The 143,668-nt window shown below is 43.3% G+C and overlaps 9 protein-coding genes and 1 long non-coding RNA gene across 33 annotated transcripts; 6 read left to right on the top strand and 4 right to left on the bottom strand.

The window, feature by feature from the left end:
* Window positions 1–1,529: 1,529 nt before the first annotated feature.
* LOC133894858 (berberine bridge enzyme-like D-2) lies at window positions 1,530–3,431 on the bottom strand. Its single transcript, XM_062335042.1, has one exon. It carries the CDS (start codon window positions 3,354–3,356, stop codon window positions 1,695–1,697), a length of 1,662 nt encoding a protein of 553 aa, XP_062191026.1. The 5' UTR covers window positions 3,357–3,431; the 3' UTR covers window positions 1,530–1,694.
* A 16,433-nt stretch (window positions 3,432–19,864) lies between these two features.
* Window positions 19,865–25,193, top strand: LOC133896136 (uncharacterized). Its single transcript, XM_062336656.1, has 9 exons — window positions 19,865–20,119; window positions 20,211–20,457; window positions 22,632–22,781; window positions 23,597–23,654; window positions 23,727–23,819; window positions 23,984–24,016; window positions 24,242–24,333; window positions 24,455–24,514; window positions 24,601–25,193. Exons 1-9 carry the CDS (start codon window positions 19,989–19,991, stop codon window positions 24,856–24,858), a joined length of 1,122 nt encoding a protein of 373 aa, XP_062192640.1. The 5' UTR covers window positions 19,865–19,988; the 3' UTR covers window positions 24,859–25,193.
* Window positions 25,194–45,771: 20,578 nt separating this feature from the next.
* Window positions 45,772–47,455, top strand: LOC133895650 (berberine bridge enzyme-like D-2). Its single transcript, XM_062336113.1, has one exon. It carries the CDS (start codon window positions 45,794–45,796, stop codon window positions 47,387–47,389), a length of 1,596 nt encoding a protein of 531 aa, XP_062192097.1. The 5' UTR covers window positions 45,772–45,793; the 3' UTR covers window positions 47,390–47,455.
* A 23,348-nt stretch (window positions 47,456–70,803) lies between these two features.
* LOC133894947 (uncharacterized) lies at window positions 70,804–72,836 on the bottom strand. The gene is made up of 3 exons (XM_062335147.1): window positions 72,773–72,836; window positions 72,154–72,694; window positions 70,804–71,257 (listed from the first exon to the last, which is right to left on the bottom strand). Exons 2-3 carry the CDS (start codon window positions 72,674–72,676, stop codon window positions 70,842–70,844), a joined length of 939 nt encoding a protein of 312 aa, XP_062191131.1. The 5' UTR covers window positions 72,677–72,694; window positions 72,773–72,836; the 3' UTR covers window positions 70,804–70,841.
* Window positions 72,837–74,860: 2,024 nt separating this feature from the next.
* On the top strand, window positions 74,861–78,945 carry LOC133896164 (protein NTM1-like 9). The gene is made up of 7 exons (XM_062336710.1): window positions 74,861–75,231; window positions 75,888–76,174; window positions 76,462–76,788; window positions 76,929–77,216; window positions 77,355–77,993; window positions 78,178–78,268; window positions 78,363–78,945. Exons 1-7 carry the CDS (start codon window positions 75,063–75,065, stop codon window positions 78,569–78,571), a joined length of 2,010 nt encoding a protein of 669 aa, XP_062192694.1. The 5' UTR covers window positions 74,861–75,062; the 3' UTR covers window positions 78,572–78,945.
* Window positions 78,946–84,762: 5,817 nt separating this feature from the next.
* Window positions 84,763–88,519, top strand: LOC133896077 (uncharacterized). Its single transcript, XM_062336585.1, has 5 exons — window positions 84,763–85,014; window positions 85,401–86,366; window positions 86,488–86,660; window positions 87,178–87,369; window positions 87,695–88,519. The coding sequence occupies exons 1-5, from the start codon at window positions 84,885–84,887 to the stop codon at window positions 88,295–88,297; spliced, it is 2,064 nt and encodes a 687-aa protein (XP_062192569.1). The 5' UTR covers window positions 84,763–84,884; the 3' UTR covers window positions 88,298–88,519.
* A 1,061-nt stretch (window positions 88,520–89,580) lies between these two features.
* Window positions 89,581–92,969, top strand: LOC133896026 (uncharacterized). Its single transcript, XM_062336543.1, has 5 exons — window positions 89,581–90,128; window positions 90,933–90,967; window positions 91,056–91,182; window positions 92,472–92,549; window positions 92,672–92,969. Exons 1-4 carry the CDS (start codon window positions 89,581–89,583, stop codon window positions 92,512–92,514), a joined length of 753 nt encoding a protein of 250 aa, XP_062192527.1. The 3' UTR covers window positions 92,515–92,549; window positions 92,672–92,969.
* Window positions 92,970–95,424: 2,455 nt separating this feature from the next.
* On the bottom strand, window positions 95,425–96,945 carry LOC133896099 (putative B3 domain-containing protein Os08g0157700). The gene has a single exon (XM_062336616.1). The coding sequence runs from the start codon at window positions 96,576–96,578 to the stop codon at window positions 95,865–95,867; it is 714 nt and encodes a 237-aa protein (XP_062192600.1). The 5' UTR covers window positions 96,579–96,945; the 3' UTR covers window positions 95,425–95,864.
* A 7,294-nt stretch (window positions 96,946–104,239) lies between these two features.
* Window positions 104,240–121,523, bottom strand: LOC133896160 (protein CCA1-like). Of its 24 annotated transcripts, XM_062336697.1 has the most exons (14): window positions 121,204–121,521; window positions 121,023–121,118; window positions 120,674–120,787; window positions 115,700–115,841; window positions 115,523–115,549; window positions 115,309–115,397; window positions 115,157–115,210; window positions 114,981–115,079; window positions 114,692–114,853; window positions 114,511–114,622; window positions 114,273–114,334; window positions 106,292–106,513; window positions 104,814–106,193; window positions 104,240–104,724 (listed from the first exon to the last, which is right to left on the bottom strand). In XM_062336697.1, exons 9-14 carry the CDS (start codon window positions 114,728–114,730, stop codon window positions 104,377–104,379), a joined length of 2,163 nt encoding a protein of 720 aa, XP_062192681.1. In that variant the 5' UTR covers window positions 114,731–114,853; window positions 114,981–115,079; window positions 115,157–115,210; window positions 115,309–115,397; window positions 115,523–115,549; window positions 115,700–115,841; window positions 120,674–120,787; window positions 121,023–121,118; window positions 121,204–121,521; the 3' UTR covers window positions 104,240–104,376. The 24 variants fall into 24 exon arrangements, with proteins under 24 accessions (XP_062192681.1, XP_062192690.1, XP_062192671.1 ...); XM_062336706.1 differs by lacking the exon at window positions 115,157–115,210 and adding an exon at window positions 113,532–113,905 and having other exon boundaries at window positions 114,712–115,079; window positions 121,204–121,523; XM_062336687.1 differs by having other exon boundaries at window positions 114,692–115,079; window positions 115,697–115,841.
* Window positions 121,524–133,294: 11,771 nt separating this feature from the next.
* On the top strand, window positions 133,295–138,255 carry LOC133895863 (uncharacterized). Its single transcript, XR_009905664.1, has 5 exons — window positions 133,295–133,728; window positions 134,024–134,089; window positions 134,172–134,238; window positions 134,320–134,400; window positions 137,902–138,255. It is a non-coding gene; the product is annotated as an uncharacterized LOC133895863 (long non-coding RNA).
* The last annotated feature ends 5,413 nt before the right edge of the window (window positions 138,256–143,668 follow it).

Raw genomic sequence — 143,668 nt, 5'->3', positions numbered from 1 at the left:
CATTATGGAGCACGCACGCGCCGCGCCAGCTCCGGAGCGCTGCGAGGCCTGTCCCATCCGTCAGCTCCTTCTATCCTTATCAGTCCGGGTCGCCCGGCCTACTCCATCCCATCACCGGTTGCCCACGCGCGCTTGCCACGCCCTTAGTGACGTCTGCGAACCCATCCTATAACAATTAATGTCGCGGGAGGGAACACGGAAACTCTGCGTCCGCCCCAATCGCATCGGTCGGTGGGGTGCGCCTGGGAAAGGAAAAATGTATTGGTATTAGCATTAAAAGAGAGTGGTTTGGTTTAGACGAGTACCTGCCCTGCGACCAGTAGGGACTGGTCACGAAAAATCCAGCGGGGGTCAGGAGTGTGGTCGTGCGATGCCAAGTGGTCGCGTGGTAGACCCTGTTTAGAGAAAAAGAACTAGTCCTGCAAAATCGGTCGTTGACGTCCGTCCTGGCAGGGGACCCCATATACCTTACATCGACAGGCCTAGAGAAAGTTGCTGCTAGGTGTTGCTGCATAGAGAGTGAATTAAGGATTAATCTTATATTGTATCAAGTAGTACACCAGTACCTTAAGCCTTGGTGGCTCAAACTTGTTGACCCTCTGACTTGGTGTAGAGCGGCGGCAAAAAGCTTGTACGGGGACTGTGGAGACCTTTACCTTAGTGGCTTCAGCTCCGAAGTGAAGACGGCGACAAGTGACCGAAAGAGATGTTTGTGGTGAGACCTTGGCTTGGTGACTTGGTGACTCAACCTACTTAAGTTTTTGTCTTGGTGACTTGATGGCTCAAGAGCTATGACCAGAAGAGTCTGGGCGACCGAGAGTATATTCTTAGTGGAGCTCCAATATAAATTAGGAGTGACATTTATACCATTAATATCATAGAATAAAAATCTCTTATACCAAGTTTGTTCTCTCTACCTTTTTTACATTTTCCGTATTTACATACTTACAATTTACCTTCCTAGATAGGTTGCAATCCATTTTGAATAGTAGAGTAGACACACTAGATAAGCCTAAAGTACATTTAGGTAGAAATAGTTTTAAATATCCTAATTCAACCCCCTCCTTCCTCTTATGATGTCACCGATCCCTTCACCATCATCATCACACACAGCTACACCTATATTACACTCCTCATCCTTGTCTAATGGCGTCATCCAACAATAGTATGTCCTAAAGCTTTTGTTGTGATGGTTTAGCGTTCAATCTTGAGGTTAGCATTAGTGAGATAAATTAGAGTCTAATAAAGAATAGTTAGAGAGAAGGAATTGAAGAAGATCAAGGAGTAAACTGAAGACAGTCAGGCTTTTGGTACAACCAATTAATTGCCCCTCCAAAATTGCACTATCTTAATTAATTACCAATAATGTGAATTATTCTATTTTCCAAATAAAGATTGATATTACGTATACCGGGCCACGAAGAATATACTCATACTTATTTGCAGCATAAAAAAGGCTGAGAGAATATACTGATCAAGCTAGCTCCAATCCTAAAGTTTGTGATCGTTATCAACAAGAACACTAACAGTGACCAAATACCAACCCTCCTCGGACGGCACCTTTCTCCAACAAAAGAAATGCAAATCGCCCTTCTCGGACGGCACCGTGAAAGCAACACAACACAACACGCCCAAAATGAAAACGCAACAGCCACATTTGTATTTGTATGCATCTATGTGCATGATCCTTTGCTCTAGCTATCGTATGTGCTCACATTGGCAGCGACCTTGGGTGAGATGCCACGTGGACTCTTGGTTGGCGGGATGCTCTGCGCATTGCGGAACACGTTCTCCGGGTCGATCATCGTCTTCGCGCGAACGAGCCGATCGTAGTTGCTCAAGAAGTACCTCTCGCCCCATACTCGTGCCGCCTCAACCTCTGGGTTAGGATTAGTGTTAGGGGACTCGATCAGATGGAGATGACCAGACCAGTTGTTGGTGCCTAGATCAAGATCCATGTAGTTTATATAGGCAGTTCGTGGATTGTTCGCCACATATGCTGCCATGGAGTCGTAGAATCGCCTCAACCAATCCATGTACTCCTCCCTGTTTCTGTCATCAGCAGTCGTCCATTCGATCAGGTATTGTATGCCGTGGATGTTGCCTTTGCGATGCGGGAACGGTAGATCAGTAGACCCGATCCGATCCATGGCGCCGCCATATGGGTCCAAGATAACATATGCCTTGGGCTCCTTGGACAGGAGGCCAACGGCTCTGATCAGGTGATTGAAGGGCGTCGGACGGCGCACGTAGTCCGACTTGGCCTTGAAGTAGTTCTTCTTGTGGAGCACCCGGTCCGCGAGATCCGAAACCGAGCTTCCTTGGGGTAGACCCGAGAAGAACAAGGCGGATTCGATCCAGCTCATCTCTCTCGGGTTCAGATCCGACAACCCGATCTCGGGGAACCTTTCGGCCAGTATCTGGACCGCTTCGTGGCTCGGTCCGACGTACAGACCTTTGAACGTGACGGAGATGCCGGTCCGGTTCAACTCCGGCAAGCCGGCTCCGACGAACGCCGAGACGAAGAAGTCGTCGGGAAGCCACGGCGCGACGTGCTGCCACGTCGAGACAAGCCGGGCCACCGACTCGATGGTCCCTGGCCGGTTGACGATGAACGTGGTGACGCGCTCGGGAACCGGCACGAGCTGAATGCGCCAGGCGTAGACGGCGCCCCAGGTGCCGCCGCCTCCGCCGCGGATGGCCCAGAACACGTCCTCCCCCATTTCGGCTCGGTCCAGGACGCGGCCGTCGGCGTCGACCAGAACGGCGTCGATCACGTTGTCGCCGGCGAGCCCGTACTTGCGGGACAGCAGCCCGAACCCGCCGCCGCCGATGTGGCCGCCGGAGCCGACCGTCGGGCACGACCCAGCCGAGAACGCGAGTGTCGGGCTGGACTCGGCGACGGCGTGGTACACTTGACCGAGCGTGGCGCCGGACTCGACCCACGCTGTGCGCGAGCCAGCGGCGTCGACGCGGACGCGATCGAGCGCGGCGAGGTCGACAACGGCGAAGGCGGCGCGGTCCTCCGTGGTGTACGAGAGGCCCTCGTAGCTGTGGCCGCCGCTGCGGAGGCGCAACACGAGCCCCGCCCCCCGCGCGCACCGCACGGCGGCGCGGAGCTCATCCAAGGACGCCGGGACGACGATGGCGGCGGGCTTCGGAGCGCCGGCGCCCGCGAACCGGAGGTTCGCGATGGAGAGGCGCAGCGCGGCGTCGTACGCAGGGGACTGGCGCGTCGTCACGTTGCGCACGCCGGCTGCCGCGAGGCACGCCGTGAAGCTCGCATCATCGCCATCGCTGCTTGCTTGCACGGCGAAGAGGTGGAGCACAAGAGAGAACAGGATTAGCGCGGCCATGGTGCAGAAGATCAAGACCGAGCTAGAGGAGCTAGCTAGTGTGGAAGAGTGACGAGCGTGTGGGAATTTATATACACGCGTGCGTACATGGTAGAGAAGTGAGAAGATCATTGAGGGTTTGTTGCCATGTGATTAGCTTAATCGAGGTCGGAGAGAACAACGACGCCTAATTAAGAAAATTAAAAAAAGTAATTAATCGTGTGTTTCGGTAGAATGATTGATTTTATGTGGCCGGCAAAGAAGGCGTTGGATTCTGCTACATGTACTGGTGCGTTCAACCTGCTGGCTATCTTATCTTGCAAAGTTGCTGTTGCATGCATGCGTCTAGAGCTAGAGCGAGGACAAGTACAAGACACTGCGGTCGGTTAGTGATCTACGTAAGTAATCATCTAGTATATTGTCTCCGTAGATACATCGGTAAAATACTAAAAAAGTAGCAGGATCAGGAGCTTGTCAGGATCGATAAGGAACGGTATCGTCGGATTGTATTTTTTTTTTTAATTCGTAGAGAACAAGACAGAGTAAAGTTAAGAGGTCGCCGTCGCCTTGGCCCCTCTCCTCTACATTTGGCATCCTAGCTGGTGATGGAGAGTAACAGGTCCTGTTTTTCTCGTAAATCTATTAGTACTAAGATAGATATGAATACGAATACAACAGAAGCGATATTGTAGTTTGATTTCAGATGAGATCCGAGAAAAGATAAAAAGATTATCCGCTAATTTTCCTTCAAATTTTTTTATTTATTTTTATTAATAAAATTAGTCTCATATCTATACCTAGTAACGAGGTGGGAGGCTGGAGGACAAGGATGAGTAGCAAAAGTGGTAAATTATTCGAAATTTAAGAGTTTTTATTATATAGAAGGAGAGTAGGGGTAGATGTGATGTAGTAAACTTGTGTTTTATATAGTAGAGATGATTTATTTTTCTTCAAATAAATGTAGTACCGGAGTTACTATTTATGGTTGCGATGGTGTGAAGATCATAAAGAATTGGATTCCTCCATCTCTTCTTCAACAACAGTGGCGCCATCGATAGCGACAACCTCATGACACGTGTTGGAAGTTAGCTTTTGTTCATATCTTTGCAGTAGGGTTAGAGAACTTCATGAGCCCTTTGTGCGAGTTGTTGTTCTAGGTATCAGGCTTCATTGTTGTCAGCCGTGGATTATGTTTTTTTGGGCTATTGGATCCGATGAATATGTGGAAGGTGGCGCCAGATTTGATCATTAACCTCTTTCGATGAGGACACCATCGATTTTCGATCAGAGTCTCAGATGCGTCTTTATAATGGATTCGAGGTGTGGCTATTGAGGCTATCCAAAGGTTAGGATCTCAAGTTAGAGTAGGTACAGGGTTTTAACTCCGGTTTCGACGATCTGCTTCCCACAGTTGCTACAGAGCGAGGTGAATAACGACGAAGATTAACAAGAGTGAAGCGGAGAACTTGGTTGGTTGTCTCTTTAATTTCTTACTCCTCATATAGCTCTATGTGATATGAAGATATATTTGTTCCAAGTTTAATATAATACAAGCCCTTCTCGGGAAAAAAAGAGGGTGTGGCAGCTGGTTCTTTCAAAACGGTAGGTACGTTTTCAAGGGGTTATCTGCTTGATTTCCAGGGTGGCGCAGCGCTGGTCGGATAACTGTCCGCAGGTCATCATGCCCTTCTTTAATTCTTTAGCCGGCCGGCTGAGCTTACATTATTCTTAGAGCAGACTCATGACCTCAATTAACTTTTATAGTTATATTCAACAAACACTATACATTATTCTTTTGCCTATAGATGATCCATCAAATAGTGCAGCTTAAATAATGTTTACTTGGAAGACCTGTTGACTTCACTTTAGGCTGCCCCCGCGTCACTCCGAGGGGTGACTCTTGTGGTTCCATCCCCGGCGCCGCCACCCCCACCGCTCCCTTCTCCCTCACCGTCGCATGAGCTAGCTACCAAAAGCCCACACAGTGGTGAGGACAGCGGCGGGGGCTTGCTCCAACAATTGGGAACATTGCGGCGTCTCGTGGTGGCGGGGTTTGAGGTCGCAGGCCTGATCTCTGGTGGTGTTTGCAGCACGGGCAGATCCGAGGCTAGGTTGGTAGGAGGCGGTGCGACAGCGTTCGCGACTCCAATTTGGCGACGGGCAGGCCCAAATGTCTCATCCTACTCTGTGTCGCCGTTGTCCCGCTGCTTCTGCCCCCGTCCCTCCCATTGTTGTACCCTTTTGTGGCCCGCCTCTCGCGTTGGCTTGCCAAGGATCCTGCCAACCTCCCGACGTGCCTCCTCGTGGACCTTGCAGCCTTCACCGCATCCTCCCCGCATGGCTCCGCTAGCCCTCCTCCCTTCTGCCCCTCATGTGCCGAGCAGCTGCTGTCGGGCCTCCCCGCATTCCTCCTCATGATGCTGCCTGAGGTTGCCATGTTTGGGGCGCTCTGCTTCCCCGGCACCGCAACTCAGTTGGCACTGTGGTGGGCGCCGGCATGAGGCGGCAAGGCAAGAGATGGTGGCGTGCGGTTGGGGGAGGAGCGACGTTGCAACTTGAGGCCGGGAACATTTTATGAGTCATGGATGGATGGGCATGGATGTGTGCGGGGACCGCGGTGGAGCGCGGTGTTCCCAACGACCGCTTGTTGTTGTGGCTACTGGTCTCCATGGCTGTGCTGCCACCTCTGTCTCCCTATCACTTGGGCTCCTCCCCTTGCCGAACCTGCCTATTCCCCTAGATCTAGCTTGTGGGGAGCCTTTCGGTGTGCGGGAGGCTATAGGGTGGTGCGCTCTCTTGAAGACAGCGGCGCCAACAGTGGCGGCACGCCCACTGTCCGGCTATCTTCACAGTGGGTGGGTTGGGGGAGCCTAGGGCGAAAGCATAGCCTGGTTTTGCTGGTACCGACGACGTTGACACCCTCAAGCGTCGTCCTCCTCTATGGAGATGTTTATCGATGAAGTCTCTCTTCCCATCCAATAGGCCCTTCCGGGTGAAAACCCAGTCTTAGAGGACCCTCCTTGTAATTTGATGGTTGTCGACTTGGGTGTTATGCGGTTGCGATCGACGATGAAGTTTGTATGCATCTTACCTTGTTAGGGGCATCTAAGGCTATGAAGTTTCGACGGGGTTGAGGTCCACTATGGGAAGTCGGAGCTACTATACTGATGGAGCGACGTGCTTGATAACAATAACCTACACCGATGTGTTGTGTTGTGTGTGAACCTTTTTGGTTCAGCTGTAGCCGTCATCGTGTTGTTTGGGTTTTTTTTACTGGTTTTCTCTCTAATTAACCGTGCAGTTATATCTTTTTTAGGTCCGATTTTCACCATAAACTAGATCAACTCTCTTATTCTAATATAAAATTGGCAAAGCTCATGTAGTGTTTTAAAAAAATATTTACTTCTTGCAGCTAGCTAGCTGTGGAAGTATCTGACAAAAGCTCATGTTGTGTGGTTATTTTCTTGCTTCTTTCTTTTTTTTCTTCAAATGAAAGGGTAGGGGCTTTGCAGTTCAATGAAGAAGAAAACATGTGTGCAAGCTCGGTAGGTAAGTCGTCCCGATATGGAGGCTACCTGTCCAAGCTTGATCTCGTGGTGCGCACCAAGATTTGCCTTAAAATAATATTTTAGATAGTCTCGAGCGTCTGTAAATCATACACCCACCACTAGTAGAGCTTGAGGTTCCGTGAATCTCTTCAATAGGCGTGTTTAAATATAGGTTATAGATCTAACGTGTATCTTAGATTGTGTATGGATGTGTAGGTTGTGCGTTTGAACATAGATACTTTAGCTTATACCTAGTGTTGAGATTTTTTTTTTTTTAAAAGAAACATGTGTCCTCGCCTCAGTTTCTTAATTCACTCTCAGTGAAAAAAAAAGAGAAAAAGAAAAGAAAGCTAAGTTTCAACTTCGCTGACAGTAGATAATGTTGGTTCAGTTAAATTTTTTTGGGGAAAAATGGTTCAGTTAATTAAGCAGATTCTCTTCTCGGTAAGTGCGTAAGGAATTGAAGAAGCTAACAGAGATACTAACCAATAAGTCTCAGACTGCATGCAACCAAGAATATAATATTAGTACAACAGCAGGAGATTTATCTATTTGTTGTTTTCTCGTATGGCCTGCCAAATGTCCATTCTTTTCTCCAAGGTGACCAACAGTTTTGGATTCGTTTGATCGATCGTGACGTGCTTCTTCCCGTCGTATCTTCTTGTTGTTTGCTAGTCTCGCCGGCAAAGAGAGAATCCATCAGGATAGAGCTTCGCAGATAAGGTTTTTTTTTTTTTAAAAGAAGAAGAATCGCATGAACTTTATTTTAAGAAAAAGGGACACCGCATGAGCGGGTGTCCCAGCGCCTCTCGTCGCCTCTGTTTATGGCCAATTTTGGTCCAACTCAAAGTTGCTGATTAGCCCATAAGATTTCGTATTTACTACACTACAGTCGAGCGATTTCAATCGGCGGAAGCTCCACACCACCGATGAGGTTAGTGGTTAGAGTTTTGAGGTTTTAGACTATCGGGATTGATTTTTGTGCTGCCAGACTTCGAAAGAGGGCTTTAGGGAGGAGGTAGGCCTGGAGGAGGCGACAGGCGGTGGGCGGAGCGGTGAGGTAGGGCACTGCTGGCCGCGGGTGACGGAGGACAACTAGTAGGCGGTGGTAGCGGCGGAGGAGCTTGAAAATAGATGAGTTAGCGAGGGAGGAGAGGCGGCCGTAGATCTGGTGGCGGGGCGCTGTCGGAGATAGGCAAGCAAGCGGCCGCGGGAGAGCTTGTCGGACTATGTCGTGTGGAGACGAAACGAAACTGACGTTGAAGATACAGTAACTGTCGATTTATGATTGAGCGGTTGTCCTTCGTCGACTGAAAACGAGCGTGTTTATAGTCGAGTGAAGGATAGCACGACCATAAGATTTTACGGGTGAGCCCAATAAGAGAGGCAAACACACAACATAGATCAATCCGAATCTGATACAGGTTGCTCAGGCCTCAAGCCAGACCACGGGGGAAGCTACATTATGCTAGGGTGGCGCAGGTGCAAGAGGGAAATTTGTTTTACCCCTTTAATTTTAAATTATTCATCCAAAAACAATCAAAATATGTATATTCTTACATGTATAGTAAAGTAGTAATGCATCACTGTTATTTTACCTCTAGCTTCGCCACTAGCCTCAGGCTTGCAATTTGTAAAAAAAATTAGAAAAAAAGTTCATCTAACCCTCCAAGTAACCCCTGTGAGAAAAAAAAAAGGTCAGCCTAACAAGTGAGCTTGCGGTTGCAGCTGACGACGCATGCAGCAAGTGAGGCGGCGACGAACTCGACTAAGGATCATGGATGGCTACCTTGCTGCCGAACCACACCCAACGGAGACGCTCTGCAAGTGTTCGATAAAATGCGTGCAAGTTGTCAGTGTACGGTGACGACTTCGCGGCTGCAGTGGATGCACGCACCAGCTAGCTTGCAGCTGTGGCTGGTGAAGGTGGCATACAATCTTCGCACTTGCGACGTTGAGGCCCGCCGGAGACCTGGTTGCGGCCTCTGTTACTTGTGAGCAACGCCGAGAAGGCCCTGGGAGACAACAGCGCGAGGAACGAGCTGCGGGTGAAGCCGTTGGAGGAGGGTGGTTGACCAGGCCTAGACTCGGGTGTGGGGATGTGGTGAAGATACATCTGCAAATTGGCATTTGCAGTTTGCTAATAAGTGAGTTAATCGCCGTTGCAAGTGAGTCGTTATGATGATTATTGCAGATTTCTGTAGAAAAGGCTGATATCACCATCATAAGAGATCAATCCATTAGGGTTTTACTCCATGCAGCCTGTGCAATTCTTGGTTTTGGGTAGCCACTACTGTATCTCATTTGATGTCCCGACTCTTTCAAGTTAGTTGTTTTAGTGGCTAAATGTGCATTTTACTCATCAGGTGATGTATCAGCATTCTAGATGGAGAATTTGCACACAGAACGGTAATTTAGTTGTATAGAAGGAGATATCATATGCCTTGGACATGATTTTATTTTCCAATAGCCTAATATATAGCTCATTGTTACATAAAAATGATCTTAAGAATTTGTATTGGCTTTCATAAGTTCCAACCTGCAATAAATGTGTGATATATATATATATATATATATATATATAGTGTTACTATTCTGTGTCTATACGCAGCGTATGTGCAATATACACACTGGCACAGAATAGCAACTCACGAGTTGCAACTCGCCGTATATTGTATTGTAATTGCCCACTGACCCAGCGCGCTCCCATCCACCTACCCCGTGGACCCACTGGGTGACCTAGTATGTTCCCACTTCGTGAGCAGCAATTTACAACCAGCTACAACTAGGTGTTTAGATGAGTTACAACATGTAGTATAGAGTGATTGCAACTACAGATAGAGCGGTTACAACTATTAGTTGCAACCACAGATAGAGCGGTTATAACTATATGCATGTTGTAACTAGATTGTCTACCATATTGTAAGTGTAGTATTCACCATATTGTAATTGTTTTAGTTGCATGATGCAATTAATTTGATTTTATTTTTTCATATTGCAACTGTACTGTTTGAACATGTAGCAACTATAGTATTCAGCATGTTGTAACTAAAGAGTTCACCATGTTGTAATTAAAGTGCCTACCACCACTAGAGAAAATTGCAGTTCACCATATTATAATTGCGATATTCACTATGTTGTAACTGCGATGTTCACCATATTGTAACTATATGGACGTAACTCCTTTATGTTTCTAAAACTTCATCAAAATATAGTCTTGATGGATCTTATTTTATTAAGCACATTTTTTCCAACAATATGCATCAAACAGATCGAGAATCGGATCTGTGGTTATAGAGATATTGCATTTTAACGATTCGAATCAACAAAAGATTCTCCGCATGTAACGCTCTGGCGGGTGAATGATAGGTGATGTGGCACAAGCTGGTTGGTTGGCTCATGTTGTTTGGTGCATGTTAGAAGCCGAGTTATAACTCAGAGTTGTAACTGGTCTATATAATAAGTTGTAACTCGCAATTCTTCGGATTGTAACTGGCGGTTGTGGGATGTGCGCAATGTGAATAGTAGCTACTATATATATGTTGTTCTGCATCCTAGGTATTGTATACCATATTATTCTACACCTATTGAACAAAATTTCAGTACTAAAACGTGATTCAGTAGTTACTACTAAAATTTTATTCAGTTTGTGTAGAATAATACGCTACATCATAGGTGTAAAATAGCACTACCGTATATACATACATACATACATACATACATATATATACATACATATATATATATATGCATATGGTAGTTCTATTCTACACCTAGGGTATAGAATAGTATTATACACCTAGCACCCAACCCACCCAACCGGACCCCTCTAGCCCACCCGCCCGTTCTACCCAGCCTGCCCGAGCGCAGTAGAGCGCATCACGTGTCCTCGCACACTCGCGGTCGCGCGCCCGCGCCAGTGTGCGCCACATGGTGCGCCAGCCGCACCTCACGTACGTGCGCTCGCGCTTGCGTGCGTCACGTGGCATGCCAACCGCTCCTCGTGTGTGCGCCCGCGCCCGCCCAGTAAGTGTCGGTAGTTTTCCAATACTACTGACACTATTGAATACTACTGAGCACTACTGACACTACTGGACTACTGAACACTACTGATCACCCAGTACGCCCAGTAGTTTAGTATTCAGTAGTTCTAAGTCACAGTACTGACACTATTGATACTACTGGTAACTACTGACAACTACTAATAATACTGACACAAACTACTTAACTACTCTACTATGAGTTGGAACTACTAAATATTGAACTGCTGACACTACTGAACAATTTTCAGTAGTTATCTAGCTACTGACATAACTAATGAACAACAGAACTACTAACAACTACTGAAGAATTACTGGATGACAACTACTGGACACTACGGAAGAATTACTGGATAATAGCTACTGGACACACATAACTACTGAAGAATTACTGGACAACTACTGAGCACCTGTGTGGGCGCGTGATGCGAGCGGCGCGGGGACACGTTGCGCGCGGGGTGTGGCGTGGGCGTGCCGGGGGGTGGGGGGAGATGCGCGGCCACGTGAGCGCAGCTGGCACACGGTCATGTGGTGCGGCTCGGCGAGCGGGCGCATGGCACAACTGGGCTGAGCTGGGGTGTCTACACCCGGCTGTAAAATAGCACTTTTATATATACAGTAGTGCTATTCTACATTCAGGGTGTAGAATAGTTATTCTAGACCCTAACTGGCCTGCGCCATAGCAGTTCACTGGTCCACCCGCCCTGGGCAACCAGAGCGCGCCACGTGGTGTGGAACCACGCTCGCCCCCATGCACCACGTGGTGCGCCGGCAACGCCCGTGCCTACCCCCACGCACCCACGCGCCATATGCTCAGTAGGTATTGGTAGTTGTCCAGTAGGTGTCCCTCAGTAGTTGTCCAGTAGTTATTCAGTAGTGTTCGGTAGTGTCAGTAATTATTGTTTAGTAGTGTCAGTAGTTGTTATTACTGAACAAATTATTGACGCTACTGAATAAAACTATTAGCACTACTGAACAAAACTACTGACCAAAAACTACTGAACAAACTATTGATACTACTGGCAACTACTGATACACTACTGAACAATTTTACTGTGAATTGAAACTACTGAATACTAAACTATTGATAACAACTGACACTACTGAATAATCTTTCTATGACTTGAAACTACTGAACTGCTACTAACATAACTACTGAACAATAAAATTACTAACAACTACTGAAAAATTACTAGAGAATTAATAGATGACAACTACTAGATATTACTGAAGAATTATTGGACGATAGTTACTGGACAACTACTAAGCGGGCGACACAGGACGAGCGGCACATGGCGAGCGCGGGCACAAGAGGAAAGCGGCACGTGGACACATGGCGCTCGGGGTTGGGCGCGTGAGGCGAGTGGTGTGGGGACACATGGCACATGGGGGGTGGCTCTATTGGGCTCACGGGGCGCGGAGACACATGGGTGTAAAATAGCACACATGTGTATATATATACTATATATATATTATTTGTCTAGGCTCAACTCTAGTTACTATTATGTCAGCCTAGTTACAATCCAAAAAATAGTAGAGTTACAATCTGCGAGACAGGGAGTTACAACTAGACATAAATGAAAAAAATTTGAGTTGTAATGGCGTTATGGATGAACGTAACTTCTAACGAATTCCTTGTATAATGATGTACAACCTAAGAAATGTGATTGTAATCGTAGTATAATCTAAAACGTAACTCCGGTCCATATATATATACTTCTCATGTTGCAATTATGTACTTTTAGACGTGCGGTTGTAACTGGTCTACCTAACAGATTGTAACTTACAGTTTTTTAGTTGTTACTGCGGTGGCGCAACAATAATTAGAGTTGAGCATAGGCGCAGAATAAACTCGTGTGTGTGTGTGTGTGTATATATATATATATATATATATATATATATATATATATTGAACATTGAATATATGTACTATAATTCCTGGTTGAGTACTGTCTGAATTTAGGATTAATATTTTTTATGTTAATGATGGAACTGGCTGGTACACCCTTTCGTTTACTTCTCCAACTGTGTAGCTATATGCTATTCCATTACTAATATTGTGGCTTCATTGAATTTCCATCAGATTAGAAAAAAAACACATGTCTGTGGATATAGGTTGAAGAAATTATTTCCTGTTTCTGCATTTTTTTCTTATTGTCTAAGTACTCTAGAAGTTGAAGTCTTACTATTACTCTCAAGCAATGATTTAATGGTCAGTCACCAATTAGGCATGCATAGGGAAACATTGTATCGCAGTTCTCTGATAGACCTAAAGAATTGAAGAAACTTCTCTGATTTGAAGTTTCACATTAACAATGGTCCTAGATAATGTGTACTTAGTATCCTTATCAACAATGAAAAACCAAATAATATTTAGTGGTGGCGAAGTGGCGAACATTTCCTATCTCTTCTACTGAATTTGTGATTTGATGTCAACACAAATTTGGTCTGCAAGAATGATATGCACTGATTGCCTAAATTAAAAGGGGCATTCTGATGCATGCTTGGTGAAGGATAAGAAGCCATTTCCAGCGCACCTGTTTCATTTTTGTTGCATTCAAGGTTTTATTCTCGGTATTTAACAGGTTTCTGATCTTTCCGTCAGCTCCATTATTTGTTCATTATTTATTTTTACCTATGTTGTTTGCTTGTACATGCAACGACCTAGGACATGCAACAGCCTAGGAATTGATATGTGTTTGGTTTTATTTGCAGGCCGAGCTTCTAAGAGGTTCACAAAGCTGTAGTAATCAATGCAAGCTAAGTTTAAAATTTCATGCTGCTTCTGATTTCTCTTTATGGATCTGCTCAGCTATCTTGTAGAATTGCAGAAAATATGAAATTGGATCTTACCTGATGCCAACACATGGTTGCATTGAGTATAGTGAAGAGAACTATGACAACACCCTGTGGCCTCTGATGCTGCCCGTGTGAAGCCAATAGATCACTCAAATAATACAATGGATGCTTCGGGTGCTTCAACAGAGAATACCCAGGTAAATGAATAGCTCCAGTGATGAAGATACCTACATGACCGACCAGCAAGATGGTGGTACCAGCAAACAACTGAAAGGTACCAAGAACTTTTCTCCAATAATTGGCATTTGGCAACCTAGCTCCACTATGTTAATCTTTTCCTCTTATCTACTGCTGCTTCATGAGAATACAATTGATTGGAATTTTTTTGCTACTTCATACAGTGCTACTGCCTACTGTTGCAAAACATGTACCTACATGTTCTACTTTTTCAAAAAAGAGTGAGCATTTGTTTGTTCTGACAAGGATGTAGTGATTACCCAATGACTTGAGTTTTCTAGGACTTAGCCTAAAGGGACTGCAAGATAGAGAACTAAACAATTTTCCTCCTAAAAGGTTTGCCTTCACTTATAGTTGTTTGCATTTATACATAGTATTTGATTATTGAAGTAGTTACCTAATCATAGAAGTGGCTATTCTCTTGCTCTCTCACAGGGTGAACAAACAAGTTGTTTCATGCAAGAGCGAATGAGAGCACCTAATTGGCGAGCCTGTGTATCCAAAGAGCTTTCAGAATGGGCCTCTAATTGGTGCTGGCAGGCTTGATCCAAGCAAACCAGGGAAGTGTTGCGGAACTTGTCACTGGAACAGTACTGGGCTATCACCGCTTTGATGGTCTCTGTCAGGAAAGACATACTCAAGTTTTGAGTTTCAGTTTAGACCATCTTCTACGGATACTAAAAATTCGTCATTTATAATATTATTACAGTATTCTTTATTTTTTTTATCTCTAGCAGCTACCATATTTCTTACTTTTTATTACTCTCCTCCTCCACTCAAACCCACGTGCATATGTTATGAACAATGATAGAGGCTCATGTATCTATCTGCAAAAAATGTTGTCGTCCATCTCTCACCCGCAACACTGTTTACTCGATACGGATTCTGTTGGAGCCGAAAACCGGACGTCACCATCCGGTATTTTACTGTAGCACTAAAAAAAGTACAGATATGAAGTCCGTTGGAGATGACCTTACTTCACTATGTCAAAAGCTTTGCTGCTTGTTTTGCAAGTTTCGGTTACTTGCATTTCTATTTCCCTTGTGAGTAGTAGCTGCTGCAATGTCTGTGTGCTTAAGAAAAGATGGAAATGGTGCAATCTCAAGACGCAATCTCGCTTGGATTGATAATTTTTTCTTAGCAACGGCTGTGTACGATTTTTATAGTGAAACAGAATAGTAGTGGGGTTTCGCAATACGCGTACTTCTACATAACGTTGTTAGAATCAACTTGCTGCCTGATTTTTTTTTTATCATATTTGTGTGGCCATTGTAATGTGGCAGTCTGAGCATGCTAATGTAATAATAGATTGAAATTGCTGTGTACTGTACTTGGAGCTGTGATTCGGATCATATTTTAGATGTACATGGGTCATTCTACTTTTCTAGCTTTGAGCACTTGCACTTAAACTCCATAATTAATCCAGTCACACCAATAAAGGTGGTTTTGGAAAACAAAAGGTCTATAGTGCTTTTTCTCGCAGCTTGTCTAAATCCAAAGCTTCAAAGAAAATGAAGCAAGTACATAACAATGTTTGGTCTAGCAAATGATTATAATTTTGATCATATTCAGACTTATAGCACATTGTTTTACTTTCTAACTATGTAGTAACTGCTGTTCTACGACTGAAATCCAACAAAAACTATTTTTTTGCATTGTGAAAAGCATACTGAAGTTGGTTTTAGTTAGGAAAGTAAGGCTACTTTTATTATTATTCAAATGTAACAGACTTAATAAACCTACTGCTTTCATCATGGGCGCACCGATTGGACGCTCAGTGGCCCAGTTCTTCTCAACCAGTAGATAAGAAATTTTTTTATATATTTTTTAAATATTTTTAAGAATACAGGCTCGTTTGAAAAAATTACATATTTAGACTATCGTCACCCGTTCAACGGGTGAGAACAAGATCTCACCCGTTGAATGGGCGAGAACTTGTAGATCCCAGTACTCAGTGTATTTAATAACCGGAAAGAGTTGATCTCGCCCACTAAACGGACAAGATGTTCCTCTCTTTGTTATTAAATACACTGAGTGTTGGGACCATAAGTTCTCGCCCGTTCACCGTTCTCACCTACTGAACGGGCGAGACCTTCGCCTCACCTGGTGAATGTGCGACATCTTTACTAATATACAACAGAATAGGTATATGTATAGTTGTTTTTTTTAATATAATTTTTTATACGGTAATTTGAAAATTATTGCACATTCATTCAGCGAAAAATGTTAGTTGTGCAAATAGTTGTCCAAACGGCATCACGGGGTGATTCATTTTATCCTTAATTTTGGTTCGATGTCATTTTATCGACATTTCTTTATTTAGTTGACATAAAAGTGTGAGTTAATTTTTTTAGTGAAGTAATGTTGGGAGTATACAAAATCTAATTTGTCGAACAATAGTAATTGTGAAACACAATTATCATATAACCCAACACAAATGTTATATATGCTAATAAACATTACATGGGACATGGGGTCAGAAGGAGGAGCTACAGCTCAAGCTACGACTAAGTTCTCACCCACTGAATGGGAGAGATGTTCCTCTCTTCGATTATTTAATGCACTGAGCGTCGGGGCTCACAAGTTCTCGCCTGTTCAACTGGCGATATCTTGTTCTCGCCCGTTGAATGGGCGATGGTAGCCTACACATACAATTTTTTCAAACAGGCGTGTATTTTGAAAATATTGAACAATATATATATATATATATATATATAATATATATATATATATAGATGTAGATAACAGGCTTGTCACACCCCATTGGGCTAGAATTGGGCCAAAGTAAATTCCTAAATCGGCCTAGTATAGCACTTCCTTTCTGGACGAAGTTAACACAGGGAACTCATCACTCGTTGTCTTCCTCACGCCCAACGTCCACCCGACCACTTCCTCCACCGCCACGCCATGCAGTCATCACTGCTGGTGGAGAGGCGTCCCAGATGCTCACTGCACTGTTGCATCCCCTTCCTCACCGTAAAGAGTTTCCTTCCTCTCCAACTAAATCAACTACCTTCGTCATGGGCTAGTGGACCAAAGAAAGTGGCATGGCAAAGCCATGCCCATTTTCTAGTAGAGTTTGAGAAACGGCAAATCGAGAGAATCTTTAGGTTGGGATTAGGGTTAGGGCATATTTGAATCCCCTGAATTTGGCTAAATTGGATTTAGATTCCTGGGCCGACCTGTTTGGCTCCACCTTGGAATTGGAAAGTACAAATCTAGCCCATTCCAGTGAAGCCCATGGACACTTACACAATATTCCTATCCGAAAATATGGAAAAGCCGATTCCCTTGCCTCCGGATCGAACCTCCATCGTCCCCGAATCCCCATTCGTCACCTCCATCAGCCACTGCCGCCCACCGCTACCCACTCCCTGCCATCGCCGACCGCTCCCTACCGCCATCGATTGCTCCCCACCACCGCCGAGCGTTCACCAAAGGTACCTTCCTCTCCTTCTCCTTCTCCTTGTCCCTCTCCTCCTCCTCCCTCTTCCCTCAACTTGAATAGAGAGGATAGAGTTTTTCCAAAGATCCAGATGATGGGGGCACCCTTGAGGACGGCCTCGATGGTGGCCTAGCACATCTACCAGTTGCTAGACCAGAGAAGGCCGATGGAGCCGTAGATGGGGTTGACGATGTGACCACATGCCTTATACAGCAGCAAGCGAAAGATGGCTAGCCTGAGGCCGTCTGATCCTGCTGCCACTAGGTAAAAAATCAACATAGGAGACACCATATTAGTGATGGTCACTCAGAAACCGTCACTAATGCTCTATTAGTGATGGATCCAATGACGACCTGTCACTAATGTGACCCTGGGCTAGGACCCGATCGAGACCCATCACTAATGATATGTTATTAATGACGGGAGAGGAAATCACTAGTCCCTAAAGACCGCAATGACGGCTCACGTGAAAACCCGTCACTAATGACAGAGTTATTAGTGACGGGTAGAGACAACACATATTACAAAAGATAGCTTCTGGGCCACATAGTGCTGGTGCCTGTCATTAACGACGGGTGATAAGTATGACCCGTCACTAATGTGAAAGTCATTAGGGATAGATAATAGTTGTCACCTGTCACTAATGACTGGTCGAAATCTCGAACACTTTATGAGATTTTAACTGGTCATTAGTGACGGGTGACAACTATACTCGTCACTAATGTGAAAGTTATTAGTGACGGGTAATAGTTGTCATCCGTCACTAATAATTGGTTGGAATCTCGAGCACTTTATGAGATTTTGACCGATCATTAGTGATGGATGAGAACTATTACCCGTTACTAATGTGAAAGTCACCCATCACTAATGACTGAGTGCTCATATAAGTGCTCAAGATTAAGTCATTAATGACAGGTGATAGCTTATTTCAGAAATTCATAACTTTTTCATATGGGATTGGATAAAAACAAACTTTATATGAAAATTATAGCTCTTGACGAGATCTACAACTTTGTAGTTCATCATATTTTATTTGAAGCAATATAGGTGCACAAATAAACGTCTAAAAACTGTCAAAGAAAACTACACACTTAACCACAAACTAAGTTGTTAGATCTAGTGTAAAACTAGTTTGAATGCTTGAAAAAGATTTTTATGGTGAGTTTTCAGGCAAATTGGAGAAGGTTAAAAACGTAAATTCAAAGATTTTTATTGTGATTTGGTAACTAGGATTAATGAAACGTCTGCACATCACCGACTTTTAGATGTAGCACTATGTCTCCAAAAATTTTCAGGTAAATTGGAGAAGGTAAATTTTGACAAAAACTTCATAGGTCCTATCGAGGGTCTTTCGAGCTTTTTTTTTCAAGAAAGGTACATGTTTAAAGATGTGTATTTTTTTCGGATGCACCTCCTCATTAGCTTCAAAAGTAGAGGTCGAACGTCGAAATCGGACTCCGTATGCAAAAGTTATGGCTATTTTACTGAACACTGTACGGATTGGATACAAATTTTTTCCTACGGAGTCGAATGGAGATAACTTTATATGAACATTGTAGAACTCGACGAGATTTATAACTTTCTAATTGATAACTTTTTTAATTTGAGGTCATTTAAAGACCTAAATAATCATAACAATATTTTAGAAAATAAGGATAAAAAAAATATATCCTATTATGATCACTAGTATCGCTATAGTGGGATAGCAATGATGGATCGTGCGAGCTGAGATGTTTTTGGTTCGAGTGTCACGAATCGCACGCGCGTGTACGTATTTCATGTGACTTGTTACTAGTCAGGTGCGTAGTCGGTTATAAAAAAAATTTCAAGCTAAAAAATATTTCCTTTCTTTTAAAACAAAACACATCAGTGACAGATATGAATCTTACCTGTCACTGATACATAGTCATTAGTCATTAGTTACATCAGTGATGGGTATGAATCTGATCTATTATTGATGTATAGTTTTTAGTCATTAGTCACTAACGGTCATTAGTGACAAAGTCACTGATAGTTAAAATGACTGTACTTGTCCGGTGCCTGAAAAAGAAAACTCTCGTCACTTTCGAAAGATGGTTAGATGTTCACTAGCAGTCTAGTAAATTGTGAGCAAGTATATCACGGAGCATTGAGCATCAGCCGGTTAAGTCAATCGACTGAGAGATAAAAATATATATTTCAAACAGCTAAAAAATTAGCCGTTCCAATATTATTATGCTTACAATAACTTGATAGACTTAGAAGCTTTAGCAATTTTTTTCCTATTTAAAAGCGATAAATAAACGACAAATGGGCTGAATCTATCAGAGAAAATTAGCGAAAAGGAAAACATTAAACCTTTTTAATTTCTTTCTTGTTAAAGAATATAATAATCTATTCTTGGAACACAAGCCTTTTGAACCCATTCTTGAAACGCAAGTTGGTCCTGTTACCATAATCGCTACGGCGACACGGACAAATCTACACATTGAGCGAAACCCCCGGCCCTTCATTACCCGAAACCGGTTTCTACCCCCAAGTCTACTGTGCTCGAACCCATCTCCCTCTCCCACCGCCACCGCCACCGCCACCGCCGCCGACGACAATGGCGACCCTCCTCGGGCGATCCGCCGCGCCCGCGCGGAAGCTCCTCCTCCTCCCTCGCCACCTCGCCGCCTCCGCCCCCGCCTCGTCCCGCGCCTTCTCTCGGTACTACCCTCGCGACGACATCGCTCGGTAAAACCCTACCCCTTTCTCACCCCCTCGCTTCCTTGCGGAACCTTCTAGAAGCCGGGATTGACGTCCCCCGTGTGCGTGTTGCTTTCAGGTACGACCCGCCGAGCACGCCGGTGAACTGGGGCGTGAGCATAGTCCCGGAAAAGAAGGCCTTCGTGGTGGAGCGGTTCGGCAAGTACCTCAAGACGCTCGGCTCCGGGATTCACGTGCTAATCCCCATGGTGGACCGCATATCCTACGTGCACTCGCTCAAGGAGGAGGCCATCCCCATCCCCGACCAGAACGCCATCACCAAAGACAACGTCACCATACAGATCGACAGCGTCATCTATGTCAAGGTATACGACCAACTACTTGCCTCCTCTTGCTCGCCCTCTCGAGTCTCCATACAGATTGTTGAGTGATGCTGTTAGTTGTGGTGGTTTGGCGCTTCACCTGTTGTTGCCGGTAGATCAGGGATGGGTGAATGTGACACGTTATGGTGAAAGTTTGTGTGAATTGGATTGATCCAGCTTGTGATTTGGCTGGTGTAGGATGGATTATGGCAAGGGTTGGATTTTGTTGCGATTGCGATTGAACTGAGGAGATGGTCGGATAGTTGTGATGCGTTAAGTGGTTTTTTTATGTGGATTTCCGGTTTCCTGTTTACTGATTTGGTTTAATATAGCAGATGGAATTGAAGGACACATGTTTGTGTTGTGAAACCTAAATACTATGTGAATGTGTGACATTTCCTGCTTTTGGATTTGGATTTTTGGTTGGTACTTGGTAGGGAGCATGGTACAGGAACAGGGTTTAAGGCAATGAACTTGGAGGTGTAAAATATCGAGTAAACTGAGTGAGATAACTTTGCATTTAATTGACACTATAGTATTGTTCTAATCTTCTTTGGCATGCACTTGTTATTTGCATTAGTTGACCCTGTCATACGTTAAATTGTGTCACCAGCAATTTTGGTCTATGTTGACTTGGAAAAGGGGAAAATGAACAATAGTGGATTTCTGTTTCACAATAGCTTAAGAGGGCCTTGTGTGTCAACTGAATATACTCCAATTTGGTTAGGTGTTCTTAACTGAAATCAGCTCTGGAAAACTAAAGTAGGGAAACTGAGGGCGTTAAGTCCGTTTTAGTTTATTGTACCGGCGTAAATTGTCTCTTCAATTAGGTCAGATCTCCTTGTTTTTGCAGCATGTCATGATACCCTTTTTTAAATTCCTGGACAGAATTATTTAGGTTATATCTCTTGTGACCATTCCCCAAGCAAAGCTCAAGATGTTTTCACCTTAGTTCACAACTTCCAAACATCCTCATGACCTATGATCACCTTGAATCAGGAATTCAGGATAAAGCAGAATGTCGTTGTTAGCACTTCGCTGCTTTGCCTAGTATGAGTCGGATAGGTATGATGGGGCTTGTGGTGGTGCTTGGGTGTGCAATGGATGCAGGTTGACAGTCTTGTGTACTCTTTTGTATGGATTCGATGATGGTTATATTACGCCCCTTCTGGCTGCATTAGGTTGTAGATGCTACCGCCCATGGTCATTGAGATCAATGCCTGGGCTCATTCTCAATGATAGTAGCAACCTCAAGATGCCGCAGACTGTCATGTTTTATAATCTCAATTTGTGCAGATGACACCTGCCTATGCGTGAACTTCTTGAAGATGTTTCTATTTTTTAGTGAAATCTGATATTTGAATCTTACCTTCAGATCTTGCCTTGTTTCAAACTCAGGATTTGTCAGGGCTGTAGTACCAACCATTGTGTGAGACTGAATTTACTGCTTGCAAGTCCTGGTGAAAAAGAGGTTATACAGTGTTTCATGGAATTCATAGTAGCATAGCCTTGGTGTTGTAGGAAATGGGGTACGTTTTTTTGTGATTTAATTAGGTTGCTTCATGTGGAATTCTATTGTAGTTTTTAGTGCTTCAAAAGATAGATGCTGTTTCTTAAACAAATCCCAACTTAAGATCTAACTTGTAAATTTTATTTCCAACATGGTGTGGAGGTATTTAAATGGGAAAGCTGTATTATGATGAGTTATTGTGAGTCTAAACAGACTGCTTATTTCCTTGTGATGTAATCTTTGTGGGATTGAAGCTTATTTTATTTTTGTCAGATGCTGTTGAAATGCTTCATTGGCTGGTGTTGTCATTGTGATTAATAGGTAGATGGCAGTTTGGCTCTATGGTTTATTCTGGGTTTTGTCCTATGGATAGGATAGCAAGCATTCTATTTATCACATGAATTTATGAAATGCTGCATAAAATTCAGTTTGTCTACTATGTTTTGATGCAAATTTGCTGTCAATATCTGTGGTTTTTGTAAGTTCTGTAAGTAATACTGTGGTAGGTGAACCTGTTATTCTTAGTACCATCAACTGGCCTGCAAATGCTCTAAGTTGGATTTGAGAAATTCCATAGTTACTACAGCCAAAGTTGTTTATTCTGGAAAACAAATGCTGTTGCTTCTGAGTGCTGAGAGCTACCTCATGATTTTGTTGAGTTTTGCAGATTATGGATCCCTACCTTGCTTCCTATGGTGTGGAGAATCCAATTTATGCAGTCCTACAACTTGCACAAACAACCATGAGAAGTGAACTTGGGAAAATAACCTTGGACAAGACTTTTGAGGAGAGAGATGCATTAAATGAAAAAATTGTGGTATGGCTTCTTATTCCCATCTTGAGTTCTTTGTTCAACTTTCCATACCATAGCATTTAGCATGGAGAAAATTCATCTGAGCTTTGTACTTGATTGCGCAATAGTCTCTGTTTATATTGTAACTGCCATACACATAAGTTTTTTTGAACATACCAAGAAATCATTGTTCCCTCGCCTCATTTAGTCCAAATTGCGAGCCTACTGAAAATATGGGATGTCTTGCATACATTCTCTTGACGGCAAAGTGAATGCCAGTGTATTAGTCTTAGATAATCTTTATGAGGACCAATGTGTTACAAAATTATGATGTGGTCCATTTGAAACATATGGAGAGCAGTTGCAATTTTAACATGTTAGTTCGTCTCATTTTTTGTATGCTGAAACTGACAGGACAGATAAGCACCTTGATCATCTGAGCTTTCAACATCAGCAGTTATTTTGTATTTTCATGTTCTTTTGTTTAAGCTCCTCAAAGAAGAAACTTGTAAATTTTGTGTGATAAATTCTGATTGCTTTATTATGCCATTCTACTGTTTATTAGTATTATTATCAAATGGTTTTGTACTATGTTTGTTTACTACGAAAGGCCTAGTGATAATTCATAACAAATTGACGAAGCAAAGAACTTAACCACACAAATGTTCTTTCAGACCCATATGTGGTAGCTGTTGTTGTTCTCCCTCTCTCTCTCTCTCTCTCTCTCAATGTAGCCTTTGTCTCACACTTGTTCATCAGTTCATTAGGGTATGTAACTATTTCTGTGGGCTACCAGCTACCTTTTTATCTGATTAATGTTTTCTGTCGATTTTCTGCAGATGGCCATCAATGAGGCTGCAATAGATTGGGGCCTGAAGTGTATCCGTTATGAGATCAGTATGTTGCTTTCTTGTTTAATCTTTGAGTTATACCTGTGTTGTTTCTCATGTTTTAAAATTGACGATGCAGGGGACATAACTCCTCCACATGGGATTAAAGTGGCTATGGAGATGCAGGCTGAAGCAGAAAGGAAAAAACGTGCCCAAATTCTTGAATCAGAAGGTGATGACTGCACAATCCTTTTCATTTTTAGGTTGTGGTTCTAATTCTTCCTCTGGAAAAATTGATAAGTTGGAGATACCCTTACCATCTTCTGTATTTGAGAGATGTTGTTGACTTTGATATATGGAGGATAGAACTCTGACATTTTTCATCTATTGTACCAGGAGCTATGTTGGATCAGGCAAATCGTGCGAAGGGTATGTGACATTTCATCTAAACTGTTCCTTATTTTCATGTTCTCCTTTTCTGTAAATCTGTTCAGCATGCATCATTCCACCACCATTTTGTGCGCTTTCGATTATTGGATTGCAATTGAACATTGCAAATGATTGGCATCTTTTCTTCTAAAGGGGGTTAAGTTGTTTTTTTAAAATTATTTTCTTTTCCATGAGGGATTTACTTATTTTGGTAATGAACACCAGGTGAGGCCGAAGCAATTCTTGCCAAGTCAGAAGCTACTGCTCGTGGAATCAGACTGGTTTCAGAGGCAATGACAAGTAAAGGCAGTACTGAGGTATCTTGGTTTCTTGACTATCTATTATGCTGTACCATTGTAGTTAAGTTATGCATCAAAATGTTTCTTGCTACAAAATTTGTGCCCTCTTAAATGCTAACAATTTATATTACTCTGCTAGGCTGCGAACCTGAGAGTTGCGGAGCAATACATCAAAGCATTTGGTAATCTAGCGAAAACGGTGAGATCAAGAAGTTCTGTTACCCTGTTTTACATCCCGCCCCTTATGTGAATTTCAAAGTGCTGATGTTTTGCTATTAAATCCAGACGAATACAATTCTCCTTCCAAGTGATGCTGGCAGCCCGGCATCTTTTGTAGCCCAGGCTCTCAAGATATACCAGCATACTGTCAAGTCCAACCCCAAGATGGGAGCTGGCCACGCCCACGTAGACGAGCTGGAGAAATCAGAAGGAGAGACCGGCCCTGCTGCCCTACCTTCTGAGACAAGCATCATGCCCCCACTCTTCCCGGAAGCAGATCCTGGAAAGACCTTCTCCCTGCAGCGCCACAAAAACAAGCATTGAGTTCTGCTCGAGTACCTGAAGGAAGCCCTTTTTTTTGTCTGTTCTGCAAACATTGGGGAAGTGTCACTGAGAACACCAGTAGGGTTAGTTTTGTGAGTTTAGACTTACGGTTTAAGAAACATATATGTGCGGGAGAAGTTAGGGGATAGACGCCTAGGCATTGGTTTCTGGGAGCTAAATGCAAGTAAGTTTGGCGACCGGAAAGGAAGATTTTGATTCTGGGGATTGTTCGGAGTTAAGCTTTGGTTCCTTCTTATGATGCGAGTTTGTAAATGCTGGTTGGGTTATCGTTCATGAAACAAGTACACTTGGAGGCAATATTTTCGTTCGTTGAAGCTGTCTCTGGGGGAACCGGCTCTTCTAACTTAAGGAGAAAGTCATGGGCTACGGGAACCTGCTCTTTGAACCGGGGATGGTTAAATGGGTTATTTGGGCTGGCTTAGCATGGTCTGATTACTGTAACGGGTGTCGGCTGGTGTGCCTCCTCTCAGTACATGGCACGGTAATCAGGTCTGTTGATTAACGTGTCGGGTCAGTCTAGGTACGACGGGTATGGTGTCACGGGTGGTTCGTCGGTACAGGTGGTCTGATAAAATAAAAAATATAACTATAAAATTAAAATATATATAAAAATAGATAAAAATATAGAGAATGGATAACAAAATAGCTACAAAATTAAAAATATATATAGAAAATAGTCAGATACATGTTGGGTGGGATCGTGTCTGTGTCGGCCTGTCTCAATCGGGCTGTCACGCTGTGCCACGCACTCGATCCAAGCGCAGCCTGTGTGCTCGTGCCATGCCATCTTAGTCCGTCTCGACTTAGGCTATACCGTGCCTATAATATCGTGTCTCAGACTGATCCAGTAGACACGGTCTATTTGAGTATCTTTACTTTAGGTTTAGGAGAAAGTCATTGGACTACAGTACCCATGACTTTGGTTCCCTGTGAGCAGTGGATTGAAATACGCGGTCAAGATCTAGTGCTGCGTTTCCATGACCTATGCTCGTGCTACAGTGTTCTTACCTCAGAACATAGCATTAGCATACACATACCTTTCAGAAAACCGTGAGGCTTCACTGATGGATAATGGACAACTAGCCTCATGTATTTATAGAGCACGAGTAATTTTGCTTATTATTTCGACGAAACGAATAAGAGGATTTTTACGCAGGAAGGGCCTTGACTTTATAGTAGTAAAGCTTTGTGAAAGATACCACCATCGCGCTGCAAAGTAGTAATTGACGAATGCAGGGCATATGTGCGCCTAAGAAAAAAATTGGCTAGCACCACGGATGGTGAACTAGCCAACCGGTTCAACTCCTCTCTTCTTAAAAATTGCGGGAAGGGACGTCTCTCCCTTCCAATCACATTTTCTAAAAGAAAAATATCCAAATACCAATCATGATTAGAAAACCACTGAACCAGATCGATATCTTGCTGTTCGACAGTCACATAATTCTAAACTTCTGTTTTATTCCTAGTCTAATAAAATAGGCAGAGCTCGTTCGTCTTTTCTAAAAAACAGTCACATAATTCTCTTGTTTCTTACCATTATGTAAGCTAAATAACGGATTCCTTTACTGCTCCATTTCAGCAAAGCTAAATAACTCTCGATCAGTACCATTGCGATTAACTGATGGTCTTGGATGCATTCTTTGGCCTCCTTTCCTGCGATCGGGTCGCGAGCAGGCGGGCTTCAGGAGCACAGGAATTCCTTGCTTAATGCCTTGGATAAACAGTTAACTCCAAAGGTTCCAACAAGCTGACAAAAAATAGTGATATGGATCATCATTACCTGGGCCAAGAGATCCTTCTGCGGTTCTGCCTGACGCACTTGTCTGTCGTTCTCCTTGTCCAGGGCCAAGCAGTTGAGCAAGGACACCATCTCGGCAACAGCACCGAACTTCTTCGGCTTGCTCACATACATCCGTTATTGTATTACGTGATCTTAAGAATAATAAAGAAAAGATATGGCGTAGGGATTTTACCCAACTCAAGGGTCTGAACTTGTATAAATTTATATCTCGCTATGCGGTACTCTTCAACTACTAAGCATGTATCCCTATTTTCCGTATCATAATAAATAAACAGTTGTGTACAAATCCTTAACAGCTAGCATTGTCCATAGGAATATGAGCAGAGTAGTCGACATCAGAAGGTATCATGCTTCCCAACATGGCAGATCTCGGGTCCTTCAATGAATTACTGGAGATCAGTCGATCTCCAAAGGCCATATACAACTAGTCGGCCTCAAGGTCGACTGGCTAATGTGGTCTTTCAATAGATCACGTCAAGGGGACGTATCACCCAACCTCCCTACATATCTCAGTTACCAGTAACATGCGTTACCGAGGGATCGAGGGCTCTGAAAAGAATATTCCGAAGGACGAGCCCTAATTTATCGAGTTTGATGCGTCTTCTTTGGATTCATCTAACTACGAGGAAGAGTATTATGAGGTGAATACCCTTGAAGTTGGGGATCAAGGAAACGGGGATAACCCCAACGGTCACCAACCTGACTACGAAGGAAGTCCCAACTGCTACTGCAACACCAGCAGGAGGGAGAAAGTATGACTCCTGCTGGGGGAAATGACTGGATGGTCGCCTAGATTCCCTCGGCAGACCCCCTCACGGCTGCTGGCCATACTTCGGGTCAAGGCGTCATGACCCCTCTGGTCCCTCGGAACCTTTTTGGTACATTCACTAGCGCCCAATATACGTCCAAAACATCACAACTCTTAGAACGGGCCAAGATCCTCCTCAACTCCATCCCACCAAAGGGGCTAAAAGACTAAGGCACTGCTCATTGGGTGCAAGAGATGATTGGTATCCATATAGCTCAACATATGGCCAAGGCCTCTGCTCAAGAGAAGAGCAGTACGCCTCGAGTAAGTCAACCTCCAGAAGTCGAGTCAAAGCATGTACCCAAGAGAACCCCTTATCGGCAAGAACCTCCTCACAGGGCTCCTGCTAGGAACTCGAGGGAAAACACGAGCCATGAGACCCACGGTAGATTTAGTAGAATGGAGGAATGTGAAGAACCCTCAAAGAGACCTAGCCAGTTTCCCGATATCCGAGCCCAACTGGACTTCGAAGGGTGGAATGATGATAATAGGATAAATGTTGTGGTTCTCCCGAACAAGTCTAAGAAGAAAAACAAGACTGTGAAGCGCAATGTCATGGCCGCCTTCCACGACAAGACTTAAACTTTTCGAAAGATCTCCAATAAGGGGAAAACGTCGATGCTGAGGGTGTGGGACTCGACGAAGAAGTGGTGCACCATCCATAATTCATACACTCGTGACACCGAGGTCTGCCACACCAGGCTCAAGCAGCTCAAGGAGCAGCAATAGAAGGGGCAGCACTCAGGGAAGGCCTCTTACTCCAAAGCGTCAGAGGATGACGATGACCTCACATTCTAGGAGGGCCCTCATAAGGTGAATAACATCTTTGGAGAGTCAACCAGCTATGAGTCCAAGCGACATATCAAGAGTGTGGAACATGAGATCCTTTGGAGAGTCAACCAGCTATGAGTCCAAGTAGGTTGTGGGCTTTGGGCTTTGCTGCTTTAGCCTTCTGCAGTTGGACTAGTCAGCTAATGTAGCTCTAAGTGGGCTATTAAGAAATATGTATACCCGTAGTCAAGCTCAAGCCCCTTCGCTACCCCTATGCTGCCCGCAATCAAGCTCAAGCCCCTTCGCTACCCCTATGCTGCCCGCAGTCAAGCTCAAGCTCAGCAGCTCCAGTTCTAGGTCTGTAACTCTGTTCTGGTGTTCTATTCTATATAGCACACAGCCACACACACAGAGAGCACACTAGAGTGTAGACAGCACATAGCAGTAGCACAATCATACTAGATAGCAATAGCATTGCTATTTTGGTTTACTAAAATCCTAGACTATAATTTTTTAGCTATATTTATCCACGCCACACGCCATAAGCGTTGTAAAGATGTGAAGGTGATGGGTCGCCACACCTCGCCACATCGCCATAACAACTATGATTAGAAGAACTGATGTCGTGATCCTCTTCAGTGGTTGAGGTCCTCCTTTGTGCTACAATAGATTCTGCTTCAGCTTGCAGCCTCATCAGGAGTTCATCCCTGCCATATATCTATCTTTGTATCCAAATCAAGTGATGCAGATTCTTCTTCAGAGTATCCACTTAACTTTTTGCCTTCTAATGCGGCAGTAGCAGCCTTAGCCGGCTTAAAATAGTCAGCCCATCTCTTCCTGCGTTTAACAAATTTACAACGTTGTCACAACTAAGACAATAAAGGTAGCATGCAAGCAAGTCACATGAAGAAAGTGCAGACCTGATATCTCATGGCACAGATCAGCCTTGTTTACAAGGAGCATTGTTCTCTTGTGTTCATCAATTTCCTTTGCGTATAACTAGTACAGAGGAAGACAAGTTACAAGACAAAACTAAGGCAGCACAATCACCAACAAAGTACATAAGGTGAAACACTTTAAATCGGTATGAACACAATCTCTCCCAAGAAGGCACAATAATAGTTCCAGAAATAACATAATTTAGATTCTAGCAAATAAGTGTCGTGGCAAGTTTGTCCTAACGTAAAACAAAGAAAAGCAAGATCAAGGCATGCTTGCTTTTACAGAAATGTAATTTCACAAGAAACATGGTTTTCATTTGCATGCTGTCAGCAAACTGAACTTCAAGGAGAAGATATCCGGGAAGCCTGGCTTGTTTCTGCAAGAAATGCAGGGACATCATAGGTTCCAGTTGTATAGTTTTTGCGAAAACATGGATAAGAAAACTTACTGAAGGCATAATCTCCGAAGAACTCATGAATAGGGCTTCTGGAGCAATTCTACTAACACTGTGTAGTTGTGCACAATGTGTAACATTAAACAAACTTAATCAGGGATAAGCCACCATCATTGTGGTTGGTTTACAAGTTGTTACATTCTAGTTAAAAAAAAAAATTACACCAAAAACATGAGCTCCCCGGCCTCCTCGCCCCCTTGAGCTCCCCGGCCTTCTGCTCTCCTCCCCTCTCGGCCAAGCTCATTGGCCATCCACTCTCCACCCCCTCGGCTACGCTCCAGCCTCCCTGTCCCCTCCCCCCTTGGCCCCTCCTCTCCTCCCCCCTTAGCGCCTCACTGCCAGCGGCCTCTGGCCTCCCTATCTCTTCCCTCCTCATCGCCCTCGCCCTCGCCCTCCTCGCTCGGGGACGGTGGGATCTACAGTGCAGGGGTGGTAGGATCCGAGGAGTCAAATGCCAAGTGCCTCCTGTTCTCCCCCTAGGCCTCTTTGACTACCTCTCGTCCTCCTTGCCCTCCTCGTCAGCCTCCTCACAAGGGCAACGGGATCCAGCGTGGGGACAGCGGGATCCGGCGCGAACGGCGTCTTCGACGAAGGCGCCATGACGGTGGCCACCATGCTGCCCTCCGGACCACCTCGGCCAATGACAGTGGCAGATCTTCCACCAGTGGCGGGAGTTGAAGCGCGATGGCAGTGACAGTGTCGATGAGGCGGCGGGCTGCGATGTGGGGTTAGTGGTGTGCTGCGATGTGGGGCCGGCAACGGGCTCTGGCTCGATGGATCGAGTCGGCTCGTTTGTTGGCCTTTTTATTTCTTTTCCTGTGGAAAGCCTAACAGTGCGGGTTGTTAAACCAGCACTGATAGTTGGAGACTATCAGTGCCTTTTATGGAGTACCAGTTTCAAAACCGGTACTGATGAAGTTTTGCAACCAGCATTGTTGACATGTTTTGGTGTGATGAACTACCATAACCATCTTCATGAAAGAAAAGAAAACAACAGTACTTTTGCATAAAAAACAATATCATGAAATGTTGCTCTTTAATCAAAATAACATGAATATATCGAGCACAGCATAGTACTCCTTCTGATCATAAATACATGACGTAGAAGATATAATATGCATAAAAACAACAAAGGGAGGAGTTCATCTTCTTTAGAACTAGTACAAACTTGGTCACAGCTGAGATGAATATATTGACGCAGGCACACTGTTGTCCCACACCACAGCCAGATTGCTGCAAACATGAATGACGACCAGAAGAGGCGGCGCCTGTGGACGTAGGCGTGACCATGTGCGGTCAGTGGGATCCCCGCCTAGTGGAGACAAATATGGTCTCCGGCGACCCGACCCCGCACAGATCCGCACAAGAGGGGGTGGTGGGCAACCATGGCAACTGGGAACCACACAGATCCACCGCAAGGGAGGTGGACCAAGTCGCCAACGACCATGGCGTTGTTGGCCAGTGGGGGAGACGATCCATGGCCAAGCCTCCTCGTACCCATACCTCCACCTCCATGCCAGCCTGATCTCCACGCCGGTCGAGGGGTGGGTTCTGGCCTCCGGTGACCATGATGAGAAGGTGGCTCGTAGCGTAGCGTGGAGGGCAGGTCGGGTCGACCATTCACAGCTGTATAGTGATGAAGTGATGACCGCCCAAGTTGATTAGTGTGTGATGAATGTGTCCAGTTGGTTCATCTTTGAGATTACCAGCATGTTTGAGCAGTCACAATTATTAAGAATGCCTACTGCATCATTCATCGTTCCAAAAAGAACTGATTATGGATTGCTCTTGATATATAAAGAGAAGATGTGAATGCCAAATTGTACTAGTGCTAAAGAAGATGAACTCCAATCTCTCTGACCAAAAAAAAGAGAGAGGAGAAAACAGAGCAAAAGGTATGAAATCAAATCGACTCAACTACAAAAACAGGTTAATAGGAGACGGTGATGGAGATGGCGGGGTGTGAATTGGCACGGCACGTGCGACTGCGTGACCATGGGCGTTTACATAGACTGCTTGTTCTCATGGCATGGGGGTGGACGGGACGGCTTGGGCATGAAGGGTCGTTGCCAAGTGCGTGAGTGCAGCACGAACTTAGAGCATCTTCAACCAACTTTTTAAATCTTGCTCCATATAGAAAGTCTCTTAAAAAAAATACCCTTTCTATCTCTCTACGTGCTCAACCGAACTCTCTAAATCTCGCTCCCTAAATTATACTCATATTTTATTAGTATCTCATAAATAAAAAATATTTCCAATAGTTATATTTTAAAATGGCTATTTTTGTAACGGCAATATTTTCCAGCTCTATATATGCAAGGTCATTCGTCTGGTTGTTTATCCAAGCCATCCACCTTGTTGTTTTCCCTCTACATCAGTGAAATGAGTCGTCGATCTCTCTTGGATTCATTGTCGTCATCGTCCTAGGATGATGAGGACGAACTCATTCTAGTAGCACTACAACTAGCACACAATCAATATGAGCTAAGAAATGCTCCACAACATAGTAGTTTTATGCCTGGAGCATTGTAGGCGGTCTTCTGCTTTTTCTGAGATAACCTTTTTTTAAAGGACGACAAGAGCATTATTGATTTTTTTATAGAAGAAGAGAATTGACCCAGTTTATAAGGGAAATCAGGCCCAAAAATCTCACAACCCTGAGATGACAATACGGCCTTGAAACATAACGACGCTCACTCCAAAGGCATAACCAAACAACAAATAACTCCAACCCAACTCAACTCGCACGCTAACCGACCAAACGACTATCTCACACACAACTCAACCAGCGGAGCCCAGCTCCCATGCCGCCATAACTCAGTCAGCGGAGCCCTGCTCCCACACCGCCACAACACAACTTGGACGGAAGAGCCTAGCTCCCATGCCGCACCTGTCATACCCACAAGACAGCAGCGCATCGCTTCGGAGGAGCGTGTATAGGAACAAAATGTTGTCGAGAAGCACCAAACCAGAATGAAAAGCCACCATGAAACAAGGACGTAGGGGTAGACCTAAAGAAGAAGCTAGCGGTTCAAACCGAATCCAACCAAGCCGCCGACCACCGTAGCGCGAGAACAGGACCTCCAGAGCGATGCCTCCAAGGAGGGCACGACGATGAGACACTGTCATCGTCCGTCCAATTACCCAAACCAAGTTTTTACCTAGAAGGTCCAAGGGAGGAGAGTGGGGAGACACCCTGACAATGCCTCTAAGGAGGAGATTGGCGCTCGAGGGCGTCGCCGTCATTGAAACTGACCAAAAGCCAGGCAAAGCTTTCACCAGCGGCTCCCACAACATGCCCCTCGCGCACGACCAGCCCGCACAAGGGCTAAGACCCAAGCAGCAACACCGCCGCCACCTCACAGCTGTGTCGTCCCATAGCCATCCCAGTGTCATGAAGCTCCCCACGGTCCAACCTGTAGAAGAGGAGGAGGTCGGGCAAGGGAAAGAGCAACGCCAACACCAAGAGCCAACAGCTGCACAGGGAGCCAGCAGGATAGCAGCCCACAAAGTCCACAAGCCGGAGAGGAAAGGGGGTTATCTCAGCAAGGCCTCCAAGGAGGTGAGTGGGGCCCGTAGGTGTCACCATTGTCCATGTTGGAGGGAATCCGAGCAGGGCTTTCTCTCGAAACCCCAACAGATAAGACAAGGACCACCACCACCACACACAAACACCGCCCCAAGCCGCCCCCATGTCATTAAGCTCCCCACGGGTCGGATCTGGGGAAGGGAGTAGGCCCAGCAAGTGGAGGAGATCAACAGCACTGGGAGGCCAGGGGTGAGCACCGCGAGGTGGGGAGGATCGGCCATCGTGGACCCGCAGGGCTTTCACTCGAAATCCCCTCCAGATAAGACAACGATCGTCACCACCACACACAAACACCGCCCCAAGCCGCCCCCATGTCATTAAGCTCCCCACGGGTTGGATCTAGGGAAGGGAGCAGACCCAGCAAGTGGAGGAGATCAACAGCACTGGGAGGCCAGGGGCGAGCACTGCGAGGTGGGGAGGACCGACCATCGCAGACCCACAGGGCATCAAAGAGGAGCTGCAGTTCTGCAAAAGGCCACCCAAGACCGGTCGGCCCGCCGACCACCAGAGGCAACCCCTGGCAGCCACCAGTCAGCGGCATAAGGTTGCCCCCACACGGATTCGAATAGCCACCGCAGATCACCACCGACCACAAAATGGACACAGGAGGGGTAGGAAACACCAACGAGTGGATGGTCAAACCCACGATGAAGGCGGCGCTGGCAGCCACCTTTGCTGAGCCATCGAAGTGGGAGAGCACAAGCGCAACAGAGCTGTTGATGGAGACCACGCGACGGTGAAGCGCGGTGAGTCCCCAGGACAGGGAGCAGGAACGTGAGCCGGCGGAACAGCCACGAGTAGGGTGTGAGCAGTTGCCGCAGCCGCTCCAGACCCACGAAGCCACCACCCGTCGCCACCTCCATCGGTGGAGTGGCCAAGGGCAAGTAACAAAGGAAACCACAGGCACCACGCGAGGTAAGCACGCCTCCACCATCACCGGACTGGCCCGGAACTAGCCGGGAGCACAACATGGTTGCCCACCCACAGACCACTATGGAACCGCGACGAGCAAGCTGCAAGGACACGTAATTGACCAACGGGAGTCCCGATCCGACCAGTCCGGGGCGGAGGCCGGTGAGAGCACCACGGCACAGCAAGCACGGCACCTAAGATAACCTATCAATCCACCTGTGATGGATGCGTAAGATGTTCCAGCAATAAGAAACCGAATGCTTTTCCATGACTATCCAATGACAAACTGATCTTGTCGCTGACAAACCTTTTCAGCTACTCTAGCTCACTACAAATTCTTGCCTAACCAAGAAATTAAATAGAACTGATGTCTTACCAGTGCATCTATCGATCCAGCCGCCGATTAGACATCGCATTGTCCAACGCATGCTGAACCAACGGGCGAGAATCCATGTTGGAGAAGGAGCGCACGTGCTGCACAACCATGTAAAATCACGAAGGTGATCATATAAGCTTGCCAAATCACAAAGCTTCCAAAACACAGTATCTGAAAACAAAGATTACCTTGATTTTCCCCAATCTGATGGTGAAACAAAAGAACCCCAGATCATGCGAGTCTGGGCCGCTCGGGGGCAGGGCTCCGGATGGGACGCGGTGCCCATCTCTCCTCTGGTTTGCCTTTGCGTTGTTGGCCAGTGGCGTCCAAGGGCGGGCGGATGGGGACGATGAGTACGCCGATGGGTGAGGGGATAGAGGTGCGGTTGCGGTCCAAGGGTACCTGGATCTAAAGGATGCAGCCAACGTGGAAGATGGTGGAGAGCCTACAAAGAACAGATGAGCTCAGGGAGGCGTGCTTCGGAGAATGAGGCCACTAGAGTGTCACAACCTGCTACCCAACCGACAACGTCAACAGTTCGTCAGACAACAGAGCGAGGTAGGAACCGCAACAGGGAAGGCAACCAGGGCATGAGGGTGTTGGAGGTGACGTGCGTGTTCAGTGTTGGTATGATGTAAGCCAGCATAAGGGGTGTGAGTGTGTGGGGCCCACAGCTCGGTGGGATGTTTAAGGGCAAGTTGCGAACCCCTGTAAAGGATATGGATGAAATGAATGGTGATGAGACGAATTGGTTCACGGCATAGCTGTGCTCCTCCTTCCTTCTGTTTCTTTGCTTGATCGTCTTCTTTCCTGACAAGAATTCTCAATCTCTCGGTTCTAGGGCTATGACATAGGGCTCGGTGGTGTTGGTCGGATTTGAAGGCAACTGATGGCACGAAGGACACTTCCGCAGGACACTTTGAGATGCCAAGCTTGTTTGTCGTCCGATGAAAGTGGCGAGCGATGGGGAGGAAATGGTGAGCCAAGAAAATGGCGAGGAGTAGGGAGCCGATTGGAGCCGAGGTTTTTTTTTTCTGATTGTTATATCTAGCGATGGGGAGATGGATACCAAGTCGGCTAGTGATGCTTATAGATGATAATGTGACTAACATGGACATCGGCGTGAACGCAAAGAATGACCAGCCCTGTCATCGGAATGGTGTTCAGGGCTAGCCTGCCTGATCCTGAGAGTGCGCGACAGGAATCCCGTTTGAACATGGGATCATGGGATCCCGTCGGCCTGCTTGACCGTGGGCTGTTTGTTAGATCAGTAATTGAAGATCAAAATGCGTTGTTTGCACCTTTACATCAAATGGATCATTTGCACTAAATATTTCCCCCAATAAAGATAGTGCAATTCTGGAGAGACAATTAATTGGTTGCACCAAAGGCCCATGGGCTTTATTTGAGGCCCATCCAAGTGAAGGGGCAATTTGGGCTAGCAATATCAACGGCCAACTGCGCTGTCTTGAAATGGAGGAGGCATGGATGGGATTAGGGAAAAAAATTCTATGGAGCAGTGCTGTAGGAGCATGCCGCTTGGATTCATGCCTCTTGTACGCATGCGTGCATCTCAAAGCAGGTCTGGATCACATCCACGCGAGCCGAGTGCAAGCGAGCAAGCACGAGATGAACTGCCACCAGGCAGCCGCAGCACGCGAGCATGGACTCTAGAAGGTGCGACAGCGTGTTGCACTATGCCCGCAACATTGTGAGCCCCTCGGGGGCCTCGGCGAGCGTGACGTGGTTGCCATTGAGATCTCGCAACAGCATGGCTGAGTCCCGCATGTGGATGCGCGGCACGAAGGATGAGAGGTGGATGGACATCGACGCACCGGAGAAGAGGTAGACTGAGACAAGGTTAGTGGCGATGACGACGAGTAGGATCTTGGGCTTGGCACACTGAGGCACCGGCCGTGCCATTGGTCGGTGCCTATGGCCGAGGCCATTCGAGACGCTGCCCATCGCCGTGTCGACGTGCTGCTGCGGCTGTGACGAATGGGCCCCCAATGCTTGGCCGTGTACATGGCCACCTGGTGCGCACGCGCCAGTGATTGGCAACTACTAGCAGCGTCGATTGATCAGTTCACCATTAGCCAATCTTTCTGGTAACGTGTTGCCTCGTAGTGACTCAGCTCGTGCAGGCGTGCTCCAAAACCTGCTTTGAGATGCATGCATGCGTGAATTGGATCGGTGCTACAGGAGGAGGCTCTGCAGCATCGCTCCATAGAATTTTTTTTGCTGGGAATAGAGTGTTAGTGTAATAAGTGGGCTGAAGCTTAATATATTGACAGAAAAATGTGTGATCTATAGTAACTAGAAACATCTCTCCAACTTAAAATGTAGCATAAGAGTTCCACACGGGACTCATGAGTCCCTCGCTCACCCCATCCCCCTCTCTCACATAACAGTCACGCCGCCAGGTGGGCATCTTGCGTAAACCCCACCACCCCTTCCCTGCCTCCTCCCCGCTAGACCCGCCATCTCCGCTGCCTTCTCCTCCCCATGCCACTGATCCACACCATCACCGCATCTCCGACGACCGCCATCGTCCACAACCGAGCCACTCCCGCTGTCGTGTCTCCAATCGAAGCGCCGCCATCGTCCCCGACCGTGCCGCCACCCTATCCGCTCCCCAGATCGATCTAAATCCCCTTCCCACCGGGTTTTTTTTTCCTTTCCTCACACCATCCTCTCTCTCTCTCTCTCTCTCTCTCTCTCTCTCTCTCTCTCTCTCTCTCTCTCTCTCTCTCTCTCTCTCTCTCTCTTCAACATCCGACCATAGAAGGTGGCGGCCGAATATGGTTCACCGGTGGTGACGTCTAGATTCGACGAGGTCCGTGTAGGGACGGGTTGCCGAAGACCAGATCTGTCGCATGCTTCATATCCTCCTAATCCCCGCTCTCTGCCATCATGACCGCAAGATCCCAACCACCGAATCGGGTCACAATCGGCCTTCTCGACTACGTCATCCCCAACTTCTGTGTTCATCTCCTCTGCCTCGCTCTGCGTGCCTCATATGACTCCTCTACATCATCCTGCGTCCTGTTCCTCCACCGTGTGTCATGGGCTGATGGCTTGGAAAGAGGAGCGAGGCAATAGTGGTCGTGGCCGCCCACGCTGGCATCCATCTACGGGTTCTTGCGCCTATCCCATGATGAGGCATCGCTGCTGCTCAACGGCTCATGAGTGATGGTGGCTGGGGACTCGCAGGTGCGGCTGCTTGTGCTCACGCTGCTGCGCCTCTTGCTCGACCTGGCGACCATCGAGTCAGAGCTCTTCCGCTGCCACAGCGACTACCGCACCGTCATGCTGGTGTGAGGCATCTTCGTGGACTTTGTCTGGGCACCCTTCAAGAGCGACCTAACGTGGTCGCACTGACTATGAACTCGATTGACCAGCTCAGTGTGAAATGACCCCTCCATCGTTGGCCGGCCGCGATTACCGATTCACGACGACTGCAAGCGCAAGTGCTACCGACGTCGCAGGTCAATAATCTGGTATCGATTGTCTTCCTTGCCTGTGACCGCTAAAATAGGATGATGATGATAATGACTTATTCTTAATTCAAATATGTGACATATTTTTGTCTATGTACCATTGTTGTGATTACATTTATAAATATTGCTCCCAGTAGAAGTATCAACCATAAGTCACGTCTTACTGCCAGTAGCATCCCTCTATTTAATTCGACAGATGTATGGTCGCAGCCACAAGTTTTTGTAAGGCCAGGTCCAGCAGCGTCTCTTTCCGTATTCTAAAAATACTGTGCCGATGAAATCAAGCGCTACAGTATGCATTTGCCGCTCGGTGCTCGCCTCCAGCAGCGTCGGCTTCCGGTCAACAGCGATGCAGGCGATCGGCAAATCCAAGCCAGCGTCGGCATTTTTGCAGCCGGAAGAAGGGCTCCCGTATCACTGTGCTCAGTGTATGTGCGTGGGTCCGAGGGAAGGAGGAGAGGAATGGAAGGTAGGAAATGGGGTAGCTGCTGGAGATTAAAAAATAAGGGATGCTGTAATAGTGATAGAGGATGCTGTAATAGTATTTTTGAGGATGAAAATTTAAGGTAGCTGCTGGAGATGACCTAAGTCATACTGCAGGTTTCATGCAAGAGTGCTTCAGACAGCCAGGTGTACCCGCTGAATATGTTGATGATAAAGAGTGTCGGATCTTTATTGGACAAGGTCATATATTAACTACCTTGTTATTATTTGATTATTCAAGCCTCCAATATATTCAATAATATCTCAATATTATTACAAGAAACATGCAGTATTCAAGAATAGATCCGATTCTACGATTAATTCAAGAGTTCTTGTTGAGTTGTTGTTGCCATGCCACCCAGACTTTGCATGTTTTTTTTACATTTACGAGGTACTTCCTGCTTGTGATGTTTGTTCTATTTTCATGAAGCATTTGGATGTGTGTTCGCAGGCACACTATTTGTTTGGATGTTGCTATGAAAACGGCATTTATAAATTAAATGGCAATAATGTTTCATTTATTTGGTTTTAGGTTTCATAGTAAAAAGATGGTCATTAGCATTTCCTTGCTTTTCAGTGGCCTTACTGTTTGAAATATTCATTTAATGTCTTCTTTAGGCTGCCTATTATACTCTACCAGAATATGTGCCACTATCTGTTTAGAAGACATTTCGCATTTCTAGGTGTATAGGACACCAATTTCTAGTCTTATGTGCACTAAGGAATGAGGATGTTGTAACCTTGAATGAATCTTCTAAATACCATGTATACATTATTACACCTTATGATCATGTTTTGTTATAGGTTTAGAGTTTTGTTGATATGTTCAAAAGTCACTGCCATGCAGGAAAAGCACTATGCCAAGCTTCTGTTCACAAATGACAAGGTGAGGTATTGGCCATTGGTTTGGTTCAGTCTTCCTATTTTCAGTTCTGCCTCCAATATATGAATTTCATCATTACTCACTTTTAAGACCTTTTTTTTATGACAATTCACATTGATTTTTGAATTTCAATAGGGCACTATCCTACCCCAACTTGCTTGGGAGTAAAGGCTTTGTTGTTGTATTAGGCCCTTGTTATGAACATTCAGAGCTTCAGTTGTTTTCATCACGATCTTATGATGTAATAGCACAAGGATGGTCAATTTTTGTTCCATATACATATTGAGTATTTTCATGCAGTGGAATGGAGAAAAGAAGTACATTTGCGTATGCAGTCTTTTTAAATTTTAGGTGTGACATAGTGGAGAAAATTTTAATTAATATCAGTGACAGTGAGTTCCTCATGGATCTAGCTGTTATAGATCATAAGAGGCTATCTACCGAGCAATTATTTTGGGCTTGCAATTTCTTTTCTTGGGTTCCCATCACTGTTAGTTCAATCAGTCACCAATTTTTCAACACCAAGGAGTTCAATATTTTCAGACTTGATGCAAGTAGAAATTGAAGACATGAACTCAATCTCTTTTGGCTTGTTCTGTGCATTTCTGCTATTGTACTATACATATGGTGTATGAAAATGAATGATTTCCCTTCTCTTGCGTTAGCTTATAAATTTGTGAATAATGCCTCAATTCAATCCTACCGTTAATTCATTTTTAGATATAAACATTGGCACTTGACTATTTGGCATCACAATGAAGTTCTCAAATGTACTACATGTTTGGAACTGGATGATGTTCATAGGAGTGACTAATGGTTCTCTTTTATTTGCCTTGCAACAATCTTCTGGAAATCTAATTCCTTTATTTGATACTACAAGATTAGCATGTCGCGTGATGTTTCTAGAAGAAAAAAAATGCGTTGCTTTGTCATTGTTAATGAAAGAATGCAGTGGAGCTTTCCTTTCATGCAACCGGAAGCGAAATCTTGAACAAAATAACATAGTAGTAACTTGTACACTTCTTGAACTTTTATGAATAGTTGAAGATCGCATTGACATCATGCCATGGTCGGGTTGTTGTGGAATTGTGTGGCTTATTTGGGTTTCGTTGCAACGCACGGGCACTTAGCTAGTCTTCAAAAAGGGGAAAGAGAAATAAACGATTCAAGGACTCTAACTAATGAAATAATTTACGTAAGATTCTCACTATGCTAAACTCTAAGATTTTGTTCTGCAGAGCAGAGTGCAGAGTTAGAGACAGCAGCTACGTACCTTAGCTTGCATACGAAGCTTTATAAACTCTCATAGTCATATCAAGATGATACAGCGCCCAAGAGTTTATCCCCGGCTTCTACATATAAATGCACGTAGCCAAACTAATGAAACAAAGAAAAGAGAAACAACATTATATCAAAAGAGAACATGTCTTCAAAAGTCTATTATGATGGCAGGGCTTCCGAGCGAAGATTAGATTACCACCCAAACCCGGTATAGAGTTCCCTGGCCACTCGTTCCAAGTGTGAACATCCAATTGTAATCAACTGTCAATGTTCCTGTCGTTGTAGCACCAACCATGTTAGGAGCCAATATATACAAGAAAAAATAACCTGCAAAGAAGTAGAATCTTTTCTTTTGTTAAAGACAGTGTCATTACTGCATAACCATAGCGACTAATAAAAGGAGGCTACCGCTACCAGCATATTAGCTTCCAAATTTTTACTAAGGCCATGAAGCCAATTTTCAAACATGTTCTGTGCACTTTATGGTTGATATAAATTTGAGGCCACCTGGATTATAAATCATGTGGAATGAGCAAAACGACACTCGAAGAGATGCTTAATCATCTCCGATTTGTGACAAAAGTAGCAGTTCTAATTACCTTGCCATTGTCTTTTAATAAGATTATCTTTTGTTAGTAGAATGTCTTTAGTAAGCACCAAAGGAAGATCTTAATTTTTAGTGATAGTTTTAGTTTTCACATCTGTTTGAACTGAATACGTTGATCGCTATGTACGAGGGATCTATAGAGTTGATAGAGAACTTCCCTGATTGGCTTAAGCTCCATTGAAACTCATCTTGTTCATCAGTTAATTTAATATTGGTAAGGCATGAAAGAAGATTATTCTATGCTACTAATTTTGGGCCAATCAGTTCCCTTCTGAAGGAGACTTTTGGTGGTTATTCCTATAAAGCAATAGCCATCGTGCCTTGTTTGTTTCAAACTATGTTATATAACACTGGGTATTGGTTCTTTAGTGGCAAATTGCCCAACTAGTTTTCTTCCTAAAATTTGATTTCAGAACCATCTTTAATATTAAAAGTGTCATACTGGAACAGGATATGCTTTACTTTCATTAAACCAGGCCAAAAGTGGGAATCACCTAGTTTTCCCTCAGCTTTTATAAGCGGTTTTGATCCTACATATTTGTTTCGAAGGAGGTTTTGCCACACCCCCTCTTCGGTCGGTAGTTTGAACAGCCATTTGCGAAGAAGGAAAGTATTTTGGATGTCCAGGTTCAGAATCCCTAATCCCTCTTGTTCTTTGGGTTGGCACAAGGCGTTCCATTTTGTCGAGCGGTATTTCTGTTTCTAACTATCACTTGCCAGTAAAATCTGGAATGAAAGTAGTCAAGTCTTTTTAAACCCCTCTTAGAATTAAGAAGAAGGACAACATATATGTGGGTAGGTTGCTCAGAACCGAGTTAAGAAGGATGAGTCTGTCCCCTGCAGTGAAGTATTTGCCCTTCCAACTGCTCAATCTTTTTTCAACTTGTTCCTCTACTGCTTTTGGGTCTGAATTTCTTAGCTTACGATAATGTATCGGAACGCATAGATAACGCATTGGTAGTTCACCCTTAGCGCGTCCAAAAATTTCCATATAGTGGTCGGCATGCTCCTTTGCCGTGCCAAAAAAGAACATTTCACTTTTGTGAAAGTTTATTTTTAAACCGGAGAGCTATTCAAAGACACATAACAAGAGCTTTAAGCTTTTTGCTTTTTCTAGATCATGGCCCATAAAGAGTATTGTGTCATCGGCATATTGAAAGATTGAAAGCCTATTATTTACAAGATGGGGCACATGCAATTCTTATGATTTGACTGGCACTTTCGTCTCTCTCGATTAAGACTGCTAATATGTCTGTCTTGTCGTAAGCCTTTTTGTTTGGAAAAATAGATCAATTTCTTCGTTGACTTTAACTGCTACAATTCCCCCAGTAATAAAAGTCTCTACCCATGAACACCATTTAGGTGAGAATCCTTTCATACTTAGGGTCTGTAGCAAGAAAGGCCAATTCACTTTGTCATATATTTTCTCAAAGTCTATTTTAAGAAGTATCTCGCTCGGTTTTTTCCTATGGAGTTCGGGCATAGTCTCATGAGATATGATCACTCCTAGGATGTTTCGGCCATGCATAAACACAATCTATGTTGGCCAGATTATTTGGTCCATGGCACTGTTTACATAATTAGTGGGCACCTTTGTGAAGATTTTGAAGCTTACGTTCAACAGATATATTGGTCTATATTGCTGTATTTCGCAAGCATCTTTTAATTTTGGTATGAGTGTAATTTCCCTGAAATTAAAGCTATGTAATGGTAGATTTCCATAGTGCAATTTATAGAACATTGCCATCAGATCATTTTTTATGATGTCCCAGAATGTCTGGTAGAATTCCATTGGGAAGCAGTCCGTGTTTGCGGATTTATTATGTTCCATTTGGAATATAGCGTCACATACTTCTTTTTTAGATAAAGGAGCTGTAAGAATTTCGTTTTCGTCATCTGTGTGATGTGATTTGTCCATGTCTCCCTCATGGTAAAGTGATTGTTCTCAAGCAAGCCAAATAACTCTTTGTAGTAATTTGTGATGTAATCTTTTATCTGAGATTCTCCTTTAATTCTTCCTTCATCTTGTTCCAGGCAGAAGATCCATATGAAAAATGTGTATTATTGTCTCCTTGGAGAACAATATCAATCTTGGCACGTTGGTACCATTTTGTTTCCTCTTTTTGGAGAAGCTTAACCAATTTTTTGTTTGATTTGTTTTTAAGGTCAATCTTTATATCGGTTAAGATTTGTGTTTTCAATATTTTGTCCAAATTATCAATTATCTCCAGGAGATCTTTCTTTTCCTGTTAATATGCCCCACTAGTATGTGCGGCCCAGCCTCTAAGGTGGCATCATAGTGAGCTGATTTTTTTCATCCACCTTTGTGTGGGCTTCCATCCACTGGACGGTCAGCTCCAGATATTCTTTACTCTTTCTACGAACCCCTCTCAGGTTAGCCATCCCAGGTCCAGCTTGAAGTGTTTGTGTCCCCTTGGTGGAACCAAGTCGCCGGTATCCAACAAGATAGGAGTATGGTCTCAAACTTCTATTCGCTCAAGATCATGGCCATTGATCAATGGGTATTTTACCTCTCACTCAGTAGTCATTAAGACTAAATCTAGTTTCCTCAAATATGGGGTTTTAGTTATTGTTGGACCAGGTATATTACTGACTCGAAAGGTCAATCTCCCTTAGGTCCAAGCTATTAATGACTATATTAAACAAGGAAGGCCATCGGTTGAAGAACATGTTATTATTTTTGTCATATCGATATCTTAAAATATTAAAGTCCCCACCTAGAAGCATGGGATATGGATTATCACGACAGATGTTCACCACCTCTTCAAGGAAGTTGGATTTGAGATCCATTTGAGCTGATCCATAAACTTCTACGAGGGTCCACTTTATTTTGAAGATGGCATTTCACTGCAAAGACTCCATCCGAAATAGCAGAAATCTCAAATGTATTTGTATTAACCCTAAGGAGTATTCCACCATATTTGAGGTAAACAATGCCACAATAGTTCCAAACCGCCAGAAAGCCGGTTAAGAAGGCCGCTTTCTACCTCATTTTTTTTTTAGTTTCAAGCAGGATGATAAAATCTAACTTAGGCCGTGTTTGTTTGCTGCTTCTGGTTCTGCTTCTGCTACTGGCAGAAGCTAGAAGCCAGAAGCCAGAACAAACGAGGTTCTGGAGAAGTAGCTTCTGGAGAAGCCAGAAGCCTGCTTCTGAGGAAAATGAACTAAAACTGAGAAGCTCGCTGAGATGTGTTTCTCTGAGAAGCTATGTGCTGAGAAGCTAAAAATTTATTGTAGAAGCCAACAGCCTATTTCCAAAAACAGCTTTTCAGACAAGCCAAAAGTACAGTTTTTCAGAAAAACTCAAAAGCAGAAGCTCAAACAAACACGACCTTATTATCACGAACATATTTGGAGATGTACCAGTATTTAGCAAAGTCATTGAGAAATCTGCTATTCTAGAAGACAACTTTCATGAGGAACTAGTTGGATTTTTTATTTTCATGCCCTTTTGCACAGCTTACAGCTTTCAACTCTTCCATGGTACTTTTATTAGCACAAGAGTAAAGAGTTCATCAGCCTGCGATTTCAAATGCAGGAAGAAGGGAAATAAGACTTTTTATCAGTCTGCGATTTCAACTGTACGAAGGGAACGACTTGACGGCACTACATTTGAACATCAAATTGCCCTTTGCCAAGTTTACTTAAGGTCTGGCACAACTAAGCCTATAGGTAGGAGATTGAGGAGGCTTTGAAATTCTTGCGATTCCTCCTCGATCTTCCTCATATACGTACGCACCTCACAAAATCTGGCTGTTCTTCACCGGCTGTGACCCTAATATCTCATGCTGCCATAATCTTAATATCTCGTACCGTCGTACGCCTCTTTCGTCCAGTTACAATCTTGAACATGTATTCTTATATATGCGTGCCGGCCGCTGATTGGGTATATGCGAGAAATTCTTTTTTCCAGAACGTGCGCAATACACATATTTTATTAAGAGAATGCGAGAAATATTTCCAACCTTCTAATTCAACGGTCACATCTATTTATGTAGATGATGACAATACATAGACTGGACTATGAAATAAACCCCTTTCTTTCTTTGTGGATATTCAAACTTGTTGGCTGCTTTCCAACAAGTTATTTTTTATAATGGAAAAAAAGGTTCCCGCATCTGCATCTTGATATGCACGCAACCTACATATGAGTATGTCCTTCTCCTTCCTTTTGTTTTGAGACAAACATTCACTTTTTTCAAGCTTCTTTACAAATCTCATATTATAAATGGTCAACATCGCATGCATCTTGGAAGTCTTTACAAATCTGCATCTTGGAAGTATAAGCCTTTTGTTTTGACTTCCATCCATTCTGGCTAACAATGACACCTGGATACCAGATATCTCTTGTGTGATGGCAAAGAGTTATAGAAAAGTCGGCAACAGTTAGCATTGACCCCATGGCCTACTGGGCAATAGATTTCTTCACACACAAATACATTATATATGCATCCATGTATCCATTCTCCAGCTCCACCTTTCTTCCATGATGCATACCGCAGTAGTTGCAGCTCTTGTTCTCTGCCTCTTTGCAACTGAAGCCACATGCTCCAGTGCGCAGACACCAACACACAACATCTCCTCCTGCCTCCTGTCCAATGGCGTCAAGAACTTCTCCCTCCCTACAGATCCAAGCTACATGCCACTCCTCGACTCCTCCATCAGAAACCTTTGTTTCGAGCTCCCGGGCGTCGGCAAGCCGGCCGCCGTCGTGCTCCCGGCCTCCAAGCGGGACCTCCAGCGAGCCATCCTGTGTGCACGTTCCAGCTCGCTGGCCATCCGCGTGCGCAGCGGCGGCCACAGCTACGGGGGGCTGTCGTACACCACAGAGAACCACGTCCCCTTTGTGGTGATCGACCTCACGAACCTGAACCGGGTCCAGGTCGACTCGGGCTCGGGCACGGCCTGGGCCGAGTCCGGTGCGACCCTGGGCGAGCTGTACTACGTGGTAGGCCGGTCGAACCGGACCCTGGCGTTCTCGGCCGGGTCGTGCTCGACGGTTGGCATGGGCGGCCACACCTCCGGCGGTGGGTTCGGGCTGCTGTCGAGGAAGTTCGGGCTCGCCGCCGACAACGTCTTGGATGCGATCTTGATCGATCCAAGTGGTAATGCCCTTACCCGTGAGTCCATGGATGATGACGTGTTCTGGGCCATTCGAGGCGGCGGTGGAGGGAGCTGGGGTGTGGTGTATGCTTGGAAGCTCCGGCTTGTTCCGGTTCCCAGCAACATCACTGTGTTCAGCTTGGGTCGGACCGGTCCGGTCGAACGCATTGCCGAGTTGATGCACAAGTGGCAGTACGTCGGGCCCAATCTACCCGATGAGTTCTACCTCTCAACATACATTGCGTCAGGGTCGTCAAATGGTAACCTCTCCATGTCATTCACTGGCCAAGTTCTAGGGCCAAAGCATCTCGCCATGTCAGTGCTAAGCCGAAGCTTTCCTGAGCTGGGCCTCGCCGAGTCAGAGCTATCGGAGTCGAGTTGGCTTGAGTCGGCGGTGAAGTTCGCGGACCTCGACTCAGTCTTGAACCTCACAAATCGACAGCCCGGTGTGGGGCAATATTCGAAGAGGAAGTCCGACTACGTGCAGGCACCAATCTCGATGCAAGACGCGATCAAGATCATCCAATACCTATCGACCGCGTCACAGGGGTCCATCCTGTTGGACCCCTACGGCGGGGCCATGGCACGGGTAGGGAGCACCGAGACGCCGTTCCCACACCGTGCCGGGAACCTCTACAGCATCCAGTATGCCGTGTCCTGGAAGGCCTCGGATATCGATCGTGCAGACGAGTACATCGGATGGCTCAGATCTTTCTACGCATTCATGGCGCCCTATGTGTCGAAAGATCCACGGGCCGCGTATGTCAACTACTTGGACCTCGATTTGGGAACGAATGACTGGACGAATGCTACCGGTGGAACGTCCAATAACTCTGTGAGTCACGCGGCATCTTGGGGCCAACGTTATTTCTTGAGGAACTTTGACCGGTTGGTTCAGGCCAAGTCTAAGGTCGACCCTGAAAATGTGTTCAACAATGCACAGAGCATTCCTCCTTTGCATTACGAGAGACAACACTAAATTATTAATGGCATGTAATGTAACTATCAACAATACAGTAATAAATAATGTGGTTTGGAGGAGTAAGTTTTAGTCTGCAAAATTCAAATCGCGATTTGCGTGTGTGATTTATGACATTCTCCGAAATTAAGATTGTTGCATCTCTTGGGTCCTGCTTCTGCCTTTTGGCACTTGATTATTTGGAGCCTCCACATGTGCAACTGCTCAACCAACACTGGCAGGCTCTTGCAAATTAGTTGGCCACATGAAAATTGTATAATTGATGAGTCTGTTGTAAAAAAAAAAAAATGAGTGTGATACAATCTTACTAGTGGCAAAATATTCCAACCCAAATGTGATCAGCCTGAAAAGAATAAAGCTATACAAGCCAAATCCAATAGAAAAACCTTCCTACTCACTCCGGTACTAAATACATGACGTTTTAGATCAGATCCAGTTAAACTTTTAAACTTTGACCATCAATAACTTTGGAATATTTAGGTTGATAACATGAAAAACTAATGTGTAGATTTATCTTAAAAAATACTTTTATAATATCACAAAATTGTCGGATTTTATAAATATATTCTAGTAAAAAATAGTGATCAAAGTTATACATCAAATACCGTGCGATGTTCAAACGGTCAAGTACTTTTTACCGGAGAGGGAATATAAGTTATAAGCTGGTTTTTCATTAATGCAATCCTGCACAGTTTCTACCAGGCATTCTCCCATATATCTGCAGAAGCCACCAAAGAAGGAAAAAAACTTCTTTGGTCCACAGCTCCTCTGTGTAATCAGTGGCCAATTCAACAAGTACAGTTTTTGTCCCCCTTTTTCCTTGCCAAAACAAAAGGAAAAGTCTAGTATATTTTCCAATTAATCATAAAGGTATTGCTAGTCTAAATAATGGCCTGGTAGGTAAATGGACACCATGGGTATACTATATATGTATACGCATCAGAACTTTCTGATCTCCGCTGAAAATGATAGCGAGATAATCACCATGTATTAAACAGTGATACACATGTTACATATATAGCCGGATCTCTTACCAAATCAACCAACATGGTTTATAGAATAATATCGGTGGGATAGGCAAGAGATATGGCGTTAAACAAGGAAGTCCTAAGCAAGGAAACCATAGAAATCCTAACCAAATTAGATCATATCCTAACTGAATCAGATCTTGTCTAACACTCCCCTGCAGTTGGAATGGCAGCAGGGCGAACATTCAAGCTGGATCTAAATTCGATGAAGATAGATGACGGCAGTCCCTTTGTGAAAATATCAGCATACTGAAATGTAGTCAAAACATGGAGCACGTGTATAGCGCCGACAAAAACCCTTTCACGGACAAAGTAGAGATCAATCTCAATGTGCTTCATGCACTAATGTTGCACAGGGTTTGTTGGGAGGTACACTACACTAACATTGTCACAGTAGACGAGGGTAGCACGCTGAAGGGGGCAATCAAGCTCAATAAGTAGCTGACGCAACCAGCAAGTATCAGCAACTGCATTGGCAACAGCACGATACTCAGCCTCGGCATTGGATCGGGACACAGTTTGCTGATGCTTTGAAGACCAGGAGATGAGGTTATCACCAAGGAAAATAACATAGCCTGAAGTGGAGTGACGCATGTCCGGACAGCCAGACCAATCGGCATCAGAATAGGCAACAAGGGATGTTGTACTGGTGCGATAAAGATGCAGACCAAGGTCCAAAGTACCTTGAAGATACCGGAGAATACGCTTCACCAAGACATAATGGGACTCCCGTGGATCATGCATATGCAAACACACTTGTTGAACTGCATAATTGATGTCCAGTCTTGTGAAAGTTAGATACTGCAAAGCACCAGCAAGTCCTCTATAGTGGGTGGGATCAGAAATAGGATCACCATCGATGGTAGAAATTTTGGGGCCGGTGTCAATAGGCGTCATACAAGGCTTGCAGACAGACATCCTAGCGCACTTAAGGACACCAAGAATATACTGGTGTTGCGAGAGAAACAAGCCATCATCTTTCCACTAAGACTCCAAGGAAGTGATATAGTGTACCAAGATCCTTCATGGAGAACTCCCGCTATAGTGCAGCTATAACTTGTATGAGAATAGGCATTGAAGAGGTAGTCAGAATAATATCATCAACATAAAGAAGCAAATAAACTGTGTCACTGCCTCGTCGATAGACAAATAAAGATGTGTCGGTCTTTGCACCAGTAAAACCAAGGGAGAGGAGATATGTGGCAAACCAATTGTACCAAGCGCGAGGAGCCTGCTTCAAACCATAGAGGGACTTGTTGAGATGGCAAACATGATCAGGCCGAGTGGGATCAAACCAGATGGTTGATCACAATATACAGTCTTTGAAAGAGTCCAATGGAGAAAAGCATTTTTCACATCAAGCCGATGAATAGGACAATCATGAGAGAGTGCCACTATGAAGACGGTTCGGATTGTCGCAGGCTTGACAACTAGACTAAAAGTTTCATCAAAATCAATACCCGGTCGTGTGTGAAGCCATGAAGCACTCAACAATCCTTCTAACGGTCAAGAGAGCCATCGGGATGGAGCTTGTGGTGATATATCCACTTGCTAGTGACAATATTGGCACTGAGAGGATGAGGTACAAGATCCTAGGTGTCATTATCCTGAAGGGCCAAAAATTCCTTAGTCATGGCGGTGCGCCAGTTGGGGTCAGTGAGAGCACCTCTGTATGTCTTGGGTAGTGGTATAAGAGTAGTCGTATTGAGATTAAACAATTGTCACGGCTGTCAAAACCCAGCCTTGCCTCAGGTGACCATGCGGTGTTCATTCTCGATGAGAGAGATTGGAATAGCATTGGTCAGAGCATGGGGCACTGCAGCTGTGGCAGTACCAAGCTTGGGCGCAACACCGGTCATGACGACAAAGCCCAACAGCCCTGGGGCAGGGGCTGCACGCGCAACAGAGGGTGGTGAGGCAGCAGCCACCGAAGGTGATGTGGCCGGGAGCCAGGAGGGGCAGTAGGGCTGGTACAGTAGGGAGGAACGCCAAACGCCATGGAGGTCGGGCTGGCACTGCTAGTAGTGACCTGTGGCTGGGAGCCAGCAGGGCTGGTATGACATGTAACATGATGATACCTATAGGAAAATGAGTGCTAATAGGAAGGGGCGTGTAATCAAACTCCGAGAGAAAGTCAAAGTTAGATGAAGGCAGAGGATTAGCGAGCTCATAAAATGGAAAAGATGATTCATCAAAGGTAACATGGCATGAGATGATGATGATTATATTTGTGGACAAGTCAAGGCATCGGTAACCCTTGTTCTTGGGAGGGTAGCCAAGGAAGACACACAAGGTTGAGCGAGAAGAAAGCTTGTTAGGGGTGGTGGCCGAGTGGTTTGGGTAACACTTGCATCCAAAGACATGAAGATGGGAGTAGGACGGTTGGACACCATAGAGAGCGAAGAACGGCATGGAAAAATCCAACGTCTTTGTTGGGTGACGATTAAGGAGGTACATGGCAGCATGAAGGGCCTCAACCCAGTAGGATACCGGTAAGCTGGCCTGAAACATGAGGGAGAGAATGATGTTATTGGTGGTACGAATGATGTGCTCAGTTTGACAGTTTTTTGGCGAAGTATGAGGACATGACAGGCGAACACCACGAGTGAGAAAGAAGGTGCAGGCAGTCGAATTATCAAACTCACGCCCGTTGTCAGACTGAATGCTCTTTATGGTGCAACGAAATTGAGTGGTGACATAAGAGAAAAAGTTGGAGAGGGTAGGAAAGGTGTTGGACTTGAGGCAAAGTGGAAACATCCACAAAAAATACGGGCAAACATAGAGAATAACAAGGTAATATTTGTATCCAGATACGCTAACGATAGGGAAGGTTCAAAGATCACAATGTATTAAATCAAAAATTCTGAATGCACGTGAAGTGGATAGAACAAAGGGGAGATGCACATGACAGCCAAGTTGACACACATGGCAAAGACTATCTGGCTCACTGTCCAAAGATCATAATGTATTAAATCAAAAAATCTAGATGCACACAAAGTGGGTAGAACAAAGGGGAGACGCACATGACAGCCAATTTGACACGCATGGCAAAGACTATCCCACTCACTTTTATTACAGTGAACAGTAGAAGAGGTAGCTAGTCTATGTAAAGCGTCATGACTGAGATTGCGAAGACGATGATGACAAAGGGTGGTGGAAGTGTTAATGGTGGTGAGAGCATGAGGCTGAAGCATCGACAGGTGGAGAGGGTAGAGCTGCCTGAAACTATTGCATATAACTATCACGTTATTGGAGTTGAGGTCCTTCACAAAAAGGCCGCAAGGATCAAACTCGACAGAATAATTATTCTCAATAGTAAATTGATGAATAGAGATTAGATTTTTAATAATGTGCAGTGAGACAAGAACATTATGAAGGTGGAGAGGTCTGCGGTCAGCGGGAAAGGACACATAACTGGTGGAGGTGATGGGCAATAGTGACCCATTACCGACAATGATATTAGATGGACAAGATGAACTGGGGGGAGACATGGAGATTACCAGAGTTTGATATCATGTGAGATGTGGCAACCAAGTCCATATACCATTCCATAGTCGGTGGAGGTGTGAGCGTCATCGTGTTGAACACGACACCCAAAGCATGCTGATTCCATGACGCCATGGGAGGCAGCGCCCACAGATGGGGCTACAACCATCCTTGCTAAACTGGCTGTGATGGACCATGCAGTTGGTGCAAGTCATGTGGTGGTGGGAGGCCCAGCAAGCTTGACGCAGCGGCAACAGCGAGCGCATGTGGTGGCGGTGCGGGGCACTGCTGTTGCTGCTGGATGGGGGTGGTAGCAAGGATCCATGGGACAAGGCCAAACATGGAAGGTACCTATCCATGGATTGTACGTGGGTGGCCAAAAATTACCGTCAGGTGGTCCTGTGTTGCTGATGTTGTTGTGACGACCACGATGCCGGTTGTGGCCATTGCCATGAGAGGAAGACGTGATGATGTGGTCGCTGATTCCAGGGTTGGGACTGCCTAGGCCGTAGCTACTGCCCTAAGTGGTTCCACTGCCACTGGCATCGGGGGCACGGGGGGTAGACGTCGTGGTGGCAACAAGGCGGTCAACAAGGATCCTGGCTTGGATGACATGGTGAGCTCCTCGAGCAGTACATCGGAATGCACATCAATGAATGATGGGAACGGTTTTTTATCCTTGAGGAGGGCAGCCATGTACAAGAACTTGTCATTGAGGCCACGAAGAATGGAGAGGACGAGCGTGTGGTCGAGGACCGGCTCACCTAAGTCCCCGAGTGCATCAATCATCCCATTAATCTTGTGATAGTAGTCGGAAATCGGGAGGTCACCTTGCACGAACGTACGGAATTGGGCATCAAGGTAGAGGGCACGTGTCTCCTTGTTGCTGATGAAATGTTGCTTGAGGCCCTTCCAAACAAGACGGTAAGTGGATAGGGGCGTCATGATGACCTCGAGTAGTTCAAGGGAGATGGTACCGTAGAGCCATGACAACACTGTACAATCCAAGCGCTTTCAGTTCACGTCATCGGGAGCGGCGATGTCGGAGAGGATGTGATCAGTAAGATCATACTTTCCAAGGGTGTTCAGGAAGAGGTCGTGCTACTTGCTGTAGTTTGGAGACGTGAGGTCGAGGATGATCGGAACCAATGCCTTGATGTTGAGGATAGCGGCAGCCTGCGCATGCAACGCGACAGTGGCAGCCTGGGTGTGGGCATTGGTGAGGGCAAGGAGTTGCACTTCAGCATCCTGACATGTGGCGGTGTCAGCCGCTAGGCGAGCAAGTGACATGGTCAGCTTCCTCTTCAGGACGGGCAACGACATAGGCACTAGCCTTTGGCGGCACGATGCAAGGTCGGAGGGGCCGAAGAGAGGTCGTAGGAGCGAACAAAACTCGTGATACCATGATTGTGAGATAATCACCATGTATTGAATGGTGATACACACGTTACACATATAGTCGGATCTCTTACGAAATCAACCAACACGGTTTATAGAATAATACTGGTGGGATAGGCAAGAGATATGGTGTTAAACAAGGACGTCCTAAACAAGGAAACCATGGAAATCCTAACTGAATCAAATCATATCCTAACCGAATCAGATCTTGCTAACAAAAAACACAAATGCACAACTGGTTCAGAAAACTGCCACCGCTCAAATCCAATGAACACCACTTCCATGAGAGTGACCTCCTGGTCCTTCAGAAGTTTTTGTAGAATTCCAGCCCTGAAGTCAAAATATTCCCTGTAAACCATGGTCACACGCTTGCATTTTCCAATCTAATATATATGTGTTGCACGTCTTAACTATGATCACACGCTTGTATTTTCCTAGTATGATATACCATATAAATGAACTGGATATACTCTTTTATCACTATGAGTATATTTATATACTCATTCTAAGATATTTCAATAGACTAGAGATGACACACCGGTACTTACGGGATTGCGAACTTTGTAACCTGTAATTGGCATGTTTATTTGTGGGGGATATGTGATGAATGAATAAGCTGAAAGTAAAGTTCGCTGTCCAGTTTCTGGTCTGAATTTTCAGGAGAAAACCGTTTTGGCCAGTGTTCTTGCAGTTGTTGCTTCTGGTCATCTACTGCCAGAGCATCTAGAATAATTTAGCCCAGGCATCATGCCATCATTTATGATGAGAGGCAGGTCAACAATGGAAGCTTCCGCATGAAGTATTTGACTTGGACCCGTTGGAAGCTTCTGATCTTGTAGTGTCATTGGCCCCTGACGCAGGCAGGCTGATGTAGTTTAAGACGCTATTATGGTTTGACATGGCTGCAGCTTTCAGCCTTCAGTCTTTCAGTTGTGGTCTAGTTTTGTTTGTCTTTCAAGAGTTTATCATATCTGATTGTTGAATAGCCAAGCCTCGGTATATACTAGAGACATTCGTTGAGATGGACGCTGCAAGTCAAGCATTGAGGCACGGTATTGTTCGTAGGAGGTGCTAGTGACAAGTTAACATTTTCACTTTTATATTTCTTAAATCCAAAAATTTCAAAAATATACTGCTATTTTGAAAAATTACAGATCTAAGCTCTTGTCTCCCATTGGAAGGGCAATAGAGATCTATCACCCTTTCAACGGACGATGGTTTAAAAATTAAAAAAAAAATTGTGTTCCAATGCTCTCGTAATTCAAAACAATATGAAAATAGTCATGATAAAAATCTGAGTTTTTTTTGGTGTATAAGATGCTATCATCTTTTAAAAAAAATCAACTCCAACAATTACTTGTGTAATGAGGAAAAAAAGACAAATTTCAAGATTCCTAAAATTTGTCTTTTTTGTTGCTCATTGTACAAGTCGTATTTTTGTTTGAAAAGTTTTAGAGAGTTAGATGATAACATCCTCTACATCACATAATATTTTATGACTTTTCCGATAGTATTTTAAATTTTGAGAGCATTACAACGTACGTCAAGGGTCTAGATCTGCAATTTTTCAAAACAAATGTATATATTTACAGTTTTTATTTTAAAAAATAATAATTTCGTGACAAGTCAGGATTGAGGAATACAGAAAGACCAACCCTTGATTGGCTCATGTGCACTGGACTGCAAAGTATTGGTGTCATTGGGCTTGGGCCTCGTTAAGGCATGCGAGACTGCTGTAGCCCGTACGTAGGGATCCAGTTACGACTTAGGAGGTCCCCTAATAGCCGGCATAGCGCGAGACCGCAAGGCCCACTAAGCTCTTTATTTTTTACGTTTTTTTCTTTCCTTTTTTTATGTATCGTGGTCTATTTATAATTTTTTTCATTTCCATACGCATCCCATTTAAGCCTCAGGAGCACTTTTCAAAGACACGTACAATGGCTTTGTGTGTTAGCTCATAGTTCTATCTAAACCGTTAATGCCTAGCCTTAGAACATGAATATTAATCACTTTTTCAGAAAATATCATTACTGCTGATTCAAATTTGATATTACTATTAGTTTTTGAATTGACAGTAAATTAATAGTAGTAATAATCCATAATTATCATTGTCAGCTTATAAATCAGAAGTGATAGTAAGTATCATTATCGGTTTGAGTCTTGAACTGATAGTGATAATCCTACTATCACTTTCGTTAATAACATGAAACTACAGTGATAACAACTATAACTGCCGATTTATACCTTGAACCGGCAGTGATAATACTTCCAGATGTGTAAAAATTTTTACCGTGAACTCTTTCGTATGAGAATTTGTCTTAAGTTCAATGTCAAAGCTAAGATAGAAACCCATGTCGAAATCCTAAATCTAAAAATAAAAACAGATATTGCAAAGCTGCTATACCAAGAGCTCTTCAGACGTTCCACGTCAAAGAGCTCCTGATACATCAGCTCTGCGCCATCCATTATACATTTTATGCTAGTCGAATGAATTTACTATCCAAGTGACAATAGTAAGTCTAAACGAACATGAAAGCGTAATTTTTAACACTCAAACTTAGCTTGAAGCGAATATGCTTGTTGTTGTTCATTTAGATCTATCTATTGACATAACCATCTTCACATAGTATTCACGTGCATAGTGGAGATGTGGAGAGAGGAGATGGGGAAAGCACGCGACCGCATGTTTGCTTGGGAGACCGTGAGCTCAGCGAACGTACGCGAGGTGGCTACCTGCTCAGAGGATGGTGAGAGGAGATGAGGAGACGATGAGATGAGATCGGAGGGAAAGGAATGAGGAGACGGGGAAGGCGCGCGGCCACATGTTGGCTCTGGAGACAGCAGGCACGGCGGACGTCGAGCTCGGTGAACGGCGGCTACGGTGAGGAGCTCGTGTGAGTGGTGTTAAAGCCGGGCATGAAGGGTAGAGGCAGCCGCAGTGGAGACGACCGGTGACCACCGCTCCACTTCGACCACTACTACCTCTCGGGAGCAACTTCGGGAAGAGCAAAATGAGATGGGCACGACTGAGAAAGACATATTTAATCTATAGAAGAATTATCACTATCGGTTGGGAATACGAATCGATAATGATTAATATTATCACTGCTATTTTGGAATACGAACCAGCAATGATAAATATTATCACTTTCGGTTATTAAAGGTACGTCTTCTTAAGAACTGGTAGTGATAAATATTTATCACTGTTGGTTTGAAATACAAACTGGTCAAGATAAATATTGTCACTACCTGTGATTAAAGTCACGTCTTTTATGCATGTTTTTTAAGAACCAACACTGATAAATATTTATCACTACCGGTTTGGAATACGAACCGGTTGGGATAAATATTATCACTTCTGGTTATTAAAGTAATGTCTTTTTATGCACATCTTTTTAAGAATCGGTAGTGATAAATATTATCACTGTCGGTTTAGAATACGAACTGAATGAGATACATATTATCACTGTCAGTTTATAAAGGTACGTCTTTTTATGCACATCATTTTAAGAACTAACAGTGATATTTTGAACATCACTCGAATCGGCAATGATAACCACTATCACTACTGGTTCTTACTAACTCTGCTTTTTTTTTACGCGCCTCGAGGTTAAGAACTGACAGTGAAAGGGGGCAAGGATGACACTTTATGTGGTAGTGAATGAACTTTGCGGAAGCGTGATTGCTTACTCGATGAGGAGGATGACATGGCGATTTGTAGCTCTGTTGGTGTAGAGCCGCGACACGATCTACGTGTTGGTGTAGCGCAGTGTAGTGTCGTGGTCGGTGAAAACGGTGGCATGGTCGTCGGTGTGGAGGTGTGCTCGGTGTAGTCGTGGCGACGATCTTCGCTCCGTTGAGGCACACTCGTTAGGAATTTATGAGCAAGGCTAAACCTCATGGGAACCATCATCCCATGAGATGTCGGCTCCCCTAATATATGTGTGCACCATGCAGAACGGGACCATAACCATCTGTTGGTTGGCCCCCGATCAGGGCGTGGGATGAGGTCAAGCCTCCCTAATGGCTCGGTAGTTAGTTAGGATTAGATATGAGCCGATATCAAACACCAACATTGTGAAGACTAATTCGACAATCTGCAAACATTTGGGATATAATATATTTGAATCGTCGAGTTCACTAAACAGACATGGAAAAAAAATATAGAGCAAATTTCACTTTGGAATATGTAGTAGTGCACTTGGTGCACTTTGAACTACCTTTAACAACAACTATCTGTTTGAACCATATAATTTGTACTAATCATTCAATTTACACCATATCTAAGCAATGGGCCTTTGACTATGCTTATGTGGCTAGCAAATCCATTCACTTCAGCAACACATATTGTTGCATACATATTATTGTCACTCATCATGTGTTAGCTCGTTGCCGTCACTACGAACTGAGACAGGAAGAGAAGGCAGCGAACATACTAGATCACAACGAGTGTTGGGAGATTGCCTATAGGTTAAAGCCAGCCCAAATCATCAACATCTGTAATCCAAACACTAGACAAAAAAATCCCCAAAGTGGTCAGACTGGATATGTACTGCTATTTCTTGTTAAACATAGTTCAAAGTGCACTAAGTATATTAATACATGATCTAAACTAAAATTTGCTTTGAAATATATTCAACATGGATCTTATTTTATTGGACTAGTAGTGAGCAACATCACGGTTCAAACGCTTTTCAAACTAGACCAGCCCAAAGGAAAAATCATTTGAAGTTAAACATTCAAAACCACCACCCTCCAACCCAGCCAATCTGCGCTCTAGGTATTTCCGCCGTTTACATTGTATACTCGTTTCTCTTAGAGAGAAGTTCATACCCAGAGTTACACTGTATTTTAATAATTCATTTTTCCATCTAAAAATCGTAACATATAGAAGGGCCAAAATTTTCACCATCCTAATATTCTCTCTTCTCTAACCTCCACTCTTTGTGGTGTGAAATGGCAGAGGTTAAAAAAGATACTCTGTCCGATCATAAATACATGATATTTTAGATAAAAAATGATCTAATTTTTGAAATTTTGAGTATCAATAATTTTAAAAATATTTACTTTCAAAATATGAAAAAAAATATGTGTAGATTTGTCTTCGAAATACTGTCATAATCTCACAAACTTATTGGATTTTATAAATAAATTATAGTTGGAAATAGTGATCAAAGTAAAACAAAAGGATATCCAAAACACCGAGAATTTTTAACCTGACAGAGTACTGTTAATCGATTAACCTCACTAACGTCTCTAACCTCAATGATTCCACCTCCCCTCACGTGTGCGCAGCACGATCGCTCGCCGGCCAGTGGACGTCACTGTGCCCGGCCATGCCCTGCCACGAAACGAAAGCGACGCTGATGAGAGGCAAGGAGAAAGGGTAAAGCTAGTAGCAAGCGGCTTAAGCAAAGGTGGAAGAAGAGGCGTGTGGAAGAAGCTTGTCCTGCCGGGTTTTGCCTCCCCTTTTTCTGCTTGCTCCTCGCTCTGCTTTTCGGTTTCCGCTTTGCTTTGCGATTGCTTTTGAGGATCGATCACGTAAGGCCGAGAAGACAAGGGAAGAAGAAGAAACGAGGGAGCGCGGCGGCCGGCGCGGATGGATGATTGTGGCTGCGGGGGCGCACGAGGCAAAAGCGGGTGTTGGATCGATCGATGGAGACGTTGAGGTGAAAAGGAAGCCGAGTGATCGATCGGGCACGCACCATGCCGCCGTAACAAATGGAATGGCGACGCCGGCCGCCCGAGTTGATTCCTCGTGCAGGGAACTTTTCTTGAGGTGCCGAGCCTGGTCGATCCGCATCTGGTCACTGATTTCTCCTGAAGCTGAAACTGAGGGCGCGATTGGTTACAGATTCTCACCTAATTCTCAAGTGATTCTCCGAGAAGTCGAACCAAATGGTGAGGTGATTCTCCGATTCTTGTTGAAACGATGAGGTAATTCTTTGAGAAGTCGAACCAAACGGTGAGGTAATTCTTGTTAAAACGTGAAATGGTCTCGGAGGGTTTCTCCAAGAATCGGAAACGCCTAGCTTGCGAGACGTTTCTCCGAGAAATCGAACCCGAACCAAACGCACCCTGAAACGGTAGAAAAAAATTCCATAGTATGATACGTAGGCACCGTAAAAAAAACACGAAAACACAAAACAGGTGAAAGAATCAATAGATAAATGAAAGTAATAACGATCCAGACAAAGGTGCATACGCACCATGTTGCGTTGCGTAGTTGTATTTTCTAAACTGAAACCGGTGAAGTTGGGTGATTCCTCTCCTGAAACTGAAAGAGCAGACATGCAGAAGTTCCCTATTAATTCCTGAAGGATCTGAAAAAGTAGACATACAAAAGTTCCCTATTAATTCCTCGAGAATCTCATGACCGTGCTCTCCTTTTCAAGAAAAAAAGGGTATGGGAGAAGCATGGAAGTCTTCCACAAACCTTGATCCTGCCTGAGTGGTTAGAGGTATATGCTATTTATCGATCGATTTTGCTACGTGGAAGTATGTTCTCATCACTTTCAACTGTGTTGATTGGTTGTATAGAAGCACCAGAGTAAGCATATTCTCCTTTTGAGAGATTTAACAACACCATCTTGGGTTAGCCGGCCTATATGGTCATAGGACTTGATCCCCTGATCCTTCTTTTACCATACGTAGCTTCTCTTAAAACTTTCACTTCCTATATATATATACATATACCATGTTACAACCGACCGTTTGAAACAAAAGAAGAATCTAAAACGGTTTCACTCACTGATTGCCAAAAGTTTCAGTGCTAGAATGCATTGCGATTACATTCAACTGCTTTCACCAACTGAGTACCAAAGAAATTCATGCATGATTGGAATACCAAAGTTTTTTCTGAAATTTTCACGGACCTTACCTTTTCTTGAGGGAAACGACGGTGGGGTTTGCCCACCTGATCACGACCTTCTCCCACACCCTTTTTTTCTTGAAAAGGAGAGAGAGAGAGAGAGAGAGAGAGAGAGAGAGAGATACTCGTTGTTAACTGATAGTCGACGGTGCCAAAGGAGAAGCAGCGTACCAATCGGTTAGGCCGCTCCTTCACCTCGGCTTATTTCTTAAATATTAAATGATTATTCTACCTAGGATTTTTTATAAGGTAACAATGAAATAAAGAAGAAAGAGATGAAGCTAGTTTCTTCCTAAAGAAACATGCTAAACACAATGTCCAATACAAAAAATAAGCTAAAAATACATTGTGATGCTCAGTATATCTATCTTCATGTGTTGTATGAAACAAGAAAATAAATTAATGTCAATAAAAAAATAGATTTTGACACATATTTTAAGATGTGAAAAAACTTAGTATTGAGTAGATAATTTTTACACTACTGTCTATAAATTAGATAGGCATTCCTCTTAGAAATTTGTATTCGGAGTGGCCTTAGGTCATGATAATTGTCCGCGGCGGGCGCAACTATCGGCCGTCAATCACCGATCGGACGGCCGGGAGCGGTCACCGAGTCCATAGCCCCGCCGCCCTACACGCCGTCCGCTGTCGTCGCCGCTGTGCGCGACCCGAGGGCAGTTGGCCGGCATCAATCAGCTCGAAGCTCCGTGTCGATTCCTCCATCTTGCCAAATTGTTTAGCTCACGGCTTCCACTTGGTATTGTACACATCTCCGACAACTGTCCACTGTCCTCTATTCTGATTTTGCTATGGTGTTTTGCTGTCGTCTCGATAATTTTGATTAAAAAAACTTTAGCGGATCATATTGTTTAGCGCCTGTTTTTTTTTTTCAAACGATGGTTGTGAGTCGTTGGATGTCCTTAATAATCTTATTTTCAACCTTCGGTGCTCTTAGCATGCCTCCCGTTCCGCTGCGTTCGCTCCTCCGCCTCCCGCTCGTCCCCAATTGTCTCCGATGACAGGAACATTCCTGCTGCTGGATCCACGCCCGCCACCCCACCGTGCTAACCTCTTCATTTTTGCGCTCCCCTCCTCACCCTGGCCCACTGGCTGTCCTCCACCACCCACAACCGACAGTGCCCCCGCCTCTATCCCCGTACCTACCTCCTCTGTCATACCAGCCTACCTCGCTCAAAGGTTTCTCTAAAACCGGCGATGAAAGAACACCGCCCCTCACCCCTCCTCGGAATCAATCCCCCACCGAGAACCACCGCCGGAGCATGCCTCCTCTCGTCAGCGCGTGTTCATACCGGGTGTCTCAAATGTAGAAACGTGAAAAAATTTTGATACACTTGTATGGGAGGATTATGACCATAATTTCGAAACATTTGGCCCTAGCATAGACAATTCCGTTTGGACACTGGCACGACAAACTCGAGTATGAGCTGCGCAGCTTTTCGATCGGTGCCCGTCGCTTTTATCGCACACCAGTGCCATGGCTTTCGTGGTGCTAATAATTGGGTCGAAAAGAAAGCAAAAAATGAAAAGAAAAGCTTAAAGCACTGATCATCTCATATTCTCACGTGTCGGGGTCCAGTGTCCAGCTTAACCGGTACTATCTACCGAAGCATGCTTACTCTCAATTATTATTGTGTTCGTCTAAGTTTTCGTCGCCGGACGACGTTGATGTTTCAGAAATATGGTGGACCTTTGGGTGCCTTTGGAGGCCAAACTAAAGCAGCCGAGTTTCTTCCTACATCTTCGTTCTCTTTTTGTTTTCGAGGATGCTGGTGTGAGCATTTCTATTTCTGATCCTAGGTGGTCTAGTGGAGTCATTTAAGATTGTCTTTGTGGCTAATTTCACATAAAAGTAAAAACGTTCGATTCCAGCGGAACAGAAAATATACAGAGGCGGGTCCTTACTGGGATGCAGTTTTGTATTATTTTTTTTTGTCATTGAGTCGACTCAGAAAAAAAAACTAAAGATTCACGCCTACGAGACTTAATTAAGAAAAAATTAAATTAAATGGTGACTCAAAACTATCCATTAAATAACTACTTGTATCCTTAGTGCTTACTTGATTTGACAGTCACAAATTTGGTAAAATTTTGTCCATGTTTTACATCAATAATAATAATAGATATGTCAACGCACATCATGCACGCCTTCCGAGTCGTAATCGCCAAACAAAAGCGATAGTCCCCTGCGTGATGCATGAGGATGGTGCGTGATAGTAACATGATCAAATAGGAGGGAAGAAGAAACAAGGGAGTGCGGTGCCGTAGAGGGATGATTGAACTTGGCCGATGGGGAGCATGGAAAGATCAACCTCGGTCTACAACTGATCAAGGTGTGTCCAAGGTTTACAAATTGATTGGGATATGAAAATCGAGATCCGGCGGTAACCGAAAAATCGCAGTTGTCGCGATAATCGCTCGAAATTCGGCGAAAATTTGCTTAAAATTCACTTGATCAAATTTGAAATTCGGCGAGAATTTGGACCGAATGGTAACTGGTCGGTTTGCACTGGTAACCAACCGAATTTAGCAATTTACCGAGTGTATTTTTCAAATTTTTCGTATTGTCGGTAACCGTTCTTGAATTTTAGTAAAGTTCAACAAAAAAAACTAAAAAAATGATCAACCTTGTAAAATCAATAACTAATTCATCTAAGCTTTAAATCAAGTGAAACAAATTTTGTTGGTTTCCTTGTAACATTATCTACATGATAAAAGTATTTATACTCATAAAAAAGTTGACTATTTTCTGTAAGAAAATATATTTGCTAAACTAAGTTAAATGCATAGTTTACTCTTTGCTAATCCAAAAATCATGAAACCAATTTTATTAGTTTTCTTACATGATCCTATATCTTTTAAAAACACATAAACTCATTAAATAGTTATTTTTACATGCAGGATTGTGTAAATATATTACAACTAGATTAATTCATAACTAATCCATCACACCTCCAAAATTAGTGAACCTACTTTTATTAGTTTACTTATACTATGCTTTATGTAGGAAAAATAATTTTAGACATGAAAAAGTTAATTACATTACTATTTATTAACATATTCACTTTATGCTTGTGAACTTTATAAAAATCATGGAGAAATTAATAAAAGTCTAAATTAAGTGAAACTAATTTTAAAGATCCTATTAAGATATGTAATACACAAGAAAAATATGTATTTCTATGTTAAACTTTTTCTTAATATAAGTTAATAAATGAGCTGCGTGTTTCAATTTTTTCTTTTTTCTTCCAAACGTCCTGCCTATAGAATATGATGCAAATAATATTATTTTTGAAATTTTTTCACATAAGGTCTTAGAATTGTCTCTAGTTTTTTTAAGGATTTTTTTTTTGATTTTTTAATTCAAATTCGATTACTGAATGGTTTGTATTACCGGTGTGGCTTGGTAAGGTCGGTAACCGCGAATTTCACTCGGTAACCGTCGATAAGTTGAACCTTGGGTGTGTCGCCTGTGTGCCGATCTTTAGACCCATCTTAGCCAGCTGTTGCTGCACATGGTCGAGCATCTTGAGTTTCTCCATGATGTAGTTTTCGAACGATTCTATCGCCTCCAGTACAAGATGCACCGTCGCGTTGGATCGTGTGGGAGCCATGGCGGACTCTTCTCGAAGCCGATCGAACCAGTCGGGATTTACATCTAGCCCGCTCAAGGGCAGTCGTAGACCGTTGGGGAATTGCTGATCAAGTCCAAGAGATTGCGAGAATTGAGCCGTGGATCACCAGAATCTAATATCATACGTAGCGTCTTGCCACCGGTGAAGGATCGTCAGAGAAGACAACTAGGGTGTGAAGGTGGTCGGAGTGGTAGCAGAGAGGGATCGAGGAAGAAACAGAGAGAAGGTTGGAGACGGAAATTCCTCCAGTGTTGCCACGACATTGTGGTTGTGGGGGCGCACGAGGCAAAAGTGTCTGTTGGATCTATCGATCGATGGAGACGTTGAGGTGAAAAGGAAGGTGAGCGATCGAGCACGCAGCATGCCGCCGTAGCAACACTTGGACAGCAGCCACCACTGCACGGCGAGCGCGCATCCAAATGGAATGGCGACGCCGGTCGTCCGGGCTGATTGTTGGGAGAAGAAGACTTTTCTTGAGGTGCCTAGCCTGGTCGATCCGCATCTGGTCACTGATCTCTCCTGAAACTAAAACTGAAACCGGTGAAGTTGTGGTGATTCCTCTCCTGAAACTGAAAGAGTAGACATGCAAAAGTTCCCTATTGATTTCTTAAGAATCTCATAACCCTGCTCTCCTTTCCCAGAAAAATAAAAATAAATTCACAATATGCCATGAAATAACAGACTAATTTGTAATATAGCATGGCGTGCCGGACCAGAGGGAAGTTGGCCGACACCAAATTGCTTCGCTCCCGGCTTCCACTTGGTATCGTACACATCTCCAGCACCTGATCACTGTCCTCCATTTTGATTTTGCTGTGGTGTTTTGCTATCGTCTTGAAAATTTTGATAAAAACTCTTGAAACATTTGCATGGGAGGATATGGAATATGATGATTTCATTCATATATTTGAGATAAGATGATTATATTTATATATAGATGTTTGTTTGGTGGGTGAGATGAAACGTGTCTATTTCAGTACCTCGGGTCCACCGTCAGTGTCACGTTCAAAATGGAACGCCTGGGTTTCAATATTTTTTGGAACGGCTCCGTCCCGAATCTTTGAAAAATATTATCTGATTCCAAACCATTCTATCTCACTACTCTCCGTCAAACAACTCAAAAACAGGATAGATCTGTTCCATCCCATCTCGTCCCACGAAACAAACGCTACCTAAAAGCAGTCAAATTTCATCCTACATCCTCGTTCTCTCCTTCTATTTTTTTAAGATGCTTGCGTGAGCATTTTTATTTCTGATCCCAAGTGGTCTACGGTTCAATCCCCGCAGGAATAGAAGGGCAAAAATCTAAAATTAGATAACATACGTAACTGTATTTACAAAAATAGACAATATATAGTCGTATTTACAATTTTAGCATCCATATTCGGCACCTCATTTACCAAAAATTGACTTTCGGTACACCGTACATCTAAAAACGCGGGCCATACCATATTCGGCACATGGTGCCGAATATGGCACTGTAACCCATATTTGGCACCTCATGTGCCTAATATAGCCTGGTCCTGGTTATCGCATCCGTTTTTGTCGCGTCCGCTTTTGTTGCGTCGCCGTCGCTTCAGCGTTTACTTTTTCGCAAATGGCGGGCATGCATGTATGTTGCTGCTTTCGGTGCGTCATTTTTGCTGCTTTAGGTGCGTCGCGTTGCCTGCAGTCTGCTATAAAATGAGGAGTGAGGAGGAGTAGCAGAGGCGATGAGCAATAGAGGCGAGCAGCGGAGTGTGAGGTGAGGAGCAGCAGCGCAGCGCAAGACGAGAAGGAGCAGCACAGCACGAGGTGAGGAGCAGCAGCGAGAGAAGAGGAGGAGTAGCAGCGCGAGGAGAGGAAAAGGAGCATCGTGAGATCAGTTATAGTAAGTACTTATATTATATAGATAATTAATATAGATTAGTAATAATAATAAGAGTAAGTAGATTGTTTAAGCCGATCAATTAGATTTGATAAATTATATTAAGTTGATAAATTAGAGTATTTGAATAGTTTGATTATATTAATTTAATTAGTCAGTGTAATTATATTATTGACTTAGTTTAATCAGTGTAATTAGATTATTCCTTTAGTATAATTGTATGCATGTTATTAACCAGTATAATTAGAGTATTTACGTAATTTAATCAGAGTTATATAATTAATCAGAGTAATTAGTTTAACAGAACTAATTTGATTAATTAGCTTAATCATTTAATAATACATTTAATATTTATCGAGTGGTGTAATTAGTTGTGTATCGTACATACATCTAAATAGTTATTTTTATTACATGTACGTTTGTTTAGTAGCTACGCTATGACCATCTATATTTATTATGGAGAACGTCCTACTATTTTGCACGGGAGGCTCGTATCCATTCAAAACTGCCAGCATATAGAAAGTACGATTAAGGTAATTATTGATCTAGATGGCCTGAAATCATATATTATGAGCATTTTACGTACGAACTAACAGTCCTATAATGTTGTCCTATAGGATGTGTGGCCACAGTTTGTTCCAAACAGATCAGTCGTTGTCCATACGTTGTTCGAGATGAGAAAGAACAATGCATGAGCTTTTTACTCATGCAGGGCATTGAAGAAGAACTTTGAAATAGGGGTGTACGTAAACATAGTATCACGACTGGTGCAAGGTGATGCAGTGACTAGCATGGAAAGTTCAGTCCAGCATGTGATGCATGAAGAGGAGGGAGGGCATGTCGGGGAGGACAGTTCCGGTACAGAGGGAGTTGGAGTAGACCCTTCTGAGATAGATATAGGATGCATGGATGATGAAGACAGTGGTAGCGGGGATGAAGAAGTCAGTGACAACGATGACCTGGTGTCGACGATTCAGTACTTTCGTGGTGCTAGGCTGCTGGATTATGCCATCATTGAGTATAACACCCTATCGAACTGGGGATACCATAATAGCGACATCTAGGTCGGACAATAGTTTTGTAACAGGGAGGAGGTCATCCACTTTATTATCAACTATACTGTAATCACAAGAAGGAATCACAAGTGCGGCCAGTCTAACCATACGGAGTATGAGATCAGGTGTATCAAGTACCTGAATTATCCTTACTTCGTACGAGCACATAAGCCAAAATATGAGACATATTTTGTGCTCAATAGACACACCCCACATATATACAACAAATAGTCTATTAGAAATGTGAGCCATGCCGTTGATGCGAGGTTCATAGCCCAACTCCTCGTCACCTTTGTTGGCACGAGTATATGTTTGTCGCCAAAATCCATTATAGAGGAGGTGCAAACTAAGACGTGTATGCTGATCAATTGTCACACCGCGTAGCGAGCGAAGCAGAAGGTGTTGAAGATTTTGTTTGGAAGCTTCGAAGAGTCTTACAACTATGCTCCGAAACTACTGCAGAAGATTGCCATGACAAATCCAGGGACTCAGTAGACCATGACAGATGAGCCGATCAAGCTGGAAGATGGGTCATACAACACCACTAACCGATACCTCATTAGATTTTTCTGGTCCTTTGGACAGTGCATCGAAGCTTTCAGATATTGTAAGCCGGTTGTATGCGTGGATGCTACATTTTTTAGCGGCAAGTACCATGGTAACCTTATGACAGCGATGGTGACGGATGCAAATAATCAGATCATTCCTCTCGCGTTTGCAATGGTTGAGAGTGAAAACAACGATAGCTGGTTGCGGTTCTTCACCTTGGTGAGGACACGTGTCGTGCCCAATAGGGAATGAGTTTGCATCATCTCAAGCCACAACAAGGCCCTTCTGCATGCATTGCACGTGCTGCATGACATCACAAACTACTCCATTGCATGACCTGATGTGGAGAGAAGGTGGTGCATGCAACACTTGGACACGAATATGTACACAAGACACAATAAGGCTCTTGTAAAGAGGTTTAAAGGGTTGTGTCTTCAGAACCAATAGGCGAAGTTTATCGAGATATGGAGAGAGTTAAATAAGACCACTCGCAAGATGATGGCAGAGCAGGAAGCACAGGAGGACCATCTGCGGACGCAAATGATGGGGGCAAACTATTGTTAGCCGTTCACATGCTACGTTTAGCCAGTAGTGGGAAAGCCGACGGAGCGTTGGGCCTTAATCCATGATACTAATGGTGCCAGGTTAGCACATAACATTTTAATGATCATATTGTACCATTTGTTATGTAAATATCCATTCTAAAATTATGGCCTCCCATGTTAGGTACATCATCATGACAGCAAACATAACGGAGGCATTCAACAATATCCTGAAGGGTGTATAGGGTCTCCCGTTGTATGCTATTATTGAGCTCACATTCTATAGAATAGTGGACTATTTTCGAGACCATGGTATAGCTGATATGAAGTGCAGCATGCGGTTCGCACCTAAGGTGGAGGAAATCATATCCAGAAGGAGAAACAAGACACACTTTTATCGAACTAGGATCTACGACCTGGTCAATAATGAATTTGAGGTCATGTGCCACCGCAGGTATGCTTCAAGGTATAACGCGGGGGACACCGTGCAATAATATCAAATTGGACGTCACGAGGTGAAGTGCACATGCAATAAGCCAAGACTGCACCATATCTTGTGCTCCTATGTCTTCGCCACTTGCAGGACATGGGTGGCAATGACGGATCACAGTACATATCACCGTACTTCACGATCGATGCATTGAGAAGCACATGGCTTCCTAAGATGTGTTCCTTCAACATCAGAAGCAACTACAAAGCGATCGAGGGGTCTAAGTGGGTACCTTATCCCCGAGCACGACGCATGGATCCTGGAAGGCCTAGAGTCGCGAGGCTGTAAGGTGATATGGATGCAGCAGATGTTGTTGACGGCCTACGCAAGTGTAAAATTTGCAAACAACCTGATCATGACAGAAGGACTTACTCGACCCGGCAGTAAACTATCACGCCACGATCAGACTGTATTGTATTAGAATTGTTGCAATTTAGTTTGTTTTATGAAGTTGATCACATACATGGTTTATATTCTAAATTATTATTCACCTATTAGTTGTACTATCTATTTTGTAATATATCGTAATGGTACTGACATCACATACATATTCATGTAATATATTATATCGTTGTTATTCACATAATAGCTGTTGTCTTATGTTGTTTTTATATTGAACCATGAAGCTTGAAATTGTTGTTATGGCTCACGGTCGTCTTCCCGAGTTTCTTCAGCTGCGGTATGACAAGAATCATATGGGAGGATGATTTTCATGGGGCAGCAGGTAAAACGATTATATGTGTTTTTAAATTGCCACGATAATTAGTTACTTACTTAGTACATGTATTGGATACCTTTGCAGCTGGTTCCGTTGCGTGCCAGGAGTGTGCACACGATTAAGAAGTTAGACCCTCGCTTCCACGAGCCACTCGCACGGAAGTGACTCAGCCTTTAGACAAGAAGTAACCAGAACTTTAAGCATAAAATGATAACGTCTCTATCCTAACTCTATATCTTTAGACATGAAGTGATCACATAACAGAGCTTCAAATATTAAATGGAAACACACCTCTTTCTGTCTCTGTTGGTAGACGCTACATGACGCATCCAGTCCCAGCATAAAATAACAAACACTAAAGTCAATTTGTGATACAACACTTCCCAGCATAAAATGATAGCATCAAAGGGGCGACAACCGGAGACATGCCATATTCGGCATACGAGGTGTCGAATATGACACTGTTAATTGGCACATGTACAGTGTCATATTCGACACCTCGTATGCTGAATATGGCATAGACATGCTTTTTTTGGCATACGATGTACTAAAAGTCAATTTTCGGTAAACAAGGTGTCGAATATAGATGCTAAAATTGTAAATACGATAGTATATTATCTATTTCAGTAAATATGGTCACGTATATTATCTAATTTAGGATTTTCCCGAATAGAAGATATACAGGCAGGTAAAGATGGCCAAATGGGCCAATCGGGCCGGCCCGGCACGGGCCCATCTCGGCACGGCTCGAAATCGGCACGGCCCGATTGGCCCATTTACTGTTACGGGCCGTGCCGTGCCGGCCCGCGTGCCGAGCCGTCGGCCCACGGCACGGCCCAACTGTCACCGTGCCGTGCCGGGCCGGCCCACGGCACGATCGGCACGATGGGCCCGGCCGACACGATGGGCCCGTTCGGCACGATGGGCCCGTTCGGCACGGTGGAGGCACGATAGGCCTGTTTGGCACGACGGGCCCGATCGGCACGGTGGAGGCACGACGGGCCAGGTCGGCACGGGAAGGCACGACAGGCCCGGCCGGCACGGGAAGGCACGACGGGCCCGGCCGGCACGGTGGAGGCACGTTGGGCCCGTCAGCACTCAAAAAAATAGAAAAAAATCAAAAATAATAGCTAAAAAAATCCAAAAAATAATAAAAAATATGGAAAATAAATACATAACATCTTTATTGATTGGTTGCCTCGTTAAAAACCTTTCTACTAGAAGGAAAAAAAGAGTACAACCAATGATTATGCTCCGAAAATTACATGGTTTCATTAGAAACCCCAGAATTTTGCTTGCAATTTTTCATATGCTTCCTCAAGTGTCCCGTTCCATGTGAAGATCTGGCACCTATTTCTATACTGCATATATTACACTTAGCAAATCTTACATGTTCCCTGTTAATTTCTTTGAAGACCTTTTCAAAATGTTGCCACACTTGGGACCATGCACCTGAGTTCTCGGCGCCTTGATCCATGAATTGAAATATGGAATTAGTTTCTTGATGTGAAGTGAATACTGGATACTTGGCTAGCAAATAGGAAAAGAGAGATGGGTGGGCAGGGTGGAGTTTGAGATGGAGTAGATGGTATTTATAGGGATGAGAGGAGAGGTAGGTGGGGGTGGGGCCGCGGGGGGTATTTTAAAAAAATAAACAAAAAACATGAATAAAAAAACTTAGAAATAATAGGGGCACATGATTAATTCTAAAAATGAGCTTTATTGATAGGTTGCCTCATTAAAAACCTTTCTAGCAAAGGAAAAAAGAGTATAACATAGCTCAGAAAATTTAAAATTACACGTTCTCATCAGCATCTAGATACAAATTTTGGAATGATTCTTCAAGCTCAGTATTTTCTGCAGTGTGTTGCATTCGTGCTTCAGCTTGTTCCCAATCCTTTACTATGGTGAGTATTTCAACCATCTCACTTGACAGATTTGTTCTTCTCTCTTCGATTATCCTTCCTGTAAGACTGAAGGCAGCCTCAGAAGAAACTGTAGATACAGGAACCGTTAACAAATCTCGCGCTAACAGTGAAAGGACTGGATAATTCGTCTTGTGCTCATGCCACCATTGCAGTATGTTGAAGTTTTCTTGTTCGTGGCTGATAACGTCACTGTCGATGAAGGTAGTTAGCTCCCCTCCGGATGTTGGAATTCCGGTGCCCGTAGACGATCGTGACGAAGAGTCTGAACTTCTTGATGAAGAACCTGCACCAAATATTTTCCCCCACGTTGTCGTCTTCTTACTTGTTGTGGGTGCTAGTGGAGGTCGTTGCAGGCGAATCATAAACTCACAGTTGAATCATAAAAAAATTCAAGAAACTCCAGTATCCTTTCAGCAACATACCAATGTGCTTCCGTGAGTAAAGTTTGATCCCCATGCTGATGGTAATGTGTATGAATAAACACACCAAATGTGCTCTTATATGGTATAATATTTTTAAGCATCAAGAAAGTAGAGTTCCATCTCACCGGCATGTCCAGAGCAAACTTACGTGGACGCACACCCATTGCAACACAATACTGTTTATATGCTGCAATTCGTTGGTTAAAAGAGTTCACAAAAGATATTGCAGTACGAAAATCTTCTAAGTATCGCGATAACCTCTTCAAACCGGATTTTACTATAAGATTGATAATATGACAAGCACAACGTTGATGTAACAAGAAAGATTCAGCATAAGTACTAAACAACGGAGTAAGAATATCCATTGCTCTAGAATTTGCACCGGCATTATCTAAAGTGATAGAAAATATTTTATTCGTGAGGCCAAAGTCTGCAACTACTTGAGATATTTTTTCAGCAATATTTTCACCGGTATGCGCGTTGTCAATCAAGCGAAAACCTATTATTCTCTTTTCTAATTCCCAATCATTATTAACAAAATGAGCAACCACACTAAGATAATCCTCTCTAGCCCTACTTGCCTATATGTCCGAGGTCAAAGCAACTGAAAATGTACATGTTTGCAACATTTCTTTAAGTTTGCTACGACACGTATTGTAGTATTTTACCATATCCCTACTAGTTGTCTGTCTAGAAACATGCGTGAACCTAGGATTATGAGCTTGCTTAATGTAATCTTCAAATGCAGCAGACTCACCGATATTGAGTGGTAGATCCGCTCTTGCAATGAAGCGACATAGCTCTTTTCGAGCATTGGCAGAGTCGTACTCCCAATGATGAACAGAGCCGTCGGGGTTGTACTGCAACACCGTCTGCTTCATGGCTGCTCCACTCTTTCGCTTGTAACTTATGGCGTGCCTCTTCAAGTGCCCCGTTCCACCCGAGGGCTTTGCAGATAATTTATTTTTACAAATATAACACTTAGCATACCTGACACTTACCTCATCTTCCTCTTTGTAGATCCTTTCAAAGTCTTGCCAAACTTCGGAAGTACCGGCTCTTGATCTTTTAGACCCGCTGCTTGCTAATGTGTGCGCACTTGTAGAGCCTGACGATGGCACTCCTGCTGCATCACCTGGATCTGGATGTGAACCAACCGGAGGTTCACCGTCGGGTCCATCATCACCTGCAGCACTAGTATCAAAGGGGCCGTAGTCCCCTGTGAGTCCTTGGAGAAAAAAATCATGATCTATGGATGTATCATGATCACCGGCATCCATGATCAATGTCGAATGACACTACAAAAATTGCAAATATTCAGAGTTAGAAATAATCAAATAATAAAATAAGACTCAACAACGATGCAAAAAAATCACCAAGATTTCTTCAACTTCAAGATAGCAAATCAGCAGGATGACGATTTTGGAATTGCTCAGATTTTTTTGCAACAATTCAAACTAATTTTGCCAAATTATCGCTAATTCTCACGAACTTTGAGACAAGAATGAGAGGAGGAAACAAGAGAGAAAATGGTGTTGCTGGTGTGGAATGGAAGGGCAAGGTGCTCCTCTATTTATAGGTGAAAAATGGTGATTTTTGCAATTTTTTTTGAATTTTTTGGAGTTCAAACGGTCACAAAACGGCTATAAAATTCAAAAATATCGGGTTAACGGGTTAAACGGGCCGTTCCCGGCCCGTTTAACCCGTTAACCCGCGTGCCCCCGCAGGCCCATCGTGCCCCACGTGCCGGCCGGGCCGTGCCCCCCGCGGTGGGCCGTGCCGTGCCGTGATGGGCCGCCGCGTGTCGTGCCGGCCCGGCCCGGCCGTGCCTCCTGGGCCAGCCGTGCCTGAGCCGGGCCGTGCCGGGCCCGTGCCGCCCGTGGGCCGGGCCGTGCCCGTGTCGGCCCGACTCGGCCGGGCCGTGCCGTGCCGGCCCGCCGTGCCGGCCCGGTCCATCTCGGCTCGGGCCGGCCCAGTAAGCACGGCCCATTTGGCCATCTTTACAGGCAGGGTCCTTACTTTAGTAAAATTCGACGGTCACGAACTTTGGTAAATTTGGCCATATTTTGCAGGAATAATACTTTGGTAAAATTCGATGCTCGCAAACTTTAGTAAAATTTTGGCTATCTTCTGCAGCAATAATATTTTGGTAAAATTCGAGGGTCGCAAACTTTGGTTCAATTTTGGTCATGTTTAGCATCAATAATAATAGGGATGTCATTCCAGACCATGCATGCCTTCCGAGTCGCAATCGCCAAACAAAAGCGATAGCTACCTGCCTAATGGGAACATGAGGATGGCGCGTTAGAATTGTTTTACACTTTTACCCGATGTCGCTTCAAAATACTGCCGTCGCACTCTTGCACTCAATTACCCACTTACATGTCGAAACTCCGAAGAATTGCGTAGAGGGACTTTTGAACAACTCCAAAAAGCTGGGCTCAATAAATCCCAAAATCCATTTCGTCGCCCAGCAGCTACGACCGTTTTTTTAATTAATCGATGCTGCAGTTGACAGCAACCCTTCATTTTGCTACCACTACTTTCTCGAGAAACTGAATGAAAGTTTGAAACTCTTGGCACTACTACTTTTCGATGTTCGAAGCTATCTCAAATTTAAAACTGTTGTATTTATCCCTTGTGTTAGCAAAGACCGTGCCAGCTGCAGCACTGAAGACTGTAGTGGTAGGTGACAGTATTCTTAGCGCGTCTGCTCAAGATATTAGCGTGTGGAGTATAATTTTCAAAGCTTCTAGTACCAGTACTTCTGGTATTGTCCGATTCATTGGTTGAGAAAGTCTGACAGAGATACGCTGCAAATATGTGTAGGTGCAGATTGATCGTGCTAGCTGAGATTGAGAATCCACGGCAAAACTGATTGATCGGTGCAGGGATTTTCTGCACAGTGGCAGCAGCATGGAGCAGTGACAGGGAAAAGGCAAAGAATTCCAAAGCTCACAGGATAAGGGCACATTTGGATTGCGCCCAGCGCCACCACGCCAAATCGCTGGCTCGACAAAGAATTGGCAACGATTTCGTCACCGCTGTCTCGCTCGTGCGTGGGCGTTAAAATGAATGCGCGACTCAATACTAGTCTGGGGGAGCTAATATTTTAGCGCTCAACCAAACAATCGTCCATGCTGATGTTCAACACCCATGGTTTAGTGGGTAGCTACAATCATTGATCTAAATAAATCCTAAAATAAGAATACCTCCTAAAATAAAACAGAGCCCATGCATATGTGGTAACCAAAATCTTCGCACTGGACGCAAAAACCCAACGAAAACCAAACAAAACATTGCCAAATACAAACTTCTATTTGAGAAATGTCTCCAAAAGGAAAAGGAAATGAGAAGGGAAGAGTGGTCCAGCCGGCAGTGGCAGAGGCGTAATACCGCGGGGAGGAGGGGGACCATCTCGTACGCGGCGCGTATATGCAGAGGAAATTCCGCGACGCGGTAAAGCCACTCGCTTTCTTCCCCATCACGTCTGCTCCCCCTCCGCCTCCCCTCGCCCCTAAAATCCCCAATCCAATCCGACCAAGCCTTAATCCAATTACACTCCCACTCAGCATCCCCCCGCTTCCTTCGCCGCTAAGTATATCCCTGCCGCCACGAACGCGAATCCCACCTGGGATCTCTAGGATTTCGTCTTGAGGAGAGGAGATGACGGTGATGGAGCTCAAGGCGCTACCACTGGGGTTCCGCTTCCACCCCACCGACGAGGAGCTGATCCGGCACTACCTCAAGGGCAAGATCACCGGCCAGATCAACTCCGAGGCCGAGGTTGTCCCCGAGATTGACGTCTGCAAGTGCGAGCCGTGGGACCTCCCAGGTACTGCTGCTTTCGTCGCCTTTGATCGTCCTCTTGCGGCCCGGTTCTTCTTTTGATTTCTTCCCCTTGTTTTTCTTTGCGTTAGGTGTTTGGTGGGTTCGGTTCTTGGCGATGAGCTCTGATGCTCTTGACTTCTGGGATTTTTTTAGTATTTTGGGGTTTCCTTTGCAGTTTTTTTTGTCGTGATTGAGTTCTGGTTGCTGTCTAAATGTTGTCGTCTGTCCCATTTCTTGGACTCGCCCTGGCTGGAAACGTGCCATTTTGATCAATCTGGTATCATTCCTGCGATTCTTTCTTATCCGTGTTTCGGTCGCTAGCCACTACATGAACCTTCTTGGTGCGGGATTCTGACGCTTTATATGCAAACAAAGCGGGTGTTTTTCGAGCTGTTTCCTTCGTTTTGCATCTTGCTGTGTGGGGATTTGATGCGATTTACTAGTTTCTTCGGAAACAATTCTCTCGGTGTGCTAATTTGATGCGATTCCCTCGAACTCTGCTAAATCCTTTATTTAATACTGTGCCCCTTTTCCAAGATGCGATTTTGTTTGGCGCAGTCGAAATCCTTGACGACAGCGCTAATTTTGTTAATTCGCGTGTCAAACTCCCAGAAAGATGATTCCATTTCCTGATGCGGTCTTGGTGACGTGTGTATGCAGATAAATCTTTGATCCGTTCGGATGATCCGGAATGGTTCTTCTTCGCGCCCAAGGATCGCAAGTACCCGAACGGAAGCAGGTCGAACAGGGCAACGGAGGCCGGCTACTGGAAGGCGACTGGGAAGGACAGACAGATCAAGTCCAAGGGTGACAAGCGGAAGCAGCATATCATCGGAATGAAGAAGACCCTCGTGTTCCACCGCGGACGTGCCCCAAAGGGAGAGCGTACAGGGTGGATCATGCACGAGTACCGCACCACCGAGCCGGAGTTTGAGTCCGGTGAGCAGGTATGAAGTTATCTGTTTCCTTCATCTTCTCGGTGCAGTGTACTTCTGTCAAGTTTTTTAGTGGAAATGCTGGTACGTATGTGTGCTTCATAGTTTGGTTTTGTGTATTTGAGAAATATAACAGAGTCTTGTAGTTTGATTCCAGCTGTAAAATAAACTGAACTCTTAAGCTATTAGAGCTACAACTTTCTTTGCAGTTAGTAATAAGCACGTAGAAAATGAGCGTTTTGCTTCTCATGTCCAATAGTTATTTCTTTACCTGATGCTTATGTATCTGGTGCGTTCAGGGTGGTTATGTCCTTTATCGCCTGTTCCGGAAGCAAGAGGAGAAAAGTGAGCGTCCCAGCCCAGAGGAAATGGATAGAAGTGGCTATTCTCCTACTCCTTCTCGTTCGACACCTGACATGGAGGCAAATGATGAAGCAAATATACCCTTAAATAAGGAATCTCCAAAGTCTGCTCTGCATGAAAGCCCAATTGGCTTGCCAAATTCTGCTGAAACTCATGCTGTACCGATGGAAAGGTGGCTGGCAGACATAACTGATAACTTGGCAGTGAATGCAGCAAGTGTTTCCCAGGTGCCTCTCCACGGACATCTTAATGGATTAGCTAAGGTGATCATAACTGAGTAAAGAGCCTGTTAAACCTCTATTAGCATAGCATTCAGCATTTTACCGCACTTTTACCAACCTGTTACCTTCCTATATACCAAAGTTCGTCTAACGATTTGTGTCATCTATATAATTCCAAGCAGGTTGATCCTTCACTTGGTGCTTTGGCTCAGTTAGTTGATTCACAGAAAAACGGTGGTCCTAGCAATTTTGCGTCCAATAGTGCCCTCATTCTAACAAATGAAGAAAATGCCCTCTTCACTGATTTCCAGCAAGGAACTGTTGGTTTTGATGGCAATATGAATCTGGATGATTTCTTGAATCAAACACTTGCTGATCTTGATGAGCATTCATCGACAACATCAAAAGTTCAGTATGATTCAGACACTGGAATTATGCCTACTGAGTTTGAGAACCATGGGATTATGCAGGTAATGGATTTCTGTTCTTTCTTGTCATCTGATGTGTAGGCCATAGTTAATGTCTACATCCTTATCTCTGTTCTTCCTTGTCATCTGATGTTTAGGTCATAGTTAATGTCTACATCCTTATCTTTGTTCTCTTTGCAGGGTGAGTTTTTAGATGATCAAAGCTGGTTGGCAGGTTTAAGTTTCATTCCGGATGAGCCAAACCCACAACTGAGTGGGTTATATGAAAATACACCATTGCTTCCTTATGACACCACTGAGCAGGATGTACTTTCTGTGGACTCTGGAGCGGAGTCCTTGCAAGATTTTTTCAATACCATGGAAGATTCAAGGGCCATCCAAGGAACTGGGGTTACCGTTATGCCTCGGCAGTTACAGTCCACTGTGCAGTCAAACTATCTGTTTTCTCATCAGGGCAATGCGCCAAGGAGGCTCAGGCTACAGGAAACTTGGCCTGCCAATGTTGAGAGTGGAGGGAGTGTAACTAACAATGAGTGTGAAGATGAAACATCATGTATTGTAACCTCCGAGTATTTGAATGGAACCGTGGATGAGTCAACTGCAGAGAAGGATCTTCTTTCTGATGGAGATGAGGCTGAGTCAACAGGGATTGTTATTAGAAGCCGACGCCATGTTCCAAATCCAATCTCAGATAATCCATTCAATCAACAGGGAACTGCCATGAAAAGGGTGCGGCTTCAGTTATGTCCTAGTATTGATGATTCATCAAGCTGCATCATAGACGAAACAGAAAGTCAACACAAAGCAGAGAAAGCTGAGGTGAGTTTTTTTTGTTACTCTGAAATTAAATATACATTTTTTTTTGTAGCAATGGATTCTTAAACCTAGGATATTCCCTAAATTTTTATCATTAACTGTATGCCATTTGTTGTGCATTCTTATGAACTCTTACCTGTTTGTTAACAAATGATGGCATGCCAATTTCCTTTTGATGTTTTGCCAGATTGAAGAGGATGCGCACACAAACTTTGCTGAAAGTGTTGATCTATCCAGCAATTGCCATGATGATGAGCAGAAGAACAAGCCTGAACATGGTAATGAGGCTTCGGAACTATTGTATGTTGTGTAGCTGTGATTGCTGAAATTCTTGCTTTTGCTAAGTCTACACGATATGTTGTTGCATTGCAGATGCTGAAATGACCGTTCCAGAAGCTAAATCTTTTCCAAGGCTGCGGAAGAATTCTGAAAAAACCGACAAGGATATCAAGCAGGAGGATGGTCTCGATTCACACGTGAGAGCACCAAGGCAGAAGGGAGGCTTCCAATCGTACATCACCTTGCTGGTTCTTTCGGGGGCTCTGCTGTTGCTCCTCTGTGTTGGGGTGTATGGAACATAAGGTTCCCGACATTGGCCTGGTGTATATGATGTGTCTTACGGCATGCGTTTACCTGGCTGTAAGGCATCCTGGTGTTTGTTCCCCTACGGCGTGCTGAGGCAGCAGAAAAAAGATGTAGCAAATGAGAGGGGAGGAAGCAGTGAGAACTGCTATCGCAGAGGCCTTAGTACGTCCTAGTTTTTCTTTTGCTGTTGTTGCAGATGTTGGTAACTAATGTCGTAGCTGTTGTGTAGTTTGTAAATCATGCCTTCGGCCGTCGTTTTTGTTTCCTTTCTGATGTATTTACTATGTAGCAAGACCCTGTTAGACGGGTGCACTTCAAAAAGCCTGAACCTACTAATATATCTACTAATGTCGCTTCTTGTTCTTGTAAATAGATTTTGCAATTTTTACTTCCTGGTAGTAGCATGATCTTGTTCGTGTGTTGCCATATGCCATTCTGATGAGAGGGTCCAATGACTTTGTTTTCGTGGTAAAGAAATGCTAGTATCTATCTGGGTACAGAAATCTGAATGCATAGGATTTATTTGCTGCTTTCTGCACGTGTGGTGAGGATCTGAAGAGATTGCAGCGGAAGTTTTCCTCTCTGCACCTGAAGTTTCCTGTAACATGTTTGGTACTTTATGAACGTTAAAGAGCTATGTTTTGTGGTCCGGTTAATTCTGATTCTGCAGTTTGCTAAAAGAAAAAAAAGTAGAACGAAAAGTAAATCGTGGTCAAAAAATCGGAATGACACAAGGATTAGAGCTCAAAGGTGAATAAATGAAGATGCATTGTGAGGGAACAAGGCAGTTTTTTTTTTTTTGCTTGGAACAAGGCTGATGATCCTGGGATAGAGGGTTCATGTCTTTCCTTGTCAAATTTTTTATTTCTATTACTAAAGTAATATATTGAATTTTAACTTGAAAGCTTCGTACACATGCAAGGGTCTGTTTGGAAAGAGTTTTTGGACTCCGTTTGGAATAGAGTTTTAGGTTCCGAATCCCTAGGATTTAAGTACAGATTTAAACTAAAGCCTAAAAAAATTCCTAGAGTTTATATTTCTTACTAATCTTGATTTAGTGTCTAAATTGAAACAGGTACAATATTTCCACTCAATCTGTGATTTGGATGCCGTTACCTAAACGTTGTGGTTGACGTGCTCATGTGCCTTTTGATGTGGTGTCGGTTGCTTCGCTTTGTTGCTGTCAAGTCTTGTTACCAGCTTTGGTTGGTTCGGCTATCCTGCTCGATATTTTCCGCACCAGGCAAGGCGAAATTGGGACGGTTCCTTCCGTTGGAAACCGATCTCTCCTCAAAGGAGAGACTGGGACCCGTCCTATTCGGTTTACGGGTGGAATTTTGCTAAAACGGTTTTTTAGTATGAGACTTTATGAGAACTATGTATACGCACCAATTGTTCATTACAATAAAGAAAGAAGCTTCTATCAGATTTTGTGTCTCTTGTTCTGACATTCTAATTTAGGATTGAGCTGTGTTGGAGAGTCCGAGAATGAATAGTGTCATGACATTAGCTGTACTAAACCGTTAGATCTGAAACGAACGTAACAGATTATCTGCTACAGTACCTTTATAAACAGTAGAATAAATATAGTAAATAATAACAGAATACTGTTCATCAGACTCATAATACTGTATATTTCGATAACTTAACTTCACCAAAAGAGGATATGCGTCCCCTTTCACAACACCTTCTATCGGAAGGAGCCCACGGCCCTTGGAGCTAACCGCCACACAGGCGGCTACAAACAAAGCTGGATTTTCTATCCTCCGATTGTAGGGAGGGCCAGTTCGTCAGAACAATGGTGCTTTTTATTTTGCTGGGACGGAGGCTAAGAATGGCCTTTCAAATGCAAGTGCAAAGTAGAGTATTGTAAAACATAGAAAAACTGCATTAACGATTATTTGGATGAAACATAAGAAAAATACAAGAATTGTAAACGAGACCCACAGGAATTTTTTCATGAGCTTGAACCTTATACTGGAAATCGTGCAAAATTTCTATGCAATACATTCTATAAGAATTTCATAGAAATTTTAGAAGCCCATTCCTTTGTTCCAAATGGCTCAATAAAAACTTTTTTACAGGATTAGATGTCTTCAAAATCCCTCCATTTTTCCTTTGTTATAAAAGGGGCCTAAAATATGTAGTTTGTGAGATATATGTGCCGTTGAATTATTGATTCCCTGATATAACATCTTTAAATTCATGGTAGAAATCCTGCGAAATTTCTATGCAAGGCATTCTATAGGAATTTCATAGAATTTCTAGAGGTCTAGTCTTTTGTTCCAAAGGGCTCAATAAGAAACTTTCCTATATGATTCGATGTCTATAAATTCTTCTATTTGTTTCTCTTGTTAGAAAAGGGGTCTAAAATATGTAGTTTTGTGAAATATGTGTCGCTGAATCTATGATTCCCTGATACGACACCTTTAAACTCATGCTAGAAATCCTGCAAAATTTCTATGCAAGACATTATATAGGAATTTCATAGAAATTCTAGAGGTTAATTTCTTTGTTCCAAAGGGCTTAGTAAGAGCTTTCCTATAAGATTTGATGTCCATAAATTCATCCATTTTTCTCCTTTGTTAGAAAAGGGACCTTAAAATATATAGTTTTGTGATATATGTGTCGCTAAATCTGTGATTCCCTAATACAACACCTTTAAATATGTAGTCTTGAGATAATTTTATCAAAGTATATGAAATTTTGCGACATTTACTGAATAGAAAGATCTTGAAAAATTAAAGGCCATGCTTGATGTGATTGGATGTATAGTAGTTGTACTGTGATTTTATAGGAATTGTAGTGCCTACGAAATTTCTATATTGTTGGACGGAATATCTTTATGCCTCGCACAAAGTACCATTAACATTTTTAGTAAGAAAAGGACCACACCACAACCATTTTAAATTGATTTTTTACTTTACAATTGAACAAAAGAAGGAATAACGACGACTCCAGCCTTGAAATTTTTGATCCTAATACAAATGCTTGGAGCAATATTGTTATATACAACCCGGCATGACCCAGTCGGCAGATCACTGGTAACACCAGTAGGCCGCTGAACCATGGGTTTCTACCGAACTTCTTTGCTTCAATGCGTTTTTTAAGGTTTGTTGAGGGTTTTATACAAAAGTGATTTATATGGAGCAAATTTCAGAGAACACTATGTTTAGAGCCATGTGTAACATAAAACACCATATTTGTTTTTTTTCTTTCACATAACATTATATATGAACACATGTAACACAAAACACCAGATTTAATATCCACATCGATATATGGCCAAATGAGGGCGAGCTTTCAGTGGCGAGAGCCTGGGCAATCAACAGGCTTGTTCAGCTATGCACGGTCGGATGCCAAAGGAGCTGCTATGGCTCATGGATGCAAATTTTGTAGGACCATATCATACAAAAGACTCTCTCCCCTGTGATGATAAGTGTTCACTCCCTCTCTCTTCTCTTCAGTCCAATCATTGGATTACGAGATAGGTGATATGGATGAGATAACACAAGAATCTTTCTGGACAAGGTATTATAGAATTTGCTTATGTGGCTCATGGCCTCGCTTGACTGAGAAGATCGATAATGGTTGTGCGAGAGGAAGACAGGGCGTGCCCTGGGAAGGGGAGAGAGCGTGTATTTCACTGACCGGTGGGTCTAGCTGATTTTGCAGCCATTCATTTGCATGTGTGTAGTTGTGGAGGTTAAATACAGTGTTTTTATGTTAGGTGTGTCCATGTAACCGGTGCTATGTGAAAGTGAAAATAAAATCTGGTGTTCTGTGTTGCATATGGCTCTAAACCTGGTGTTTTATGAAATTGGCTCTTTAATATGTATGTTAAATGAATGTGATATACTCTAGAGGTAGTCATAAAGATGATTGTATCACACGTTTATGTTAATGTACTTCTGAATAATGTGTTATTTCAAGAATGATTATCGTTTACTTTGATTGGTAATTATGTGACTTATTCATTGAACTCTTTCTTTATATCATGATGTTATTCTTAGTCGATCCCTGGTCGCATATTATTGTGATGATACATAAGATCAACATATGTATTGATTGATGATCACGTTTTATGGATCATAGGTATAGAGATACTAGGTCAATAATGTGGAGATTTATGTTAGAAAACATAATATTGGATAGACCCACCTTGAGATACTGCTAGGATTATTATTATGATGTGCCATCAGTTGTTATCTCAAATAGTGTATCTGCAGGACCCTTAGACCTGAGATCGTCATTGATTCCCAGCATGTGTAGTGACATACTTTGGAGCTGTCAAATGCTATTTCGTAACTGGACAGTCATAAAGGTAGTTTTCGGATTTATCATGCAACATATCGTGGTGTGAGCAATCAAGATGGAATTTGCCTCTCCTTGATAACGGGAGAGATATCTCTAAGCCTCTCGAGTTAGTTGGATTGAGAAAGTGTATGACCATGCTAATATGATTAAAGAGTTAATCATGATGAATCCACTACTTGATCGAGTAAATGGTCGAGCTATCACAAGAGTGACACGTATCTCGCCTTGAGCTTAACTGGCATCGTGAGGCAAATGGATCGATACATGTGTAGATCAAGATTCAGCCAATATGATCTTTTGTGTATACTCTGGAGTCAACATATCCTGCTAGTGACTGCTATTGATTTCGGTTCAGAAAGGGTTTCCGAGTCGTAGCCATTTGTACATAAACTTAACAGGTTACACACTTAATGGGTTGGAACAAAACATGCGAATTTGATTTATATATGGATTTTGATTGGATTGTGATCCATGAGGAGTTAGAGTTCTAAATGACTTTCAACGTGGGAGCCCATTGACGAGCTCTATATAAGGAGAGGTGTGGGTAAGGTGTGCTAAGGTCGAGCCACTTCGAAATCCTAGCCGCAACCTTCTACAAGATCTTCCAAAACCCTAGTCACACGTGCGGTGCTAGCACATCGGCGCTTAGTGTTTCTGCCCAGTACGTGTGGGTACCGTAGAGGCGCTGCTACTATTGTGATGTTGATCTTCTCGGTGAGTTGATCGTGACGTATTCAGGATTGGTCGCTGGCCGTGACGAACTGGTCGACGTACCTGCTTGTCTGATCGCGGAGCACAACGCGGCCATTCGGATTTGGTCGGACAGCACGACATGACCACTTAGAACTGGTCGAGGATGCGACAGACCTGATCGAGAGCTGGTTGAGGAACTGATCAAGAAGCACGACCATCTGCTTAGAGTTGGTCGAGGAGTGTGTGACCACATGTGCATGGCTAGTCGTGGATCTTATCGAGAAGCTGCTCGAGGAGTTTGACGCGCACGATATTAAATTAGTCTACTCTAATCCTTCTTTCGCTACACTGCGTGTCGAGCGGTAACGATCTATAATCTCCTACTAGCATAATTTTCTGAGTAAATACGGTAGGAATTTTTTTATTTTAGACTACCATAGCCTACCCATTACCCAACATTAAATACATACACAATCCAAAATAGCAGAATAGATCAGCAAGAGCGCTTGGGTACATAAACCATTTTCTATTGCTAATTTGCTTTGGAGAAAAAACCTCTTGTACATGTGCTCAATAGTGTGTCTATATTATCCGGCTCTAAGCATTCTTGTTTTTACATTAGACATGCAACTCTCCTCAGTCCTCACCTACTCCTACTAAAGCTAATTGCCTTTCTTGAAAAATTAATGTTAGGCCTACTTTGGAACAAACAAAAATAAAGAAATTTTATATAATTTGAATCCTATAGGAAAGATTTCTATAGAGCCCTTTGGAATAAATTATTAAACCTCTAGAATTTATATGAAATTCCTATGAAATAGCTTCTTTCGTAGAAATTTTGAAGGATTTCTAACCTAAGTTCCAACCTTTTAGAAAAAATTCTTTATATTTGTCTCTCTGCCAATTCTTATGTTTTTCTTGCGTTCCATTCAAATGATCATTTCGACAACTTTCTATGTTTTTCCATTTGATAGGATTCAGGTGCTATGACACTCTAATCCTGTGTTTTTTTATTCGCGTGTTGATAATCCTATGTTGCAAAAAAAAAGGCCCTTAGCCCTTTTGCTAGAATATAAAATTATAGACTTTTAGAGCTGTATACTAGTAGTGTAACCCAAATTTTTTTCAAGTTTTAATAGATTTCCCACGAACTTTATCCTTCTTTCGGAAGCTTTACTTTGGATGGGGAGCGGAGAGGCGAAAAGTCCAAACCACACGCCCCTCCGCTGCCCCCACTATTACGACTCTACCACTCCACTACACCCCAACCCCTGACCAACCAGAGCATACCCGCCGGCGATGACCTCCTCCTCGTCCGCCGCCGCTGCCGCCATTCTCGCCGCCCCATCATCCACGCTCTCCCCGCACGCCGCTCCTTTCATCCTCCCCGCGCGCCCGGTCTGCGCCCCTCCCGGACGCCACCAGGATGGTAACCTTTCATCCTCTCCCATCCCCAACCTCTTCTTGCTAATGTCCACCGTACTCCGGTGCCACGTTTCTCGGATCGTACGCGTGTTCTTGCGCTCCCGGGTTACTGCGGGACGTTTGGTGCGTTGGCTTCGTGAAAGATTTGACCTTTTTGTGGTTCTTGGTTCTTGCACGTTAGTGGGGTTTTCAGTGGGTAGGTCCTAGATTGCTGTTCTGTGGTTTTAAGTTCTCTCACTTTCGATTGCCACTTAGATGAGTTTATCCATGCGTGTCTCGAATCATCATCACCATGCATTACATGATCATTGGTGGTTTTGTAGTGCAGTGCAGTCCAATTTGATACCTGTCTCACATTGATGGCATTAATTGTGCCTTCTGGATGCGTAGGTGATGCTTCTAGGTCGATCAGTGATAACTTTGTTATGAATGAAGAAGACAAAAAATCGCACTTGGTGTCGCCGGCAGCATACATTGGGATGAAATCGTGTGGCGCTGTTTATCCAGCTGGTACACATGGAATACACCAAAGTCAGCCAAGTTCGTCGTCTGGAGTTCATGTCAGTGTCTATCCATCCTCAACTTCTTCTACTTCTGGGATAATTTCAGAACCATCAATCGTGATGGCTTCAGATTTGAAGCAGCAACAGTCAGAGAAGGGAAGTAATGGAAGCAAACACACAACGGTGACGATAAAAAGTCCTCCAAATAAAACTTCAGGAACTAACAACACCAGTTTCGGTTCTATGAGCAAATTGGCTATAAGAGAAAATGGTGAATGCAATAATGAGACTGGGACCATGATTTTCTCCAAAGAGCTAAATCATGTTGTCAGTGTGAAGCCTCTTTGTCTTCCATCTACATGTGCTAGCTCATGTATTTCAGTGGCTGATGATGTGAATTCAGATCCATCAGAGTGTTCTGTGGATTCACCATGCTGGCGAGGAGCTTCAGCTTGTCGTGTTTCTTCATTCAATGTTCTTCAAACATCAGCTGCCCAGTCGATTAAACAAGATATAGTGGAATTTGATGCAGGACGGGAGCAAAACCCTAGCACTCTTCAACATTGTGAGGCTCCGACTGAGTTTCAAAATTTGGTCACTAGCAAAAGTAAGCAAAGCCATTCCCAACTCCATGTTGAATTGCCGCCTAAGAAACCTGGAGACATTGAAACAAACATGGCAAAAGATTCCGATGGGGAGGAGCTTGAGCTTGCAAAGCATGGGGCAGAAAAATGCATTGCAGAGCAGAACCACTGTTTGGAAGTGAGAGATAATTGCCTGAAGCGATCTGGCCTAAACACTGCTGCTTGCGATTTTATCCCGTCATCGGTTAGGAAATCAAATACTAGCCATGGTTTGTCTAACTCCATCTAAATATTCTATATGATTTCACCTGATGCTTGATATTTCACATTAGTTTTTCCTTCTCTGGATTTTCTTATGCATAATCTATTATCTATTTGGCACAATTACAGGTTCCTGTTCTTCAACTGGAAGGAACATATCAGGAATTCTGAAGGCAATTGAGAGTCTGTCGGAGGTGCTACGGAACAATTATTCTGATGAAATTGAGCTAGAGGAGCATGACCACAACCTCCTTCAATCAATAATTGAGAATCTTCAGAGTTACCTTCATAAAGCAAGAAAGGTGCTTCGTTTTTGGGTTTTTCTTCAAATTCTTGTCAGTTCAGTATACTGTAACATGTGAAAATACATTCTGTCGACCATATACACATCATGCAACTTGCAGTTTTTGTGGCCTCCTCCTTTATACAACTATTAGATATTTTTCCAGCTTATCTATTGTGACATAAGAGGACATGATTAAGCTAAACTATTCTGATTTATTCTCCTTTTGCTTCAATTTGAACCTCATTTTGCCTTTGGTGCTAATTTTTGTTTATATGATATCCTTTTGGAAAGAATGACTGTGAATTTTTCGTTAATCCTATTTTGTGTCAGTATCTGTAAGATATGTGAACTGTATGATTCCTGGTGCTGTGAATTTTACTTTTATTTTAACTGAAAATAATGACTATCCTAGAAAATTCTCACTTTTGCCACTTGTCAAATAACAGATAAGAATTTTAAAACTAGTAAGACTTGCAATCTTATTGTGCGATTTAAATCAGTGTCTGTAAACCTTCTGTTTTGGTTCTTACTAGGGTCCTGTTATGGGCGCTTCTGACAAGGCAGGACTAAAGGCTCACCATTCTCAGAATGCAGTTTCAAAATCTGTTGCAGGAAACTGCAATGGTAGTTACACTGCAGATGGAAAAAGCATAATTATTTCTAATCTAGCTGATTCTAGTCATTTGCTCGATAACTTTGGGCAAAACAGCTTGAAAGGGTACCAGGTAACCTTTTCTACACATCGTAAGTCACTTTTATTGTTTATGAAATGTTGCAGAGTTTCTTTAAACATTTTGTCTCCCAGTAAGTGCAAATTTCAAGAGACGTGACGAAAGGTCTGTTTGGCAATTTTTAGATGATCCGTGTAAAAGAATTTTGGGTTTGTGTTTTTTTCTTAAAAAATATCTTATGATTCTTAGCCTATTTCTTTTATAACCTTGTGATCAGACCCATAAGGATTTTATTGCTAAACTCACATACAAATGAGGTAGTTTAATTATTACTCTCTGTTTTACACTATCTCACATGCTATTATTACTGATTGACCAGCCTTCAGTCAACAATTTCCCAAAGGCCTGTGAGGAGGATCACTCACAGGTTCTTGTCTATAAGAGTTTGTGGATCGATGCAGAACGTGTAAATTGTGAGTTGAAGTATCAACTGAAACAAGCTCGTATGGAAATTGACCTAGAGTCCAACATGGCTCATATTGGTGGGGGTCCAAGAAATCCTTCTTTCCAGCTGTGTGATATGGATACAGATCCAAGTAATTCTTATGGATCTGCCATAGCTTGCCCACCGATGCTGAAAGGTCATCCTGGAGCAAGAAAGAGTCAAAACCTCGTTTATGCTGGTGACTTTACTCAGTCAGGAGACAACAGTGTTGTATCAAGATCAAAAGGCAACATCACTGTGCCCAAGAATATTCAGGGTGAACATTTCCTGTCAGGCTTGGAAGAAACTGGCACCCGTCGTTATGTGCATCCTGGTCTACAACTGGCGCAAAATAGGGCTCCCAGGGGGTTGAACGCAAGCACTTTAGATGGAATGTCATCACTCTCACATATCACTGGAAGGGATGGCATTTTGTGTGGCAGTTGTGAGTTTGGATCGTCTGACTGGGATCGTGTGCTGAAGGATGAAATCGCCTGAAGCTGAAGAGATCTGCCAGCCAGATGCATATATAGCTACTGACTACTGTACGTATATGAGCAACTGCGAATGCTCTGGGTGTTATTTTGCTTGACAAGGCTGATGAAAACGGCAGTATGACACGGCATGGCAAAATGGTGCTGCTCCAGCCTGTGAAAAGCAGAACCACCTTATTTATCTTGTCTTCGGAACAATTCTTATAAATCATAACTTTGATGAGTATATTAATTATCTAAGCTAGTATTTAAGTGCAATTACTACTATACAAATGCTATATATGATCCTTAATTCCTTGTATAATCAAAGTCAAATCTTACAGCAGTATTGTTACTCTCGCAGTTGAGCAACCACGATTCGAAATTTCTGTCACTAACCCCATTACATGATTTAGTTCTATTTGACCTTATAGTTGATTTATAAATCAATTTAGTGTAGTGGTCTACGGAAAAATTGTTAACAGGGAACTCCTTGCATGATTTGGATGTACTGGAAACTGCCATGTCAACAGGATTATAAAACTAGAAAGCAAGTTAGGTAATAGCTTTTTTGGTGTCGCCAACTGAAAGATTAATACGATAATGAATTCCTTTCTTAGTCAACAAAATAAAAATTTACAGTATTAATGTTATAACTAGTGGGGTTATGGATCTATGGGATTTGTCTTGTGACTACAAAGAGTACTATAGCTTTGTATTTCATCTAAAGGAACTAATTATTGCAATTATTAAGTAGGACACATATCTTATCAATACTATATATTAAAGCTCCAAGGATCGGAGCGATTCTATGGGAAAAGACAATGTAGCTACTGTTTATATGATCCTATGTATGTGTGTGTATGTATATATATATATATACACACACGTATATGTATGCATATACATATCTGTATATTTACATTTATAATATAATTTTTTGAAAAATTTCAGAAAAATAGCGAAAGATATAATAGTTATATTGATAATTCAGCTAAAATAATCTAAAATATACAGAAAAATATCTAAAACTCAAAAAATATAAAAAAAAATTTGTTAGGTTCGTATTACTATCGTCTACATATTAAGATTATGTGCATACATACAAATAATATATTTTCTCATAATTAAATGAATGTGTAAATATTAATAAATTTATAAATAAATATTGAGATGTCTAAAATTAATAAAATTAATTTTTTTAATCTTCTTTTATCATATTCTGTGAAAAAAGAAGTGATATAGGCACGCCAATCCGCTAGTATTATTATTATTATTATTATTATTATTATTATTATTATTATTATTATGAATCTAAACGCGGTCACGCTCCGTACCTCTGGGGGCATCGACGTCGGGATCAAATTGTCGACCGTCCAATTTCTTAAAGGAAGAAACCTAGCCGTCAGATGTCTCTCCTATCTCGATCCCGATCTCTCGCTCGCCCTCCCCGAACGCCTCCACCGTCTCTCCCACACGCCGCCACTGTCTGCCCTGCCGGCACGCCGCCTCTCCCCATCCCTCTCACGCACTGCCGCCCTATGCCTCCGCCTCGTCGCCGTCGAATCCGCTGGGGGCGGTCCACCGCCGGCTCCGTCTCCGCCATGCGCCGTCACAGTCGATTCCGCCGGGGGTGTCTCGCCTCCTCTCACGCGCGGGACACCATCGACCGTTTTGAGCCTCCACCCCGCTCGCCTCCTGCGCTACCCGCCTCTGGGAGACGCCGCCAGCCACAAGCCCCGTCACGCGCTGAACAGCGATCTGGCCCTTGATGACGCTAGTGCTCCTACGTCTTTGCCCGACAGTCCCGTCAATCACGGCTACTTGGAAGTACTTAGACATCCAGAGTCAACCAGGTGAACTCAGCTGTTTCTTGATTTCCCGAGTCATATTAGCCATTTCGTTCCCACCATCCGTTGTTTCTTCATTTCCTCTGTCCAATTCGGTCCCTGTTGTTGAATCCATGGACCTTCGATGTGATGAACCCATGATGTTCATCTCCCCCTTTTCCCTAACGAAACTACATCGAATGGGGATAGCTGTTTCTTGATTTCCCGAGTCATATTAGCTATTTCCTTCCCACCATCCGTTGTTTCTTCATTTCTTCTGTCCAATTCGATCCCTGTTGTTGAATCCATGGACCTTTGATGTGATTAACCCATGCTGTTCATCTCCCCCTTTCCCTAACGAAACTACATGAATGGGGATAAAAAAATTTGGAATCGATGAAGTGTCATGCATGATCAATCACATCCGGTTTGATGTCAACAGAGTAGTTTTTGGGCTATATAAGTATATTTGTTTAGTGGAATATACCCTTGCCCGTAGTAATAAGCTAAATCTCAGTGCTTTGGGGCACAAAAAAAATGTTACAGCTGCGTATATTGTAAAGGAATGGCACAGCCTTCAGATCCTAGGTAGATTGGCAACACGGGAATGGATGTTCTGTGGATTTCTATTTGTTTTCGCTCAGGCATTAAGGGCCGCCGCTTTACAGTTTCATGTTTAGCTTAAGAGAAATCCGGGAACTAAGATGTTATTCATGTGCTAAGCTCGATGTTGAAATGCCAAGCTGCAGAAGATTTGAACAAAATATTATCATTTATGATGTTGTTGTATGCCTCTGTTATTAATATTAACAGAATTCTGGTTTTGCTCAGTGATCACACAGAGAATACCTTCATTGCTGGCAACGGTACTGCTCTCTGATACTATCAAACACAATCGCCATATGCTTTTGAATGCCTTCAGTGGTAACACCATTTCTCATGTATTTATTTCAGAGTCAAATCAAGATAGGAGCTCCCTACCGGTCGGAGCGTCTTGCCAAATACAACCAGGGTCAAGAACACGTTTTAATTCTGCTTTTGCCTTCTTCACAAACGGCTTGGTCAGACTGTCGATAAACAGGTACAGCTTGTGCTCATTCGCACCAATAATTTTTCCTTAAGGAATATATATTCTCCTTGTAGTAGCAGCTCCAGTTCAATCCCAAAAAAAAGCCAATATATCTTCGTGAGTGATCTTCCAGCGAGCATTCTGTGGGAAATCATTAATTTCAAGTTCAGCCTCGTAGTGTTTTAGAACTACATATACCAGAGATGGCCAAATTGCCATACATTCATTGCACCTACAGGCTGTGCCACTGTGGAATACTATGAATTCCTAATTGTTTCATCTGCAGAACTTGCACAGTTATGCTACCTACTAACTCACAAAAACTGTAAATTGTTAAAAACTCAGGGCTGTTTTAAATTTAAACAGTTACATTCTTCTTTAGATGTCGTTTAGAAAATGTAATGATTGCCAAAAAAAAAATCACTGACATGTTGTCAACCTATCATCATATTTGTTGATATTACTATACTATGCACAGATATCAGTTGTTTAAATTGCCAATACAAACAAAGCTTTATTTCCTTGTTCGGTGACTAAACTGGTGAAATCACATTATATAACATGTTGCCCTCAGAATCCAAATCACTAATATAAAATTATGTTTGTCTTCAAATTACCCTTTAGAGATAACCAGGCTCACAACGATAGATCAAATTCTGAGTAAAAATTTATTGGTTATCTATTTAATATTATAATTTGCTGAACAGAAGGTTTGCTCATAGGAGTAAATGGCTGTAGCCTGTAGGCATCTAACTTTCATCGGAACTCCAATAACAGGAACAGGTAACACATGGTCAAGTTCACAAGTTTCAAATACATTTATTAAAATTATAGTGAATAAATCAACATAGACGTCTTTTGCAGACGCCCTGTTTATTCATGTTCTTTCTTCATTTGCTTTGTCAAGTCTGGGCAATAGAAGCATAGCTTGCCTTAGAAACTCTTTAATTTCATGCTTTCCATGCTCTCCAGATCACTCTTCCTTTCAGCTTGAGTTAATCCACCACTATTCCATTCTGATCCAATCTTCTTGGCACTTGTCTTTACATTTGCATCAGCCTCAGTATAAGGTTATCCATCTCATATGCATGCATAGTTGTTCTGTGGTAGTTTCTACTTTCATGATTCAGATTAGAAAAATGCATGATTGCATTGTGTTGCATCATGTTTTATCCTTCAAAGATTCAAATTGGACAATAAATCAGCAGATTCCCTCTACCCTGCATTTTAGTGCAGGCTAAGCAGGAGCTTTCCTGTTTGAGTGCGAATTATGACATGCACATTTTCACTACCATTTGCAGGTTGATGAGGCTGAAGAACAAACTGCTGGTGGTTTGCTACTGACACAGGCAACTCAAGAGAAACCTTCTGTTGGAACAGTGAGTATTTTTAGTTTACAATATTATGCAGTATTTTCAGTAACTTATTTGATTATCTATTGATCAAAGCTGCTTTTCTTCTATTTCTTTCTTGGCTGAAAATTCCTCCTCGCAAAAAAAAGGGAGAGATATTCAGGTGGTGTGTTCAATCAAAATACGTACAATGGCCTATCCCCAACTCATTATCATCACAAACTTGAAGCTGGCTTATCTGTTTACCTAGCTTTGTTGATGTGTGCTAAACATATTGTAATATGGCTACCTGTAATATTTACTTAATATATTGTACTACCTGAACTTTAGTTGTCAAAATTTCTGTTAGAAACACCTTTTTGTTTTGGGAAATCATGCAGCAACCGAAGATGTATTATAATGTTGTTGCTATATCAATTTTGAAAAAGTTATAATCCCCGTTTCAAATGATTTATAGTTGAGTCTTCCATATATATATTATTACAAATGCAAGATCCCTATCTATTCAAATTACAATGAATAAATCAACATATCACCAAACATATTTGGCGACGGGCTATACGGCACGCCAACAACGTGCTATTTTTCAGTAAACTTCTAAAGTTTATTACCTAACTAATAAGTTTGGCAACTATAATATGTTTCTCAAAAAAGGTATGCATTATGCAGTTATGCTACTATTGAGATCATAACTAATGGAGTAAATTTAAAAAGTCTATAACTATTTTGACGCATATTATAAAAACTATAACTTTTAGTGTTTATTTTAAAAATCTATAACTATTTTGACGCATGTTGTAAAAACTATAACTTTCTCACTATGGATCTACCTGTTAACTTTCTCACTATGGATCTACCTGTCATCCTTTGTCAACAGATGGACTCATGGCTAATTCTCCTATTACATGTCATAGAGGATGGTAGGTGGATCTATTGTGAGAAAGTTGTAGTTTTTTGCAACACGTGTTAAAATAATTGTAGGTTTTTTGAAATGAGCACCAAAAGTTACAGTTTTTTGCAGTATATGTCAAAATAGTTATAGGTTTTTGAAATTTACTCTAACTAATAAGTTTGACAAAGTTAATCATATTCCCAACAACCATGTTAATTAGTTTCACACAAGAAATAAATGTGTGTAAATGTATTGACGATCTAAAATTGAGAAGGTTATGCCACAAGGAGCACCTAAAATAAAGTGTCTTACTTAAACATGCACTTGTATGCATAAATGCATGAAAACTATTTTCAAAAGCAAGTCGAATGCATCATGTAACTGATAAAAATATTCAAAATATCTTCTTTGAGAGCAACCATGCATAAAGTAGAGAAAGTTGATTGTTCAATTGTTTGTTGGAAGGAGCAAGTGATAAGATAAAGCAAGGATGATCCTATCCACTTGAGCAGACTTATTGTTTTACTAATCTGCAACCTGTAGCCATGTGTTAATTTGTTTAATTGTGGCAAGTTACGTTCATGCGTCCCAGTCCCTGAACAGTCAAACGATGCTGCCAAAGTACAAGCCAGAGAGATGCATCTGAATTGGTCATTCAGAGTGGTGTGCGTTCATATTACCCTCTTGGTAATTCAGTTTTTCCTTCATGGTATCTTCATAAATCAACTTTATTTTGTCATTTTGTGAGAATTAATTTATAAATCCCCTGTTTCACCCACTCACACACTTTGCACGATCTCCCTCTATGAACAATTTCCATTCGTAGATACAAGTAAATATGTGGTCCATAACCCCATCCCCCACAATAAGTTGTCCAACCTCATCTTTTCTCAACTTCTTGCAATATGAGCAAGTTATGCCGGGCCAAATCATTGTGAATTCAGCCAACCTGATATGACATACTACCTTAAACAACAAAAAAATGTAATGTCGTTCGAGCCCAAGTCCTATATGCAATTTGTGAATATATCTCGACTTGATGTGCAATTGGTGGTTGCATATCAGATTAATGTGCAAAACTGGTGACTTTTATTGGGGCCATGGGGTTGTTATGGGTAACATATTTACCTACAGCTACAGGGGTGTCGTTCATGAACGTAAACGAGTGTATGTGAGAAAAATACACTTCAGATTAGTATAACATTCTCAGAAACACGAACATTAAACATACACTCGAGATTAATATATGTTGTTTTCGTGAGTGCAATGCATGCACATACATCCTACAGCCTTTACATCTGTGATTAGGCCCTCCCATTTGTCTATTTGCATCGCAGAATATACACAACATATATACGCAACGGTCTTTTTAATAAGCACATGCCCTATATGATCATACAAATATATACACCAGTGCATGCATGTCATCAAGTAACTAAATTATATACTAGCAGCGAAGTTTTAAGAACTCTTCCAACGAAAAAAAAAAACCTACCAAACTCTCTGGGTGTTTGAAAAAGTTCTTGAAAATCTTCAACGATTCGTATCTAGAAGATATTTCGAAAAAGATATATAGCAACATTTTTGAGATGTGATTCATCGTTCCAACTATTACTTCTCATTACCTCAATATATTCCTCTACGGACCAGTAATCCATAATGGTATTAGTTCAAGAACAAACAAGATGATCAAAATATCATGTCTACCTTATATCTATCATGTGTTGAGAGTTGTACTGCTACATATATACGAGGAACTTGAGAAAAAACTATCCAGATACTGTATGCATGTGATTTGGAGAGAGGACAACTGACAGACATCAAACACAGCCATAAAAAGGGCAAAAGGACAGACATGAAGAAATGGAGTGGAAAGACTCATTCATACTAATACAAGTTGCACACTAACTTTATGCTATGAATCATGCATGAATTAATGACCATGGAAAACATATAAGATAACATGAAAGACCATAAAGATGAACTAGCTCATTCTTTATTCACATAAATTCCATCCGATGTACATGGTATTAAACGCCGCTTGAACGTGCATAAAATTATGCAGAAATAATAAAGGATGATCTTTACAGACCAATGAGTAGGATACACACACACACACACACTCCATATTACTCAATCGCTGTTCGGATACCTATGATTACTTCTTCATGAAACTCACAACCAGCTAGATCTACTCAACTATACTTACCCTCTTGGTCGTAATAAATTGCACTACATAGTTAAACAAGAAGAACAAGAGAACAAGAATGAGGAACTAACCAAAGAACAGGAGAAACAATGAACTATAACCATTCATGCAATTACCTAGAATCATCATCCCCAATTGGAACCCATTGTGTGTAGCTAATCAAGACAGTAGCCACCCATTGTGTGTTGCTAGAATTGGTAGCTCTACCTATAGACTATGGCTGTCACCGTCTGCATACTCCTCATCCGCCACCGGGCACTGGGTCGTCGCCGCCGTACTCGATATTCACCCCAAAGAGCCTGAAGCACCTCATCCCCGTGGGTTTCACCTCGACGTGATGACGGGCGACGGGCACTGTGTCCACGGTCATGGTTGCACCCCCGCTGCCACCGGCCGCCGTTCTTTTCACCCGGCCGAGGAGCGGCCACGCCGGCAGGGCGGCAGCATCGTTGAAGTTGATATCGCGGCGGCGGCGCTGGCAGTGGCGGTAGTCGATGAAGTATCGGCCTCCCACGGCGCCGCGGGAGAAGGAGATGGTGTCCCCCGCGGCGAGGCGCGCGGCGCGGACGAAGCGGCTCCAGCCCTTGGTCATGACGTAGCTCTGGCTGCTCCTCCAGTAGGAGTACCGGAACCTCCACGGCTCGGCGGCGCGGTCCTCGAAGCACAGCTGCGTCCCGGCGCCGGCCACCGGGAAGAACCGCTCCGCGTGCTGCTTCGGCACCACCAACCGGTTGAGCTTGCCGACGTCGCTCGGGGTCAGCACCTTGTCGAACATGTGCTCCCGCTCCACCGCGCCGGTTCGCTTTCCGTCGCCGTTGTCGCCATGCTGGCGATCTCGACCTAAAACTTGTTGTCGTTGGTACAAGAGATCTGGCTTTTGGCACTGCTCCTCTTGTTGATGTTTTTCTTGGACTTCTTGAGTGGCTTCCACCAGTGTGCCCAAGATCAGGTCCATGTATATGGGATTAATTGGGTTGCTCTAGCACAAGATGTAGGATTTCTGGGGTGGATCTTTCTTGGATCTGAGGGGAAAGTTCTATCTAGGGCAGATAGTGCATGGATGCATGCAACTGAAGAACTACATAGCAGGGATTATCAATCTTGTCTATCTAGCTAACCTACCATGCATCATCATATGGTTTTCTGACTGATCTTGAGAGGTAGTATAGCTAGAGAAGATTGGGTAGTTAGGAGGGACGATGATGGGGAATATGAATTTGTTGAGAGAAATCAAGTATGCCTAGGGGACAAATGGATTTGTCCTTTCTGCAATTGGCAGGGACCGGCAGGCAAGGTATGACTAATATAGTAATCAATATTTTCAGCACTACTTAGTGCTGCCTGGATATATATGTACATGCATGCATGATTGCTGTATACTTGTATGCTTTGCAACCTGTTGCTGGGGCAGGTCTCATGTCAATTAAGTATTCTTCTCATGGAAATTAAGCATATGCAGAATATATATATATATATATATATAGTTTACTTCTGCGGCCACCTCCGGTTACCATCTAAAAATAATATAGTTGTGAGATAGGTCAATTATTAAAAATATATATGATCGAAACTCGGTATCTTCTCTAGTCGTAATTATATATTTTTTATTATGTGATTGTAACTTGTTCACATCTACTCACACCCCGTCGTAACATAGGGAGTGATACAAAGGTGACAGCAATAACCGGGGGTGACGCAACAGTGAACTACATTGTGCATATACACACACACATACACGCACGTCACCCTCCAGTTACAACTTAACTGTCAGTTAAAATCTGCTAGGTAGATCAGTTACAACCATACGTACAGAAGTATATAATTGCAGCACGAGAAGCTAACAAGTTACGTTTTAGATTGTATTACGATTACAATCATATTCCTTAGGTTGTATATTATCAGGCAAGGAATTCGTTAGGAGCTATGTTCGTCCATAACGCAAATGCAACTCAATTTTTTTTTATTTATATCCAGTTGTAACTCCCTATCTTGCGGATAGTAACTCTACTATTTTTTAATTGTAACTGGAGGTGACACATAGTAATTAGATTTGAGTCTAGACACATAATATATATATACAATATATATAAGCTTATCTCTCTTTTCTTTTCTTTTTTTCTATTGTGTGATTGTGTCAGTGAGTTGTTGGGCGGGATATATTGTCAGCGGTCTTAGAAAACTGGAACCAGGTTGGTTCACCCCTGCTGCTGCCGGTTTAATTTTCCAGTTAATCCCCATAAATTAAAAAGAAATCACAACTTATCCAGACTTGGGGCTTGTTTGGGAGGAAAGGAATTTAATTAAAAGGAAACATTTTAGCTCCCACTGCGGGAACCGAGAGAACCGTTCCAAATAAAGGACTTCATACTTAGCCTTAGTCCGAATTAATCAAATCAAAATTAACAAAGATGAATGGAATGGTAATTAAACGGGATCATACATACATGTATATACATCTGCCACTACTATAGAACATGGGCATATATGCCCATTTTCTTTTCTTTTTCAGGTAAAATATAAGACTGATTTGGCTACATATGGTCCCCCTTGGTGTTTAAATAGGTTGCTTTGGTTGTAATGAAGTGTAAATGAACATGTTTCCCAAGGTCAACGACTGTGCATTAATAACAATCGATAGTTAAACATGGTTGATCAAGCATTTGGCAAGTTGATTTGCTGACGTCATCTTCCTAGCTCCTTGTGACGTCAGCTTCCATGTGACAACCTTTTTTAGAAATATATTAGTTATTTGCGTAATTTTAATATCCTTAACATGCAAGCAGAGGTGGAGTCGATATATATAGCCATATAGGAATGAGAGGTGCAAAATAAGCTATACAATGTAATTATTATGATATGAAGGGGGAAATAGTATTAATACCAAGAAAATCCTTCAAAAATAGAGATTCACAATGCAAGATTATTCACAGCGTATCTACATTTAAAAGAACAAATAAGGTATCCACCTTGATAGGCTCACATTGGGGCAAATATACACTTACTTCCATGAGCAACGACCCTAAAACATATTGTTGTGACATTACTTAATTCCACATTCTAACTATATATAACCGAGCTTAGCTTAGTTGTTTGAGTGTATGGATATACACTTGAACCATCAAGTTTGAGTTCTTTTTTACGTGAATTTGAGTGCATGTTTTAGGAAAAAATAGTTGTGTGCATCTGGTACGTTCTAATGTCTTGTTGGTGCTGAGGCCGATCATCTAAAAAATATAGAAACTACATATATTTTCAATTACAATTTACAATGGGTGCATTATTTTAAATTTATTATAATGTTTCGACAAAAAAAATTATCCAAACTCATTGGGTAAGGGGTTCCCTAGTAAATTTGTAAGTAACGGATCCATGAAAAGCTTGTAGCAAAAGAGAAAAATCCCTTGCAGCTTTTTAAAAAGTATAAGGGAATAATCAATGTCCACATGACAACTTAGCCAACATTTTGTATTATACAATTTGTTCGCAATTTGTCAATAAAATACGTTAAATAAGCTTACCTAGGTGCATTGTTCCCTCAGGCGCTAGACGCTAGCTCATCTAATCGGCGATTAGTGATGCTAAGCACACGGATAAATCGATTCGGCGGGCTACGTGGGATGGTATCGCCTAGCGCCAAGGGGACTAGATATATACGAAACCACAGCGTTTTCTCATGAGTGATTGGTGGAACTTGTCCAAATCGCCAAAGAACCACACATTGTTTTTGAAAGGAAAAGATGGATTATTTCTTCTTCTTTTTTGCGAGGATTATTTTCTGTTTTACATTTGTCAAACTGAATCTACTACATATACGCTGAATCTCAGTTGAACTTTTCTTAATCATGGTATGCAGTGCAAATTGCAAAGCACTGAACAGTACTAGTACAAAAAGGAACTGCGCAGGTGTATATATAAATATAGGAAATTTCATCTATACCATCAAACTAGCCATGGTATCCAACAATGCTATCGGTTTTCTCCTCTTCCATTCGTACCATCACCTCTTGGACTTGAGCATCGTTCTCCAATCAGGAAAAAAACGGTGCTTGGCCAGGTGACGAAGGGTGGCTGCTCGGTGACAAGGACGACACTAATCGTCTACCTAGCCGTAGCAGGGAAAAGGGCTTCTACACCACTAGTAAGTAATGGAACCGGTTTCTTGCCCTTCTTCCCTCCCTTTTCTAGTTGTATTGGAAACCCATTTTGATGGTTGTTGTGGGGGTTTTATGCTGGATCAGGAGAATGAACAATTAGGTCACAGGAAGTTGAAGAATGGTTGATTCACAAGAAAATTGCGATGGATAAGTGCTCACACGTCCTAATCCTTCCCTTCTTCAGATGTGTAGTTCATAGTTCAATAATTTTGCTATTATGGGATTGATCCTACAGTAGAGCATCGAGTATTATTTATTTAGGTGGAGTCATATATGAGGAAGGACTTGAAGGAATATTGCAAAGGGAGAAAGTAGTTGATTACAGAACATTTACGCTTAGTTGTTTGTTGAAACATATATGCTTGTTTTATCAATAGGGAGTACATAAAAAAGCCAAGATATGTCATCTTTGTGGTTCAGGTCAATTCATAAATATGAGCACCGATGCTGAGCTAGCTGAGTTAGTTGAGTCCAGTTCATTGTTAAGGTAGCTAAGTTTTTGTGTGGAAGCACTGATTGTCAATGGTTCATTTGTGCAAAAAAAGATAAAAGATTCAAAAACTTCCATGGTACTTATGAGTTTTGCCTTTTCATTTACTCTTTTTAATGTTTGTGTGTAATCTACTTTGCTTTTCTTGCAGATCATGAAAATTGGAGATGAACATACATGCTTGTCTACAAGGAAGATTACCAGCAAGATGGCTTCACAAGCTTGGATTGCAGATAGGGGGAAGGACATAATGATTGAAGAACCAAACATTGGGTCTAGGAAATTACAAGACGCGTTGGAAAAGAAGTACAATGTGAAATTGGAGTATGGGAGAGTGTGGCATAGGAGGCAAAAGGCTCTAAACAGTGTACATGGATCATGGAATGATAGTTATGAAGGGCTTTGGAGATTTAAGGCAGCTGTCAAGAGAGCCAACCCAGGTAGTATTGTTGACATCGATGTCAAGACTCGCAATGGAAACTCGGTCTTCAATAGGCTATTTATCCCCCTCAAGCTATGCATTGATGGATTCTTGAAAGGGTGCATGGCATATCTGGGATGTGACACAACTTTTCTGAATGGGAGATACACAGGCCAGCTTGCTGCAGCTACTGCAATCGATGACCATAACTGGTTGTTCCCGGTGGCTTATTGCGTGTTTGACAAGGAGACCACTAATAACTGGGAGTGGTTTATGTAAAGATTACAACATCCCATTGGTACACCTCCTGGTTTGGTGATACACATTGATGCCGGAAATGGGCTTGAGTTTGCTGTTAGCAAGGTCTGCAATGTTGGTGTTGAGCATAGAGAATGCTTGAAGCATCTCGTTGGGAATTTCAAGAAGAAGTACAGGGGTGACATAATTGACAAGAACATGTAGCCGGCTGCATGGACATATGTACCTAAAAAGCACAAGAAATTAATGGCTGAAATTGGAACAATATGCCCTGCTGCTATTGCCTATCTAAATAAAAAATCACAACCATTTGTGGACAAGGAGCAAGTTTTCAGAGTTGTCCAAGGTTGAGTATGTGTGCAACAACATTGTTGAATCTTTCAATAGTTGGATCAAGGACACAAAGGGGCAGTAACTTGATGATCTAGTTGACAACATAAGACAGATGATAATGATTCGAATGTCTAGTAGAAGGATAATAGCAGATAATTTGCAAGGTAACATTTTACCTAGTGTGGTGAAGGCTCTCCATACCAATAGTAGGGGGCTGAGGTATGAAGTTTTTAGGAGTGGAGACAATGCAGAGGTGTATCAGGGATTGATCCTAAAATCAACAAACCATGGAGACATTTTGTATTGCTCAAAGAATGCCAATATTCATGACGGCAGTGGCAGGTTTCTTGGAAGCCTTGCCTCCATGCAATTGCTTCCATATCCTCCATTTGGAGATTGAAAATAGAAGACTATGTATATTAGTACTTCTCAGTTGCTAGGTTCAAGATGGTTTATGAGAGTTCTATCATACCTTTAGGGGACAAGGAGCAATGATCTCAAGTTGACATGCCCTTTCGAGTGCTCCCTCCCAAGCTTGGAAGATCAGCAAGAAGGCCTAGAGTTAATAGGATTAAGCTCTTTAGTGATACTGGCACAAAGTCAAAGCATTGTAGTAGATGCAGGAGATTTGGTCACTTCCAGAAGAATTGCAAAGAACCTGAGTGGCAAGAAGAAGATAGCCTTCCACCTGCAACATGATCAACTAAGAAAAGCCAAGCTGTAACACTCAAATTGCAATTGTAAATCTTTTTATTTCCTTTATTTTAATTTTAACATATTTTTTCTAATTTGTTAGGAAAAGAAAGGAAGCTCCTTTTATTGTTTCTTCATCCAAGCCAACTGCTGCAACAAATTTGTCCAAGCCGACTGCCACAATGTCTTTGTCTTAGCCGGATGTTGCAACTTCTTTCATGTAGTTTGCAAAATAGAGTCATGTGTCTTGAATGATAAATTGGGGGGCAGAAATTTTAATGTAGTGAAGCACATTGCAAATCCTATGTACTTGTTGAATGCCTCAATCATGTGTACTTGTTAAATCTTGTATTTGTCCAAGTTGCAAAGCACATTGCAATTGTTGCTGAAAATATCTAGAGATGTCTACATTCTCTTATTCTCTACAAATATATTGTTGAATTTGTCAGTTACATGCACTTATTCACCAAATATGTCTTGCATTCTAGATACATGGTGCTAAACTTATCACTTTTCCACATGGGATACATGCTACTCAAATGTGCATATGCATTCACCTTTATTCACACATACATGAGCTGAATTGATTCATATATACATGACCTGAATCAAAAGTTGAATTCGTTTCACATACATGGTGCTCACCACTTTGATTCACACATACAAATGCTTCTGAATGCAAAACACACAAGTTACTGAAAAAACTCTGCACAAAATAAAGCAAAAAACTCTGAAACAACTTTGCAGTTCCATCGGTTGATGAATTGTGCAAATGCTCACGGTGGCCAATGAAGTAGTGGCACATGCGAGGCTCGTCCTCCGCGGTGGCGTTGTTGGCCGCTAGTTTGCACACGATCTTCAGCCCGTCGCGTGCACACGACGAAGCTCGACAGCATCATCCACGCTGGTGTTGCTCAGTGCCAGTCTGGACACGAGCTCCAACGCATCACGTGTCCATGACGATCAACGCTGTGGCGGTGGCCTGTGCTGCTTGCACGACAACCGGAGGCAGAAGCCTGTGGAAAAAGAAGGGTTGGCATGGCGTGATCCAATTGGCGGCAAGGGTCCGAATTGGGGACTGAATCAATGGAGGAAGAAAGGGGCGATGGCTAGAGAATGAGGGCCAAAGGCAGCAGTGAGGAGGCAGAGGTGAAGATGACAAACCAAGGGGCATTTTAGACCTTGGTTAATGCTGTCTAGCTTCTATCAGGGGTTTGCAAGATTTTAGTGGTATGGATGAAAGAAATTTGAAGAGGTAATGGTACGAATGGAAGAGGGGGAAACTGATAGCATTGCTAGATATCATGCCTAGTTCGATGGTATAGATAAAATTTCCTCATAAAAATAATGATATAACTCAATTTAAAGAAAAAAATCATATTCTGATTTCCCTGACCTTTCCTCAATTTAGATGAAATTTCCTCACAAAAATAATGATCTCGTTCTATTTCTTCTCTAGATTGAGCATTATCATGATGGCTATATTCCAGATTCCATGTCAAGCAGTCAATCACTATTTCTAATGATTTTTGAGATTTTTCTTTTGGGAAATCTAGAAGTGCTTTGGCGCAACTGCACACTAACAAAAAGAATAGATAGAGCAATTCTATATCGAACATTGTCCCTCAGTAACAGGCAATTCTATATACACAGCCTGAGCTGCTACAACAATATATGTTGTTGCAACTTGCATGCTACATGCACAATGATATGAATCACATCCTTTCAGTATCACATCACATATACAAGTACATCCTTTCAGTATCAAAAACAGTTGACAATAATATCGGTTCATAGAAAAACAGGTAATGGAGAACACACGGATAAACAAAAGAAGGTCAATACAAGAACCTTCAAATCTCAGATGTTCTCCATATTGATCCCTCTGGGTCACATGTGGGAACCACGTTGAAGACTTAATTAAGAGAAGTCTGTAGCAAATCATAAATGAAACCTTCAAGGGAACATGTCTGTAACTATTTAAAGACCTCAACTTGTAGGTGACACTAAACAAAAATGTTTAAAATAATTCTATGTCAGATCGGTATAAAGTTCGCCCTCTCGACCTATTCACTACAACTTGATGAACTAAACTTATACATCAACCATCAAGTGTGCCCTACATAATCCAGTAAAATGAACCAAATCCCAATTATTGTCACTCACCAAATATAAAGCATAAGGAGAATACCCTTTCAATAGCCGCTTAATCCTTAATTCAAAGTCTAAGAGAATGTTTAAAAGCAGTCTAGAGTGCTTGGCAAGCATTGAAATACAACACACAATAAATTGAGTTTTATGAAGTACGGCATTGCAAGGTCTTATGTCCTATAGTAGCTTAGATGTAAATATAATTTTTGACATAAACTTCCCTGTAGAAGCCAGCAACCATGAAGAAAGTAATTCAGGTAGATGCTTCGCTCTCAAGACGAATCCTCTTGGTACCAACCTCATCACTAGCCGGCACCCTATTCTCCTTTGCTTCCACCGAGCACCTCTTGTAAGGTTTGAAGCCTGTTCGGCGGGATTTCAGATTCAGGTGCGACAGTTCATTGGGAAAGGAAGCTCTTGGCCCATCCATTGTATTGAGGTCATTATCGATAGCTGTGGCGTTCTTGTTGAGGTCAACGGTCAACGTGGTCACTTCATCTTCCTCCTCCTTGGTAATCTCCTTTGATTCTTCTGCTTGCGGAGGAGAAAAGCTCTGGGGAAGCTTTTCTCTACTGAACAACGCATCAAAAGCCAGACGACCCTAACAATAGAAATGTGAATTAGAAGGGCAACAATGGATGCTCAAAGATTTAGATAGAAGTGAATTTGCATGGTGTTGTAGATTATAACCTCTTCAGAAACTTCCTTCCACGAATCACTTGTGCTTCCACTGCTCCTAAATCTGCGGTGGTTAGTGTCACCGGCTGAAGAATTACTGCAGGAGGCTTGCTGTGCATTGCCGTTAGCCTTGTCTTGCTTCTCAGGAACATTATCTGCCTCTAAATCACTACTTGAAGGTGTGTTGGAACCGCATGAAGAGCGATCCTGCTTTTTCTTGTTTCTGAACACATCACTTGTGTCAGTTCCTGTCGCAGGTGTGGTGTCCGCATTCTGGACTGGAGATATCTTTAATTCAGTGTGGAGAGACAACTCGCCTTTTTTGCTCCCATCAGACTCCGAAGACGTGGCAACTCTTAAACCTTCAGTCCGGCCTTGTATTCGAGCTTCTTGGCATTCCTTCTGTGCATTTTCAACCTGGCAATTTCTGTCTTTCTCTGAAGCTCGTTGAACATCTGCTGTGGGAAAGGCAGCACTAGGAGCCAGGACAAATGGAAAAGCCATGGGTGGAGGAAAAAAAGGAAGAAGACCTTGTGTTGTCCACCATGCAGATGCTGCAGCCACTGTAGCTGCTACAATAGAAGCCATTCTTGGAGAGGTGTCTATGTTCCTTCCTTGAGTACCCTCTGCAGGATTTTCTTGATTTTGATCAACAGAAGTGTTACTTTCTGCTGCTGGCCAGTACGTCGCTGCAAGCCTAGCGGCTGCATAGATGGCAGGGCTTGACAATAATGTGGAAACAAGCATGCTGGAGAAGGTGGATGACATGTTGACGGAAGACCTGTAGGCATCTTGGTTGCAATTGCATTGCATCATCGGTGCAAAGGCAGTATAATGGTGAGGAAAGGGCTGTGGTGTGGCACTGCTATCAAATTTTTGATCCACAGAAAGTGTTGGATGGATGCATGGGTTCATGCTTCCGTTGGCTCCCTCTTGATCATTTGTTTGGTTAGAATGAGTTCCTTCAGTTCTAGTGACCAGAATGCTAGTTGCCCCATTTCTCTCCATTAAGGGATGTGAAGCTCTTGCGGTTTGTCTGTCCACATATGTTGTCTCCACAGACATTGGCTTTAGCCTCATTTGTTGCCTTGAGGTATCCAAATATTCTTCATGAGCATGATCAGATTTGGAGCTGATGTGGATTCCATTAAGCCTTTCCATTTCCGGATCATTGATATCTTTTACAACCTCTTGCACATCAACGGAAAGAGAATTTTTTTCCGTGGTGGTCATATCTTTGATTTCTGTTTTAGTTTGTTCAATCACCCTGGGTGCACCATGATTCGAAGAGCTTTTGTTAACTGAAGAAAATGATGCAGATGGGGCATCTCGAAAGAGATTAAGAACTTCTGAGCAACTTCCATTTTCAGACACCTCCTTTCTTTGAAGATTCTGGATGCAAGTGAGTTTACAATTAAAGAAAACAAAAGATAGTAATGGAGGATTAAATGAGTGAAATCCTAGAAAAACAAAATGCCAGAGGCATTTACCTGCGGAGATGCATCGCCTGCCATTTGTACATTGCCATTGCTCAATTTCATATTTGATTTTGTTGACTTATCATTTGGAACTTCCTTGGACGGTGTCTCAGAGCCGAGACCACTTTTTCGAGGATATGGACTGTTAGGCTTTTTTTTAGGCCTTGGTGGAGGTATGTCAATGTCATGAGCTTGCACCAGAGAAGTACCATTGTTGATAGCTTCCTTTTCCAACTGCAATTTCCTAATTTGTTAGCTACAGACATATCACAAAACTAAAATAACATGCTTGAGGAACAGAAATTTTGAAGTACTTGAAACTGCTGCTAATGATTGGATCTTGCTAGTTTCTAAACTTCTATAATCTTACAAGGTAACTGAAAATCCACTCCATAGCTGACTTTTAGAGGCCACCAATACTTGGAACATGCATTTTTTAGCTCGCAGAGTTTTAGGACCAAAATACAAACTCAAAATACAAACATATGTACAATATGCAGTTCTATCTTTTATCATTCATCCTTCCTAATAACAATAAAGGGCACTGAGCAAATCATAGTCAAATTTTAAGTCTTATTTTCCATTTTTTGGGGACAACCTTCCATGGAAATATAGCAATATTCGTTACTCAAAGCCTCCAATCCACATCATAAAAATGAACATATTTGGTTGTTGTTGACAACCTGACATCCTTCACAAATTTTACGCTGAATCCAAAGATCCACTTGCAGTTCAGTCAGCCCCATTGCGGCATTGCCCCACTAGCAATCATGCAACTATCCCACCAATAAGGTTCTAAATTTTGTGATAGTATGTTTGCCTCTGACCTCCCAACACCCCAACAATAAAAAATATCAAAATAAAATATGTTTTTTTAAAGGAAAACAGTAGGGGAAGCCCCCACTGTGGTAAATATATTATATAACGAAAGAAAAACAGCTCAGCGAATGTACAGGGAGACCTGGACTAGGCAAAGAGACGAGCTATACAAGCGAGGAGAGCCAGGAGGACACCAGAGATCTCATATTAAAAAATATGTATGTTAACATATTAAAAAGTGGCATATCGTTGATTCAGCTTGTGATACCAATTTATGCCGTTCCACCAATGAATAGGGGTAAAAAAATACATATTAATCTTTTCAACCATGTTTTCAGGTAAAATTATCACGGTTCATAATAACATATAGATCAAATTATGAAAGCATCAATGCTTTGGGAACGATGGAAAACATATTATGATTAATTATGTGATTGTTAATAGGGTAAATACCATAGAGGCTAGATAAATAGGCCAGATGGAGCAACAACTCAATTGGTAGAGCCTCCAGTTGAGAGGCTGCCCACCCGAACTCGAACCCGGGTGCTCTCAGGTCGTTTGAATACCTCCCTAAAGGGTTCAATACTCCCCTCTCTTAAAGGCAAAGCGTGAGTACCTCCCTAAAGGGTTTGATCCCCTCAAAGGCAAAGATAAGGGGACGTCTTCTCCCTGTGATCGAGTTTTTTCTTTGAAGGGCATGAATATCCAGAGGAGAAGGATAGGAATAAAGTGGGGAGAAGTGGATTTCATATGGAAATTCAATTCATTTTTTGCTTCCAAAACCCATAAAATACTCATCCTTTAATAGCTATCGAGTCATGTTATCTTTAGAAAGAAATCTGATAGTTTGAAAAGCAAATAACTAATCAAACTTGGACAGAAAGCAAACTAACTTCATCAGCAGGACAAAAATCTTCCAATTAACCCTGACCTGGGGCGCACAGAAATTCTACACAACAGTACCCATGCACATGACAACAATAGATCTTTGGAGGTTGCTTCTCCAAAAGGCAAGATGCTCAAGATCCTTACTGATAAATCTTATTGGCTAAGAAAACATTTTCTAATGTCTTTCAACCTGTGTTACATGGACACGGGTGCGTGATCATGAGTGCCAGCGCTACAGCCATGATGGGCGATGCAGTGATAGACTCGTTCTCGGTGGTGTGGCGGTCTTGTGCTTGTGGACGACGAGCTGGCAACGATGAACCAACGTGACAACGACGATGGACGGCGCGCTCGGAAGGCTACGGATGAGGGCCACGTTGACTAGCATGTCGCGCCTAGCCGCAACGCCATCGGAGGAGAGGAGGCGCTGGAGAGGTCGAAGCTGAGGTGGCGAAGTTCAGATGAGAGGAACATCGACGGGTCGGCAGGGCGACGCAAACCGATCTATGATCGGAAAAAAATAGAGAAAACCTAAGCCAATCGGAAAAAAACACTAATTGGTTGTAGCCGATATTTGAATCAGCGGCACGAACACTAAACTTCGGGCTGTGCTGCCCCTGGGAGAGATCATGGAAATCCCATCATCTCCCAGGGGTGGCACGCGGAAGCTGCGGAGGCGACGGCTCAGGTGTGGCACCGGCTCTATACCATGAAGAAATATGAATATACTGCGATAATTGTAGATGATTTATATTGAGCCTCGTAGGCTGTTTATATAGAGTATATGGTAGCTTGGATCTCAAGCAATCCTAGAGATAAGATAGAAACTAATCCTACCCTACCATAATAGCCGGATCCTGACGGATCCTTTACCATATACTCTAACATGCATGTTGTTAATCATGAGTTATGACACAAACAAAAGTACGAGTTTTGTCTAAGTTTCCCATCACTAAATCAGATCCGAAATGAAGAGGAGTCACGGTGGACTTTAGCCCACAAAAGTCAAAACCAATTATGCTCAACTGTAGTAACAACCCAGTAACTCATACTGAGCGGGTTGACAAGTCTTATGACTACGTGATGGGTTGTGGAAGGCCCTGAGATAAGAACTAAATAGTGCCACGAACCATAGTGGGCATTCCAAAATTGTTTCTTTCAATTTTTTTACTATATGTCAAATAATTAGTCTCCAAGAAACCTAGACAGGCCAAATAATTAGTCTCCAAGAGAAATATATCAAATTAATGACTGTTAGAATACAGATTTTTCAGCACTGGCAGCATAGACTTGTCCTATCCTGTACCTAAAATCTAAAAATGCTTCACCTGAGTGGGGAATGTTGCATTTTTTAATCATGAGTAGTTAGTATTTTTTCAGTTTCTGTTTTGCATGTTGCATGCACTTAGTGGTAATGCATTACTGTTTGCACCAAGTTAGTGTTTCCGTTTCTGCATGTAGGAGTTTTTTAGAGTTTTTAATCAGCCGTTTCTTCAGCTAATGCTCAGCGGTTTCTGCATGGCTGTTAGAGAGTTGTTGTTTGGCTTATAAATAAAGAAGAAAACCACAAAAGCTGCAAGCTAGTTAGCGCAGCACAAAAAAAAAAATCTGCTCATGTCCGTGTGTGTTCGTCTCAGGATTTTCAACATTTGGTACCAGATGACCAGTCGCTTGCGCGTTGTGGAGCAGAGGTATAAGCTCGGCTCTTTAGGCGGCAATGGCGGGCAGAAGCTACTCCTCACTGAGTGGCTAGCTCGCGTGAAGAAGCGCGACGATGAGGGAGGATCCAGTAGCGGTGTCAATGGCGGCTCCTATCGTCGTCATGGCAAGAACCGTGGGTGCGACCGCGGAAATGGGCCACGCGATGGCAACGCCAACACGTCCGGCCCAGTAGGTAGCCGAGACCAATATTGGAACCGTGGCAAATTTGGCCATTGAGCTAAGGAATGCCGCAGCAAGCCGAAGCGGGCTAAGGTCCATCTGACACAGGGCGATGGCAACGAACCTACGATTTCGATGGCCAAGGCTTGTGTCGCACCGCCTGCCACATCCACTCCACAGCTGGTCGAGGCGAAAGTATTCACATAGCTAGACCGAGAGGAGGACTGCAACATTGGTGCCACGAACCACATGAACGGGTTGCGCACTGCCTTCTCCGAGAACTGAGGTCGACTCTGAAATCTGAGGCATTGTCAAGTTCGGCGACAGCTCTATCGTCGACATCGAGGGGCGCGACACGATCTTGTTTGTCTGCAAGACCGGCGAACACCGCGCGCACGGGGGTATACTTTATTCCCTGGCTCACCACCAACATCATTAGCATCGGTCAGCTTGATGAGAACAACTGCCATGTGCTTGTCAATGGTGGCGTCTTGCAGATCTGGGACTTGGATTAACGACTGTTGGCAAGGGTGAGGGCTTCCCCAGCCAGCTATACATGCTTAGCCTCGACATCGCACGACCGGTGTGTCTATCGGCAAGAGGCTCAGAGGAGACATGGCGTTGGCACGTGAGGAACGAACACAGCTTCCAATCACTGCGCAAGCTCGCCCAACACAAGATGGTACGAGGACTGCCGCGCATTAATCGGGTGGATCAACTGTGATGCAGCTGCCTTGCCGGCAAGTAGCGACGAAGCTCATTCCCGAAGCAAACAGGACACCGTGCGACGCCGCCCTTGATGTCATCCACGGCGACCTTTGCAGGCCGATCGCGCTAATGACACCGAGCGACAGCAACTACTTCCTGTTGCTAGTGGATGACTTGAGCCGCTACATGTGGCTTGGTTTCCTCGTGAGCTAGGACCAAGCTCTAGTGACGATCAGGCGGTTCCAAGCCATGGCGGAGGTGTTGTCGGGAAGGAAGCCCAAGCTGCTCCACACCAACCGCGGCAGCGAGTTCACGTCGGTGGAGTTTGGGGACTACTGCGCTGAGTGTGGTGTTCAGCGGCAGCTTATGGGCCCTTATTCTCCAAAAGACAGTGGTTACCATGGTCCGAAGCATGCTGAAGGCAAAGAGCCTCCCTAGAACATTCTGGGGTGAGGCCGTCTCCACTGCCGTCTTCATGCACAATCGTGCGCCGACTCGAAGCGTTGACAAGAAGATGACATACGAGGCCTGGCATGATGAGTGGCCGACGGTGTACTTCCTCCGCACCTTCAGCTCCGTTGCGCATGTCAAGAACATGAAGCCTCACCTGAAGAAGCTCGACAACCGCAACACTCCGATGATCTTTGTCGGCTACGAGAGCGGGTCCAAGACGTATCGGGTGTATGACCCCATCAGCAAGCATGTGCACGTGACACAACGTCGTGTTTGATGAATCGGCGGAGTAAAAAATGGAGCTCAAAGGAGCACGAGGTGAACGGCGACAACCCCTTCACGGTGAAGTACGTGATCCCCAGGGAGCCAGTGCGCGACACGCTTATGAGATCCCCGGACCATGACCGAACAACTTCGCCGATGACACATGCGGTGGATTGAACTCCGATGGCAATCGAGCATATCACGCCACCCACGCACGACTCCAAGCTTGATGTGGCTGCTGAAGAAGACGATTCCCAAGGCTACCGCATTGTCGACAACATCATAGGTCCAACTACGCCACAAGGGTATGCACCGCGCCAACTTGACCTCGACGAGCTTCACATGTTGAGCGTCGAGGAACCAAGCACAGTCGTTGAAGCAGAACAATATGAATGTTGGCACCACACTATGTTGGACGAGATGAAGTCGATCGATGACAACGACACGTGGGAGCTCGTCAACCTCCGTAGCGACCATCGACCCAATGGGCTCAAGTGGGTCTTCAAGGTGAAGCGCGATGAGCACGATGCCATCGTCAATTACAAGGCGCGATTGGTGGCGAAAGGGTATGCACAACACCCCAAGATCGACTTTGAGGAAGTGTTCGCCCCTCGTAGCACGCATGGAGTTCGTGCAGGTCCTTGTCGTGGCAACGCATGAAGGATGGCAAGTCCATCACATGGACATGAAGAATGTGCTCCTCAATGGCGTACTCATGGAGGTGTATGTGGTCAAACCACCAAGCTTCGTCCACAACGACGCCGAGCACAAGGTGCTCAAACTGAAGAAAGCCTTGTACGGACTGCGCCAAGCACCAAGGGGATGGAACTCCAAGCTCGACGACAGCCTTATCAAGCTTGGCTTCCAGCAGAGCACCTCGAAGCATGTCGTGTATGTACACCGCAAAGGCGCATTCCGTCTCCTCGTTAACGTGTACATCGACGACCTGATCATCATTGGGATCAGTGAGCTTGTGACCCGCAGATTCGAGAAGGAGATGCAAAGGTTGTTCAAGATGAGCGACCTCGGACTTCTAAGCTACTACCTTAGCATCGAGGTCCAGCAACGCACGGGCGGCATCATCATCAGCCAGACAACCTATGCGCGCAAGATCTTGGAGAGCAGTGGCATAACCGACTGCAATCCATGTCAAGTGGCCATGGAGACACGGCTGAAACTGAGCAAGCAGAGTACAAGTAAGCATGTGGACACGACCAAGTACCACAACATCGTTGGCAGCCTCCGCTACTTGGTTCATACCCAGCCCGGCATCGCCTTTGTCGTGGGGCACGTGAGGCCGTTTGGCTTGCCCATCTGCTAAGCAACATTGGTGGTGGCAAGCTTGAGGCAACAATGCTGAATGTGGACAACAAAGCAGCCATCTCTTTGTGCAAGAACCCGATGTTTCATTACAAAAGCGAACACATTGATACTCAATATCATTTTATCTGAGAATGCATCGAGAAAGGAAAAATCAGCATCGAGTCCATCAACAGCGAGGAGCAGCTGGTAGGTATTCTCACAAAACCTCTCGGGCGCGTCAAGTTCATGGAGCTCCGCGCGAAGATTGGCATAGTCAACACCAAAGAACTGCATGAGGACTGGGGGTTGTTGCATTTTTTAATCCTAAGCAGGTGGTATTTTTTCAGTTTCTGTTTTACATGTTGCATGCAGTTAGTGGTCATGCATTACTGTTTGCATGAAGTTAGTGTTTCTGCATGTAGGAGTTTTTAGAGTTTTTAATCAGCCGTTTCTTCAGCTAATGCTCAGCAATTTATGCATGGCTGTTAGAGAGTTGTTGTTTGGCTTAAATAAAGAAGAAAACCACAAAAGCTGCAAGCCAGTTAGCACAACACAAAAAATTCTGCTCGTGTTCGAGCATGTTCGGCTCGGGATTTTCAACAAGGGATGGTGAATTTTTTTCACTCACTCTCTTCCCTGATCTAAAAAGGTTAAAAAAACAGCACCATATGCTTATATGTACACCGGTTAAGGCTATCACTTGTCACCCTAACTTTTAGCGAGAGCATTTCAATTTTTCTCCTTTTGAAAGCACTTCAAATATTGGTAAGTACAGTTGTGCCGTATGCTTATATGTACACCGGTGCAGAGCTGTTCACACCTTAATCAACAACTAACCTAGAACTCCAGCAAGGTCAGATAGCATGGTTGGTTGGAAGAATATATGAGCTTTGAGAGCAAAAAAAAAAAAAACCATCATATTTCTCAAAATACTAACCTTGCCATCCTTTCCCTTCCATAGATCTGGAAATTCACCAATTGCGCCTTCGCTCATGAGGTCTGGTTTCAGCTGCTCAGGCGAGTCAGCCTCCAGATGGTCGCGTTGGGTCCCCAGGACACGGTGTTCGCAGATTGGTGGTGTTGTGCACATCGGTGGGTCGACAAGCTACTTAGAAAAGGATTCAACTCACTCGTCATCATAGGGTCTTGGGGGCTTTGGAAGCATCGTAATGCATGCGTCTTCAATGGTGCCTCACCGAGCATCCACGACGTCCTGCATGGCATCTTGGATGAGGCACATCTTGGGTGCTTGGCTGGGGTAAAGGAGCCTAGGACCTTGTGGGCCGGGTTAGCTGCTTCGGGTTGGTTGCTCTATACGGTTAAGTGGCACGTCTGTTAGTCTAAACAGCAGCTGTGTGTGTGTGAGTGTGTGTGTGTTTATGTACTCTTCCTCTTGGAGGAGTGCATGTAATCGGATCCAAGGTCATAAAATCACTGTTCTCCCTAGGTCATGATAATCAAAAGAAACAAATATTTCATGGTTCATGCTCTTCATAGCCATCACTTTGGCGCACACATGTTGAAAGAAAGACTGCGGCAAAGTAAAGAAACTAAAAAAACAGGAAACAAGCACATCGACCATTTGTTTATGTCAGCAAATCTAAGGGCAAAGCAACCAGAAAGCTAGGGCACAGCAACGATCAAACAAGGGCGCTAGCCAATCAGATTGAGAAAGAACCTTGGTGAAGAACTTTTGAGCATGACTTCTGATCTGCACAGCCGTCTTTGTCCCAACATGCTCTATGGAATAATTCAGAAGGCGAACAACAAAATGAAAGAAAAAAAGCGCAAGATCCATATCAATATACAAACTAAATCCATATGAACAAACCAACTAATAATCACAGTGAGTATTGCTGAATTCAGGAAATAACAGCATAAAACTAACCAAGATACAATATATATGGAAATTTCACCTTCTATGCGCTGCCATGCTCTGCCATAAAGTTTTAAGGCTTCAAGGAACCGTTTGTGCTCCACCTCAGTCCACCGCTCCCGCTGCTTTGTTATTGTGTATGGCTTTCTTACCTACAACAACAGTGTTAAAATGTTACTTCTTTAACCACAAATCAACAAGCACATCCTAGAAGAACTCACCTTTACCACCATTTTCTCACCAGAAGAATTAACCTCCATCTCCTAACCCAGGAAAAAGAAATAGAACAGAAGTGCCAACAGCTGGTCGCTTTGTCACTTGGAGTTGAGGTCCTCTACAAACAAGAGAGCTCCACCTTCCATATCATCAACCAAACGCTGGACCTGACGCAAGAAGTACCTCAAACCTCCTCCTAGACCTCCATATCACACCAGCACTCCCAATATTTCAAATTTGTGCGCCCAGCCCCAAAAGAGAAGCCAAATTAGTATTAAATATCCAAGAGAAAACCTCTATATTCACGACTCTACTCGTGAGTTGAACTTGGATCGGAATCTTCGAAGGGATCAACTCCACTCACCTACTTGAATTGAGCCAATTGCTGTTAATCTGCAAAACAATTCAACATAGTCAAAACAGCACTTAAATATCCAGTCACCCCCTTAAAAATGTAAATTACAGCTCACCTCCAATTATTTATATTTACAGGTATTCACTGAGAAAAATAAACCATCTTATACCTAAGATCAGACACAACTAATTAAGAAAACCAAATAATTCCATAATTACAAAGAATTAGTTCATCAAAGAATCCCAGGAACAGCATCATTCCACTCACCTACAGAAAAGCTCAATTGAAGTTAGTCCGTTGCATGCAAAAACCGAGTTAGCAGAGTTTACAGCTTGCTCCCATCCTTATCTTCAACTCTAGAATCAGATTAAAACTCACAAATTTTCAAATTATGCAACCATTCAAAACAAGAATGGATTAGATTCACAACCAATCAAAAGCATGGAGAAGCTGTAAAGCACTAGCATGAGATCAGGCTCACCTGCTAAGGCCAAACACTTACTCTAACCTACCAGAAAAAAAAAGCCATAATAAGTACCTATTCCCAATCAACTTCCAGCCTTCAATCACAATTCATGATCAAAAAGCACCAAAAATAACAATGGTTTTAGACCAACTGATGTAGTTGGATTCTCAAAACCAAGAAGATTACAACTACCTGAATTTAAGTGGGCTTTTAGAAGATCTGACACTTTGCTTGGATGCATTCAGGTCAAAGAGTGGACTGTTAAGCACAACAGGCAGGCACTAATGTAGTATCTCACAGCTCCAAAATAACTAAATACTGCCCTGAACAATTCCTACATTTGAAAGTTACTGTAGTAAGATCAACAAAAATAGTTTTGTCAAACTCAAGAAACAGTGTATTTAAACTGAAAAAAAAATTGTCCTGTTATGCAACCAATTGAACTATCAAACAATATAATCATATAAATAGCAACTCCAGAACACAACAAGAAAGCATACAGGCAAATTGAGGTAGGGGATGTGACACTAGGACGTCTTGTCAAAGAAAAGCAGCGGAGAAACTCTGAGAAATAGCGGTAGACCACAAAAATGATTGAGGGGAAAAGTTGAAAGGAAGTGGAATGTATGATGGTGCGGTTGGTTTCAGCTGAAACTCAAAGGAAATGGCGAAACAAAGTGTCAGGGAGACAGGTGTATCCTGTACCATGGTAGCTGGAGAAAACAACATCCATGGAGACAACAAAGGGGGAAGAGATTATATTGACAGGTGAGATCTACTTGACAGCTTGGAATGACAACCAAGGGAAAATAGGACATTTCACCTCTCTCCTAGTTCTCACGATCTAGTGTCTAGTGACAAATGACCACAAAATTTACGGTGTCCATTAACTGAATATGGATTTTTCGGTTTTAGCAAATGAAACACAAGTGTGATGTCTAAGCACCATTATCCCTATTTTGTTTAGTTATTCTTAGAAATACCAGATTTACATGACACCGCAGACTACTAAGTAATCAAAGTGAACAACGCCAAGTATCAGCTAAAGGAGGGAGTATGTTGTTATCATTCATAAAAAGAACATATTATGAAAGTTGATCTTGTAATGAATCTAGAAATACCAAAATCATGTAATTGATCTAGATAAAAAAAAATTACATATTGATGGTATACTGGTATACACCATAGTACAAAAAACCGAACCACAGCTTAACCGGAGAAAACCAGAACCGGTACCTGGTCTATTCCAGTTACATAAAAAGACTAGACATGCAGTTAGACTGTTGCGAACCGGTTAAAACCCACCAGTGGTTTTTGCACAGAGCCGGCATTAAACCAGGACTGGTCGGCCTGAGGGCAGTTTAAGGAAGCAAAATTATAATGCTCGAGCGGAGAATCAAACTCAAGACGTGGGGTAGTGCGGCATGGTAGCATTCTGCAGCCCAACTACAAAACTGGGTATGGTGAGTTTGTATCATATGTATCATGTGTAGGTAAATAATTTTATTAAAAATATTTTGGCTATGTATACTACTTAAAATGATTGCTTTCTTATTTTTACAAGAACCAGTGGTTGAACCGGCAAACTAGTGGTCCGACCACCAAACCGCTGAACCAACATGCCCACTAGTTCAACCACCGGTCCGTTTTTTCGTACCATGGTATACACTAAGGTTTTTCTCGCAAAGAAAAAACTAAGAATGCTTCATTTGATCGCTCCAGGATAAAATATATTTAGTGCAAAAGGATTATGAAAAGAGAAGTAGGAGAATTGATCCCTCTGGTGTAATAAAGTGTTGAGGACATCACCATGGTACTGAGAAGGCAACTTTGACAGCTGATTTCTATTATAATATATTCATAAAACATAGCAAAAATATAATACTACAATGTTCTTTTTCAGACAAATATGCATGTGTGATTTTCACATGCTCAATCTCGAGAGTTAAAAATAAAAAGATAAAGAAATATATTGATAGACAAAATCTAAGGCATCGGTTGGAATGCGAGAATTTTCCCTGAATCCCACTGGAATCAAACTGTTTACTGTGACTTTCTTGCAATTTTTTTTTTTTTTTTTTGTGAAATTCATGCATCCCAAACAGGCCCTTTGAGGTTTGACTGTGCTCATCCCAAAACGGGGCCCTTTTGTGACTGGAGGGAGTATATACAGTAGCAGCCTTCTTAGATCAATCCACTAACAACTCCCAGCCCGATTTTAGAGAAACAAAAGTACCATGTTTAAGTACCTCAACTCACCTGCTGAAATACTATATCAAGTTGCTTTCTCTCTTTTTAGAAATGTGAGAAGCATAAATTACACTCTGTAGATCAGATGAAAGCACACCTCAAACCCAAGAAGGCAGAAAAGCTTGCACCAGAACTAACTAATTGAATACAGTCGTCTAACTGCAAAGTAGAGCAGCACGAAATCACTCATCATTTTGTCCCTAACGACACTAAAGTCGACCAACAGTTTTGAAACTACGCCACTATTGCAATCACGAGAAATTCAAGCAGGCCAGAGCAAAATAAAAGTGTTGGAATACCTATCCTATCCAGGTCCAAACGGCAGGCCCAGGCCCAAGCCGACAGGCCCTATCACCCCAGCCGCCGGCCAACCCTTCTAGGGTTTTGTATGTATAGAGAGCATACGTATGTATAGAAAGGGTAGCTATAGTTTCCTAGTTTAGAGAGATTGATATCTTACGTTATATAGCTCATCTCTTACCTAGTTTAGCACCATGTACATCTATATAAGCTAGTCAGCTCCAATAGTAATAAACAAGCCGAGTATTCCCCCCATCTTCATACTCTTTCATGGCATCAGACTAGGAGCACAACTCCCCTGCGCGCAAATCAGTGCAGCAGCCCCCCTCCCCTACCCCTACACCTCCACAAGCGCAACAACCCCCCTGGCGCCGATCAGGCCCCTTACTCTTTCTAATGTTCTGGTTTCCCCAGTCTTATTACCAATCTTATTTCTATCTGTAAATTCACCACTTACAATCTCTATTCTATCGAGTTTGACCCCTTTGGCCCCTCTATGAAGGATCTCCACACTAGGAACGTGATTCTCAGGTGCAATAGCTTCGGCGACCTATACCCGTTTTTCGCGCCACATGTCCATCGTCATCACTCCTACATTACAAGCGCGTCATTCGCAACATCAATGACGCTAACCCATTCAACAGCTCGACATCAAGAATGCCTTCCTCAACGACAAGCTCGAGAAGACGGCCTTCTGCCAGCAACCCTCCGACTTCATTGACGCCGACAAGTCAAATCATGTCTGTCGGCTCAACAGATCGCTCTGCGGTTTGAATCAAGCTCCTCGCATGTGGTACAGCCGCTTCCAAACTTTCACGGTCGCCATCGGTTTCCACGATTGCAAGACAGACTCCTCCCTCTTCGTCTACCACAACGGGACCGACATCGCCTACCTCCTCCTGCACGTCGCCATCATTCTGACAGCGTCAAGCACAACACTTCTTCAACGGATCATCACCACCCTCCGTAACAAATTTGCAATGACCGACTTAGGCAACCTCCACTACTTCCTCGGCATTTCGGCGCGTCTCGACTCCCATGGCATTTTTCTCTCTCAAGAAAAATATGCCACGGAAATTCTTTAGTGGGCTAACATGTCTACATGCAACCTGAGCTACGTTGATTGAAGCATGCTCCAAGCTGGTTGCTGAAACTGGCGCCCCGGTCTCCAACCCGACCTTGTACCGCAACCTTGCAGGTGCTCTCCAGTACCTCACCTTCACCCGCCCCGACATCACACATGTTATTCAGCAGGTCTGTCTCCACATGCACGATCCACTGGAACAACACTTCCTGTTGATCAAGCACATTATGTGGTACATCAAGGGAACAATTAGCCAAGGCCTACAGCTCCCCCCACGACCTCGTCGTCTACTCCGACGCAGACTGGGCGGGCTATCTTGACACTCGCAAATCTACTTCTGGCTACTATGTCTTCCTCGGCGACAATTTAATCTCATGGTCCTCCAAACGCCAGCACACAGTCTCCTGATCCAATGCTGAGACTAAGTACCGAGCTGTCGCCAACACCAACGCCGTCGCCGAAGCTTGCTGGCTGCGCCAACTCCTCGCTGAGATCCATCGCCCTTGGACCAAGGCCACTGTCGTCTACTGCGACAACATCAGCGCTTTGTATTTCTCCACAAACCCAGTCCAACACCAGCGGACTAAACATGTGGAGATCGACCTACACTACGTCTGCAAATGGGTGGCCTTCGGAGATGTCCATGTTCTACATGTCCCAAAGACGACCCTTCGGTACGCGGATATCTTCACCAAGGGTCTGCCAACCGCGGTGTTCCAAGATTTTCGCTCCAGTCTCAACATCCTCAAAGCTCCAAGTTAACATTGCGGGAGGGTGTTGGAATACCTATCCTATCAAGGCCCAACCGGTAGGCCTAGGCCCAAGCCGATCGGCCCTATCACCCCCAGCCGCTGGACAACTCTTCTAGAGTTTTGTATGTATAGAAAGCATACGTATGTATAGAAAGGGTAGCTGTAGTTTCCTAGTTTAGAAAGATTGATAACTTACCTTGTATAGCTCATCTCTTACCTAGTTTAGCACCCTATACATCTATATAAGCTAGCCAGCTCCAAATAAACAAGCCGAGTATTCCCCCATCTCCACACTCTTTCAAAAAGCACAACCCAGACTGAATATGGCCAGAAAACGATCACAGCTCAATCGACTAACAAAGCAAAATTGAATTGGACAAATAAATACAGCACCGTGGTCTTGTGCTAAGCGTAGAACACACATACTATTCATTCCATTAATCATTCGCACCAACAGAATTAGCCACGCATAACCACCACATAAGGGAATAAAAATGTATGAATTTTCTAACCAAATCTACCTAGTCAGAATTCTTGGAGCTACAGGAAAGTAGGTGTCCATAAATCCATTTATCCCAATCAGAGTCAAAGTAATCTCAGAGATTCATATCCGCAAGCAACATAACACACATATCCAGAAACTAGAGTAACCTACTCATGCCGTGAAACAGTAATACGGTAATACACAAAGCACCCAAATGCGACTACATGCTCTTGACTTCCTAAAGAACAACGCCAATACGATCTGTTAAAACCCGTGCCAACAAAAAGACAACTCACCTCCGTGAAGTAACCAAGCACACACCGTCACGAAGCAATCCCAACCACCGTTTCACTGCAGAAAAGGACACGGCGAGAAGCAGCACGGTTCAACACCCTCAAAAGTCTCAACTTCTGCAGTCATAGCCCATTCCGAGCAGAGCAAAGCAAAATTAAGCATCAAAAACACATATGACAAGCTGAAACAAAAAACTAGGCTAGTAACCTATCTGACTCCAGTCACAAAACTACACCAAAACAAGCATAAAAATATGTCGTAATCTCGATTCCACTGGAAAACAGAGCGCACCAAATTAACCCGCTAAAACTTTCTGGACGAATTTCAGCTAGATGAGCAGTTTAGTTATACCTCGACAAACGCAACCAAGTCCAATCCAACCCAGCCCAATGCCCCAATCTAGGTCTCCGCCGCCTAGCTCCCCCGTCCACCCCCACGCACGGTGGCCTGCCAACCCGCCGCACCAAAAACCATTCAACCAGCAGCGACACGGAACTTAGAGCGCACGAACCCCGATCCCCGCCCCACGCACCTCAGGCGACCGCCACGACGGGCATCACCGGCCCCGCCGACGCCGGCGCAGCAGTGGCATCCCCGCCGCCCTCCCGGTCCCCCCACTTCCCTCTCCGCCGCCGCCACAACCACCGCCCCGCTCTTCCAGAAGCTTCTCCTCGATCGGCTGCCCGGGGATCTAGCTGCTTGGAGCGAGCGAGCAATCAAGCAAGCAAGCTGGAGGAGGACGAGGAAGGGGAAGTCTCTCGCGACTCGAGGTGCGTGCGGGCGGGGCGGGCTTTGCTGTTCGCTCCGCCGCTGCGGACTGCGGTGTGCTGTATGCTGTGCGCTCGCGGCCGCGGGGCAGGGGGGTGGGGGGTGGTTGTCGCGATCGCGGCGCTCGCCTCGCGACCAATCTCAGCCACTATCTTTTCTTGTGGATTTCTCGCCCTCCGGCCCCCGCAATCTTGCGACCCCGCCCTCCAGCATCCTCGGAATTGCAACCGTGCCCCGCAATCTTGCGACCCCACCCTCTGGCATCCATGGAATTGCAACCGTTGCAAGGAATAAGACCTGTTTGATAGACTCAGCTCTCAGTTTCATCTCGAATTAGTATTTATAAATTAATATAAAGTGGTTTATCTATCTATTTTTAATTTAGAATGTAAATAAAATAATTCATTAAAAAACTTTCACTATACCTCATCTTCAGCTCATAAATTTTTAAAGCTAAAAATAATTTACTTTAAAAAATTAGAGTTAGAATTTTGCTAAACAAACTCTAATTTAGATAGACCAACCTACTTTAACTACTGGCACTTCTCAATCTCCACTTTCTCGCTGTAGAGTAAAATGGATGGATGCCCTTTTTCCTTTATTTGGCAGGGAGCAGGAGAATGGTCAGGGTCATCCTCTAGATCAGCTTTTGGAAAGTGCAGGCAGTAATTATTGTGGTCAGGGTCATCCTGAACGTGCAATCTCATTTTCTTTAATCTTAGGGAATTTCAGTGTGTCCAGGAGTTTATTATTTCTTCTCTCTCTTTATGTACCAAGAAACATATTGTGTGTATTTATTACCTTGTACTAGGAAAAAAAAAAAGCTGCAAGGCTCTTGTAACTTTTTATATTTGTCGTTCTATCTGGCTTTAATCGTTTGGTGATATTTCAAGTATAATTGGAGTCATGCTACCTAAAAGTTTACCAAAACATAAAACGATTCAAAATTTTATTTAGACAACCTGCAAGTATAGTTTTCATGCACTGAATTTGAATAAATCTTAAAACCCTAAACACTAAACTATAAAGTATAAAAGCTTGCGGCCATCTTCACCTATTTCAGGATGTAAATGACAGTTGTATGGTATATGTTGGCATTGTTGTGTGGTGTTTTCCTTTTAAAACACTTTAGATTGACAAGTTAACCGCATATGTTTGAATTTAAAGTAGTGTTTCTAGTGCGAACTAATAAAAGGAAAAAGTGAAAACAGATAATACTTGCTGCGCAAAATAAAGGACTAATGTGCCGCGAAAATTGGACAATTCACCGTCCGTCAACATTAGAATCTATCCGATCACACACCATTCGCATTTTCACTTCCAGAATTAGACGATTTTCATCACAAAATAAATCTAAACCAGCTAACTTGACTGTTCCGAACTATTCTCCACATGTGAAAACATCGACGGGAGTCACACGCAAAACCCCGTTTTCCCAGGGTCAAGGGAGCAAAAGCGAAAAAGGTCACATTAACAATGAATAATTTAGAAGATGAATAATTTGCGGTCGGGAATGACCGAGGTGGCCTGCCCCCACCTCGCGGGGCCCACCTGGGGCGGCCAACTGGCTGCGATCTAGTGGCGCGCCCTGCGCTTTTTCCGGTGCACCCCTGAACCTGACTTTGCCAAACTAGCTAGTGTGTACCCACCGTACCCATCTCCTAGTGGCTACATTATATTTGCATTGCAACGTCCTAATTAATTAATTTTGTGGCAACCAACCCCTGCCTCTAAAATACTATAATCATCGGCAAAAATACGAATTTATATAATATATTTGAGCGTATTTATTGAAATAGATAATATTTTTCTGTATTCATGAATCTAGCATCTGTATTTGGTACATGATGTACCAAAAAGATATTTTTGGTAAACCGTGTATCGACCATATTCAGTATACGGTGTGCCAAAAATCACCTGTATTCGGTACACCGTATGCCGAATACAGGGAAGTACGTATTTCGGCACACAATGTTCTGAAATACCTGATTTGTTCGCATGTATTTTTATTTGGCAAATATGGTCATGGTCGGCTACGGTTCGCTTCTATCATCTGATACCGATATTTTATTATTTCATGTAATTGGTAACTTTCAACTAAATTTGAAACGAGTTGTTAATTTAACTATCATTTTATCTCGGTGAGTTGTCACTTCATTTTATATACTGGTGTGTTGTCATTTCATGTAATTAGTAACTTTCAACAAAATTAGAAATTATTTTCTAATTTAACTGTACATTTCAAAATGCATGAGAAAGAAAGCATGTAGTCTCTAAAGCGGCGGGCAGTCTTAACACTTAGGTATGTTTGAACATGCGCAACATTAACCCTTGTATCATTGATCATCTCAAGATGGCGGCGGAAACTGACGACGTACATTAGTGAAAGAATGTCAGTTGTGCCAGTCAAGGCTATCAGGGTAATATGGTTATCGTCTCCGAGGTGGTGGTTGGAAGTTAGGAGGATGGGTACAAGAAAATCCAACATCATCTTCACGGTCATCACGGTCCTCCGAAGATGGAGGCCTCGGAGGGAGGGGTCGAGGTGGCATGAAATCGTCGTCGTCATCGTCTTAAGGTATCACGGTAGGAGCACGTTCTATTTCGTTGTTGGTTGGACACCATGTCGATGTGGTGTGTGAACATCCTCTTGTAGTGTTCGTTGAACCTTCTCCTGTATGGCTGGTGGAACGTCGAGGCATTGGTGGTATGAAATCATCATCAGCATCGGCGTCATCATTTTCAGGTAGAATAGTAGAGGGCACTCTTGTACCCCTTAGGTTCGCTGATCTTCGTCGTCTTCTACGCGAACCAGGTATCACACCCCCATCGAAGAGCATATACATTGCCAAGAAGTCTGGGAATTCATTATTGATCAACTATGCGTCTTCTGGGAACGCCTAACGTAGAAAAGGAGCATTCGAATCAATAGCAATAAGATAAGTAGGGTGACCAAATAGAAAATGACAAACCTGTATGTGGGATGCATACTGGTTAGGCAACATCGCCATCCTTCTTTGCCTCATACAGAAACCTAACACAGAAGGATGGTCGGCTAGTTCGCATACCCTGAGGTATATTTGGCAGCGCTCATGCAAGAGGACCCTAAGGTCGTCGATTGTTACATGTAGGAGTGGAACGGTGAACGTAGAACATGGCGGTCTTGTATGCAATTTAAATACAGCTTGGATTAGGTTGCTCTCATTGAAGAAATCATCATTTCCTCCATGCACAACTTGCAAGGAGGCATTTAATGATATATCGATCATTGTATGTGTCCGTGGGTAGCCAGTACTAGAATACCCCTCCATATAGTTATTGATCTTTGACTGCAATGTTTTTGCTCTGCACCAAAGCACGAATCGCTGGTTATTTAATAAACATTAAACATGTATAAAATGTCATAATTATGTGTCCTAATTAGTTGACAAAGATTATGTAAATTAAATGTAATTACTTTAACACTGCAGTGCATAAGGTATAGTACATATGAGTACATAATATAGTGAATAACACATAGTACAAATGAGTACACAAAACAGATGAGTACACAATATACTGCACTGGCTCATTAACGACGCTGATGTCGCAAGCAATCCCCAGGAGCGTAAGCGTCTGGTGAGTGTGTGACCCTCATCCCAGCAACCTGAGTTGGCCCCTGCCACGTGTGCCCTTGCTCGTCATCTTCATCGCTCTGTTGTGTTGCAACTCCACCGAATGTGTATCCAGAACTGCTAACTCAAACCTGCATGTACCACGATGTAGGATTGTCATGCGGGAGTGTGGATGCCGGTAGTACATGCTCGGATGGAGTCCGAAATACTGAAGTCTCAGCTTGCTGGTACCACTGTGAATAGCCAGGTGCATCGGGATATTGGGGGTACTGGCCGCTCAGTAGCTCAGTGAAGCTACCTACTTGCAATACAGCAGCCCAGTCAAAATCTTGTGTGCCGCTCCAGGTTGGCATCTGCTGTGTGCAGTCAATGACGTTCTCGTGGAAGTTGATAATAGTGGTGGAGGTATCTGCGTAGCCTGAGTAGGTTGTGTCCACTGAGGGGGATGGGAACCCAATGTACGCTGCTCGGGAGCAGGAGCCTCCGTGACCTCCTCGGCTTCAGCACAAGAACGTGTCATATGATAGGCCGCAGACGAAGGTGCCTCCTGTGATTGTACCACATGAGCACTGGACGAGCGCCTACAGTAGGAGGCACGGGACGGATCCATGGCGGGTACGTCGTACCCCCTAGAACACGGAGCACAACCACCTAGACCACGTATCGCAGACAAATCCTGCTCGCGCTCGACTGCTGCTGCACTACACCTCACGCTCACCTGCTCGCGCTAGCTCTGCTCGCACCCCTCTGCTCGCGCTCCCTCTACTCTGCTCAAGCTTCCTCTGCTTTGCTCAAATGAATCTGCATGCTACCATTTTCTAGCACCTTTCCCTCCGCATGCAGCTAGCCGACAGCGAATAAAGAAAACCAACCGACCGACAAGGAATAAAGCGAAAAAGCGAAAAAGCATGATGTGACATGACATGACGGCACACAGTGTACGAAAAAGGGAATTTCGACACACCGTGTGCCGAAATACCCACTGTTCCCTATATTCGGCATACGGTGTGCAAATACAGGTGATTTCCGGCACACTGTGTGCTGAATACGTGCCGAAAATGCCTTTTTCGGTACACCGTGTACCAAAAAAGATTTTCGGCGCGTCGTGTGCCGAATACAGATGGTAGATTCGTTAATACAACAATTTGTTGTCTATTTCAATAAATACGCTCAGGTATATTGTACAAATTCATATTTTTGCCTATAATAATCATATCTTAACTTGAGAGCCCCTCTAAATATATAAGTACTATACTACATCTAGAATGTTGAATAATATTCTACATTACTGAATCCAGTACGCACGCCCCAGCCAGCGCAACGCAGCCGCGCACGCACCTAACCGCCCACGCACCGCATGCGCCCACACGCCCCGTGCGCCACATGTCCCCACGCCGCCCCTACGCGCGCTCGTACCCACGCCACCCCCATGCGTGTCGCGCGCCGCATGTCCCCATGTCACTCGCCACGCCCTCCCCTGCACGCACGCCCGCATCACGCTCGTCACGTGCCGCTTGCCTCACGCGCCCATGCACGCGCGCCCATGTCATGCTCGTCATGTGCCACTTTTTCTATGCTACCCGCTCAGTAGTTGTCCAATAACTATCATTCAGTAATTCTTCAGTAGTGTACAGTATTAATCTAGTAATTCTTCAATAGTTGTTAGTAGTTTTGTTATTCAATAGTTATGTCAGTAGTTGGACAACTAATGAGAAATTGTTTTGTAGTGTCAGTATTTCAATATTCAGTAGTTTTAAGTCATAGTAACATTGTTCAATAGTTTGTATCAGTAGTTTTAGTAGTTGTTAGTAGTTTATTCAGTAGTGCTCGTATTATGACTTGAAACTATTGATAAAACTGACATCATTGAATAACTACCGAACAAAAATTACTCTGACTTTAGGACTATTGAACAATAATTACTAACAACACTACTAACACTATTGAACAACAACTAAATAACTGCACACTACTGAATAACTACCGACACTACTGGACATCTGCTACTGACACTACTAGACATCTACTTAATGGCGGGAGGCGCACGCGAGCGAGCACATGGCACTATGCAGGCGCGATTGCGCTCCACGTGGCGCGTGTTGGTTGGCAGGCGCCGGGGCACTCGCGTTGTGCGTGGGTAGGCGTGGCTCACGCGCCACGTGGCGCGCGCTTGTTGGCAGGCGCGACTGGAGCATGCGGGCATGCGCTAGCGCGGCCACGTGGTGCGCAGCAAGGCGGGGTGGGTTGTTAGCTTGGGCTGGGTAGGGCAGCCTACTAGTGCGGGTGGGCTGGACCAGGGTAGCTGACCCTGGGTGTAGAATATCGCTACCGTGTGTGTGTGTGTGTGTGTGTGTGTGTGTGTGTGTGTGTGTGTGTGTGTGTGTGTGTGTCATGCCTTACAATGAAAACACAAAAATTGAATACGGTATCATCAAGCATAAACTTAAAGTATGAGATGCATATGCATTATAGGAGCATCGTCAAACAAATATATCAAGAGCGATATCGTAGTTTGATTTTAGATGGAATCCGAAAAGGACGAGAAGGAGGAGGTTATTCGCTAATTTCCCTCCTTATTTGTTCATTTATTTCATTAGTAAAATGGGTCTTATATTCGTAACCAGTAACGAGGCAGAGAGGTTGAAGGACAAGAGTGGATGGTAAAAGTGGGTAAATTATTTAAATTTTAGGAGGTTTATTATATGAAAGAAATGTAGGGGAAGATGTGATGTGAAAACTAGGACGCTGACACATGGACCATCCTTGACCCATCGAGATCGAGCCATGCAACAACAACATTCATGAATTGGACTTGGCCGATCTACCTGACTCCAGATCGGCATCCATGTCGGTTGTCGCTCAGCGTCACCCCACAAAACACCTCTAGCAGAGCCTATATTCGAGCTCTACAGGGAAGCAGGAGGCGAGAGAAGACCTCAAATTTTCCGGCGTCGGCGAGTGTCTGCAACACTATTCCTACTCTCCTGGCACTCAACGGCCATCACTCCCGCCAACTGGAGGAAGGCCAACGGGAAACGGAGTCCTTGACGAAGACCTCGCGGCGGTGGAGCGAGTAGAGCGAGGTGACCACCTTGGTGGAGGCAGAGGGGGAGGCGGGGCGGCGAGGAAGGAGAAGGCGTAGGCGAGGGCGTTGAGGGGGAGGCGATGCAATTCGGTGGGTGGAAGGGGATGTGGGGGTGACGTTGAAGAGGGGGGCATAGATTGGAGGGCTAGCACTGGAGGGGGAGGCGATGCAATTAGCTGGAAGGAGGGGAAGGCGGAGGGGGGCGACACTGGAGAGTGAGGCGCAAACGGGAGTGCTAACACTGGAGGGGGACGGGACGAGGCTGAACGAAGAGAGTGGGGCGGCCAGACTGTCACACTCTGATTTTTAGATTTCTTAAATTTCTAAAAATTTTCAAGAATAGTTGTATTAAATAATTAGAATAGGAAAAATCCTATATTCTAAATTCAAATTCAAATTTGAATAAGGTTAAAAATGTTTGAATGCATTCATACTGAAAATAGGCACTCATGTTTTATTTTGAGTTGTGTGGTTTCTCTGATTTTTATTGTATTTTATTTGAGTTCATTTGGATTTTAATTGAATTCATTTGAGTTATATTTATTTTCAAATATTTTCATAAGCTCAAAATATTTTTATTTGGTTTCTAAATATTTTAAAAGCATGTCGGAACTTTTTTGAGAATTCTTAGGCTTTATTTTGTTTTATTTTGATTTTATTTGCTATTTATTTGAATTGTATTTGCTTCTTCCTTTTTCTAAAATTCCTAAGACAAAATCATATTTAGGCCCAGCCCGTTCCCCCACCTCCCTTCCTTTCGACCTGGCCCAACCCACCGGCCTCTCTGTCTCCTTTCCTCTCCCTGCCTGGATACGGCTGCTCTAGCCAATTTTCGTGTGTGCCCGCCGGCCCAGTTGTCGTTGCCTCAGTCGCGCCGAAGGCGATCCCGCCTTTGCTGTTTTCGCCGTGCGTCGCCGCCAGGTGGGCCCGCACCCTTTGTCATCCCCGACTTGGACTCCCGCCGTTGTGTCCGAGTTCACCGTGCCGCCACTGATTTTTCAGCTCCCCATGCCCCTCCCGAGGATATATAAGTAGCACCCGAGCGCACCCCTGCCGATTCCACCACAAGTCGCCACCTCCCATACCCTAATCCGCTGAGAAGCCGAGAACCCTAGCCGCCCTGCTGCCATTGCCGCAAATTATCGAATATTGTCAATCCATCGTGCCCAAGCCATTTCGCCCCTCTGAGTAGCCCTTCAGCACCGCAAGCTCATGAAGAATTGGTTCCGCTCTCATCGCCGGATAGCCCTTCTCAACGAGCACTAAGCCCATCGCCCTTTGTTCATCGTCGCCAGCCATCTATGCCACCTTCCAAAGCCAACCAACACCCTAGGTGAGTTCGTCGATCACCTATCTTGCTCCTCTGCCGCTCGCCGATGAGAATCGAAGTCGGCGATGAGTTGTTCGCTCCACTCCGACGATTCTGCCGCCTTTCCAAGCTCCCTCTCCATCCAGATTTTCGACGCCAGCCTAATCCCGTCGGAAGCAAACCCCAGCCATTGCACCCATCATCTGTAGCATAGATTAGGTATGTTCCATACCCCTTCATCCACCAATACAAAACTGCCATGTGTCATACGTAAATCCAGTCAGCACATGTACCTTGTGAGGCCGCCACATCATCATCCATGTCAGCAACTCTATTGACGTGAGTCCAGTTAGCATCCACATCATCGAATCTAGCCTAGTGAGCAGCCCTATCAATAATTCAAACTTTTCCAATACAAAACAATTCCAAAAATTCTAGGAATTTGGCAATTTTGCACTTAAACCCCTGATTTTGTATTTACCAAAAAACCCTATCTTTTTACAATTTAGTCCCTAAAGTTTTCCATATTTACAAATAAGTCTCTCTATTTTTTAAAAAAGTCCCCAATCTTTCTGTTTTATTCAAATTAAGTCCTTTTCTTTTTCAGATTTAACCCTAAATTTGTTTTAGCGTAACTTCTTGGTTTTAGCTCCGATTTTGAGTGATTCTTGCGTTTAAATTTTTCTAAAAACATGATCTATCTAACTATACCAGTCTTAGGTATCAATTCTCATATCTTTATAGTATTTATCCCTTATTAACATATAGATCCCTACAACGTAAAGATATTATTTTGATTAGTAAATTTATTGTTGTCACAATAACATATAAGTCCTGGCTAGATCTACATATCATTGTACCATAAACATGAGTTTATGATATTAAAAATAATATTTTAATTTACAGGTCACTCATGTTAATGCTTCAGTCAATCATTTCTATCATTTCATGTGAAACTTTAACCCTAATTCCTATATCTTTATCTTTTTCGAAAGAAGTCCAATGAATTTATGTTCTCCTTGTTCAGTCCAATCCAAGATCCCCGTCCATCATTTTGTTTCTTTTATGTTTGTAATTTAGAGTTGATTCGATGTTGCTTTTGTTTGTCGATAGAATTCGCGATTAGTTGATAACGCTTCGTATCTGTTCGAGGGACTTAAAGATCAAGGTTTCAACAACACTGAGCAACATTGGGTAAAAGGCAAATGTACTCTCTGATCATATTGCTCCTATATTTTTAAATATTTTATTTTACAAATTGTATGAAATGTTTATTAACCTGATAGGTAGTCACCTATGTTAGGGTTTGCTCTAGTTTTTTTTTACATCCCTTGAATCCTAAGTTGTTTATGGTTTGCTGTCTTTTATGGGTAGAAGTGCTTAGTCATGCTGTCAGGATGTTGGGAAGTGTCATTTACAGGATTAGTGGACATATGCAGTGCTGATGGTAAATTTGATATAATAACATGGAACCCTAGGACTTGGACAAGGAGATGGTTTGATAATAGCGGTTCATGTAGTGGGCTTGTGGATACGTTTCAAGCAAATGTGTTAGGCTTTGTTGGTTGTCTCCCTGTTAGATAGTCGTTACCAAAGTGTCACATATAAGCACTGATTCATAGAGCAACAACCCAAGAAATACCGAACCAACCATGAGGCTAATATGGTTAAGGCTTAGCATATTGATTAGACATTTGGCTTGCATTCGTTGGAGTACCAGGATCTAATTGGTGGACCATACTTCGTAGTGATCTCCTGGCGGCACACCACTGGTGTGTGTTAAGTGTTTCGTGAACACGGCAACATAAAATCACAATTCGTGGTGAAAGCTAGACAACCTCTGTAGAGTGTAAAATCTGATATATCAGTCGCGCCCGCGATTGCTGGGAGACTTGGATCCTTACATGATTATTTGGTTATGGTTATGATTAGTTGGTTGTGGTTATGGATATGCTTATGGATACGGTCTGGTGATATGAGATGGTTATAGTTTGCAAGGTGGGTAGCCTTGAGCAATAATTATTGGGTTGTTTGGGTTACATTCTTAATAACTGCTTTAATTGCATTTACGCAAATATGTCATGTGTTAGCTTGTCCTTGATATAAGATGATATATCATTATTCTCTTGTACACTTGTTGAGCGCGTCATGTGCTCATACTTGCTATTTTTTCTTTGTCATGCGATATGTGTACTGCTGCTCAGTAAATGAAGATTTGAAGACTATCAAGTTGAGGATGTGACGTTTTAGGCGCGTGTCTTCCGGTCGGTTGACTATGGTGTTTTTGGACTCCAGTACTTCTGTTCCACTGCAGATATCTACATAGAAGACAATATATGTCATTTAATGTTAGAGTTAAATATTTATTCTATAAAAATATTACTTTTTTTACTTCACATATGACGTCTTTATATATGTTAAATATTATGGGCACACATTAGCCGTATCTGATTCTGTCTGTCAAAACCAGGTGTGACACGAATTGAATGAAGAGAGGGGGCGGAGTGAGAGAAGAATATAATATAGGAGATAAAATATATAGGGTGGGCTATAAATATCTGTCAGAGATAAGTGAAATAGGATATGTTATAATAGTAACGGAGAGTGCTCTAATAATATTATAGGATATGAGATTTTAAGTAATTGCTAGAGATGGCCTTAGTGCTTGCTTGAATATCTCTTGAAGTGCTAAAGGCGCCTGAGGTGACATTGCTTAAACACCTCTCCTCTCTTAGAATCTCCTATTTTTTAAATCACAAAATTGCAAACATATACTCCGTTTAAAAAATCTTACTACTCTAAAACCCGGTAGGGAAGAAGAGATCCGATTGGCTGGTAAAAAACAACCGCACAAATGCTGATGAACGGCTGGAGAACGGTGAAGTTACTGTAACTCCGCTGCACCAACAAGAAAAAAAACAACCGAACAAATGCTGATGAACGGCTGGAGAACGGCGAAGTTACTGTAACTCCACTGCACCAACAGGAAAAAAAAACAATAGAAAAAAGGGCTACCTAGAGTATTCTGAAAGATGCGGTACCAATCTAGAGACTTCTTCCACTATCTTGCCCGATTGCAAATCATGCTGCTGCACCGGGTAATAGAATAAAAAAAACATAGAACAGACATATCCTAGAGACTTCTCCCACTATCCTCTCACATAGCAAACCGTGCAATCTCTAGCAGATGAAAATCTCCTCACAAATACCACAAGGTAGAGTCTTCTACATACCTCTCCTTGCCAGTTTCTTCCCAGAGCAACAAAAATCTCCTAAGAAACAACTAAAGGAACTGTAACTTAGGACCATCCCAAATCTCCCTACAGCCACCTCAAATCTCTCCACACGTCTTCTACCCATTTCACAGGTAGGCTCGCCGCCCTTATTTGCTTCATGCTCACGAGCGGCGTCTCTTTCTAAGCACCGATTTGGGTTTTTTTTTTTTAAACATTTCGCTGCCTCGAGTGACTTTATTTGGTAGAAATACCAAATCCGAACCAGTATGAAGAGATTGCAGAAGCTGGAGGCACCGCGAACTCCGGTGGCAGAGAGCTCATACATCTTTGTGTTGTTTGTTATCAATTTTCTACCTTGTGCATTGATGTTCCTGTTCTTTCTCTTTTTTTTAAAAAAAAATTGACATAATTTTTTCTCTACCTTTCTTCCAATGCTGTGTCTTCTCCCTTGCAATCTAGAAAATCGATTTGTTCCTCCTCTGTTCGATCTTGTAGGAGCTGGAGACACCGCGAACTCCCATGGCAGAGAGCTCATACATCTTTGTGTTGTTTGCTATCAATTTTCTACCTTGTGCATTGATGTTCCTGTTCTTTCTCTTTTTAAAAAAAAAATTGACATAATTTTTTCTCTACCTTTCTTCCAATACTGTGTCTTCTCCCTCTTATACTCGGCGCTCTTGCTGTGCTCGGCGCTCGGCTCCTGCGACCTGCCGACGGACCTCCCTCTTTGCTTCTCTCTCTCTCTCTCTCTCCTCATAACCTTTCCTCAGTCCTCACTGCTCTCCATGGCAGCCATGGAAGCGAGCTTCCTGCACACGCCCTTCCAAATAGCTCATAGCCTTGCATGTGCCACCGATAGTGGGCCCTCTTAAATGCTATCCTTTGAAGTCATACATACCAAACAACGGTTCGGAAAACAATCAACAATATCAACAGTTCGATAAATTGAAAATGTACGGTCTTTATCACTACATGCATCATCTTCATCTATTAAAAAAGTCAACTTCCTACAATACCAATGAAACCAAAACATGCTGATATACAGGTTTGTTTATCTTCCATGTTTCATATTGCTATTTTCCTTAGGCCATCTCCAACAGGATCTGCAAATCTGAAAATTCCAGTGCTACAGTACTTTGCGGTGTACTGTAGTACTGAAACTTCGTCTCCAACAGAGTCTGTATCCAGTGATACAGTACTGCTACAGTTTAGTGATAGGGGATGCTGTAATAGTGATAAGGGATGCTGTAATAGTATTTTAAGGATGGAAATTTGAGGTAGCTGTTGGAGATGATCTTACAAAATAGAAATATCACTCACGCATCTATAACTATAAACAGAAAAGTTCCCATAGCTTCACTCCTTTCGATATTGACGATGACAGGATGGAAGTGGAACAAAACATAGTAAGAATTTTCTCTACAATATGCAACATCATTCCAAATTTAATTTGCATGATCACTGAACACTTATCTCATATTGCACAAGGGATCCATCTTTACCAGACGAACAGAAAGGTAAAAGATCTTTTACATCTACAACAACTGACATAGAGGTAATTTGGTCTCTTTACTAGATGATTTTACATTTTCCTATCAAAAACATACTACTCACATATTGCATCACTATGTACTAGAGTGACCAACCTCAGGATACTACAGCAGATAAATTCAACAAAAAAGCTCGAGCCACACCAAAAAGCCAAGATTACAATAAGGTATCACAAAAACCCATCTCTTACCCTTTCTATCTCAATATTTCTTTAGAGAGATTTTTTTTGATACAAAATAATCTTGTACTTCAAAAAATTCTGGCAATTGGATCATGCTTGTTACACTTATCTATTCAGCTCATAAAAAAAAATAGATACTTTTTATACTCAACATTATCTATATTCTGCTGACTTGTGCACACTTTATAACGATGTGGCCTTGCATGTAGTTTACCTACAATCTTAAAAGTCACCCTCATCTTTCAAACAACAAATCATTTCACCTGAGGTTCAACATATTTTACAACAATTCATGAGTTACCACTTTACCAGCAATGTCACATTTCTGTTTTCAGGTACAATTTCTTTCAGGGTACAACTTGAATATAATTTGCAATCATAAACATTCAAAATTTTGCCGCTGTTAGCCTTCTTCTGGCGATGCTTGCCTCGGAGCTGATTTCCTCCGGGTTTACGGCTCGAAGAGCCTTCACCTTGGCTCCATTCCTTCATGCTAGCCATCCACTTCTCCTTCGTGAGGAACAACTGATTGCCTTGACTGCACGAGCCAGCTAACTCAAGCCTGTTTCTGTCGCTTTAAGGCACCCAGTAACTTCCTCCACGGACAAAGTTGATAGATCAAGCAGCGTTTCAATTGAACGTGCGATTTGTGCAAACCTGGGCGGTATGACACGCAGAAATTTCTCTACAACCTTGGGCTCCTCCACCTCGTCACTGAGTATGTTGAGCTGGTTGACCAGCCTAATGAGGCACATGGCAAAATCGTCCACAGATTCACTGTCGTGAAACGCCACACCCTCGAACTCCTTGCGAAACTGTTGTGCTTTGGCTTTCCGGACGCGATCGACGCCAACCCGCATCGTTTTGATCACATCCCATGCCTCCTCTATAGTGGCCTTCACAGCAATCGTCACAATCATCTCTTACGGCAAAAGCACGAAGGATCGCCTCCAATGCCATGTGATCCACCTGGAGCTCGTCGTTGCCGTACTCAACCGTGTCCCACAACCCGAGCGCCTGGAGCATCACCTTCATGACCAACGCCCATTCGTCGTAGTTTGTACATGTCAATGCCGGGTATGAAACGGAACCGCCGACCTCCCACACCATCCGTTGTAGAACGATGTCGCGCCTACCGTCATCACGGTGGCACGGGCGGTGCGGAGGTGGTGACGACAACATGACACTGCCCGAATCATCGCCGGAGCTTTGATGCCAAATGTTAGCCGCGCTGGAATTCTATTCGCTGCTTGTCAAACGCAAATCAGCCTAACGACGAGCACAACCAATGCTGCAGTTGTGTTTTCGTCAGGCGAACTCTGGAGGCTCCGTTAAAGCCGAAAAAATACAGACCGGACAGAGGATACGTAGAGTATTTGTGCTGCAAGTCGCAACATTTTGAGACTTTTCATTACATAAATAGAGAAGCAACTAAACACACGATTACATGATTGATTAAGGCCGGAAACTAAGCACACCACGATCCCATTTTGCCGCGCCATCCAACGACTAGCGATCGTGCTGCACTGATCCTTATCTAAACTCTAAACTAGCTAAGAAAATGGACTCTGCACATGGCCACAACGCACAACCGTGCACGACCGAATCAAACAGAAATTTAACAAACTAACAGACCATGTTATTGTGCACAAGATTCCTAAGTTTGTCAATAGAGCCCACGTGTGTCGAGCAGCGCGTTGATGGCCTTCCCTCTTGCCTCAGGCCGGTGACATCGATGTCAAGCCTGCGCGCACGCAGCAGTGTGGCCAATCCACAACGGCAATGTTGAGGCCGCCGAAGAAGATTACGAGTCTGCACGCTCGCAGCCACCGGGTAGTGAGTCCCCATCACACGATAGGATGGCCAATCTGCCGAAGACTGCCGCTAGCCTGTGTGCATGTCAAGTGTCCTTCGGGTGGTGAGAATTCTCACTGTTACTCCCTCAGCCCATCAGTCTTCTTGTAGTCACTTTTTGTCCTTCATCCTCACGAATAGCGCCAACTGTTAGGACATGAAAACGTGCCACGGATAGAGCGCGATGAGAGCCTCCCCCAGTGTGGAGATGACTCAAGCTTGGAGATGGCGGATGAGCTACAAGGGAAGAGATTGAGAGAGTATGTGGAAAACAAAGGCGTCCCCTCACTCTGCCCCTTGACGGCTTGTTTTATAGAGAGAGGAGGCAGGTGAAATTCTTTCCCTACCCTCGGGATCTTGACACAATACAATCATATATGGTAGTTTAGTCCTTTCCCCTTCTACCTGAGCGACATTAATCTGGGGATTATGACCGTCTAAACATTTCACCGTACATCATTTAAACACTCAAGGGCTGGGGCAATTTCCCCAATAACAATATTTCATAATAGTTTTCCTTAACACAAAATAGAAGTAAAGCAACCATCATACCAGGCAAATAAATGAAACGAAATATACCCGTTCAGATCCAATCGAGTGAAGCAAAAAATAGAAGGAAATCAAACCAGGCTACGGTTCCTTATCAACAGAAAATGAAAGCAATCACACTGGATGGATCTCAGGCCCCCATGCTGCTATAGATGCGGTAATTTAGGAACCAAAATCACTCCAGGCAGAAAATAAAAAGAAATATACCGCTCAGATCCTATCGAGCGAAGCAAAATTAGAAGGAACTGGTGCTGGCCAGCAGGAAGAAGAGAACGGTGGGGGGCCTACCCGTGAAAAGGATTTTGGCGGTGAGTTACCTGGGCGGCGGCTAGTACCCAATGGAGCTACGGGAGGATTTGAAGAGGCACTGCTCTACAGATTCTCTGATCGTTGGTTGACTTTCGATTGTTGTTCCTTTCTGCGAAGCGTTTGTTTAACGTACCATCTCAAAAGGTATTATTTCAATATTAATTGCAAAACGAAAACATGTAAGCTATTCTTTTCCTTGTTCAATTAATGAACTTTGCTAAATTGCAAATGTTCGACTCAAAGTAACGTATGCAGTGCACTGCTACATGGATACAATTATTGTGTATCTACAAGCAGATTATTCCATTAAATATTCTTTTCCATTAAAATTTATATATTTATGAATTTGATTATGTAATGTGCACTTATTTCTACCATTCAATTCATTACACTCTGGTCACTGCTTTTGAATAAATTGTAAATGTACCATTCAATTCATTAGTGCTGTTAACATTTTTCTATGCCTGATCTATGTTGGGCTTCTCTATTTATATGACTTTGAACACTTTTTGCTTCAGCACATCTAAGGTGATTTAGCTCACTCTCAATAGTTCAAACAATTTCTTCCCATTTGTTGGGTGTGTCCAAATGCAGAGAGCTCTGCTTATTTTTACTGAACTGACATTACTTCGTTCAGGAAACAAAGTCAGTTCACAAATATATACTAACTGATGTTCAATTACCTCGTAATATCAGTTCATCGCTACTTATACAGAACATGATTAATAAACAGCTGCTAATCATTTTCATATTTTTTATTATGTTTTCTTACAGATCATGTTGGACCTGCATGAGAACATAGTGGAACACAAAACCAGTTGGCATTTTGAAGTGTACAGTTACCACATCCAAACTTTTTGGTGCTCAACATGCTGAACACTTATGCAGTTCTGGCAAACAATATCTCTTCATATTTTGTTGTATATAGTTAACTCATCCCCACCTTTTGGTACACACCATCCTAAACGTGGATGACCAAGTACTGCACAACGAAGTAGCAAACAAGAACTTTTAACATTTTCATGTATACAGTTTCCTCACCCAAACTTTTGGGTGCGCAACATGCTTCACCTGCTTGATGTACTGTCAAACAAAATCTGCTCTTATTTTGCTGTATATAGTGCACTTATCCACATCTTTTCATCTATATATAGTTTTATCAATTTGTTTGTAGATGCCTTTGTTTGTAGCATCTTCTTTATGGTTACCTGAGGCTCATTTGTCCTCGTAATATTTACTTTGATCAACTGCTTTCATATTTCATAAACAGCTTTTAACTTTGCAAATTCTTTAGTGACCAGGTCAACAGAGCGCGCCAAAGGCATACCATTTTCTAGTTATATATCTAGACTCTGCTTACCCGTTGAAGGGTGACAAGTAGACTGTCGCATGTTGGAATGAGTGATATATTAAAAAATCAAAAAAAGTTGTGTTCTAATGTTCTCAAAATAAAAAAAAACTATCAAAATAGTTATTAAAAATATGTCATGTAGAGGATGCCTATCATCTCGATCTCCAATAATTTTTTAAAACAGATATATATTTATAATTTTTATTAGAAAATTTAAAATAAAAAATTATCCTCTCTTACATGTCATGCTGTACTGACCGTGTGCAGCCCGGACCGATCTCTCGACCTATTGCCAGTCCCAAGTGAAGCCTCCACGAGCATTCGGTACCACAACGAACCTGGCTGGGCCTAGTGGGGGCCCGACTGGAGCCCAGCGTCGGCCCGTGACGTCCGCTCTCTCGCGGCCCGAACGCGCGAGGACTGGAGGAGGGAGCGGGCTGGCGCCGCCGCAGCAGCAGCAGCAGCAAGTGGGCGGAGCTCATTGTATTGGCCCATACGATGCTACCGTCGCCTCCGTCCGTCAGCTGCACGGTCAGGATCACTCGTTTTGGTGCTTCCTGCTCAGTTCGAGTTTCTTTTGTCGAACAAAGAACGGGGCTGGTAGCGCCGGACGTCCGATCCGGATACATCGTCGGATGGTTTTTGAAATATTGTAAAAAAACTTTTGTAATATCTAAAAGATATTTCTACAACATCAAAAATCAACTTTTGCAACATCAAAATACATACACCAAAAAAGTAATTAGCGAATCTGAAAAAATTATTCATTTGAGTTAATTTCGTTGGACGATACGTGAATAACGTCTGAAACATTAAATTTGAACATCTAAAATATTAAATATGCGAAAATATAGAAATTAACTCGAATAGATAATTATTTTCGAGTCTGTACACCAGAGATTCTGAGATATAACATAAAAAATAACTATATCAACAAATTTTTATAACGTCTGAAACATTAAATTTGAACATCTGAAACATTCAAGATGCGACAATATAAAAATTAACTTGAATGGATAAATTTCTTGTCCGAATCTACACACAAGAAATTCCGGAATACAACATATAAAAATAATTATGAAAAAAAATCTAAAATATTAAACTTAAACGTCTGAAACATTAAAGATACGACAACTCAAAAATTAACTTAAATAAATTATATTTTTGTTCAAGTACATAGCTCGGTCCAGCAAAACGTCCTATCGCTTCGAACGTACCTAGGAAAGCATTTCCGAACAAAGAAAGGTCGACGAACCGAACCAGCACAGAATTGGAGGAACTAGCAGCACTTGCTGTGTCACTTCCCATAGGTGATAATATGTTCTCATGTGCTTGCTAAACAAGATCATGCCTGCGTAATTCAGAGTTTCAGGAAAGCACCGAATTTTTCTCCAACCGGATCTTCAAAACGTTGTGCAGTGCTACTCGTTCATCGCTGTCTTGTCTCATAGGTGATCTATAGCTACTGGAGAAAGTGAACAGGGCGATTTGTTGGATATCTCTAGCTGTGAGCTGGTAGGTGTTCACTATCTGCTTGGAGGACGGACCTGATAGATAGATGTTCAGCACAACAGCTTACCTGAAAATTCAGAGATAATCCATTGAACTGCGGCAGAGTGGATCAGTATATCGCATCGTAACGAGCGTGCATGCAGTAGCTGTAAGTAAATTCACTGTAACGGTGAGGTCGGCCCGCGCGGAGGAGAAGGATCTGGACAGAAAAGTGCAAAGGAGGTGGAGGCAAGGGTCCTAGTCGCCGGCGGCAGTCACCTTCCCCTTCCGGGATCCCGGCTACTTGGGCCGATTCTTGACCCACACAACTGTTCCGGAAGACTTTCAAGTTTCCATTGCATGCCTCTTTTACGTCTCTGAATTGCCATTTGCTTCTACTGCTGGAATCACAAATATCTGCCTTGAAAGTTCTTGTAATGTAATGATCATTTTAATTTAACTCTGAAGCACACAAAACAAAAGGAGATAATCAATAATACTCTGTCCAGAAATCCAAATTTTCTTTTTCTTTTTATAACGCACGCACACAACACCACGTACACATACCACACACTCACAAGTACTCTTTTACCACACGCCTATGAATAAAACTGCTAAAAGAAGCATTTATACACAACTTACTGGTGTCCAATGGTCCAGGTGTGCACAACCGACTTAGCCCTCAAACGGGCTTGATCAAAGCCTCTTTTTCTTTTATCAACTAACGTGTTAGAGTATATGGTATAAGATACACATAGATCCAAGTATTATGGTAGGGTATGATTAGTTTTCAACTTATCTCTAGGGTTGTTTGATATCTAAGTTATGTGTACTCTATATATTTCGTTCTCGAGACTCAATGCAATACAATTATACAATCGACCACATTAACTTATTATCATATTCTTTCATGGTATCATGAGGTTACGTTCACATCCTAGGCATCAAACCCTATACGCCACCAGCTTCCGCACCACTCGCCCCTAGGGAGATCGATCTACATGATCTTCATCGGGGGCAGCGCCGCCCGTACCTAGGGTTTGCGCCACCGATCGTGTTGATCGGCCATCCTAGAGAGTCTTTTATAGGTCTGTTGATCTGGTTTTTCTCTCCCATCGGTCATTGATCGGCGTTTCTCTTTGATTTTTACGATCCAAGATTGGTTTGCGTCGCCCGTCGTCCTCACGTCTCTACTCAAATCAACATCGACTCCACCGGTACTGTTCATGAATGCTACAGTACCACCGTTGCTTCAGTGTAACGAACTATTCAGTGCTTCTACAGTATCGTTGTCGCTACAGTGTCACGAAACAGTACATCATCGTCGTCACCTCCACTCGGGACCCTGCCTCGACTGCCTCGCGCACCCTTGGTATGATCAGCCGTTCGTGTGCGGTTCCTGCCAGATCGGTAACGACTCCTGTCCTGCTCATCCATGAGTACGCGCCTCTTCCTGAGCACCGGGGTTGTCGTTGTGTCTCCTACTTCGGGCCGCAGTGCTACCACCGGTGGTCCGTGCCTCCGCAGCATCGTCGCGCCCTCGTTGTCACGTCCGGCCGAACAGAGGATCCCACCGTTGCCCTTCATCGCTGTCCTGCGCGTCACAACGCTTCAACCGACCGACGTCGCCTCTCTTGGTGCATTATCACCTCAGTCGTCGCCACCCTTAGTCTTCGTCACGTTGTTTGGGTGTTCTTCATCAGCTTCTTCGAGCATTGTCGCCACGCTCTTGAATCTCGCCGTCGTCGCTCCAGACCGCTGGTTCTGCCTCTATCGTCTTCATCAAGCACAACCTTATCACCAAGATCGCAGTATCCACCTCGACCTCTTCGACTACTCTAGCATCTGCAGGGCGCACCGACACATTCTCCTCCTCACTGCTCTGCTTACCGCGATCGTTGAGGCCTTCTCTGCTGGCCTCTCAAACACTGGCGCATAGTTCGGCTCCCTACCTTCGCGCACTCGGTATTGGCAACATCGGTGCACGCCTTCATCCCTGGCGTGTTCCTAGGCCTAGCAAATCCGATGCATGCCTCATCCTCGACAACCTCGTTTGCGTTGACTTCAACATCAACCTCCTCTTCTATGATTGCCTTGTCCACTTCTGTCTTTGTAAGAATTAGTGACGTCCGAAGGGGGTGAATTAGGACACTTAAAACTATTCGGTTCCAAAAACTTCATAAGAAAAACCTATATCAATTTCTATTAAAATGTGCTCTAGGTTTATCTAGTGTATTTACTCTACCATTCAAAAGGTCTACAACCTACTCTAGGAAGGTAAATTGCAGGTATATAAATGCAAAAATGTAAATAAGGTAGAGAGAGCAAACTCGATATAAGGGATTTTTATCCCATGGTATCTATAGCATGAATGCCACCCCTAATTTATATTAGAGCTCTACCAAGGATATACTCCCGGTCGGCAAGACTTTTCTGGTCACAACTCTTAAGCCACTAAGCACAAAGGCAAGGCTCACACCACACCTCTCTTCCGGTCACTTTTCATTGTCTTCACTTCAGAGCTTGAGCCACCACGATAAGAGTTTCTGCGTCCCCGTACAAGGTTTTTGCTGCCGCTCCACAACAAGTCGGAGGACCAACAAGCATGAGCCACCAAGGCTCACGATGCCGGCGAGTCACCAAGACTCCAAAGTGCCGACGTACCACTTGATATACTCTAGGATCACTCCTTGAGCCACTCTCTAGGTAGTAACACCTAGCAACAACTCTCACTAGGCCTATTAGTACTAATCACTCTCTAATCTTGTGCTTAATTGCTTTAGATAATCACATTAAGCACTTTAGTGGTATGCCTGGCATTTCCTTGCTTCATCGACGGACCATCTGGCATGTTAAACCATGCCAAATTAGACTTTGACATCTTCTGTGCAATAAATACTCTGGCAAATCCTTCGGCGTGCATAGCTACAGTCATCGGATCATCCGGCGTGTAATTCTTTGATTTTCAACATTTTCAATCCTTTCTGCAACAAATGCTCCGGCGTGCACAACATCAACCGCCGGACCATCCGGCATGTGTCTTCCTTGAATTATACCCTGGAATGCTCTGGCATGCACATCTTCATATCGTCAGATCATCCGGCGTATTCAAAACAGTCAGATAGAAATACTTCGGTGTTCACAACTCTTCTGCGCTGAACCTTCCAGTGTTAACAAACTTCCTAGGGCCTGTCCAAGTTAGGCAATCTTTGTCCCGACTGCGGTGACTTCTTTATGTGTTGCATCTATGAGATCTACGAACATATATTCTTGACAAATATGTCAGTCTCATTGACTATATTGTCATTAATCATCAAAATCACATATATGCCCTCATAAGGGCATGTTTCCTACAATCACCCTTTTTTGTGATTGATAACAACACAACCAGAACAAGTGACAAATAAATAATATCAATTATAAATGGCACAAATAATGAATAACAACACTTACACAATGTCTTACCACTTTGCTTGGATGCATATTCTTACCGATTTGTCCCCCTTTTTATTGTGGCTCCCCTTTCATTATTGCCACTATCTCCCTTGATCGACCTATGCAAGAACTCCTCTTCTTATATCAATCTTAGCATCCCTAGGTATCTTGCTTCGTTGCTTGTTTTTCACTAAGCATGATATCTTGCATATTATGCTTCTTGTATTTTCTTTGGTCGTTAAGCTTCTCCCCTTTTGCCAACAA

This window comes from Phragmites australis, chromosome 16 (genome assembly GCF_958298935.1).
Source record: "Phragmites australis chromosome 16, lpPhrAust1.1, whole genome shotgun sequence".
NCBI classification, from domain to species: Eukaryota; Viridiplantae; Streptophyta; class Magnoliopsida; order Poales; family Poaceae; genus Phragmites; species Phragmites australis.
The sequence above is the reverse complement of the archived record's forward strand: the minus strand, read 5'-3'. Positions and strand labels throughout refer to the sequence as shown.

Bases quoted from the DNA above. Each gene is read 5' to 3' on its own strand.
- LOC133894858 (XM_062335042.1), bottom strand. From the start codon at position 3,356: ATGGCCGCGCTAATCCTGTTCTCTCTTGTGCTCCACCTCTTCGCCGTG.
- LOC133896136 (XM_062336656.1), top strand. From the start codon at position 19,989: ATGGCGACCCTCCTCGGGCGATCCGCCGCGCCCGCGCGGAAGCTCCTC. The intron at 24,017-24,241 runs GTATGTGACATT...AATGAACACCAG, and splicing joins TCAGGCAAATCGTGCGAAGG to GTGAGGCCGAAGCAATTCTT. The intron at 24,334-24,454 runs GTATCTTGGTTT...TTACTCTGCTAG, and splicing joins CAAGTAAAGGCAGTACTGAG to GCTGCGAACCTGAGAGTTGC.
- LOC133896077 (XM_062336585.1), top strand. From the start codon at position 84,885: ATGACCTCCTCCTCGTCCGCCGCCGCTGCCGCCATTCTCGCCGCCCCA. The intron at 85,015-85,400 runs GTAACCTTTCAT...CTGGATGCGTAG, and splicing joins TCCCGGACGCCACCAGGATG to GTGATGCTTCTAGGTCGATC. The intron at 86,367-86,487 runs GTTTGTCTAACT...GCACAATTACAG, and splicing joins GAAATCAAATACTAGCCATG to GTTCCTGTTCTTCAACTGGA.
- LOC133894947 (XM_062335147.1), bottom strand. From the start codon at position 72,676: ATGGATGCCGGTGATCATGATACATCCATAGATCATGATTTTTTTCTC. The intron at 71,258-72,153 runs GTGAGTCTGCTG...TATTTGGTGCAG, and splicing joins GGATCTACCACTCAATATCG to GTTCTTCATCAAGAAGTTCA.
- LOC133895650 (XM_062336113.1), top strand. From the start codon at position 45,794: ATGATGCATACCGCAGTAGTTGCAGCTCTTGTTCTCTGCCTCTTTGCA.
- LOC133896164 (XM_062336710.1), top strand. From the start codon at position 75,063: ATGACGGTGATGGAGCTCAAGGCGCTACCACTGGGGTTCCGCTTCCAC. The intron at 76,175-76,461 runs GTATGAAGTTAT...TGGTGCGTTCAG, and splicing joins AGTTTGAGTCCGGTGAGCAG to GGTGGTTATGTCCTTTATCG. The intron at 77,217-77,354 runs GTAATGGATTTC...TTCTCTTTGCAG, and splicing joins AGAACCATGGGATTATGCAG to GGTGAGTTTTTAGATGATCA.
- LOC133896026 (XM_062336543.1), top strand. From the start codon at position 89,581: ATGAATCTAAACGCGGTCACGCTCCGTACCTCTGGGGGCATCGACGTC. The intron at 90,129-90,932 runs GTGAACTCAGCT...GGTTTTGCTCAG, and splicing joins AGACATCCAGAGTCAACCAG to TGATCACACAGAGAATACCT. The intron at 91,183-92,471 runs GTACAGCTTGTG...TACCATTTGCAG, and splicing joins GTCAGACTGTCGATAAACAG to GTTGATGAGGCTGAAGAACA.
- LOC133896160 (XM_062336685.1), bottom strand. From the start codon at position 114,730: ATGGAGGTTAATTCTTCTGGTGAGAAAATGGTGGTAAAG. The intron at 114,623-114,691 runs GTGAGTTCTTCT...CTGTTGTTGTAG, and splicing joins GTGAGAAAATGGTGGTAAAG to GTAAGAAAGCCATACACAAT. The intron at 106,194-106,291 runs GTAAATGCCTCT...ACTTGCATCCAG, and splicing joins CAGGCGATGCATCTCCGCAG to AATCTTCAAAGAAAGGAGGT.
- LOC133896099 (XM_062336616.1), bottom strand. From the start codon at position 96,578: ATGGACCTGATCTTGGGCACACTGGTGGAAGCCACTCAAGAAGTCCAA.